At 37.9% G+C, this 144,179-nt stretch overlaps 1 protein-coding gene across 1 annotated transcript; it reads right to left on the reverse strand.

The window, feature by feature from the left end:
• Window positions 1-3,215: 3,215 nt before the first annotated feature.
• On the reverse strand, window positions 3,216-116,930 carry LOC106871066 (pleckstrin-2). The gene is made up of 10 exons (XM_014917335.3): window positions 115,781-116,930; window positions 56,698-56,862; window positions 26,005-26,133; window positions 24,362-24,417; window positions 20,799-20,890; window positions 19,802-19,974; window positions 17,565-17,720; window positions 12,082-12,165; window positions 10,108-10,180; window positions 3,216-7,174 (listed from the first exon to the last, which is right to left on the reverse strand). Exons 1-10 carry the CDS (start codon window positions 115,826-115,828, stop codon window positions 6,984-6,986), a joined length of 1,167 nt encoding a protein of 388 aa, XP_014772821.1. The 5' UTR covers window positions 115,829-116,930; the 3' UTR covers window positions 3,216-6,983.
• Window positions 116,931-144,179: the final 27,249 nt, after the last annotated feature.

Genomic DNA, 144,179 nt, shown 5'->3' on the forward strand with positions numbered 1-144,179 from the left:
GGTGGTGGTGGTGGGGTGGATTTTTTGTTGTTTTTAGCTGGTGGATAGATCTAAGAGTGGTACCGAATACAAGTGAATTAATTAAGGTGAAATAGTTACAGCATACTGAGTGGAAAATTAATCTTATGCGCAAAGTCACAGCTGGAAATTAACCTGTTTCAAGACAATCGCATAAAAACAAGACCACCACTTAAATATGGCTGTTCCTTAGCAACTGACGCTACTGCTACTTTTAATTCTAGGAAGACGCTTCCTCCAGCTGGTTATACAGTATATTGCAAGCAGGGGTGTGAACCCCTACTATCCTGATATACAGTATATTGCAAGCAGGGGAGTGAACCCCTACTATCCTGATATACAGTATATTGCAAGCAGGGGAGTGAACCCCTACTATCTTCTGATCACGAGACCACCATATCATCCAGTTTTGATCTCTTTGCGGTCCTCCTTGGTGGTGGATACCTGCCCGCTAAACATAGCAGTAGTCCACTCCAGCTTGTAATATATAGAAAACCAAGTGACACACAGTAAGTGATCTTGCAACAAGCAATATAGCTAGCTAGAAAATCTCTATAAGAAATGAGAGCAGTAACTATACTGAAAAGCAATGTTTATCGCCACAATGGCTGTTCTGTAGGAACTGACATTACATATAAAAAAAAAATAGCAGAAATGATGGTTCGTACGGAACAGCCATATTTGAGTGGCGATAAACATTACTTCTCAGTATAGCTACTGCTCTCATCTCTTATTCTATTCTTTTACTTGTTTCAGTCATTTGGCTGCGACCATGCTGGAGCACTGCCTTTAGTCAAACAAATCAACCCCAGAACTTATTCTTTGTAAGCTTAGTACTTATTCTATCGGTCTCTTTTGCTGAACCGCTAAGTTATGGAGATGTAAATACACCAGCATCGGTTGTCAAGCAATGGCAGGGCGGACAAACACAGACACACAAATACATACATATATATATATACACATGATGGACTTCTTTCAGTTTCCGTCTACCAAATCCATTCACAAGGCTTTGGTCTGCCCAGGGCTATAGTAGAAGACACTTGCCTAAGGTGCCACACAGTGGGACTGAACCGGGAACCATGTGGTAGGGAAGCAAGTTTTTTTTACCACAGAGCCACTCCTGTGCCTATTATAGAGATTTTCTAACTAGCTAATTTTGCTAGTTACCTCCTTTTCTGGCACATATAATCATCCAAAACTTTGATAGAAACAAAGAATCATCTTGTTTCTTCGTTGTCATCATTTTAACGTCTGTTTCCACATGCTTGTATGAGTTAGATGAGAGCTGGGGCAGAATTTTCTGTCTGCATGTCCTGCCTGTTGCTAACCTCCACTTATTTTCAAGTGAGGTAATATTCTCCTGGCCTGACTTATTTTCATGTGGATGACTGAAAATACAACACCATATGAATGAGCCTCTTATTTATAAAGGTTTTGCAACATATCAAGGCATGTGAAAAGCCTTAGACATGCTTTCATCATGGACTACAAGCAAACAACACCAGCAAATGTGAGGGAAATACACACACACACACACACTCCATTGATTGCTGCTTGGTCTGGGGATCATAATGATGAAGCCAATTTTCTTCCATGGTAACTAAAGGAGCCATAAAGTCAGCCTCTCCCACTGCAAAATTGGTCCAAAATGTCCTTTGATGTCGTCACTCTGATGAGCTTCTTACCTACATTCAGACATTTTGGCACCTGTTTTGTGGAAAGCTTTCTCATGTCCAGAATGTTGTGGCCAAATCTTTCCCAGGAAATCCCCCAAGTCTCAGCTATGACTTTAGCTGAAATCTGATGGTCCTTGGGAATCATAACATGCTTTGTCCTCTGTGGTCACAGAAGTTGGCCATCCTGACTGGGGTTCATCTGTGACCCCAAAATGACTAGGCGCAGGAGTGGCTGTGTGGTAAGTAGCTTGCTTACCAACCACATGGTTCTGGGTTCAGTCCCACTGCGTGGCATCTTGGGAAAATGTCTTCTACTATAGCCTCGGGACGACCAAAGCCTTGTGAGTGGATTTGGTAGACGAAAACTGAAAGAAGTTTATATATATATATATGTTTGTGTGTCTGTGTTTGTCCCCCTAGCATTGCTTGACAACCAATGCTGGTGTGTTTATGTCCCCGTCACTTAGCGGTTCGGCAAAAGAGACCGATAGAATAAGTACTAGGCTTACAAAGAATAAGTGCTGGGGTCGATTTACTCGACTAAAGGCGGTGCTCCAGCATGGCCGCAGTCAAATGACTGAAACAAGTAAAAGAGTCCAAAACTTTAACACCTAGATTTTCACTATCGAGTAAGATAGCCAGCCATCCTTCAAGACTTCCTTCATCTCACCATAGATTTCCGCCATTCCTTTGCCTTGCAAAAAAAAAAGGAGCTTCATAACTGCTTGTGCTTCAATTTTATCAAAATCTACTGTAGGAGCTGCCATCATGCATTAAATCTTCAAAAAAGATATATTGTACACCATCATAATTTTTTGCATATCTTCTAGATAGTTGCCCTACTTTCTCTAATGGTAACAGCTCTACCTTTTCGCAACACCCTTAAAATCATGAACTTTTCAGTACCCTCTCCTATATACAGACATGCATATGTATAAGCAAACTGTTTCTTTCAGTTTCCATCTAACAAATCCACCTGCAAGGCTTTGGTTTACTCAGGGCTATCGTAGGAGAGACACACCCAAGGTGCCATGCAGTGGTACCTTGGTGCAAGTGTCTTGAACTAAACCACATGCATAGTAAGTAAACTTCTTAACCACACAGTCATGTTTGCACCTATATTTTTTGTTTGTTGGCACTCTGTCGCTTACAACGTCGAGGGTTCCACTTGATCCGATCAACGGAACAGCCTGTTCGTGAAATTTACATGCAAGTGGCCGAGAATTCCACTGACACGTGTACCTGTAACATAGTTCTCGGGGAGATTCAGGCACAACAGAAACAGGAAGTAAGAGTGAGAAAAAGTTGTGGTGAAAGAGTACAGCAGGGTTTGCTACCACCCCCTGCCGGAGCCTCGTGGGGCTTTAGGTGTTTTCGCTCAATAAACACTAACAACGCCTGGTCTGGGAATCGAAACTGCGATCCTATGACCGCGAGTCCGCTGCCCTAACCACTGGGCCATTGCGCCTCCATGCACCTATATATAACAAAATAAAAAGAAAAGATAAAACAAAAAGATAAAACTAATATGAAACATTTTATTTTTTGTTCATCAAAATATTTCATTCAAAATCTGGACTGGAAGATTTTGCTGATAATTTTAGACTAAATGTAGAGATATATGATCATATATCATTAACAAACAGATCCAATATTGAATCTAAACAGCCAACATCTGACAACAAATTCAAATAAGAATGTTGTCTCTGATAATAAATCCATCTTAGAATATTTGACGACACAAAATAGAGGGCAAAATATTAAGAGGACAGGACTGAGAGGAACAGTTCAGAATGGGGTAACAAAAGTTAAGAAGGAACGAGCGGAAGACCTAAGTTTGCCTTTCTGGAGGGAAGAATTTAAATGCTAAAAGTGATAGCTTAGTTTGATATAACTGTAAATTTGTACCTACCTAGCAGCATTGATTCATACATCACAAGCAATACTACAGGCACTGCTGGTATTTCCATCAACAACCACAGCTATACTACAACTAGCAGTGTATATATGTTGTGTGAAATTTCACATATTTATATACTATCATTTAAACTTGTGAAATTTAGGAAAAATATATATACCACAATTATACACCCTGCTTCACCGTGTATACTACATCGTTATTATATCTTATACATTGTTTCACTAACCTACTACATTATATCACTAAGTACACCCTACCCTTTTTTCACTACCCACATTACATTACTGTATTACAGTATTCAGTACACACTATTTCTCTACCCACACTACTGTTATAACATTCAGGGTACACAATTTCACAACCTACATTACTGTATTATAAAGTTCAGGCATGGCTGAATTTATTTAAGGGTCAATATGGGCCATAGCCCAAGGGTCCCCAAGTTTAGGAAGCCTCATGTATTGGAGGCCTCTTAGAGAAACCTAAAGCTTGGAGTTAAAAATTATTAAATATATTTAAAGCAATCAAATAAATAATTTATAAGTTTTTTTTTTACTTGTTTAAATTTTTTTTAATCCAGTAGAGTTCATTTAAAATTATCGAGCCTTCATTTGATTTATTGGGCCCTTTTAGGTTTAAAAAGCCATTAGATTTAATCGAATCTCTCTGAACCTAACAGGGCCCTTTTAAGTTTTGCAGCCTCTTCAAACAGTTTGGGACCCCTACATTCAATGAAACCTTTTTTTAAAAATATTTTTGGAATTAGCAAAACTGTAGGGCCCCACCAAAACCAAATGGCCCAGAGGCCTGGCAAGGTCTAAATCCAGCACTGAGTTCAGTCTACGTGATTTCACAACCTACACTACTACGTTTTAATATTCCACATACAGTATTTCATAACCCACATCACAGTATTATAAAGTTTGCAGTGTCCAGTTTCAACACCCACAATTTATAAAGGTTTAAATATTGACATAACTGTGCTACATAGCAGAAAATTAATATGAAATACACTATGAAGCTAGTTAAAACAGATCTTCATATCAGGGTGAATATGAGTCCAGTGGTGAGAATGGCTAGAGTCAGTAGCAAGGTTTCATCTAACCAGTCTGTGGGCTGCATACAAGCAATGTCACATTGTTGAAGACTTGGTCTTTGGATTTGCTTACATCACATAACTCGGAAATAATAATGCCTGTTAATTTCCTTCCAAGTACTTCTTTAACTGTAATTAGGCCTGCTAAAATATTTTTTTCTGAGAGGGGAGGGGCTATGTATTCAAATATCAAAATACGAAGACACTGCAAATGATAGAATTTGTTTCCACCACATCCATATAATGTCTTATATTTGCATTGCCCACCCCCACAAAATCTTCTTGCAACTCAAAGATAACAATAAAGTATTTAAAGGCAGCCAATCTAACTGTTTACAAGTTCTTTTGTTTTGTTTATTTTAAAATGTATCAAAAAGACCGAGGCCAAAAATTTGTGGGGTGGGAAACAATCAAATAAATCACCCCCCACCACGACTTGAGTGGTGTTTTATTTTATTGACCAAAGTTGAACTTGGTAGGATTTGAAATCAGGACAAATACTACATTTTGTCTGATGCTCTAACGATTCTGCCAAACCAGACACAAAAGCTCAAATTTGCAATGAAAGAGTATATTCAAATGAACTGGCCACAGCATATGACTGGTACCTCCAAATGTACGAAAGGAAAATTCAACCCTGAATGATGGTAATGCCACAAGGCCACTATTTAGAGAAATTAAATTGAACCCTGTATTTAACCCATATATACCTCTGGTTGTGTTTTCCCAATGCAAAACCTGCTCCTACTTGTTTGGATATGAACTCGCTGAGAAGCATCTCACTGAGCATACGAAATGTTCAGTAGGTAGTTGACACCCATAGCTAACACTTGAATACTGTCCTCTTCTTCCAGATTGTGAAAGCTTACCATAACATTTAATCTAAATACAGTGAAATTTTTTTATGGGCATATATGGGTTAACTAGAGCTGTATTTTTTATCAATTCCAAAAGGATGAAAGGCAAAGACAACCTTGGCAGGATTTGAACTCAGAACATAAAATATAATTTACAAGGCATTTTGATCAACACTAACTTTTCTGCCAATCCATCACTTTAGGAAGGGTGATGATGTTGATAATAATAATAATAATAATAATAGTTTTAAAATTTGGCACAAGGCCAGTAATTTCAAGGGTGGGTGTAAGTCGATTACATCGCACCCAATGCTCAACTGGTACTTGTTTTAGAGAACCCGAAAAGGTGAAAGGCAAAGTCAACCTCAGTGGAATTTGAACTCAGAACATACAGACAAATGAAATGCCACTAAGCATTTTACCTGATGCAGTAACAATTCTGCCACTCATCACTTTGCTAATAACAATAATAATGGTTTCATATTTTAGCACAAAGCCAGCAATTTCTGGGTAGGTGGGGGGAGCCAATTACATCAACCCCAATGCTCAACTGGTACTTATTTTATCAAACCATAAAGATGAAAGGTAAAGTCAACCTACACAGGATTTGAACTCAAAATGTAAAGAGTTAGAACAAATAACACAAGGTATTTCATTCTGACTCTACATTCTAAGTAAAATAATTACTTTTGACTAAGCTGAAGGCCAAATTTTGTAGGGTAGGATACAATCAATTGAAAAGACTTTGTAGGCATCAGCTGTCCTCATTATAATAATAATAATTTCAAATTTTGGCACAAGGCCAGCAAGTTTGAGGGAAATCAATAACATCGACCTCAGTACTTGACTGGTACTTTATTTGGTGGGATATGAACTCAGACAAAGTGTTAGAAGAAATGCTAAATGCTGATAAACATAATAATGCTTTCTAAATTTTATACTAAGCCAGCAATTCTGTGGAGAGGGGCACGTCAATCACATTAACCCTAGGATGAAGGATGAAAGCCAAAGTTTACCTTGAAATTTGAACTCAGAAAATAAAGGGCCAGAAAAACTACCACTAAGCATTTTGTCTGGTGTGCTAACAAATCTGCCAGCTCAAAACCTTATGTAGTAGTAGTAGTAGTAGTAGTAGTAGTAGTAGTAGTAATCTATCTAAGCACAAGGTAAATTTGTGGAGGGGAAGGGCAATATATGACTAATAATAATAATAAAAATGATAATAATTATAATTATTATTATCATAATAATTACTGACAACACTGAAGGTTACCAGATGACAATATTTAAAAAGAAAGCCAGAAGCCTGGTTTGTTAAGTTTTAATCTCTCTGAGAGAATCCGTAAGTGTTTCCTAGACAGCAGTCAGGTTAAACCTGTCGATATTTCACAGTGTTTTCTGAACATCATTTTTCACTTCGGTGATGCAGTCCTTAATGCAGACTCTGCAGCCACATTGCTCACTGCTGAGGGTTTGCAAAACTGACTCAGCTGGATCAACCAGCAGTGACACTCCTCTCGACAGCAGGCCAGGAGAGTAAGACGTCGTCCCTTCTTATCCTTCATGTATAGTTGATGGCGTTTAGATTCACTGAGGTCATCATCTATAAAAGACAAAAAAAAACAAAACCCACATATTAAACATGTAGTCATAACACCTCATCATCATCATCATCTTAACACCCATTTTTCCATGCTTGTATAGGTAAAATGCAATTAATTCAAGCAGACTTTTTATTGCTAGATCCTCTTCCAATCACCAACCCTCATATATTTCCAAGCAGTTTTCTGAATAGATTGGAGAAAAACAACTCTGCTTGTGTTATGCCTAGCCAAGTGAGACCAAAATCCAAGGCCTCTGCCAGGGATGTAGCCAGCCCACTTATGTGTAACATTCCTTCTTTGGACACTAAACTCCGCTTGCAAAGACCTGTTGAGGCAAGTGAAATCGAAATCGAACTAAATTTGTAGACTGGCACCCATGCCAACGTCTTCATTGAACACTAAACTCCGCTTGCGAAGACCTGTTGGGGCAAGAGAACGCGAAATCATGATGGTACTAGTACCAGTAAATCACTAAGAGCACCGTCCGAGCGTGATCGTTGCCAGAGCACCAGCTGTCTGGCTTTCGTGCCGGTGGCACGTAAATAGCACCATTTGAGCGTGACCGTTACCAACGTCGCCTTCCTGGCACTTGTGCCAGTGGCATGTGAAAAGACATTCAAGCGAGTTCATTGCCAGTACCGCTGGACTGGCTCCTGTGCAGGTGGCACGTAAAATACACCATTTTGAGCCTGGCCATTGCCAGTACCGCCTGACTGACCTTTGTGCCGGTGGCACATAAAAGCACCCGCTACACTCTCAGAGTGGTTGGCGTTAGGAAGGGCATCCAGCTGTAGAAACTCTGCCAAATTAGATTGGAGCCTGGTGTAGCCATCTGGTTCGCCAGTCCCCAGTCAAATCGTCCAACCCATGCTAGCATGGAAAGCGGACGTTAAACGATGATGATGATGATTTACAGCTATCACATAACGTCAAAACAAGTGGACACAAGCACAGTCACACATTTGTGCACTCCCAACTACATGGTTCAGGTATTCAGCCCCACTGTGCAAAAGCTTAAGCAAGTATCTTCCACTATAACCTTGGGCCAGTTAAAGCTTTGTGAATGGACTGGTAGATGGAAACTGAAAGAAGCGTGGTGTGTGTGTGTGTGTGTGTGTCCTCATATTATGCGATAGTTGTAAATGATTGCCACTGTCATACAAACAGAGTCATTCATTTCCAAGATTCTGTGAAAACATGTCTGATAATGAAGAAATATTACCTTGCTTGGAGACAGATAAAGGTTGATGCCAGAAAGGGCATCTGGCCATAGAAAATTTGCTTCAATTAACTCTGTCCGGTCCATGCAAACGTGGAAAAGTGGATGTTAAAACGATGATGATACCTATGCCCACAATGGGCTTCTTTCAGTTTCCATCTACCAAATCCATTCAAAAAGTTTTGGTTGGTCCAAAGCTACAACTGTAGACACTTGCCCAAGGTACCATTCTGTGGGACTGAACCCCAAAACATGTAATTGGAAAGCAAACTTCTTAACCACACATCCATGCTTGTGTGTGTATGTATGTGTGTGTGTGTGTGTGTGTTATACTACTGAATCTCAACAGGCCTGCAATGGCCAGATATACAATCCCTCCTCTATCTCCTAGAAATACACACAGTCAAACTGTACAACAAACTGACAGAAACATTTCGATTGCTTACAGTAGTGCACTGTACCTCTGCCTCGGAGTAGTTAGGTGAACAGAACAAGTGAGAGTTGTGTATCTTTACTCTGATTACAGCACAGCACTAGCAACAAGATACAAACCAACATCCTTTTTGGGGGTAAAGCATTACCTCATCAACTCAAGCAGCATTAACTCTATGCTGGAGACAGTATGGGTGCATGCACATACACAACTTGGTCTTCATCAAAATATTCAGATATTTGAATGTAATCACTCAATGTCTTTTATACAACAGCTAAATCTTCCTGCTGTTTTTTCAGATAGGGCATCAGATAGTTTAAGTCCAGTATGCTCACAATAAAGAGGAGACAGTACTTATGTTCTAGATGTTTAATACATTCATATTAAATCTATTATTCTTATTATTATTATCATTATTATTATGGTGACAAGCTGGCAAACTTGTCAGCACGCTGGACAAAATGCTTAGCGGTATTTCACCTGTACAAATTCTACCGAGGTCAACTTTGCCTTTCACCCTTTCAGGGTTGATAAGTTAAGTACTAATGAAACACTGGTCGATGTAATTGACTAGTTTCAGGCCTTGTGCATCTAGTATAAAGGATCATTATCATTATTATTAAACACCGCCTTACCGAAGTAGGGGGTGTTGTTTTCAGTCATGTTTGTTTGTCTGTCCGTGGATGGATTCGGATGAAACTTTCAGGGATGCTTGGCCTCGTGACTGGCATGAACTGATTAGATTTTGGGATCGATCCAGTACCGGACAAAGATTCTGGATTATTTTCCTCGTTTTTTTACTTAATTTTTGAGAGAGGTTGTATTCACTTTTAGTATTTTCGTTTGTGAGAGCAGTCAAGTTTATTTCAGATATTCTCATTTTAAAAATCATCTCCGGCTAATCATTGAAAGGATGTTGGTGTTGCCTTGGTGGAGGTTTGTGCTCTGAGTATTATTGTTATTATTATTATTATTGAGTGAGTGAGAGAGCGGTGCATGCCATCAAAGAGACACCAGAGTAAAATATATGAAACTCAGTATACCCATCATGATTACTGTCTGATAAGGATACATCAGGCAAGTGCATCATAACCATATGTATGCGACATGGTGATCTCATAACAAGATAAACAGCGCATGACCTTGCAGATAGGACCTAGTTAGAATTTTCTTGAGCCTGTCCTGCTCAAAAGGTCCCTGAATAAGGGTTGTTTAAGGATGTTGAACAAAACACTCATGTTCCCACTTGTCCCATGAAACAATAAAATTCTCAAACCTACCTTTCCTGACAATCTCTTTCACTGTACATCCTGTCAGGTCCATTATGGTAGATAGCTTCTCAGAGTCTAATGTCTACAAAAACAGTGTAGAATTTTAATTAACAACATGGCCAAGAAGGGTTTGAGACATTATCATCACTTAATATCCATGTTCTATGCAGAGATGGTTTACACAGTTAATAGATCCAAAAAGTGCATTGCACTCCAATGTCTGCTATGGTGTTTTTTTTTTTACAACTAGATGTCTTTTCTAATATCATCAACCCTACAGCATATAATTGGTGCTTTTTTACATGGCACCAGCATGAATGAGGTTGCTCTGCAGTCTGCAAGACTGAGATCCCTTTGATTGAGTGGGGCTACAGTAGAAAGGAAGGCAGCTTTATGCTAGGAGATGAGGGGATAAAGGTTGAGAGAAGGGGTCCAAAATAGAAGAGGTTTCCTGTTATAGAAAAGCTAAATGGTTATTCATATTATAAAAGAGAGGTTGAGAATGGTCAGGGTGGATCTTTAAGCTACACAATGAAAAGGAGTGAGTGGGGATTAGAGTATAAGGAGCATAGATGGGTAAAGGCTGCAAGAATGAACGGGAGAGAAGGATGGTTTGAGATGGGGAATGGGTATGGGTGAGAGGATGAATAAAATGATGAACAGGAGTTAAAGGGATAAATAAGGAAGAGTAAGTGACAACTGTAAAAATTATGTAGGGGTCACAGATGACCAATAAGACATTTGAGTTGCTGACAAAATCAGTAAATGTTGATTTCTGTGAATGATGGAACAATGACAATGAAGTAGCTAGCCATGGGTTGGATGAGAAAACCGTTTTAAAGACAAGAGATCAAATGAGACAAACTTTTATAATCTGTTCTGACTTACCATACAACAACAGGAATAAGCAATGAGAGCTGCTACATGGTTTCTCAACCATGCAGCAACTAAGTTTCCCTTAAACCATGCTATCTTAGAAAAAACACATCTTTGTGATTATTCAATGTGCAAGAAATAGCAGCCAAATCTACCTCAAACTACACCACACCATCTTTTAAAAAAAATGTCATGGCTGGGATGTCTTTAATCAGATCTGTTCAATCAATACCAATTTGTAAGAAATGGCAGCCAAATTTTCTTCAAATCACACCACAGTTTTTTTTTTTAAATGGTATGGTCACAGCTGTTATGTGAAATAGTATTGTCTGCATTGCTGTAGCAATTGAGATGTTGTGATTGAAATATTTGGTTGTGTGCAGAAATGAACATGACTAAGAGAATAGTTATGGTCATATGCTCAGATGTCTTGTTTGAGTTAGCAGTGAAGTATACTTACTGCTAGAAGTCATTGGTATAGGACTGGCAAAAGTTTGACCAGTGACCTACAAGTACCAGATTTTTCAGGAATCAATGTTGATATGAAGCCAGAAAATATCAGTCTGACTATCGTGACAAGTGTAGAGACAGTCATGGCTGGGTAAAAGCTGGATTTTGAGATGACAGGGAGGTCTAATGTGGCTGGAGTATTAGCATGTCTGTCAGATATTTTTACACAAGGAAACCAGCTGGTGCAGACAGTTGAAAATAATAGTCAATAGAGATTTCAATAGTTCTTACTTTTCAGGTGGGGTATGAGAACCAACAGGAGTAGTGTGGTGAATTTATTAATAAGAATGATGATTTCAAGGAAAAGTAAACTGAGATTACTGTCCTCAATACAGGATGAGCAGTACATGAATGACTTGAATGTGTTCAGTGAATGACAGAGACAGAAAATGTCTCCAGAGTGTGGCTAAAGTAACTTGAAGTCTTTAACTGATATATGGGGATACGAGAAAGGTGTGAGTAAAGGGAAAGCAGACACCATCTACCAGAAAGAAAATACAATACAGTGTGAGAGGAATGATGTGTAAAAGGGTACTAAGGAGCCATCAGGTGCAAAAGTAACCAAACTGATAAGAGGTCGACAAGATGAGAACTCACAGCTGTAGCTTTATGATATTCTAAAGTTGTGGGATTTTCTCGAAGAATCACTTTCACAGCTTGCCATCCTGGGCTCAGGTTTTTCTGAAAAGACAAAATTACAGGAGATACAATTGACATTTCTCCTCAATTTCAGCAAATATAGAGAAAAACAATTCAGAATTGAAGATGGAGGGTAGTACACAGAAGGTACTTTATTGAAAGGGACAGAGAACAAGGACTGACTGCAGCAGAAAAACTGCAATGAAATGAGGTAATGAGAGTGTAAATCAATTATATACATTTGTGCTCAACTGGTACTTCATTTAACTCAGAACATAAAGAACCAAAAGAAAACTCATCAAGCATTTTATCTGGTATAACAGTTCACTGCCTTAATAATAATAATAATAATAATAACTCTTTCTACAATAGGCGCAAGGCCTGAAATTTGTAGTGAGGGTTCTAGTTGGTTAACTTGACCCCAATGCTCAATTGACCAGGATGGGCTACTTGACCAGAAGAAAATTCTAACTGAGACCCATCTTTAAGATCATGCACTGTTTATCTTGATTTGAGATCACCATCATCATCATCGTTTAACGTCCGCTTTCCATGCTAGCATGGGTTGGACGATTTGACTGAGGACTGGTGAAACCGGATGGCAACACCAGGCTCCAGTCTGATTTGGCAGAGTTTCTACAGCTGGATGCCCTTCCTAACGCCAACCACTCAGAGAGTGTAGTGGGTGCTTTTACGTGTCACCCGCACGAAAACGGCCACGCTCGAAATGGTGTCTTTTATGTGCCACCCGCACAAGCCAGTCCAGGGGCACTGGCAACGATCTCGCTCGAAAATCCTACAGGAGCCAGTCAGGCGGTACTGGCAACGGCCACGCTCAAAATGGTGCATCTCATGTGCCACCCGCACAAGAACCAGTCCAGGGGCACTGGCAACGATCTTACTTGGCTTGCCGGGTCTTCTCACGCACAGCCCATTTCCAAAGGTCTCGGTCCGTAGTCATCGCCTCGGTGAGGCCCAATGTACGAAGGTCTTGCCTCACCACCTCAGCCCAGGTCTTCCTGGGCCTACCTCTTCCACGGGTTCCCTCAACTGTTAGGGTGTGGCACTTTTTCACGCAGCTATCCTCCTCCATTCTCACCACATGTCCATACCAGCGCAATCGTCTCTCTTGCACGCCACAACTGATGCTTCTAATGTTCAGCTTTTCTCTCAAGATACTTACACTCTGACGGGTATTCACATTGACATTACACATCCAACGGAGCATACTGGCTTCATTCCTTGCGAGCTTACGTATGTCCTCAGCAGTTACAGCCCATGTTTCACTGCCATGTAGCATGGTTGTTCGTACGCATGCGTCATACAGTCTGCCTTTTACTCTGAGTGAGAGTCCCTTTGTCGCCAGCAGGGGTAAGAGCTCTCTAAACTTTGCCCAGGCTATTCTTATTCTAGCAGCTACACTTTCAGCGCACCCACCCCCACTACTAACTTGGTCGCCCAGATAGCGGAAGCTATCGACTACCTCTAGTTTTTCACCCTGGAATGAGATAGAAGTTGTTTCCTGTTTGTTTGCAGTCTTTATTGCACCTGAACATCTGCCACAAACAAAAACTAACTTGCTAGTTAACCTGCCTTTGATGTTGCTGCACCTCTTATGTGTCCATAGCTTGCACCGGGTACATCTTATAGAGTTACTACCTACTCCTTTTCTACATACTGAGCAGGGCCATCTACCTGAAGGGGTTTGTGTTTTATCTACCTTCCTACTTATTAGGATTTTGGTTTTAGCTAGGTTGACTCTAAGGCCCTTCAATTCTAGACCTTGCTTCCACACCTGAAACTTCTCCTCTAGTTCTGATAGTGACTCCGCAATTAGGGCAAGGTCATCAGCATAGAGGAGCTCCCAGGGGCAACCTGTCTTGAACTCCTCTGTGATTGCCTGGAGGACTATGGTAAATAATAGGGGGCTGAGGACGGAACCTTGGTGGACCCCTACCTCTACCCGGAATTCATTGCTGTACTCATTTCCAACCCTCACCTTACTGGCAGCATCTCTGTACATGGCTCGCACAGCTCTCACTAACCATTCTTCTATCCCAAGTTTCCTCATTGACCACCAGATAAGGGATCGGGGGACCCTGTCAAAGGCTTTCTCCATGTCAACGAAAGCCAGGTACAGAGGTTTATCCTTAGCTAGGTATTTCTCTTGCAACTGTCTCACTAGAAATAAGGCATCAGTAGTGCTTTTACCTGGCACGAACCCAAACTGCATCTCATCTAAATTGATTCGCTCCCTAATTAGTTGGGCTATGACCCTCTCTGTAACTTTCATAACCTGATCTAACAGCTTGATGCCTCTGTAATTATTTGTATCTAAAGCGTCCCCTTTACCTTTGTAGCAGTTGACTATGATGCTGCTACACCAGTCATAGGGTATGACTCCTTCGTGTATCACCTGGAAATATAGTTGTGATGCATGTGCTGGTATACCCTTATCAGATGGGTAGTCATGATGGGTATATTGGGTTTCGTATATTTGTACCCCAGTTTAAGGTGGCAAGCTGGCAAAAACGTTAGCACACAGGGCAAAATGCTTAGCGGTATTTCATCTGTCTTTACATTCTGAGTTCAAATTCCAGTGAGGTCAAATTTGCCTTTCATCCTTCCGGAGTCAATAAATTAAATACCAGTTGCATACTGGGATCGATCTAATCGACTGGTTCCCTCCCCCCAAATTTTGGGCCTTGTGCCTAGAGTAGAAAAGTATATTTGTCACTTTGATGGCATGCACTCCTCTCTCATTCAATAATAATAATTTATTAGCTGGACCCATGAAAGCTTCATAGAAAACATAAAAAATATAAGCATCCGTAAACAGAGACTTCACTTAATAACTATCGAATAATTATGTATATGCAGGACCCTGGGAAATTATACAAAATACTAAAAATGTAAGCATCTTTAAATAGTGACCATATTTGAGTTTGGAATCATTTTTGTTATATTACTAATAATCATAAATATTTATACAATATAATTTGATATTTTTGAAATTCAACAGTTCATATACATGCACATTGCACAAAGCTGACTTCCGCATCCCCAGGAGGTGTGAGCACTGAGGTTTTTTTTTTAACTGGTACCACCTGTAGTCCAGGAGTTTTGAGCATTGATGCCTTTTGTTCTTAACTGGTACCACCTGTAGTCATTGAGTTCACTCACTCCATGAGTTTTCCTCTCCTGCTAACCAGCTTGAGTGTTGTTGTAACTGACTATATTGAATTGGGGGGCAGCGAAGTATCTTGTGCTGGGGGTCGAACACTATTAGACTGAGTTGCGGTCACTGCTGCAGACTATGGAGGTGGTGGTTTGCTGGTATGGTGTGGGAGGAGGCCGCTGTGAGAGAGATCCAGCAGCCCCAACCCCCCAAACTTGTTCTCCGGTCTTGAAGGTGTAATTTGGATGTGTAATGAAGGAGCTAGCTGGCTGGTGTGGTGGTGATGGTAGCTGGCACAGTGGTCTTCCTCACAGTACTTCATGGTAGACAATATCTTGTTTGTATGTCACATCACATTCTTGGCCTTGTCTGTGATCCTGATTGAGTATCCAGCACTTCTTTATACAGCTGTCCTCATCTATAAATATCACAGGTCCATACCAGTAGGATTTCTTGCACACTACATCTGATTAATTCTGATGCCCAGTTTTTCACTTGAAGCATTTGTACTTTGTCATATGCTGACACTTATGTTAAATGTCCAGTAGTATATACTAGCTTCATTTCTTCCCAGTTTTAAGTCCTCTGCATTCAAGGACCATGTCCCACTAGCATGCAGCATTGCAATTTTAATACAAATATCATGTAATCTGTCCTTCATTGTGAAGGAAAAGGCTTTCGTTACCAAAAGTGGTAGAAGCTCCCACTCTTTACTCTTTTACTTGTTTCAGTCATTTGACTGCGGCCATGCTGGAGCACCACCTTTTAGTCAAGCAAATCAACCCTAGGACTTATTCTTTGGAAGCCTAGTACTTATTCTATCGGTCTCTTTTGCCGAACCGCTAAGTTACAGGGATGTAAATACACCACCATCGGTTGTCAAGCGATGTTGGGGGGACAAACACAAAAACATATACACACACATACATATATATATATATATATACGACGGGCTTCTTTCAGTTTCCATCTACCAAATCCACTCACAAGGCTTTGGTCAGCCCAAGGCTATAGTAGAAGACACTTGCCCAAGTTTCCATGCAGTGGGACTGAACCCGGAACCATGTGGTTGGTAAGCGAGCTACTTACCACACAGCCACTCCTGCACTTTTACAACTTGGTTCCTATACTTTCAGAACAAACCTTCCTTCCTTATTAAATGTAGGTAACAAAAGTTATTGACTAGTAGTGAGTCAGCCAGACATTTAAGACAATCATCATCTGTTGCGTTCATTGTACTTACAGCTCCAGTGCATCTGCTACAAATGAAGCTTACTTTCTCTGTTAGCTTGTCTATTATTCCACTATACCTGCTCTGTGTCCACAGCTTACATTGAGTACAGCATATGCAGTTTGTACTCAAATTTATATTCACTCCTTTCATGCACATTTAGTGAGACCATTTTCCTGAAGATACTAGGGTTCTGTTTAATTCCCCTATAGATTCAGCTAAGAGAGTTAGATCATCAGCATATGAGAGTTCCCATGGACAGCCTGTCTTCATCTCTTCAGTGATGGTATGTAGGGTTGTGATGAATAAGAGACTAAGAACTGAATTTAACCTGGAACTCCTAACCTCACATCAAATTTATCACTGAAATTGTTGTTGACCCTCCTCACTTTACTTGCTGCATCTTTGTACATTAGCTTTTGCAGCCCTCACAAGCCATTCTACACTCAAAAGCAGTCTATTATGGACAACAACATAGTTACTAGAAATAATATATTTCTAAATCTCTCAGAGATTTATGCAGTAGTGATACAATGAAGTAGTTGTATGCTGTCAACTTAATGTGACAGCCCCCTGAAGGGAATAATACTACTGTTGGTTAGACCTAGTGCAGCTTCTTAGGTCTAACCAACAGTAGTATTATTCCCCTTTAGGGGACTGTCACATTAAGTTGACAGCATACAACTACTTCAACATAGTTACTTATTTCTTTATTGCCCACAAGGGGCTAAACATAGAGGGGACAAACAAGGACAGACAAAGCGATTAAGTCGATTACATCGACCCCAGTGCACAACTGGTACTTAATTTACCGACCCCGAAAGGATGAAAGGCAAAGTCTACCTCGGCGGAATTTGAACTCAGAACGTAACGGCAGACAAAATGCCGCTAAGCATTTCGCCCGGCGTGCTAACGTTTCTGCCAGCTCGCCGCCTTACTGTTCACTCAACAACCAGCTGGAGCCACACCAATGACCAGTAATCAACAATAACTACACCAAGACTGTAGCAAGAACCAACATAGGGTACATACCTTTCTTAATAAGAAACTTTCTTTTATCACTTTCCCCTTCTTTGGAGATCTTTTCTGGCTTTCTGCTTCGTCCTCATCTTCCTCTTCTGAGCTGCTGGAATCACTGTCTGTGTTGTCTGAGTAACTATCACGTTTGGCCCCCATATTCAGAGAAGTCTACAATAGAACAGAAATTTGAAGATGTCACTAGCATCGTTTTGGACAATCATCATCATCATCGTTTAACGTCCACTTTCCATGCTAGCATGGATTGGACGATTTGACTGAGGACTGGTGAACCAGATGGCTACACCAGGCTCCAATCTGATTTGGCAGAGTTTCTACAGCTGGATGCCCTTCCTAAAGCCAACCACTCTGAGAGTGTAGTGGGTGCTTTTACATGCCACCGGCACGAAGGCCAGTCAGGTGGTACTGGCAACGGCCACGCTCAAAATGGTGTATTTTACGTGCCACCTGCACAGGAGTCAGTTCGGCGGCACTGGAACGATCTCGCTCGAAGAGTGTTATAAACAGTAAAATTGGTGACATTTCCTTTCACTAGAAGGAAAAGGAACTGCCCATAAAACAATATCAACTGTAAAACTGTTTCAAGGATCAGGACATATATTTAGATAAGGAAAAAAAAATATAATAAAATAAAACATTAGTGTCAGTAAACAATAACAGAGCAGCACATAAATCCAGGAATATGCTATCCCCAACAGTGCACAGAATATTTTACTACAGTGAGTTTAGATTTATTCACATAACTCCAGCTCCACTGAAAGAAACATCAACTCATAAACTCATGTTGAAACGCTTTGTACCTCAAGAAGGTCATTATGCCAATAATAAACACACTGGTTCTATTTCACTTTTTATTGTTGTTAATCAATTGGCTAGGCTTGGCAGAGTCCTTCTCTTACTATTCACAGCCTCATCAATGCCATGCCATCTCTACTCTAGGTCTGCTTTACAAAAAGAAAGGAGTGATAACGAGGATATAATTGAACCAATCCAATCCCTACCTTCAATCGTCTTTGGATTAGTGCTACTAAGTACTCTATTACTGTAAAAAAATTTACCATAAGCACAAACTGGAAATTTAGTGATTATTCAATAGAGATGCATTGAAATGGGATAAATTTCTGAAGGGTTTTATAGTTATGGAGGAGTTTCTCACAGTTGGCCATTAATAGCAATTTAAAGGATATACTAACATTACTACAAGCATACCTAAACTGCAACACTTACTGAGTAGAACAGGTTCAGGCAACCTTTCTCAAGAAGAGGGCTGCATGAGATGTAACTCATCATTAGGCGTGCCACACTTCAAAAAAATTTCAAGGTAATTTTTGTTAGGTGTGCCATTCAGAAAGGTGCCACTCAGTGGGACTGAACCCAAAACCATGTGGTTGGGAAGCTAATTCTCAACCACTCAGCTAATCCTCTTTCTAATAACACATTCATATGTTTAGGGTAGACCCCAGTCAAGTAGACCTGTAAGCATGTAAGTGGTTGTCTAAGTAATTAGGTGCAATTCACAAATTTAGAACTCAGAATAAGCTTTAACTTTGTCTATCTAGTTGAGGATCATACTTCACATTCTAAACCAGTCAAGAGCAACCAGCCCAATCTTTCAAATTAATTTGTTGTTGTTGTTGGCACTCCGTCGCTTATGACGTCGAGGGTTCCAGTTGATCCGATCAATGGAACAGCGTGCTCGTGAAATTAACGTGTAAATGGCTGAGCACTCCACAGATACGTGTACTCTTAACGTAGTTCTCGGGGAGATTCAGCGTGACACAGTGTGACCCTTTGAATTACAGGCACAACAGAAACAGGAAGTAAGAGTGAGAGAAAGTTGTGGTGGAAGAGTACAGCAGGGTTCGCCACCATCCCCTGCCAGAGCCTCGTGGAGCTTTAGGTGTTTTCACTCAATAAACACTCACAACGCCGGGTCTGGGAATCGAAACCGCGATCCTATGACCGCGAGTCCGCTGCCCTAACCACTGGGCCATTGCGCCTCCACTTCAAATTAATTCAACCAAGCAGGATATTGTTAGATTCCTTTCAACCAGGAGATTATCACACATGGGCTAAAAAAGACATACCACAGAGTATATGTTGACTAACAGACAGACATGTTATTTCACCAGTGAATTATTCAACTAGTACTGACTTAGACTATTTTATCAAAATTCCAACGACAAGTCAGTTTTATGAAAGAATGGTAAAAATAATTATTGAACACTTACAAATCTGTACAGACTCTCACCATCTTTAAACCTTTCACCAGCAATAGCAGAACCATCATTGAGTTCAATCTCCTGCAGATGGCCCAGCTTCAACAGAGTCTGGGCCATGGCAGCACCATCCTCTCGGTTTCGAACAACTGACCACCTTAGCAGCCAGTTGACTAAATCACAACCTGCAGCGAAAATAAACAATAAGAGATGCTAAGGAAAAGGACACTGCGAGTTCAATTTAAACGTGGTAAATTGAACAAACACATAAGGAATATACAGATAGTTTCATACATTGGCTAGCTGTGAGAATGATCTCAGGAAGAAAACAATCCAATGTCAGCCTTGGAAGGGTCCAAACTCAAAATCAAAGCATGACAAAGTGGTGCAAGACATTTATCCAGCTGTGTGATAAGAAGTAGGCTTCCCAAACATATGGTTTCAGAGTTCACTCCCATCATATGGAACTGAGGGAAAGGCATCTTCCACTGTAGCCCAGGGCAATCAAAGCCTTGTGAATGGATTTGGCAGATGAAAGCTGAAAGAAACCCGTCATGTATGTGTGTGTGTGACTGTCTCCTTGCCTTGTCATCATGTGATAGTGATAAAAAAACATCACTCTCAAGCAAGTGGTGCCCATTTCCAATCTTCCATGAAAACATGCCTGGTCTGGGGAAATATTACCTTACTTAGAAACAAGGATTGGAGGTGTGAAGGGCATCTGGTTGTAGAAAATCCACCTCAACAATATTTTGTCCAACTCATGCATGCATAGAAAAGCAGATGCTAATGCAATGATGATATTTTTCTGAAACCAGCAAAGTTGACCCTCAGCTCAAAGATTCAGTATCACTATCCACTTGACCAGTCCAGTCTAGCCTTCTCAAAACAATAAAAACTAAAACTAAAAAAGCTATTTCTCCACACTCTCACATGATGGCACAAGCCATCTCTGCAAACACATACACACACAAAATGATTTAAGATGGTACAAGCTAATTCTTCTTACCTTGGAAACAGTTTCTATACACAACTCCACCTCGTAAGTGCATGCCAAGTTCAACCCCAGCACCAGGCTCTTGGATTGTACCAATTATTTCACTGGAGTCAAGAGAAAAAGAAAATGCAGAAGTTGGAAATAATGTCACACTAAATATTTTATTGTAATAAAAGGGAACACAATAAGCTAGAGAATAATGTAGTATAATAGTGAAGGGGAGAGGAATATTAAATTCCTTCTGTTTGAAGGGTATGCATTTATATATATATCAAAAGGATGTGTTATAATACTATTCCGCATATACAAAAACAGCCATACCAACAATCTAACATACCTCCATCATCAGCTGCCTCATGGATATCATTATGGTTTCAACACCTGGGCAGTACCATTCAATCCAGTAGTATCAACAGCCCTAAAATATGTGTTGTTTGGCAACAAACAAACCAAAGAAACCACAACTTTCAAACACATTACCCTATGTACAACAGTATCAGTAAATAAATTCAATAAGTATATACATACATACATACATATATATATATTGCAAATTTTAGAGGTATATGCCAGATAGTGGCCGAGGTGAAAGAATATATTAAAACATAAAATGAAAACAAAACACAAAGGATTCCGCGGCACACGTTTCAAGCTTTATACACAAACAGTCGTTGCATCATTATATGAGTATATAATTGATATACAGAAGGGTTTAAAGCTATCTTCAGCTGCAAATATATTCCGTCCCAAGATTACATCACAAAGGAGAAATCACAAAGAAGAAAAGGAGAGAGAAAAAGGGAAAGTCCACTTGGTATAATCCATAGTAATATGCTTATTCATTAAATTGTTATATTTACAAAAAAGTTCATCCGTATTCAGAAATCTGTCCATATTGTACCACAATTCAGGGTATATATATATATATATATATATATATATATATATATATATATATATATATATATATATATATATATATATATATAGGTTCGGTGATGCAAACACGAAAATAAAATTGAAAACATGTATTTTAATAATAAACAGCAGAAGTTACAGAGTGATTAAAGGACCGAGAGTTTGTGCATTGGTAAGTTCCAAGGCATGAAACTCTCAGTCCTTGAATCATTCTAACTTCTTCCAATTATTAAAAAAGTATGAGTGTATGTATACGCACATACAGATAAATATATGGTGTTAGCAAATCATAGTTTATGATTTTAAATCAAATGTGACATGTCATTATTTTTAAAGAAGATACTATTCCATGTGTTTTAATTCACTTAAATGACAGGAAATTGGTAGTAGAACTTCTGTGGAAAAGTTATTACTGAAAGTTGCAGAACACTATCCAGCATTTATAATCTTTCATCCACTGAACAATATAGAAACTAAAAATAAATACTAGTTCTGTGAAGTGTGTAGTCCTGAAATGCATGTCACAACTGGCTGCGCCAACAGTATAACTGTAAACTGGTTAAAAAGGTCAGTCACCTTGTTAACCCAATCTACAGAGCTGTTAATGGGAACCATATGCTGGTACAGTTCACCAAAGCAATCACATCACAGAACTGCTGCTACTGCTAGTAATTCTAAAATATTTCAAAACTCCAACCAGATGCTTACATTATTCTCACTTTAAGTTGCTTAAAGAGCTGACACTGTGGTTTCAAGTCTCAATTGGAACTATTTCACTCCACATATCATATTTACTCATGAATCATAAGTTGCATCCCTAATTTAGTGTTAAATCTTAATACAAAATTTCCTTCCTTCATATTCAAACTTGACATCAACTTTGCCCTGTATATAAGTCACTCCTCAGTTTTTTTCAGTTAAAATTAAGCATAACATAGTGCAACTTATACACATGTAAATATGGTATACATTCAAAGGATTTAAAAAAGATATCAATGGTACCACTTCACACATAACCCGTCCTCTTCAAAGTCTCAGCTTCTTGGTTCTTAACAACATGGTTTTATTGCATTGTAACTCCAAATCAATGGATAAGCTACAGCAAGCCACTTTACCCAACCTAACAACTATCTTACAAAAAAAAAAAAGAAAAAAAGCACCCAGTACACACAGTAAAGTGGTTGAAATTAAGGACATCCAGCTGTAGAAACCATGTCAAGTTACACAATGGAGTTCAGTGATCAGTGCAGACCTCTAGCTCACTGGTTCCTGTCAAATTGTACAGCTCTTGCCAGCATGGCAAAAGGGACATATAATAATGATAAAACAGTTTGCAAGTGTATGCAAATATCTGAACATGTATAATACAACTTACTACTAGCTTTAAAAAAAAAAAATCTGTAATGATTTTATACACCACAAGACTATTTCTCACAGAAGACCCCTTGGTTTATTGCACTTCTTTTTAGAGGATAACTGAGAGCTTCTACTTCAAAGGAATTGAACTCAAAACACTGGGAATCAATCTAAATAAAGTTTCCACACACTAATCTTTCTCCATTATCAACAACTCTGGAAATAGTGCTACAGCAATATAGCTCAGAGAAAGGTCACCATTAAACCTGGCCTCATGGAAAAACATCCATAATTTTTTTTCCTTGGACCTTATGGTGTTGCTATAATCTATACATGCAATAAAGGATGATCAGAAAATACAACACCTGAGAAGCATTTTGGACAGTAATCAGAAAAAAAAATAATAATGTGCTGAAGACTATTGCTTAGCATTCTTAGTAGGGCTAAATCTACAGAAAATCGAAAAGGTACATATGGTGCAGTAGCAGAAAAGAAACGAGGTGCAATCAAGCAGAGAGAGAGAGAGAGAGAGATTAACATATAGAAGAGTTATTCAAACTTCGATTTGCTCTACCGTTCATCTCCAGACATACTGCTATTAATACTTGTTTTAAACTGCAGCTATTATAACAGGAACTTCTACTTAACCTTCAAGTAAACTTCAAGTAAAATGTCAGTGAACAAGTTTCACCTGTTTGGGGAAGTGAGAGAGCTACAAATATCATGAGAATGCTCCTAACTTCTTATTCCTCTTCATGTTATAACTTTAAAAAACTGTAATAGATTGGCCAACAAAAAATTATTGAATGATTATTAAGAGTGAAAAGTGAAGTGAATTTTGACTGGATATGAACTCAGAATGGAACAATATGATACTTTACAATCTGTGCTACTTGAGGAATCAGGTATAATGATCTAGCATTTTTTTTTTTTTTGCACCAGTATACATCATTTTGATCTTCAGTAACTCTACTTCTACTAAGAATGTTAAGCAATAGTCTTCAGTACACAGTAAATGCTAAGAAACTTGGGGAATCTTTAACTGGCCTTTGAAGTTCTTTTTCTACTGATTGCAGCCCAAGAGCCTTTTCAGGGCAGTAGGTACTGTGGCATTTTCTTAATCATCCTTTACTGCAGATATCAATTATAGCATCATTGGGCCCAAGAAGAAAACTTTGAAGGTCTTTCCTTGGGGTTAGAAAGGGTCAAACAGTCTTGTAGGAAGAATGAAGGAAAAGTGGAGGGGATCAGAGATGCAATGCCAGAAACAAACAAAATAATATATAAAAGTTGCCACTCACCTAACATTTGCATAAACTCGAAAGTGTTGGAACGGCACTTTTCTGTGACATGACACCTGCAGAAAGAGAACAGTGTATCAACATAAACATCTCTCAGTTACAGCTACAAACACCAACGACACAACCATTACTTCAGAAGAAGTAGCAAATATAACTTTCAATCGGCACAATTTCATCTCAGTTTACCCAAGCTTCATCCGGACATTCTTCATTATCACCATCACCATTGAATGGTGATGTCAGGAACAGGATGTGGCAAGCCAGAGGACTGAAGCAAAGTCCACTGTCTGCTCTGGCATGATTTCTACAGGTGAATGTTTTCCTAACGCCAACCACTTAACAGAATGTACTGGTTGCTTTTTACATGGCAACAACACTGGCAAGATCACCAAGTAACTCACGAGACCCCTCAACTGAGAATGTGAGTAGTATCGAGGGAGGCAGCTTTGTGCCAGGAGATGAGAGGTTAAAGTATGCTAGAGGAATGAAACAGGTGTCGTGCTGTAGAGGAGATACATGGCTATCCAGTTGGAAAAAGTAAGAGGAGAGGAGACATAAAGAGGATAGTAGTGAAAATGTGTCAGGGCATACCCTCAAGTTACAGGGAGGTGAGTATAAGTGAATAAGTGGTACAGCAGACTGAACAGGGTGAGTAGCTAGTTAGGTTTACAAGAGTACAAAAAAGGTGAGAGATAGAAGGGAGGGATATAAAGTGAGAGATGAACACAGGTGGAAGGATGTATTAGGAAGATGAGTTATGGAAAAAGTGGTTACTGTCTCCTGTATCACACAGCACTAGGTTCTCACCAATACACAGCATAGTAAACATTGTAGTAACATTAGTGAGTGAGTTGGAGGGAGGGTGTATTTGTGAGTGGGGAAGGTGGCTTTATGCCAGGTGTTGAGAAGCGACAGTATGATAGTGCGACAAGCACAGGTGTCTTCCCATAGAGGAGATACATGGCTACCTTGTATGATGTAAGGATTGAAAGAGTAGCTGAAAAGACAGAGATGGTGGTGATGGCCAAATTTCTTTACTGTGTTAAAAGGACACATTTGATAATGTGCTTCTAGATATACTATTTAAACAACATATGATATTGTCATGGATAGTAAAAGAACTCTTGGTAAAAATTAGCAGTCAAGATATAGCACAGTCACATCATTTTGGTTGGCAGTAAACTGTTAAAGCATATGATGGTTACTTGGTGACCTCACGAGTGCCAGTGGCACAAAAATAGCACCCAGCACACACTGTAAAGTGGTTGGTGTCAGGAAGGGCATCCAGTAATAGAAACCATGCCAAACCAGACACTGAGGCTTGATGCAGTCCTGCAGCTCATTAGATCCTGTCAAACCCTCCAACCCATGCCAGCATGGAAAACAGACATTAAATGATGATGATGATGATGGTGTAGTGTTAATACTGCTGCTGTTAGTGGTTGTATTAGTATTGTTACTGCTATTTTGAAAGGATAATAAAAGTGGTGGTGGTGAGGGTGGAGGTAGTGTTGTTATTAAAAGCTATTTTACAGAGATTAAAACAGATTTTATTGCTTGCTACATGGCAGCACAACCATTCTGGAGTCCCAGTAACTAATAAAGAGCCATTAGTATGTAGAAAGTGAATGCAATAGACAAACCTGTTTTATCGTACTGAGAGAGCGAATCACTGCACCAATAGCATGTGCCCATTGATTCCTTTCTTCCTCTCCAGCAGCCTGAAGATAAATTTCCCGATCTCCAGAAGGCATACATATTTTGAAAGTCCCCTGAAATAAAAGAATAATAAAGATCAGCAAATGGCACCACATGATTAACAGAAAAATTAATTAGTTTACCTTGGACAGAATAAACCATTAAAGATTTTTCAACTACTTCCACAAGGTCAGTGAAATATTCATCCTTGCAGGACTGCCACAGAACCACATTCCAGCCTGCCCTCTTTAATCCACTTTTTTTTTTTTTTTGTCTCCAATCACCTTTTCTCATTCATTTTCTAATAAAGGGATAATGTCTGAAATGTTAAAACTACTTTCTTTTTTTTTTAAGCATCAAACTAATACATTTGTTAAAACTCGTTCCCACTTGTATATCAATATTCAGTTGTGTTCATTGTCTTCATAACACACAAGCCCACACATGCACACTCAAAGGGCTTCTTTCAGTATCCATCTACCAAATCTACTTATGTGGTTTAGGTTGGCCCAGGGCTACAGTAAAAGATATTTGCCCAAGGGCCACACAATGGGACCAAACCTGAAACAATGTGGTTGGAAGTGAACTTCTCAACCACACAACAATGCCTGTGTGAAAATACAATGTAACATGTGTCAGCGGTGGTTAAAGATATTAGTGATGGTAGAGACAGACCAATAAAGATTTTAAGCAATAGATTATTACATCAGTTACAAGATTGGATGTCAAAACACTCAACCTACATAATTACGGTGATATGTTTAGATGCAGTAAGTTCTAATTTTAAAGCATCAAGTCAGAGGTTTACTGTTTGGTTGGTATTCAGAATGACATGCGAGCTACGTTAATAGAAGCAAACAGGTGGATGCCAACAACTAAATACAGCTACTTCAGATAGAAATATTGGTATCTAAGAATATAATCTAAGCCAAAAGGTATTGTATAAAAGGGGAAAGTAAATTCAGATGTTATTTTGTAATTTTGCACTGGTATTTTTACTGCAGTGATTCATGCTGTGTTGCATCAATTTAGCATAACATAGATTCATATTTTAGTGTTCAAACAGTTGTCCCACATCATAGCTTCTTATCTGACATGATGGTGTGTTACTGCCTGTGCCAGTCTTCCCCCCATCAGCCTACTGCTTCCACCAACTTCGAAGCTGTGGAAATAAACATTAACCCTTTAGCATTTTAAACCAGCCATATATCCAGCCCACCCGTTCTACCCGTTTTATGTTCAAATTATCCAGATCCAGCTTCTCACACTTACCCAACATCATTTTAAAAGTAAACAATCATATTATCAAAATCTTGAAGCTGCAAGACAACACATGGTTGATTCAAAACAATGTGAATAAATAAGCATTATACTTGACAGAGTCATCTGAATGCTAAAGGGTTAAAGTTATTTCATCAATAAGTATAGCTGTGTGGTAAAGAAGTTTACTTCCCAATGACATGATTTCAGGTTCAGTTCCACTGTGTGAAACCTTGGGCAGGTGTCTTCTTCTGTAGACTTGTTAGTGGAACAACCCAGAATAAAAGTCAAAAAGTGAACAGTCAAAGAGCTATAAAGTGGAAAGGGTACATAAGCATGTCAGGGGTGGTGTTGGTGATTTTTTGTTGGAAAGAATGGAATTTTTGAAGGGTGCAGTGTCCTGTGTCTGAAAGTCTTAGGTATTGCACTATTTTTTGTTGTTATGATTACATCCATGGATGGTAGAAATATCAAATTGAAAAAGGTAGTCAAAGTTGTTATTGAAAAGATGGTGGATAATCTTGTAATCTTATGATGATGCTCAGAGAAGCAAGACATTCAAGATTCAGTAAGTGACTGACAGAAGATATTCGTGTGGATATATGTCTCAAGACAACTTCCTGTCGGTCGATATTCTGAACAAGATGGTGGTTCCAGGTTGGTGTTGCAAGCTTGTGTGTGGACATACATAGCTATATATAACCTTTGATGAGTACCACTTAACCCTCAAAGAATTATATTACAATCTTAATAAATTAATTTGAATATACAGAACTGACCAAGTAGATAAAAGAAACAAAAAATCAAGATAAGTTTGCATCTGAATGCCTTTCATTGATTTTAGTCAAAAATATTTTATAAAAATATTTTATAATGATAAAGACTGAATGGAAAGAAAGATGTTTGTTAATTTTATAATCACATTCTTGTACGCAATTATTTCTAATAAACTGCTTTTTGATTAAACAAGTTTGTTTACATTCAATACATTTGTAGGATGGTGTTCAAGACCTTTTGAATATAAATTAATGAAGAATATTTCCTAATACACAGGTGGTAGATATATGTGTATGTACATGCATGATTGCTACATTTTCAAATCTCTTTATTGATTTTAGTGAGATTTATGGTTCATGCCTTATAATACTGGTAATATATTAATAAACTCATTCCAGACTCAGTACTTGTCAAAATAATATACAACTTCAATTGGATTATTAAACAGGGAGATAATAATCAAGATATTAACTTGATGCCTCATCATTTAACATCCACTTTTCCATGCTCACGTGGTCAGATGGAATTTGTGGATGTAGATCTCCTATCACCATCTCTCAGTTTCCAAGCAAAGTAATATTTCTCATGGAAGACTAGAAAGAAACAACCTCACTTGTATGACGACGATGCTCATTTACAACTGTCTTGTGACGTCTAGACAAGGGTACACACAAAACGCACACAAATACACACACACACTTCTTGTCAACCAAATCCACTTAGCCAAATTTCCATGCAGTGGAACTGAACCTGAAACCAGAATTTCAGTTTACCAGACAACTATTTATGACACACAGATCAAACAGACCTCTAACAGAAATACTGAACTATTTTTGATACATAAATCCACTTAACTATTTTCCTCTTCCATACTGTGACTGGTTACGTAAAATACAATGTATGAGTCTACTACATCCACATAGCTATCTCAGTATGTACTCATATGGAATATCTGCCAATTTATTTTCGTATAATTTGCTTTCAGCGATCTTGATTTAATAGCTGCACTGTGTCTTTAGTTAAATTGTTCAATGTTTCGTTCCTGTTGGGGTTGAGATGAAACAGTTAAATGTATATGCAGTTAGAATACTCTCTCGTGACTTAGCAATTCAAATCCAGCATAAATATTTTATCCTTTCCAGGAAAACCAATTCTAAACCATCTTAGTTCATCTAGCTGCTATGCATAAAATATTTACCATGCTTCTCTGCAGATAGAGATCTCACATTTACAACCAAACACAGTTTGTGAGCCAATAATGAAAGACATAAACCATGCCATTACACTAACAATATCAGGTCCTTGAGAAAATATTGTCACACAATTTCATTACCTCTCTCCTATAAATATCAAGAAATTAATCATTATGAGTAAGTAAACCTGAAAAATTAGGCAGTTCTGAAATAAAAAGACCAGATTAGATCACCTCTGATTAGTGCATGCATAAACAACAGGTAGATTAAGTTATTTATTCACCCTCGGCTAGCACTGACCATGTGAAACTGTAATCAAGGGCTTCCTAGCCATAACCACTGTCTTCTTTCCATATACCATTTTTTTCTTTCAAGGTGGTAAGCAGATAAGATTTGGTTGCTATTTCTAGCAGAACTAGTAACCACCTACAGAACCCTCCATTAGATCAAGCTACCTAAGTGGGAGGAGAGGTTAGCCTGTGCTATGTTAGTCTTCAGAGAGAACAGGAAATAAGGGTCACAGCAGTTCAGTCTTTGGGTTCAGTTTCTGATTTCACCATTCTCAATTAATCAACTGGAAAATGTCAGTCCAAGAAAGAAGAGAAAACTTAGTGGTGGTGGGTCGTGGGGAGGGGGATCCAGTAACAGTTTCAACTGCTCACTGAGTGATTAACTGGACAGATCTCCTTCCATAAGTCTGATTACTAATACCAGCAGAGTAGGAGGGAGAGGGAAGTGAAGTCTTTCATTCATTTAAGCAGACACAAACAGTTAAAAAATATGGATGAGACCAACTGTTTATAAAGAGAGACGAAGAGAGACAAAGAGAAAGAAAGAGGCAAATAGAGTGAGTGAGAGAGATAGACAGAGAGTGACAAACAGTGAGAGAGAGAGAGAGAGAGACACACACAGAGAAAAAGAGGCAAATACAGAAAAAAACAGTGAGAGAGAGAGAGAGAGAGAGACAAATAGAGAGAGAAAAAGACAAATGGAGAGAGAGAGAGAAAGACAAACGGATAGAGAGACAGAGAAACGAAAAGAAACAGAGAAACGGAAAGGGAGAGACAAAGAAACGGAAAGAGAGAGACACATAGACAAATGGAGAGAGAGAGATACACATAAACAAATGGAAAGAGAGAGAGAGAGAGAGAGAGAGAGAGAGAAAGAGACAAAGGGAGACATAGGCATATATAGAGAGATGTACAGAGACCAAGAGAGAACAACGTACAAAGACAGAGAGAGAGACGTACAGAGAGAGACGCACAAACGGAGAGAGAGACACATAGACAAATGGAGAGAGAGAGGGAGAGAGAGACAAATGGAGAGAGAGAGAGGGAGAGAGACAAATGGAGAGAAAGAGAGACGCAGAAAGAGATGCACAAAGACAGAGAGACGCAGAGACGCACGGAGGCAGAGACGCAAAGAGAGAGAGAGAGAGAGAAACGGACAGAGAGAGAGACACAGAGAGAGAGAGAGAGAGACAGAGAGAGAGAGAGACAGAGAGAAACAGAGAGATAGACAGAGAGAAACAGAGACAGACAGAGAGAGAGAGAGCGAGAGAGACACACACACACAGATGCACAGTGACAGAGACAGAGACGCAGAGAGAGAGAGAGAGAGAGAGAGACGCACAGAGACAGAGAGAGAGAGAGAGACAGAGACACAGAGAGACGGAGTGAGATGCACACAGAGAGAAACAGAGAGATGCAAGATAAATAGAGAGAGAGAGAGACAAATAAAGAGAGAGAGAGAGAGACAGATAGAGAGACAAACAGAGAGACAGAAACATAAAAAGGGGGTGAGGGAATTAAGGGTGGGGTAAAGTTCTTTTAGGAATTCAGTTGACATTTTCCAGAGAGTGCTGAGAACTTTCAAGTGAAAAAAAGTGATTATGTACATGCAGGAGCAGAGATGTAGGGCCAGCCCTAAATACTGTTGTAATTAGAGAAGTGCTTTCCTCTGAATCACACACCCAACAAATTATTGAAAAGTCTAAAAAAAAAAAAGAAAAAAAAAAGGGAAAAAAAGAAAAAAGAAAATATTGTTTTTAAATGTTTCGTTTATTTTCCATCCCCTCCCATTTCTCCTTCCTTAAATATCATTTTTTTTGTCATACAAACAGCTTTAAATGACCAAATAATTTAGATACTTGAAGTGTGGTCAGGAGGTGGGGGGGGGGGTTAGATATACACACACACACGTGTGTATGTGTATCAATTTATATATATACACACACACACACACACACACACACAGGATCTTTTTTAAAACGGGGGCCACATTTTTCATTAATGTTTTACGTAGTGTTTTTGGTACCGAAAGACTTTCAAACTTCGTATACTTATCTATTTTGTGTTATAGAACAGAAAAATATTTTTGTATTCGAATTTATTTCATGTAAAAAATTGTCTTATTTCAATAATTTCAACCAATCACTGACAAGTATTCAGTTGTTTACATTTACTCCTTTGGCTGATTAAGCCATAGCTTCATTTTATTTGCTTTTTTCATTTTAAATTTGCTTTTTTCATTTTCTTTTTTTTTTCTTCGTTTTATTTGCTTTTTTCTTTTTAAATTTGCTCTTTTACCCTAACCCTAACCCTATCACCGATAGAATTGTTTCAGAATCGTTTCTTTATGTAGTCGGCACTTAATGTATATCGGCTGAATGGACGTCAGTGATTGGTTGAAATTACAGAAATACGACAACTTTAACATGGAATAACTTAGGGATTTCTTTTTTTTTTAAGAAGACTAAGAGAAAAAGATGTTTTATATGACACATTCTACCAGTGTTCCAAGTTTCAAAGTGTTTCGTTAATGAAAAATGTGGGCCCCCGTTTTAAAAAAGATCCCACATACATACATATATATATATATGTAGGCGCAGGAGTGGCTGTGTGGTAAGTAGCTTGCTTACCAACGGCATGGTTCTGGGTTCATTCCCACTGCGTGGCATCTTGGGCAAGTGCCTTCTACTATAGCCTCGGGCCGACCAAAGCCTTGTGAGTGGATTTGGTAGACGGAAACTGAAAGAAGCCTGTCGTATATATGTATATATATGTGTATGTGTGTGTGTATATGTTTGTGTGTCTGTGTTTGTCCCCCCAACATCGCTTGACAACCGATGGTGGTGTGTTTACGTCCCCGTAACATAGCGGTTCAGCAAAAAGAGACCAATGGAATAAGTACTAGGCTTACAAAGAACAAGTCCTGGGGTCGAGTTGCTCAACTAAAGGCGGTGCCCCAGCATGGCCGCAGTCAAATGACTAAAACAAGTAAAAGAGTATATGTATATACACATACACACGCACAATACATATACACACTTTTCACTAACAATACAAGTCTATGTGGTAACTGGACTTGCAAGAAATAACAGCCAACTACTCTACAAATCTCACCATACTGTCTTTAAAATAGGATACAATGGAGAATGTGATTCCTGTAGTCTCCACATACACAGGTGCACACAGTTGAGATAGTCATAGCTGGAATACCCTTTCATCAAAGGTTTGCATATCAAAGGTGACCGAGGGTTAAACAACCACCACACCATATACTCATTTCTGTTGACATGACATAACATTTTACATACAATGATCACCTACTGCATTCCTCACATTCTATACATTCACATTTCACTGACCACATTAAGCAGTCTATATATACACAAACTTTACATACCACATTAAACAGTCTACACATTTACACATATCATTTAACACATTAAATATTGTATGAGAGTTATACCTGAAAATAATACAAAAGTGAGCATAATATTTTTACTAGATGATATTTTGCATATGCAGGAGTGGCTGTGTGGTAAGTAGCTTGCTTACCAACCACATGGTTCCGGGTTCAGTCCCACTGCGTGGCACCTTGGGCAAGTGTCTTCTACTATAGCTTCGGGCCGACCAAAGCCTTGTGAGTGGATTTGGTAGATGGAAACTGAAAGAAGTGTGTGTGTGTGTGTGTGTGTGTGTGTGTGTGTGTGTGTGTGTGTGTGTGTGTGTGCGTGCATGCGTATGTGTGTCTGTGTTTGTCCCCCAGCATCGCTTGACAATCGATGCTGGTGTGTTTATGTCCCTGTAACTCAGTGGTTCGGCAAGATAGACTGGCAGAAACGTTAGCACGCCGGGCAAAATGCTTCGCGGTTTTTCGTCTGCCATTACGTTCTGAGTTCAAATTCCGCCGTGGTCAACTTTGCCTTTCATCCTTTCGGGGGCGATAAATTAAGTACCAATTATGCACTGGGGGGGTCGATGTAATCGACTTAATCCATTTGTCTGTCCTTGTTTGTCCCCTCTATGTTTAGCCCCTCGTGGGCAATAAGGAAATAAGATAGACCGATAGAATAAGTACTAGGCTTACAAAGAATAAGTCCTGGGGTCGATTTGCTTGGCTAAAGACGGAGCTCCAGCATGGCCACAGTCAAATGACTGAAACAAATAAAAGAATAAAAGAATATGCTGGTAGTGTAACTCTTCCTGCAGAGTAACTCTTGTAGTTCTTTTTCATTCCAGGAAAATAATGGATTTCAAAAAGAAGTAAAGTGTTGTCAATGAGTTCTTGATGAGTGTTGCAAGCTATCTGATACCAACAGAAGGCTACTAGTTGTTGATGGCGATGACACCACTAGCAAGAGCTATGCACCCAGGTGGATGAAGAAGTTTGACCGTTCAGCATTCAGATTACTCTGTCAAATGTAATGCTTATTTATTCACATTCTTTTGAATTGATCATGCATTATCTTGTAACTGAGATTTCAATGATGTGATCGTTTACTTTTTATATGACATTGTCAGGTAGGTGTAAGAGACCAGATTTAGCGAGTTTGAGCATTAAACAAGTAGAATATTTTGGCTGGATATGGCCAGCTTAAATGCTGAAGAGTTAAAGAAAAGGGCAACCAGCACTGAAGACAGACCACACAATGGGAGACCATCAACTGTGACCACTGACAACACACTAGCAAGTGCATGGATTGTTTCATATGGACAGACAAGTCAGATTCTGTTAGCTTACTACAAAATTGGACTGTCGCCACAATGCATTATAGAAGAAGTGGAAAGACTTTGGGTGTCAGAGAGTGTATGCAACCTAAGCAGTTGACCCCAGATTTGAAGGAGAAAAGAGTGAAAATCTGCTCTGATCTACTGGAAGCATTTCAAGCTAAGGAGGAAACACTTTTTTTTTTTTTCCAATCTGGTGAAAGAGGACGAAATGCGGACATATCTTTATGATCTGAAAATAAAAGTTCAGTCAATGAAATAAAATCACACCTCTTCAAGGACTAGGAAGTTCAAATGCTAATGATCAGCACAGAAAGACGTGATTTTTTTTTTTTTTTTTTAAGGAAGACAAGGTCATGATTTGTTTGGAATGTGACTAGCAAAATAAAAAGATTTAAAACAAAATGGAATGCCTAATCAACCATGCATGAACATGTACACCTAAGTGGTTACATGACAAGAAACAACAGCTGAATGTCCTTCAAACTAGACTGTTCTGTTTTTTAAAAAAATTAGAAAAACCATACAATAGCTCTGTTGGATCAGCCTATCCAGGGCTCATACAATAATGGACATAAACACCCAAACAAATTAGGCCATATGTCTTCATGACACCAACTATACTGATTGCATTTTTATAAGTTTTTTGAAGAAAGCTGGACAATAACATGGCACTTGCAGAGCATCCTAAATGGGTGAGGAGGTTGAAGTTTATACCAACTCTAGATAGAATGAGAACAGAGAAGGCCTGGTCCCTAAATATGATAATGAGTTGACTAAAAGTACCCAAGGAGCTGGTAGTGGTGTTAAACTAAGTAGAATATAAGAAGTTATGTTTATATAGTATAACTTTCAACCAATCACAAACCTTCTAAACAGTACACGGTATAACTTTCAACCAATCACAAGACATCTAAACAGTCCATGTTATAACCTCAACCTTCCAGTTGATATGGTCAACGGAACAGCCTGCTCATGATATTAACACGCAAGTGGCTGAGCTCTCCACAGACAAATGTACCCTTAACATAGATCCTTTAAACTACAGGTACAACTCATTTTTTGCCAGCTGAATGGACTGGAGCAACGTGAAATGAAGTGTCTTGCTCAAGGACACAACACACTGCCAGGAATTGAACTCATAACCAATCGTGAGTTAAATACCCTAGCCACTAAGTCACGTGCCTTCGCAAGCTATATAAACAGTACATAGTGTTACTAATCTTCCCCTGCCAGAATGTACATCAGTAGTTCTATGCTTCTCTACTCCTTTTGTATTGAGTACAAAATAAGGACTTCCAACGAGCTCTTTTCTTACATAGTGACTAACACTGTTAGTCACTGAAGTTTCCAGCACTTAGACATTGTCAAACAAACAAACAAACAAAAAAATTAAATAAAAGTATTAAAAAAATCAAAATAAACAAAAATATTCAAATGTTGAACTGTTACCAATTTGAAAGTATGCCACTAATATTTTATATAATTCGGCTTAACAATGATAGTTTCGGGTAAAACCAGTCCAGCTAAATGAAGTTACAAATTAAATCAATATGAGACATTCACATTTTCATTTGCTTTAGGTTTTAGACACAATTTTATTGTTTTTTGTTTTACCATATTTTTAAAAAATTATTTTTAACCCATTTTTTAAAATCATATTTTTATACCTGCAATCAAATACTGCCCCCCCCCCCCAAATACTACTGCCATATTATATGGCTGCCTCCTGCTCTACAATCCTCCACCACCACATTATACAATAACTTGCCTCTACAATAACTCTCATCACTGCCACCACATTATATGGTTGCCTCCTACTCTACAATGACCCCATCAACATCACCACCAGTACCACAATATATGGTTGCCTCTAACTCTACACTGCCCCACCGCAAAACATTAAATTTGAAGGAAATGATGGCTCCCATGGTCAAAACAGTACACATTATCTTGTCTCAGAGAGCGAACCACTATCACTTTCTCTACCATTTGTTGGAATCAGAGAATTGATATGGAAACTCACTTTAATTCAACAATTTTTGCTGGTTCAGTTGAGGTACTATGCCAGATAGAGTATTCACACTTTGGGAAGAAACAGTTCAATTCATTGAGAATAAAAACATGAACGCCTCAGAATTTGTGATCCCAAATGGTTTTCTAACCTGGTAGTGTTAATGGTTTTAACACATTTAAACAACTTGAATTTCCAGCTTCAGAGAAGAAAAAAATTAGCTGATATACAGTGTCTAGAGGTACATATTCATCTTTAACTATGAGAATGCCAGCTTGGAGAAATCAAACTAAGCCCATTTCTCTAAACTCAGAGATCAAATCTACAGATAGCAACATATTTAAGATTCTGATATGTGGTTTAACACTTTAGAAGTTCAACTGGCCATATCCAGCTCAAATATTCCACCTGTTTTATGTTAACACTGGCCAGATCTGGCCTCTCACACCTATACTACAATATTATTCTAAAAATAAAGGAAGCACATCACTGAAATCTCAATGCTACAACATACAGCATAACTAATTCAAAGCAATATGAATAAATAAGCATTATATTTAACAGAGTAATCTGAATGTTAAAAGGTTACAAGCTAACTCAATTTTGAACTATGGAGTATATTTCATGTGAAAATAGACACAGCACCAGGAAATTTTCAAATGAAACTTATGTATATGCAATGCTATGACAAATTAAACTTTAAAATATATGTAGTGAATATATAGATGCATGAGTTGCTGTGTGATAAGTAGCTTGCTTAAGGGGCTATCAGTCAGCGGGCGCCGGTACCCCTCCCATCTTTATTTCATCTTTTTGTTATCACTCTCATCTCATTAATGTTTGTGTCCAACCCACAGCTACTTTATGTTTGTCTGTCCTTGCTCGTCCCCTCTTTGTAAGGCCTTAATGGCCAATATTTAATGAAATAAAGTAGCTTGCTTACCAACCACATGGTTCCGGGTTCAGTCCCACTGTGTAGCACCTTGGGCAAGTGTCTTCTACTATAGCCTTAGCCCAACCAAAGCCTTCTGAGTGAATTTGGTAGATGGAAACTGAAAGAAGCCTGTCGTGTGTGTGTATGTCCTGTACCCAGATATGCATCTATATATACATGTAGATGTAGGTATGTACATACATGTATGTATATACACATATACTCATATATTATTTGTATTATATATATATATATATATATATATATATATATATATATATATGTATTTGTGTGTCTGTGTTTGTCACCCCACCACCAACATTGCTTGACAACTGATGCTTGTGCTTTTACATCCCCGTAACTTAGTGGTTCAGCAAAAGAGACAAATAGAATAAGTACTAGGTTTACAAAGAATCAGTCCTGGGGTTGATTTGCTTGACTAAAAGACGGTGCTCCAGCATGGCCGCAGTCAAATGACTGAAACAAGTAAAAGAATAAAAGAGAATCTAGCCCCAATATCTACTTCAGCAAGATTTCTATGATTGGATGCCCTTCCTAATGCCAACCACTTCATATTGTACTGAGTGTTTTTTTTTTGTGGCACCAGCACTAGTGAGGTCACCAAGTAACTTGCAAGAAAAGACATTGTAGTATTTATGCCCCTCCCTCAGAGAGATGCATATGTATACATATATACACACATAAAAAATATACACATAATCAAATTACAACCGCACAAAGGAGATGACAGACGACAGATATGTGGCACATTGGTGTACTCAATAAAACCTGTCCACCACAACAGAATTGATATACTAAAACCAAGGTGCCACATGAAAAGCATTGATGTGGGCGCTCGTGCCATGTAAAATGTACCCAGAACATTCTGTAGAGTGGTTGGCATTAGCAAGGGCATCGAGCTGTAGAAATTAAGCTGAAGCAGACTATGGAACCTGGTGTGAAATCTCGCCTTGCCAGTTCTTGTCAAGCCATCCAACCCATGCCAGCATGGAAAACAGATATTAAATATTGATGATGACACAATACATATTAATACACATATAATGCATATATATATATATATATATATATATATATATATATATATATATATGGGAGAATGTACGAAAAAACAACAACAGACGAGGACAGGTGGTGTAAATAACAAAAGGATGTATTAGTATGACGCTCGGGAATACGGAAAGTCTTTGACGTTTCGAGCTACGCTCTTCAACAGAAAGAATACGGAGACAAGGAGAAAAACACGGAGAAAAAAAATTGAATAGTGTTCAGTCAACGGTCAAACACACACACACACACAATACATATACAAACACACCATCATAAACATCATCATTTACCTCGTTTTCATGCTAGCATGGGTTAAATGAGTCATCACAATCCAAGTCAGTTTATATTTGGAATAACTGATCTATCATATTTGGACAGGAAACCATGTTTTCTTCATACATTTTATTTTGGCATGGTTTCTATGATTGGATGTCTTTCCTAATACCAACCATTTTACATATTTATACATACAAGTGTATGTATGTTTATACATGTGTATATCTGTCAGTGTGTGTGTGTGAGAGAGAGAGAGAGAGAGAGAGAGAAAGAGAGAGAGAGAGAAAGAGATAGAGAGTACACCCACATACAACTGACTTTTACTCAATGAATGCCAACATCAGTAGCTATTTGTTGAACAAGTATCTCAGTAAAGTGGCCTTCAGATTTTAAGCACTTTGTTCACATACACAAATCCTGACACATAGAGCTTATATGCAATGACTCAGACCACTAGAAATAACAGTCTAATCCACTCCCAATAACATCCTATTCATCATAATCATTTTAATGTCTATTTTTCCATGCTTGTGAGGGTCGAGCAGAATTCATAGAGGCAGATTTTCTATGACTAAATTCCTTCCTTTCAACACCCTACGCTGTTTCCAAACCATCGAGCTGTATTATTCGTTTTTCTAACTTGCATCGTTTTGGTTTTAAAAAAGATTAAATACACATCACACGTACAAAATGGGCTTCTTTCAGTTTCCATCTCTTCCTGCAAAGACAGAGGCTATAGTAGAAGACCAAGGTACCACGTAGAGAGATTAAATCGAAGACCATGAGCCTAGGAAGAGAAACTTAACTACATGACCCTGCCTGAAACTATCAAAAAAAAAAGGAAAGAAAAATAATGAAAGGAAAGAAAAATAATGAAAGGAAAGAAAAATAATGAAAGGAAAGAAAAATAATGAAAGGAAAGAAAAATAATGAAAGAAAAGAAAGGAAAGAAGGAAGAAACATTGATTATAAATGCATACAAAAAGATAATCACAGCTGGAATGTCACTGATCTTAAAGCTGCTTGATTTGAGCTGACCTAAATTTAAGTGACAATAAAAACAACTCTGCACAGTGTTCTTCAGATAAGTATTTCATCAAAATTAATTATCTTAATACATGCAGGAGTGGCCGTGGTGGCTTGCTTACCACAATGGTTCCAGGTTCAGTCCCACTGTGTGGCACCCTGGGCAAGTGGCTTCTACTATAGCCTCAGGCAGACCAAAGCCTTGTGAGTGGATTTGGAAGACGGAAACTGAAAGAAGCCCGTCATACATGTGTGTGTGTGTGTCTGTGAGTCTGTGTTTGTCCCCCCCCCCACTATCGCTTGACAATCGATTTTGGTGTGTTTACGACCCTGTAACTTAGTAGTTCGGCAAAAGAGGTCAATAGAATAAGCACTAGCTTTACAAAGAATAAGTCCTGGGGTCGATTTGTTCGACTTAAAGGTAGTGCTCCAGCATGGCCGCAGTCAAATAACTAAAACAAATAAAAGAATAAAAAATACACAAAGATGTTGCTAAGTTACCCAATACAATGTCTCACTGCAATAAGTTGCTTTTGCTATTCCTCCCACCCCCGGTACATTTAAATTATATTGAAGCCATTACTTACTTTTTTTTTTTTTTGTCTTTTATCTTGTGTTTTGATCATTGGTCTGCAGCCAATGCTAAATGCACCACTTTGCAGGAAGAGTTTCAGTCAAACAAACCCTTCAAGCGTCTTCTGCTGAACTTCTATGTAACTGGGACATAAGCAAACCAGCACCCATCGTCAAGCGTTGGAGTGGAACAAACACAAATGCAGGCAGGTATACACACACACAGGGCTTCCACTCAGTTTCCATCTGCCAATTTAACTCACAAGGCATTGGCTGGCCCAGAACTATAGTAGAAGATACCTGCCCAAGGTGCTGCGCAGTGGGACTACACCCCAAACTAAATGGTAGCAAAGTGATTACCTATTTGTATAAACTTAGAAGGAAAATATGGACAAGAAATTTTCATTCAAAGTCCATTAATCATTAGGGTGCAATGTCCTTTTCTTGTCTCACTTGGAAGTTTTGCTTTAGTTTCTATTACTTTCTGATATTTATTGCCAACTTACAAAGATTAGCTCTAGCGTCAGAGAAATTGAGAAAGGAAAGAAAACCTGAAAGGAATTTATAGGCTGCACCAAATGAGGCATGAATGAATTCAAAGACATAGTTTTCAGTAAAGCATCAGTGTTTACAATAATAATATAAATAAACATGCATAATAATAAATTCCTGTGTAAAAAAGGACAAAAATGAACATTCTGTTCATGAAGGCATACATAGCATGGTAAGATGAAAACAAAACCACAACCCAAGATGTATAGAAACCTGTTATACTTCCCATTTATGACACTCGAGATGCAACAAATAGCCTTAAAAAGCATATTTGATTCTGGCAAACACTCAATGAAAATGGGAATGAATGAACGAGTGAATGAACTGCCATTCTATTTTTACAGCTATACAGCTAACAAAGTATATAGCAATAACAAGGTGAAACTTTATACAAGATATGTGCTAAGATGCAGAAAGGACAAACAAATAATAGAGAGAGAGAGAGAGAAAATTAAAAGAAATTTAAATTGTTTGCTGATTGCTTTAAAAATAAAATGTGTTTTTTCACAGTTCAGTTCAAGTAATTTCTAGTTAGCTATTACAATTTCAGATGTGTACTTGTTTGGTGACTTGATTATAATTTCCCTATTTACAAAATTAAAAAACACAGAATCTACCGTACAGAGAATTTCAAAGAGGGGAGTGAAAAAACAAACAATAAAAAAGATACCATTTAATTTCACCATTACGGTAGACATAATAGATGAATGATTGTTGAGTAAAAGAGACATTTTCAATAACTATTGGCTGACCATCAATTACAGCCATTACATCACTTTTTAACTCACTTTCATAATTACTGGCAAAGTTCAACCAACAAATTTCTTGTTTATTTGTAATTTTCTCTTCATACATACATACATGTATGTGTGTGTGTGTGTGTGTGTGTGTGTGTGTGTGTGTGTGTATATACACACAGTGTGAACATATGTGCATATTTATACAGACATGAGAGTATGTATATGTGTAGGTGCAGGCATGGCGACATGGTTAAGAAGTTTGCTTCCCAATCACAGTTTCAGGTTCGGTCTTACTACATGGTACTTTGGGCAAGTGTCTTTTACTATAGTCCTAGGCCAATCAAAGCCTTGTAAGTGGATTTGGTCAAAAGAAACTGAAAGAAGTTAATCGTGTGTGTGTGTGTGTTAGCACATCCACCTGACTTGGTTATGTTGTCTATAAATGCCTTTGCTATAAACATCCCCAAAAAGCATTTTGTATAGACAATAAATACTAAAAAGCATCAAAATTCTATTATCAGTTGATGGAATTTTACTAGTACATCAGCAGATGGTGCTACCCAATCATGTGATTTCACCTGTATCACACATCATTACAGCTAACCAAGCTAAATGTCAGAACAGAAAATCAGACAAACTGATATGGAATAATACTGGCCAAACAGCCATTGGTGTTGCAAAAAGTTGACGGGCTGTGCATAAATTAGCTATTAGCAACAGAAGCAATTTTTGCAACAAACATTAATTAGCACATCCAACTTAATTTGGATGTGTTGTTTATAATGCCTCAGACTGCTAACGTGTATGTGAGTTTGTGTCTCTTCGTTTTGACATTACAATAGTTGTAAATGCATGTCACCATCATATATGCAGTAGTGTTGTTTGTTTACAATGGTTTTTCTCTTTTATCAATGCTCAGAAAGACAACAACCACAATAATAATAATAATAAATTAGAAGGCCTGATTTGGTAGTAGTAGATAGAAAGAATAGAAAGTGCCAGACAATTGACTTTACAGTCCCAAATGATGAAAAAATTAATATGAGAAGTATAGAAAAAAAAATAGCAAAGCACCAGGACCTTGCTATTGAATTACAGAGACTATGGAAAGTGTGGGTAAAATGTATCCCAGTAGTTATAGGTGCACTGGGAACTATCCCTAAAGATCTGAACTGATGGATAGAGGAAATAGGCAGAAAAGCCAGTTTAGTACAACTCTAGAAAACAGTGTTATTAGGGACAACTACGATGCTTAGGTGGGTTCTTGGCATCTAAGGTTACTTGTTGTAACCCGATGTTAGGATTTCTTTCTTTTCCAACGGTCTTAATCTGTTGTGTGTATATGATGATGATGATGATAAAAATAATAATAATTATCATTATTCATTCTTTTATTAATCACAAGGACTTACAATAATATTAAGGGACATGCAACAACATAAAAGACAAAAATAGGACGATATAATGGTTTTTCCGCATGTAAACAATATAAATAACAATTAAAATTGAACAAATTAAAACTCTCAATAGGGGAGGCATTTTAAGGTCCTCATGGAAAACCCAGAAAATCCACAGGTGCCTGATCAACAGGGCAAGAGCCCTTCTCCTTTAATTCCCTTTTTACAGGAGCACGCTCAGAATTGGTCCTTTCACACTGGCCATCCTTCCAACATTCACCCACCTTTCAACAAACTTGCTACAATAATAACTGGATTCCAAAAACTTTACTGAAGCAATAAATTCAAGAGCAGTCCTCTTAATCAAATATGGAGTTGGAATTATAGACTGGACTAAAAACGATATAAAGTAACTTCAGTTCTATATTTAAGAGATGAGGAATTATTGTTAACAACAAACAAGATGAGGACGAATATCCGTCAAATGTAAATAAAGTAACTTGACAGAAAAACTAGGAAGTTAATGATGTATGAAGCCCACCATCCAAAAGCTGACATCAACTTGCTGTACTTGAGGAGAGACCAATGTGAAAGAAGCTTAACAGTAGTAGAAGAATGTGTACCGATAGAAAGAAAAAGTCTAGTAGAGTATTTACAGAGCAGCACAGAAAACTATGAAAGACATTTAATAAAGAACAGGTGATGAAACACGTAATAGGAGAAAAGGACAAAAATGAAGTACAAAGAGAGCGCACCAGACAGATTGAAGAGAAACCTCTGCACGGTCAATTTTGGAGAGCCACTGAAGACATGTGGAACAAAATTCTGGGCTTGGTTAAAAAAGGGGTAATTAAAGAAGAAACAAAGAGCCTAACTGAAGCAGCTTAAGATCAAGCAATAAAAACAAACAAACTTGAGAAAAAATATAGAGAGAGAATGTGTAAGAAAAGTGTAGAGCCTATGCCCCAAGATAGCACATGAACAATATAAGAAATGGAGGCACAACCAGGTTGTAAAAGTTATACGCTGGAAACTGTGCCAGAAATGGGAATTTGAAGCTGAAAATACATGGTGCAATCATCAAGTCAAAAGAGTACTGGTGTCAGAGAAATGTAAGATTTTGTGGGACTTTCCTATTCAAACAGGCAAGAAATTAGAAAATAATAGACCAGACATAACGATTATAGATAAGGAAAATCAAAGTTGCTTACTTATTGACCCATCATGTCCGTTTGATTCCAGAATCATAGAGAGGAAAACAAAACAAAACAAAAATACAATCCCATAAAATTTGAATATGGAGCATGTGAACAGTAAAGGTCATGCCTATAATAATTGGTGCATTGGGAACATTTAACAAAGATATAGACAAATGGCTGAAGGAGAATACCCAGAAGAGCTCCTACAGAAAGTTTGTCGCTTAGGGACAAGGATTACCAGGAGGGTTCTAAGCACTTGAAAGACTGTTGAAAAACTTATGGATACCTAAGATTACAGGTAGTATCCCACTATCCACATACAACTGATGGGTCAGAAGGAATTCATCGAAGCAGATTTTCTACAGCTGGATACTCTTCCTGTCACCAACACCCACCTGTATGCAAGCAAATTAATATTTCCTCAATGCCAGATGTTTTTGTAGAATATTGGAAATGAATGACATTCATTTAAAACAATCAGGCAACATGTTAACAAGGACAAACACATAGACATACACACCATCATTAAGTAATCACCATGATGTGATGATTACTTCACCTCTGTAACCAATATCACTAACATGATACCATTGCAGTCCTAAGTTCAATCTCAGTACATGTCACTGAGAAAGGAATGGCCTTGACTCAATTGATGTACTCCACATCATCTATGTGAAGATGAATTCCATTGAAATGCTATCTTTACATCCCATTGGCTTTTGGCACTCAGCACTGGCTAATCCAATAGTTAATACGATCATGATAAACTTACAGATCGCAATGGTTAACCAAGACTGTTGTGTCATCTTGGCAATATTGTGTAGGGTGGTGGTTAAAGTGATGGCTGGTGTTATATTTCTATAATGTATACAAACTTTACATTGAATATCTTGGCTCCTCTCCAACTCTGTGTATGTATTTTATGAGAATAAGAGTGGGTGAAGATATTCCCCAGTTTCAAATATCAAAGATTGTAAGAAGAAATTGCCAAAATGAAATATTTTTCAGGTAAATTTTTAGAATGTTGTTAATATTATAGCAAAGGCAGAGGGCAGTGGAATGGCAAAATAGCTAGAACATCCATGGTAAAATGTATTGCAGTATTTAAGGCTGTTTCATTTTGACATCAAACCCCACAGAAGTCAACTTCACTTTTCATCTTTATTGTACTACAATATACACCAGTCGAAGACTGGTGGAGTCAATTTATAGACCATACTCTGCAACTCGAAATTTGTGGCTTCCTTATGACAAATTTACAAATCAGTAATAGAGTGAAAGGACTAAGTAAGAGTAAATGTAAAACTGTACTTAGTGATTTCAAATCCTACAAGTGTTTCATGTGCCAGAAAGAAATGGGCTTAGCTAAGTTGATTTGTTCTGCATAGACTACATGAAGCTGAGCTGAGGTCTTTGCAATCCCATTGCTTTTGGCAATCAGTTAACTTACACTTATTGTGCAGATGTAAGGAGTCAGTCATGAAATGTAACATAGGCAATGGTCAGCTCTGATGGAGCAGACTACCTTATCACTGTTATTTTAAGTTATTTCTGGTTGTAAGTGCTGGCATGGTTATGTGGTTAAAAAGATTGTTCTTCAACCACATGTTCAGTCCTACTGAGTGGCACCTTGGGCAAGTGTCTTCCACTATAGCCCCTGGCTAACAAAGTCCTTAAGAAGCCTGTCCTCCCTCATATATTTACCTACATACCAACACACAATGTGTTCCTGTTAAATCCCTTTCCCACAATATATCTTTCTAATTACCCCTTCCCTCTACCTGTACCCACTCATTACACACCTCCCACCTCTAACTACTGCCTCTTTTGAAATTTTGTGAACTCACCTACCCACCCTCCCAAATCCCAAGTCCACTTTGCTATATACACCACTCTGTAATTTGAGTGTATTACCCCTGCCCCCCACTCTGTCACATATTCATCTTTCTCTCCTCTCTCTCCCCATTTGGGGTAGCCATGTTTCTCTTCTTATGCAAAACACCTTTTTTGTATCTCAATACTACTCCCCACCAGTTAAGGGGTTTTGTCTTGTACTGCATAGTACTTGGTGACCTCATTGTTGCTGGTGTTACATAAAAAGCACTCAGCACCCTCTGTAAAGTGGATGGCATTAGGAAGGGCATTCAGCCCTAGAAACCATGCCAAAACAGACAGTGGCACTTGATGCAGTCCTCTGCTTTGCCAGCTCCTGTTGAACTGTCCAATCCATACAAGCATGGAAAACAAAGATTAAATGATGATGGAGTCAATAAGTTATTAATGACTCCTGCATTAAACCGAGTGGAGAAAAGTGGGGCATAAAGTAAATATTTCCACTGAGAATGGGATGGATGAAAAAGTCAAACCTCACAGCGACTTGAACTAAGGACATAACTAAATACTTTTTTATTATAAGCACAAAGCCTAAAATTTTTTGCTAAGTGGGGAGTCAATTATTTTGACTCCAGTGTTCAAGTGATACTTATTTCACTGACTTGGTTGAAAGGCAAAGTTAACTGCTAAATTTTTTGTCCAGAATGCCAACGATTCTACCAGCTTAGCATTTTGTCCCTCACTCAAGGCCAAAGATTTATAGAGAAGGGAGTATCAAATGTCTTCTGCTATAGTCTTGGGCCAACCAAAGCCTTGCGAGTGTATTTGGTAAATAACAACTGAAAGAAGCTTGTCGTGTGTGTGTGTGTGTGTGTGTGTGTGTGTGTGTGTGTGTGTGTGTGTGTGTGTGTGTGTGTGTGTGTGTGTGTGTGTGTGTGTGTGTGTGTGTGTGTGTGTGTGTGTGTGTGTGTGTGTGTGTGTGTGTGTGTGTGTGTGTGTGTGTGTGTGTGTGTGTGTGTGTGTGTGTGTGTGTGTGTGTGTGTGTGTGTGTGTGTGTGTGTGTGTGTGTGTGTGTGTGTGTGTGTGTGTGTGTGTGTGTGTGTGTGTGTGTGTGTGTGTGTGTGTGTGTGTGTGTGTGTGTGTGTGTGTGTGTGTGTGTGTGTGTGTGTGTGTGTGTGTGTGTGTGTGTGTGTGTGTGTGTGTGTGTGTGTGTGTGTGTGTGTGTGTGTGTGTGTGTGTGTGTGTGTGTGTGTGTGTGTGTGTGTGTGTGTGTGTGTGTGTGTGTGTGTGTGTGTGTGTGTGTGTGTGTGTGTGTGTGTGTGTGTGTGTGTGTGTGTGTGTGTGTGTGTGTGTGTGTGTGTGTGTGTGTGTGTGTGTGTGTGTGTGTGTGTGTGTGTGTGTGTGTGTGTGTGTGTGTGTGTGTGTGTGTGTGTGTGTGTGTGTGTGTGTGTGTGTGTGTGTGTGTGTGTGTGTGTGTGTGTGTGTGTGTGTGTGTGTGTGTGTGTGTGTGTGTGTGTGTGTGTGTGTGTGTGTGTGTGTGTGTGTGTGTGCAAGTGTCTTCTGCTATGGCCTCAGAGCACCCTTCAGCACCATCATCAACAAACAAATAAAACACCCACCATCAGGTCATTATTATTTAGATAATAAACAAAGCAAGTCATGGGTACAGTGTGGCTGAAGACAAGATAGTCATAGCTCGAATATCTTTTGTAATAGGCTTGCTCAGTCAGTGCTGACCTGGGGTTAAATTACAACACATTACTTCATTGGTACAAGACATTTTATTGTCACTTATTTGGTATGGAACAAGACATTTTGTTGTCACCTATTTGGTATTGTTGAGTTGATGCTAATTAGAATAACTTACCTAACACCAACCACTTTACAGTGTGGACTGAGTGCTTTTTTTTTTTTTTTTTTTTTTTTTGTGCCACCTGCAATATTGAGGTTGAAGTGAAATTCACAGGACTACAAGCCTTAGGATAGGTACACAGGTCAGCTTCATACCGGAGGATGCGGTGATTCTCATGAGAGGCAGGCAAAGCAGATTCCTGCAGCAAGACCTGCATGTATGCATAATGCATCTTTCTCTCCTTATCAATATATATTTCTGCATATGAATGTGTGAGCATGGGTGTGTGTGTGCATGTGTGTATGTATGTATGTGTATGCTTGCCTCTGGTGTATGTCTCAAAACAGATTGAGTGTCAAATTGACCATGCCAAATTGTCATCATCCAAACCGTCATGCCCAATCAATTCATTCCATTACTACAACCACCATTATCACCACTACTACTACAATTACCATCAACAACAACTACTACACACACACACACACACACACACACACACACACACACACACACACACACACACACACACACACACACACACACACACCGTCAGTAGCACCAGCAACAAAAGTATAAGTACAACCACCATCAGGTCAGTAACTATTGAAATAAAAAATAGATCAACAGAAACAAAACAACATTAGGTTACATACAAAAGCTGGATTGTAGCAATGTAAGGGGGGGAGAGAGGGAGAGGTAAATGCAGAGGGGGTAACAAAGAGAGAGAGACAGACAGGCAGAGGGAGAGAAATGCAGTAAACAATCCTGATAGTTGGCTGTTTCTTGTACAACAGAGATTGGCAGAACAAGATAAGTTGGATCACAGCCATGTTCTCTGTCTTTCCTTCTTCATCTGGTTGCTAAGACAACATTCTTCATGAAGAGAAGAAGAATGTGGAAGAAACACTTAAACATACAGTGTTGGGGGTGTATTTAGTGCGAGGTAAAGTCAGGGGGAGGGTGCAGGGTGTATGTTGTCACTGAAGGAGGAAGGACTAGGTTTCTGTTATTAGCCATCAAAATGTTACCATCTCCAAAGTGACCTAAAAGTTTTTGCTGTTTTCTCTTTGTCATTGTTGTTTGTTTTTAGTTCAATAAGAACAATGTGAAGAGTTTAGCAAGTTGCAGGAAACAACAATAGTCATTGCTAAAGACCAAGCAAAAGGAGATTGTATGGGTCAATGGGTCATTACATGGCCTCCTTTGACAAACTAAAATTAGCAACCAAATCTCACTGCTTTGAGAAAAGAAAATAAAGCTAAAAAGCTCATATTGGATAGTGTAATTTTGAAAATACTAAATAAAAGGTGGGATGATTATGGATGGAATGTCAGACCATAATTCAGCAAGGATGATCTGGAGAGGAGGGGTGGGAGAAAGGGATGGATAGGTGAGAGGATGGAAAGAATGTATGATAAAGATGGAGTGGTGGAAAGTGGTGGCCATTAGGAAGGGCATCCGACTGTAGAAACCAATGCCAAAACCAACATTGGAGCTCAACACAGCCCTCCAGTTTATCCAATCCTGTTGAACCATCCAACCCAAGCCAGCATGGAAGATGGTTATTAAATGATAATGATGCTTGTTGCAAAAGCAGATGGTCAACTGGTTAGAATGATGGGCTCATAATCACAAAGTCAGGGTTTCATGTCCAGGCCAGGATATAAAACTTTACATTACTCCAGTCTACTCAACTGGAAATGAGTGCCAACAACAGTTTATGATTAATCTTGCAACAAACTAGCATTCTATCCTGAGCAAATTTACACTCACAGTTGCTGAGAAGTGCAGAAACCAAGCTAAGCCCTGATCCTATACTCAAAAACAGACTAACTTTTTATCATTATGTGTGAATTTAAGGCAGCAAGTTGGCAGAATCATTAACATGTCAGACAAAGTGCTTAGCAGCATATTCTTCCGGCTCTTCACATTCTGGGTTCAAATGCCACTGAGATCAACTTTGCCTTTTTTGTCCTTTCAGGGTCAATAAAATGCAGCCTTCTGGCTTGCCAGTCCTCAGTCAAATCGTCCAACCCATGCTAGCATGGAAAGCTGACGTTAAACGGTGATGATGATGATGATGATGATGATGATGATGATGGGGTTGATGTAATCAATTTGCCCCTCCCCTCAAAATTGCTGGCCTTGTGCAAAAATTTGTGAACTGGTAGAATTGTTGCACCATTTGTTCCAGCAATTTGCATTCTGAGCTCAACTCATGCCAATTTCAAGAAAATAAAGTACCAGTCAAATACAGGGCTCAGTATAATCCATTAACTTCAACCCCCTCAAAATGGCCTTGTGCTTACATTAGAAAATTTCTATTCCAGAAATAATAGATGCAGATGTGGCTTTGTATTAAGAAGTTTGATTCCCAACCACATGGTTCCAGGTTCAGTCCTACAGTTCATACCACATGCCTTCCATCAAAGCCCCGGATCAACCAAAGCTATATGAGTAGATTTGGGAGACTCAAATTGAAAGAAGTCCATCATATACACATATACAGGGATATGTGTGTGTGTGTGCGAGTGTGTGTATCTTTGCATTTGCCCCCCCCCCCACACACACACCCCACTGCTTGACAAGCTGTGTTGGTTTACGACCCTATAACATAGCAGTTCAGCAAAGAGAGACCAATAGAAGTACCAGGTTTAGAAAAAAAAAGTACTGTGGTTGATTTGTTTGACTAAACCCTTCAAGGCAGAGCTGTATTATTAAGAAAAAAAAAGTGGGAGGGGGGCTTGTTTCACTGTCATGATTGGATGTTTTATCTAACTTTCATACTCTAGTTACATTCAGTATAATTCCCATTAGATGTGAGTGTGATATGTGTGCTCATTACTACTCTTTTTAATTAATTCACTAATTATATCACTGCCATAATTTAATTCTATTAGTTATTTAATAAAAGTTCACACACACACACACACAAAAATCATCATCATTTTAACATCCAAATTTTTCTGCTTACATGAGCCAGGCAGAGTTTACTGCGGCAGATTTTCTGCAATTGAATACCTTTCCAGTTACCAGCCTTTACATGTTTCCAAGCAATGTTAATATTTCTCTATGGACAGGCTTGTTTGCACAGAATATTGGAAATGAATCACCACTCATTTACAACAATTACAGGATGTCAAGATAAGGAAACACAGACATATATACATGCTTACGTAATATATGATAAATATGTGCGTATGTATATAAATTATGTATGTATAAATGATGGGCCCACTCACAAGGCTTTTAGTCAGCCAAGAGCTGGATTAGTGTTAGAAGACACCAAGGGTGTCATGCAGTGAGGTTGAATCTGAAACCTGTGCTTAGGAAGTAAACTTCTCAATCACACAGCCACACCTGTGCCTAGATATAATAAAAATGATTTTAATGACATTAAATTATTGCCATGATAGAATCTGTGAATTAAAAAGGGTAATAAAAGTTATCTTCCACAAAAAATTGAAAAATTTTCTAGTTAAAAATTTGAAAGTGTTATAATAGAAATTTGTACCTTCCAGAAACACAAACTAATTTTATTTAAAAATTTAAAATAAGTTCCTATAAATAAAAATTGCTTTACAGAAAAACAAAAATTATTTTCCAAATTAAAAGAAAACTATAGTTAAAATTTCTTGATTACAGAATTAAAAACAAATTCTAATTAAAAATTTAAATGTATTACAATGAAAATGTTAAGTTAAATTTTTTAATTAAAAAAATTAATAAAAAAATGATAATAAAAGTCTGTATTAATCCAGAAGGGACAATTTTCCAATTTAAAAAAAAAAAAGTTATATTGAAAATTTTATCTTCTATGGAGAAGAATCTTAATATTTGTGAATATAAAACATAATATATGTTCCTGAAAACATAATTTGACAATGATTCTATCTTCTAACAGGCTGGTTTCCTCCAGCCTGTCCATCTTGCTGTACAGGAATTATTAAACACAAAATTGCCAAAAAATGCATTATAATAAAGAGAGACAGAAATGGTTCAACATTAAAAAATTTCATAGAGGAAAACATCCTAATTACATATTAAATGCACTTTTTTTAAATACTTTTTTTCTTTTCATAATCTGTTAAGAATTTTATTTCTATGAATAATATTCCATAAAATAACCAATGTTTGATATAAAATATTTTTTAAACATGACTTTGTCAAATGGCAGTTGTGGCCTTATCAGACAATAGCTAACTTCAGCTTTCCATCAAATCACACCCTTACTATCTTTAAAAAAGAAAGAACCAATTGGTTAATCTAGTCCTGTCCAGGATATACTGCATCTAAATACAAGAAAAGATGATTATTTTGGGAACAGCTTTGATGAAGCTAAACCCAGCCCTTAACAACAAAAATATTCATTAAAAGTGTGGAGGTGCAATGGCCCAGTGGTTAGGGCAGTGGACTCACGGTCATAGGATCGCAGTTTCGATTCCCAGACCGGGTGTTGTGAGTGTTTATTGAGCGAAAACACCTAAAGCTCCACGAGGCTCCTGCAGGGGATGGTGGCGAACCCTGCTGTACTCTTTCACCACAACTTTCTCTCGCTCTTACTTCCTGTTTCTGTTGTGCCTGTAATTCAAAAGGGTCAGCCTTGTCACACTGTGTCATGCTGAATATCCCCGAGAACTACGTTAAGGGTACACGTGTCTGTGGAGTGCTCAGCCACTTGCACGTTAATTTCACGAGCAGGCTGTTCTGTTGATCGGATCAACTGGAACCTTCGGGCTATGTGATGATTAAGCTTGCTTTGCAACCATATGATTTCAGGCTCGGTTCCACTGTTGCAGCACCTTGGGTAAATTTCTTCTACTATAGCCCCGAGCTGATCAACACAATGTGAATGAATATGGTAAACAGAAATCGTGCAGAAGCCCATAGGTTATGTGAGTGTGTGTGTTCTTTGCATCTGCCCATCCACTGCTTGACAGCTGCTGTTGGCTTGTTTACATTGTCATAACTTAGCAATTCAGCATAAGGTATCGATAGAATACCAGACTTTAAAAAATAAGTAGAGGGGTCAATATGTTCAACTAATCCCATCAAGGCAGTGCTCCAGCATGGAATGAAACAAGTGAAAAGATACAAAATTTGTATAAATAACTGAAGAGTACTTGACTATATAATGCTTTGCACTTAATTTAAAGTCATTCCTCTAAATTCTGTGATTAAATCTCACAATCTACTTCATTCCATCTTGCAATGTGCACTTTAAAATTTAGTGTTTAATAATCAATAATAGTGTTAGTGTTTAATATCAGATAATAGTTTAGTGTTTAATATCAGATATCGGAGCCAGATATCTGATATTCTTGAGCCATTCCTTTGCTTATTATTCTTTCAAACTGCACCATAAACAAAACAAAAGAATCTTTTACTTATTTGGGTCTACTTATTCATTTATTTATTTCATGTTCATTTTTCCATACTAGCATAAGTAAGACAAATATGTTATCACGGCATCATCTTACAGTCAAATGCCCTTCATCTCACTAACCCACATAAGTATCAAGTAAGGGATCTCTTATTCCATATGACTTCAAAGGCACAAAGCAAGCTTCTGATCTGTTGACAGGAAAACAGCACCACTACTCATGTCACAACTTTTATAGGAAGGAGTGAAGTATAAACACAGATACACACATATGATGGGTTTCCACACAGTTTCCATCAATCAAATTCACTCACATGGTTTTAGTCAACCCAGAGCTCTAACAGCAGACACTTGACCAAAGTACCACACAACTGGACTGGACCTAAAACCATATGGTACAAAAGAAAGTGAACTTCTTAATTATACTTTATTCTGTCCAGTGCCAGAGGAGCACTAACATCATTTACACAATGTAGTGAATAGACCTCCAACATTGCTCAATGACCTCAATATCAAATTTAGAATTCATACAAGGCTGAGGCTATATGCTAAACAACCCCTACACAATTCAGGTTTACAACACAAATACACTGCAACACAATTTCTTTTCCACTATAGGCCCTGACCAAATTTCTTCAAGGGATACTAGATAAGCCACCTATACCTGGATACATCTCAGTCAACAACTTTCTACTTGAATGGGCCATGAAGCCACAAAACTTGACTTAAAAATAACTTAACAGATCCTAATAGGATCTGTTAAGTTTGACAATTTTTGTCCAAAATACATCTAAATTTTATACAGCCTTGCCTAACCCTATTCTCAAGAACTGATATTCAGCTGACATATAATTGAAAAGAGGCCATTTACAAGGCAAAAGGGTCAACTGCTTGTAACATGACTAACACTTCGCTTTTAAAAAAACTTGTCTCTTGACTGACTTAGTTCTATCTATGGATATACTGCCAATTAATCAAAATCAGTTGAAAACTGACAAATGCTTTGCTTTTTTGCAGTACTGAGTTCAGATCCTGCTATCTGCATACTACAGCTTGCCAAGGCCTTTAGGTATCAAATCCCAAAGAAAGCTGAGTGTCACTGGTTCCTCACAGTTGAGCCATTTCACTTCAATGTCATCATAATACAGATGAGACACTCATTTCTGTATTATCTAAAATAAGATATATTTATGTTTACTGCACATAGCAATTTGTAAACAGTAACATTGCTTGTTTGTGTCACTGAATAAGGAGTGGTATCAGGTGGGATTTTATCAAAAAGGTTAAGGATCTCTTCTGAAAGATTTCAATTTCTCTGTAAATGTATCTCGAACTAATCATCCTTTTCAAAGTGGCATTTACACCATTATAAAGAATTCCCATGTGCTCAACAACAACAACAACAAAAAATGCCATTCATTCACAAACTGTTTGAATCAAGACATTTGAGGGTAAAGTGTTTTGGTGGACATGAACTTTGGATATTTTTATCAAAAATCTGACACCCAGCCAACTACTGTTTGCCATTATTATCATTCTGACAGTAACCACATGCTTCAGAGAAACAATAAGGGGATATAAATTAAACAAAACAGCTTCAACCTGGGATTAAAACCGGGTCATAAACATACCTTACCCAGGAGAGTATGAACAACAATAATAATACATGGTAATTAGCCATTTATATTCAATAAATAACAGCAGCAGCGGCAACAATAATAGTAATAGTGGTAGAGATTTTTCTGGACAGTCATCAGCTCCATATTTAAGTGATATGAGTTAGCTGTATCATTAAGTAGCAGGGTAATGATTAATGAAGGCAAACAATATAACCATAATTATGAATTAAGATAATGACCCAACAAAAGACAAGAAATCATCAGTAGTATTTTCATGTCACTAAAAACAGGGTCTTTTGATTTTCTTGCACCACAGTACAAGAGTATTTGTTAATTACCTTTGTGGCTCTTAAGACGTAGCAAGGGGCCCCTCAATGAGAGAGGTGAGATACTAAAAAGGAAAAAGTATCGATTTATTTATACTAAAATATGAAGACACTGGAAGTAAGAAGTCTCATCTCTTAACTGATGACAGCCAAATACATTTTACATCAAACCATCTAAGATTGTTAGCATTTAAGAGAGACGAAGAGAAAGCAAGTATACATGGGCTGTGTGGTAAGAAGTTGGTTTCCCAGCCACATGGTTTCGGATTTAATCCCACTGTCTTCTACTATAGCCGCAGGGAGACCAAAGCCTTGTGAGTGGATATAGTAGTTAGAAACGACAAGAAGCCCATTGTGTGTGTGCGTGTGTTCCCCGCCACTGCTTGACAACCGGTGTTTGTTTACGTCCTCATAACTTAGCAGTTGGGCAAAAGAGACTGACAGAATATGTACCAGGCTTTAAAATAATAAGTCTGGGGCCAATTCAGTCAACTAAAAAAAAATTTAAAAAACCATGGGAATTCTTCAAAGCAGTACCCCAACATGGTTGCAGTTTAATGACTGAAACAAGATAAAAGATATAATGGGAATCTTACAACACTTATATTAAAGCTGTAGATTTTCATTTGTACACATCATATTTGCACTGAGACGTGTAACAAATAGACTTACATAAAAGCCTAGAAACGCCGGGATTCTCCAAGAAAGAATACAGCTGAATGATTCACATTCCCCAAATACAATCACTTGTAAAACATTCCAGGGAATATCCATTTAAAGTCATTAGGCTGAATAAATACACACACAGACACACACACATATATGATCATATGTACATATGGAATATACACATACATACAAACATAGAGGCATGGCTGTATAGTTAAAAAGCTCGCCTTTGCAAGCATCGTGGTTTTAGGTTCACTCCCACTGTGTCACTTTGCACAACTGTCTTCTACTATAGTCTTGGCCAACCAATGCCTTGTGAATTAATTTGGTAGATGGAAAACTACATTGAAACCCAACATATGTGTGTGTGTGTGTGTGTGTGTGTGTGTGTGTGTGTGTGTGTGTGTGTGTGTGTGTGTGTGTGTGTGTGTGTGTGTGTGTGTGCGTGTTCATCTCTACCATGACTTGGCAACTGGCATTCGTTTATTTTCATCTCCATAATTTAGCAGTTCAGCAAAAGAGACTGACAGATTAAGGTGGTAATCCAGGATAATAGCAGTGCAATGACTGAAAAAGGTAAAACACACACACACACACCAAAAATAATGAAGCATACACATACAACCACTTGTATACAAATGCGACACGAGTACCAATTACATAATTGCAAGTTTATCTACACATGCACGAAACAAATGAGATATCCACAAACACTGAGATAAGAGCAGTCTTGAGTTAAACAAAAGAGCTTTGTCACTGTTTATCGACTGACTTAAATTCTGTAGAAGAAAATTCTGTAAAAAAAAGATATATACATACAAGCATACACACATACATACATACATATATATATATATATATACAAAGTATTTTTTTTAGATAGATATGAACCAAATTCAAAACTAGTAAGAAAATGGAATACTTACAGATGGATTACTGGATGGTAAATCTGCATCTAAACATGGACACACTACAGAACAACCATCCAACGGTAGAGAACTGACTCCTATTCTTTTCTTCCATTTCCGATGATAAATAAGGTGATCTTCTGTCAACTGGAACCTTCGGGCTTTCCATTTACCATTAATGCCCTGAAAATAAAGTAGAAGAATAAGAGTGAAAAGTAGTACTCTTATATTCTACTTTGCCTCAGTTCAACTACCTGTTGGTAGGAACAGGTACCAAATATGTGTAACCCTTTTAATACCAACCCAACCAACCTTGGTTTCTTGGTGCAAACTTTCTGTTTTAAAGTGATTTAAATTTAACCCATAAACTGCTGGGATTTTGCTGTATGTAACACGAACTGCTGAGCCTATTTTGGGTAAAGGTCAACATCGATCTATCACTCGAAAAAAATAATCAGTGTTTCTTAACACCTTCGGTGGTTGACTACACTGTTTCTGGGGTGAAAGGGTATCGTGCGCATACATTATACGTCATCAAAATTAGGTCAGATCATGCCCTACTTCCGTGGCCACACACGTGGCCTGTCGCGTTAGCCACTGAGGTGGCCTATTGCACTGTCGCGTTGGCCACTGAGGTGGCCTATCGCACTGTCGCGTTGGCCACTGAGGTGGCCTATCACAGTTTATGGGTTAAAATTCTGTCAAAATTTCATGTTACATTTCACCGACTAAATTCTTCATAATTTTTGAAATTATTGAAACAACACCAGTGTATTCAGCAGAAACATGGTAAGAAAAGGATTAATATTATGAGCAATAAATTGACCTCCACCTGGCCAAAACAACAATATGCAAATACAGCAGAAATAGAGGTGATGTCACACTGTGTGGTTAAATGTCAAGTGAGGCAAGTGAGTTAACTGACCCCCCCCCCCCCCATAGCGTCAATAAAAACAGTAAAAACAAGAGAGATAGATTTCGATGTGATGACTCGTGAATAGAAACATATCAATCAAGAGAACTGAGAAAATGTCAAGGTATAAAGACCTGACAAGATAGACAGGCATAATAACACAAACCCTCCCCACCACCACCACAGGACATTCAATTCAGTGATGTCTAAAATATAGCACGGCCTGATAGCTCTATAGAGTATAGTTACATACAATTCTGTTCACTTCTAAATTTTCTATTACACATCACCATATGTCTATTCTTCATGCTAGCATGGGCCAGATGGAATATGTTGATATTTTCTACTTGCTGGATGCTCTTTCCATCACCAATCTTCACTTGTTGCTAAGCAAGTTAATACTTATCCACAGCCAGGCATACATGTTTTTCATGGAAGACTGGAAATGAACATCTTTGCTTTTATGACAATAATACACATTTACAACCATTATGTGATATCTAGACAATGATACACACACACACACACACACACACACACATGCATGCACACATTTAACCAGCTTCTTTCAGTTCCCATCTACCAAATCCACTCACAAGGTTTTGATTGGTCCAGGGCTATATTAAAAGACAGCTTCGTAAAGTGTTCTGCAGTGTTTGAAACCAAGACCACATGGTAGGGAAGTAAGCTTAACCACAGAGCCATGTCTAAACAAAAGTCTTGCACTGTAGCACCAGAACAGTCAAAACCTTGTGAGTGGAATTGGTAGACAGAAACTGAAAGAAACCTGTCATATGTGTATATATGTGCATGTGTGTCATCATCATCATTCAATGTCCATTGTCCATGCTAGCATGGGTTGGATGGTTTGACATGGAGCTAGCCAGTTGGGGAGCTGTCTTGACTTCCTTTGTCTGTTGTGGCATGGTTTCTACAGCAGTATTTTTTCAGTTTGACATCATCCCAACCACTAAACTCTATTGTAGAAGTGACATTTGTTACTCAAGTAGACTTATGCAAACAGTTAAATTTTGCCAGCAGAAAATGGGAAAATGTCAAAAGAAATACTAGGATCTGGAGACAAACATTGCAACTTGAGACCACATCTCAACCCTTTTGGTATCAAACCATCTGAGGCTACCTACGGTTCTATGAAACAAGCTTTCTGTTATAAAGTGATCTAAATAAAAACTTATCAAAGTTTTGTGTTAATTTTTGCTTCGAATACTAACTTAATAATTACAAAATCTTTTTACTAAATTCATTGCAGCATATTTCAATAGAAATATGGTAACAAAAGAGTTTAAAAAATACGTTAGTGTACAGAAAGACTTCATATTATTTCTGTTAACTTTTCTGTGCTGGCAATATAGCAGGCATCTATCGCTCACTCTCTACAGCAGATCTGTTTTTATATTTGAAGGTGTATACAGTCCAGTGACATACTATTCTGTTGAGGTTTTGGGTGACTGTTTTATGATTAATCATAACAACCATAGTTTTTCTTTTGTCCACATTAGTTTCAGTCTTGAATAAGCAAGACAAATCAAAACAGACAGACCCACATACGCATTGAGAGAGATTGTCTTCTTTCCCAGGTTCACAGTTTCCCATCCCAGCACAAAAGACTGAGGATTCTGTTAGGAAAATAAAGAAATAGGAAAAACACAAACAAATATATTTCAGTAAACACTTAATATTAAACTCTTCAGTGGTTTAAATCATGAGGCCAGACTTTACAATGGGACCCTGAGGTAGTTATTCTATGAATCTCCATTAATCTACTCAAGAGATAACCCCATGGACTTGATATGGGTAAAAAAAAAAAGGACACCCAACTACAATATAAGAATATTTTCAAGCCATCAAGTCCAATGTGTGAAGATAAAAAGAAAAGAAAATCTTGAATAAATAAAACCACCGATCTATTCTAGCATTGATTTTAAAATGGAATACAAGAGATGGTAGTTAAAAGAGTGATAAGTGTAAAACAGTGCTAAAAGACTTTTTTTGTTCACTGCTCATTTGTCGAAAATGTGCACCTCACCATGAATGGACAAAGTAAATAATCTTTTATTCTTTTACTTGTTTCAGTCACTGAACTGCAACCATGCTGAGGCACCAGTTTGAAGGGTTTCAGTCAATCAAATTGATTCCAGTTCTTTTTGGGTTTTTTTAAGTTCAATTCTCATTATGGAAGTTTCTTTTGCCAAACTGTTAATTTACAGGTACATAAATGAACCAATACCAGTTGTCAAGTATGGGTTGGAGGAACAAATACACACACAGCAATTTCCACAAAACACACACACAACAGTTTCCACAAAACACACACACAAGTTTCCACAAAACACACACACACACACATTTCCACAAAACACACACACACACGTTTCCACAAAACACACACACACGTTTCCACAAAACACACACACACACGTTTCCACAAAACACACACACACGTTTCCACAAAACACACACACATGTTTCCACAAAACACACACACAAGTTTCCACAAAACACACACACACACACACACAAGTTTCCACAAAACACACACACACACAAGTTTCCACGAAACACACACACACACAAGTTTCCACGAAACACACACACACACACACACACACACACACACACACAGTTTCCATCTACCAAATTCCCTCAAAGCATTGGTCAGCCCAGAAAACTCAGCCAACCCATGCCTGCAGAGAAGAGATGTAAAACGATGATCATGATCATGACAACAACGATGATGATGTTGATGATGACTTAATTATCCTATGTTTACAAAAGTATAAAAGTACTGTTTGATTTACTTCATAATGAATTTCTTTTTTTTTTTTTTTTTTTGCTAAGCAAAGAACAAAAAAAACATTTATCCTGCATGATTTAATGTCAGGAAAAGGGAAGAACAAAATATCAGATAAAAGAAAAATCAAAACAAATTGTCACCAGAAAAAAAAGCAAAATTAAATGTTCCAGTTCTTATGTAAAAACATAAATATTCATTAATGCTCTCTCACAAGAACAGATACACAACACAGAAAAGACTGCCTTACAATTTCCCTTGCTTTGTATTTTGGCAATCTGACAAACTGTTTCAAATAATATATATAAATAACTATATCATAATCATCATTACAACAACAAAACTAAATAGATGTAGCTAAACTAATAACATCTAACTTATGTTGGATGCAACCATCAGTCAACATTCTACTCAGCAGATTATTTTTCACTATAATAACACCTACACAATCTTGTTTTAACTCATGGTGGTTGTTTATCATTCAGGCTTGAAAATTATCACACTAGAAGTTGGCTGATGGGGCATTTCATTTGAAAACAGAAAAGTCTTAGTTCAAATTCTAGCTCCACCCACTCAGTAATTGTTGGCAAAAGAGAATAAAACTTCTGCAGTAAACAAATTACAGATTCATAGGATTTCTTGCCATTGTATTTATCTATCTATCTATTGCTTTCTTTTAATAATTCATTCTATTTTGGCAAAAGGTGGGGATATTGAGAGGAGGTGGATGTCAATTACATGACTCCAGTTTTCAGCTCGTACTTATTTCACTGACCTCTAAAGGATGAACAGCAAATTCAACCTCAACAGCATTTGAACTCCAAGCAAAGCTAGAAGTACTACTCAGCATTTTATCCAATATGCTAACAATTCCGCCAGCTCACAACTCTAATAACAATAATCCTTTCTACTAAAAGCACAAGAATTGGAATTTTCTAGGAGGGACTAGTCAATTGCATTGACCCCTGCGCTCAATTAATACTTATGTTGTCAACCTCAAAGGGATGAAAGGCAAAGTTTCTTGAACAATATAGTGTAGTGGATGTGAGATAAATGTACATGGATAGGACAACACTAATCTAAGGCAGCTAACTCACCAAGAAGATATCTGACACTTAAGCCCCAAAGCTAAGTAACCTAAAGTATGTGAAATTAAATTTACAACCCAGAAACATGACAATATCTACAAGGAGGGATTTTAACACAAAGACCTATGGAGCTTGGAGTGCAATAAATTATTTCACTCAGACATTTTGCTTCAGACCTATTCACAACACAAGAACCACTTCCAAGTGATAAATAGGAATCAAACAATACTGTAGAGTTACACTGGTGCTAACCCATCACGATATATTAGGCAACTATTACAAAAATTTAACGCTTTGATACAAACTTTTCTTACCTACTTCAACTATAACTTATAGGACCATCTCCCCAAACACAAAACTCTCAAAACTCCTTAACCCTTTAGCATTCAGATTACTCTGTCAAATGTAAAGCTCATTTATTCAAATTGTTCTCAATAATCATGTATTATCTTGTAGTTTCAAGATTTTGATGATATGACTGTATATTTTTAGAATGATATTGTAGAGCAGGTGTGAGAGATGGGATCTGGCTGATTTGAGCGTAAAACAGGTAGAATATTTGCATTGGAAATGGTCAGTTTAAATGCTAAAAGGTTAAACATTTTGGAACCTCACAAAAAAGACAAAACACAAAAAAAATGAATAAATACATTTGGACAAGTTGACTCATCCAACACTATCAAATGAAAAAAAAATACTTCTTATAACATTAATAGCAATAGTTTCGTGTACACTGCTCAACAGACGCAGGTGATCGATACAGGCTAGCTCACAGGAAAAAAGAAAACAGAATATATTATAAGGAATACATCCAGAAACAGCAAGGAAGGAAATAATGTGCCTGTCTGGGATAGAGTGCATGGAAGTATAAGGTGAGAAGCAAGGTGAGTTTGGTGCACAACAGACCTGCCCACAGATTGGTTGCTGTTAGGGTGATGGAATACTATGGCACAATCACAGACCTAGGTAGTTTTGTTGACTATTGACTTTATAAGCCAATATGGGCAGAGAAGCCTAATGAAATAACATGGCCAAAAAGTGGGGATCTGTATGATCATAACAAAGAAAGAACACAATGCTATCCCAGAAATGTGTATCATTGTGATTGTAATTGAACAGGTGTTCAGAGAAGAATGCCTAATTGGTGTGTGTGTGTGTGTGTGTGGCTAAAAGCCACCTGGAGGCTTTCTGTTCAGAGGAACTGGGAAATCAGGGGAAGAAAGAAGGTGGAGGTGAGGTCAGTAGAGGAGGCTGCATCAACAGCAGGTCCAGGAAACAGCAGCTTCCTGGGAACCACTAGCTGCAGTGCCAAGGATAAAAGGAAAAAAATTACCTTATCTGAGATGTTAGGAGCTGACAATCAGGTGACTGAAGGATCTCCTCCAAACAATATCACACCATCATTTAGCAATGATGGGGGAAAACAGAGGAGTGTGGATGGGGTGGAAAATAATAGAGACACTGAGGATAAAGAGAAAATAAACCGACATTGAAGGCATGTAAAACATAGTTCACTGAACAACCAATAAAGAATTAATGAATATTTTGAATGAACTAACAACAGAAATAGGAAACAATGCAATGATTGAGAAGCGAATAAGCTCCGACTTTGTAGAACATTTATACCAGGGATGGGTAACTTTTTCGAGAAGTGGGCCACGTGAAGCATGGCTCATTATCAGGTAGACCACAGGTAAAAAAAAATTCAATGCAATTTTTTTTTGTTTAGGTGTACACCATTCCCAAAGTCCCATAGGTCACACACTCATGACTGATTTAAATGATAAACAATTGGTGAAAATCACACAAATAGCCAATATATATTATTAAGTGGCAACTACCCAGAGGATGTGATAGGATTTGAAACTAGTCCAGTATCAACAATGTTCACAGGTGGTTTCAGGAGCCTCAAGTTTTAGTACCAGGAGAAAAACATGGGTGGAACTGTACAGTATCTGAACCAATCTAGGTAGAGGCTTCTCATAAGTGTAGATGGGTTGCTTTGTTTTTATCTATATGCATTTATTTAGATACACATATACTCTTTTACTCTTTTACTTGTTTCAGTCAATTTGACTGTGGTCATGCTGGAGCACCGCCTTTAGTCAAACAAATCGACCCCAGGACTTATTCTTTGTAAGCCTAGTACTTGCCAAACCGCTAAGTTACGGGGACGTAAACACACCAACATCGGTTGTCAAGCGATGTTGGGGGGGGGGGGGGGACACAGACACATAAACACACACACACACACATATATATATACGACAAGCTTCTTTCAGTTTCCGTCTACCAAATCCATTCACAAGGCTTTGGTCAGCCCGAGGCTATAGTAGAAGACACTTGCCCAAGGTGCCACGCAGTGGGACTGAACCCGGAACCAAGCTACGTACCACATAGCCACTTCTGCGCCTATGCACACAGCCACTCCTGCATCTATTTTTTTTTTTTTTTTAATTGCTGTGTATTAAATGTTTAAGATGGTTTCTTCTGGGGTAGCAGTAAGAGGTGCTAGTTACAAGTGTGAAACAAACAAATGATACAGTTAAAGAAGTTTAATAAAAATCTTTTAAATAACAGAGTTTGGAAAAACAAAACAATTATAAATACTAAATTTGAAGCACACATATAAAAAATAAAGTCACTTCCACAAAAACTTGTACAAACAGACTCACTCACACACCATGATGCACATAAGTGGTAAAAACAGAAAGAAAACTGTTTTGCTAATATTACAAGTGGCAGAGAGAAAATTGAACACAAGCCAACTCGCAAACATAAAAAGTATTAGATAGGTAAGTTACAGGGGATAAAGTGCTCTTGCCTGAGGAAATAATATCCAAGGGAAGAGAGCAGTATACCTCTGTGTAGCTGAAAACTGAGGTTTCTGTATGTCCACAAAAGAACAGTTGAAAGAGACCCAGACTTGTATGTTTTCTATCAACTGGAGTGATAGAACAACAAATAGGCCAGGTGCATGGTTCTCAAGACAAAGGAAGAAACAAGATGACAAGAAGAGTATTAAAGTATAGATGATGATGATGTAATTGTATTCATGCAAATATTATGTTTGTATATATTCATCTAGAAGGTGAGCTAGCAGAACTGTTAACATATGGGACAAAATGCTTAGCAGTATTTCTTCTGACACTTTCTGAGTTCAAATCCCACCAAGGTCCTTTAGGGTTGATAAAACATAATATCAGTCAAGTGCTAGGGTTGATATAATCGACTTGTCTGTCTCCCCACCTGTACCCCACCACTCAAATTGCTGGCCTTGACTGTGTCCCATTTCGGAGTGCTGATCCATTGCAGGGGTCCATTGATCACTTACATGCCATGGAAACTGCATAACCAATCTTCAAGTCATCAGGACAAAAATATATATATAACAAATTCAACTGGACCCATACAAGCATGGAATAGGGATCATTAAAACAATGACAATGATGATATCATCATCATCATCATTGTTTAACGTCCACTTTCCATGCTAGCATGGGTTGGACGATTTGACTGAGGACTGGTGAAACCAGATGGCAACACCAGGCTCCAATCTGATTTGGCAGAGTTTCTACAGCTGGATGCCCTTCCTAACGCTAACCACTCAGAGAGTGTAGTGGGTGCTTTTACGTGTCACCCGCACGAGGGCCAGTCAGGTGGTACTGGCAACGGCCACGCTCAAAATGGTGCATTTTATGTGCCACCCACACAAGAGCCAGTCTAGGGGCACTGGTAACGATCTCGCTCAAAAAACCTACGAAGGCCAGTCAGGCGGTACTGGCAACGGCCACCTCAAACTGGTGTATTTATTTGCATAAATTCATTTGTTTGTGTTTATTTCACAATTTCTAATATATTGTATCATATATTACACGATATGTCAATTTTGATATAATGTGCAATATTTTTGTTTCACCCCTCACTCTAAAAGAAAAAAATGTAACTATCCTCGCATGCCTTCCAACTCCATTGCAACATATTAAATGAACAGGCTCCGGTGGTAAATAAAACAAACAGATTATTATTATCATCATTATTATTATTATTATTATTATTATAATAACAACAAATAGTTGTAGTAATATCAGTTAGCAGTAGTAATATCAATGTCACAATCTACAAATTCTCCTGCACTACATTCCTGGCAATAACATTAATTCCTCTTCAGCAATTCCATTAAAATGTAACTATGGCTGGAATGTGAAAATATTGTAAGTGAGGTGTCAGATGCCTCAATATGTAAACTTGACCATCCAATCATTTTGGCAGAATCAATAGAACTTTAAACAAAACATTTTGTGGTATTTTGGTTACATTCCTTTATAAACTGATTTCAAATCTCACCCCCACACACGAGAGTCTGTAAACAATGAAATTTAACCCTTTTGATACCAACCTTGGTCTTATGATATAAACTTGTTTTGATGAAATTTAAATTAAAACCTTCCATCAAAATTTCATGTCATGTTCCAAATACCAGCTTAACAATGACAAACTTATTGTCAAAATTCTTTGTAACTTGGCAAAATTCATTGAAACAAAAGCAGTGTATTTCAACAGAAATTTGGTAACAAAGAGGTTAAGAACTAGTCAACATAATAAGTAGGGCAGGCTGATGTAAATTGATTGAGCATTTGATTACCAGTGCCCTAATAGGGCCACAGTCCCAGGGCTGAAACGAGTAAAAGAAAAATACACCTAGACCTATCCTATCAAATAAGTGTCAATCGCCAGCGTTAACTACTTGACCAAAAAGAGCACCCTATCGCAACCCACAGCAAGACAGCAAAGTAAGGTAAGACTACAACAAGCAGAAATAAGCCAGCAATGGCATGCTGAGGTGTTCCTCCAGCTGTGGATTGACAACAGCTGAATGGAATGGATTTTCCTTTTTTAAAATACGGTGGGGTACAACGAGGGAATTTTAACTTGGTGTGGCTGTGTAAGAAGCTTGCTTCCCAACCACATGGTTTGGGGTTCAGTCCCACTGCAGGGCACCTTGAGCAAGTGTCTTCTATAGCTTCAGCTTGACCCAAGCCTTGTGAATGGATTTGGTAGACGGAAATTGAAAGAAGCCCATTGTATGTATTTATGTATGTATACATATATCTATGTATGTATCTTTGTGCCTGTGTTTCTCCCACCACCACTGCTTCACAACCAGTGTTGGTGTGTTTATGTCCCTATAACTTAGCAGTTCAGCAAAAGAGACTGATAGAATAAGTACCAAGCTATTAAAAAGTAAGTACCAAGGTCGATACATTCAGCTAAAAGTTCTTCAAGGTAGTGCCCCTGCATGGCCGCAAAATAATGACTGAAATAAGTAAAAGATAAAAGATTATATATCCAGCAGGTCATGAGACAACAAACTATAACTTAGGCAGCTGATCAAGTGGTCAAGATTTGAGCACTTGGTCAACTCTATTACTACAATCCTTTAGCATTTAAGCTGGTCCAAATATTCTACTTATTTTATGGTCAAACTGGCCAGATCTGGCTTCTCACAACTACCCAACAATGGTATCCTAAAGATAATAAACAAACACATCATCGAAATCTCAAAGTTATGGGACAATGCATGATTATTAATTGAAAGCAATGTGAATAAAGAAGCATTACAATTGACGGAATAATCTGGATGAAAAGAATTTCAAAAAGTGTGAAATTGTGCTTGTCACAGCCTGAAAGGCAGACAACAGGTTGTATGTTAATTTAATGTATATTAATTCTCAACAATAAAAATAACTGTTCCATCATCAGCCATCCAAACCCTCTCCCCGCTTCCCCAAAGCACTAAAATAGATGGCGGGGGGGGGGGGGGGGGGCAGTAATCCAAACAATAACAACAAATGTTTTCTGAGATTTGGGCAATTTGCAACAATTTTCACAGAAGAGAAACAAAATCAATTGATTGAACACCAACATATTAGGTTCTTATTGAGATGCTTAACAGATAAAAAGATAAAATTGACACAAGTGAGACTCAAACAGAGAACTGAAGGAAGAAAAACCAATGCAAATGTAAACAAAATGGTAAACAGGTTTCTAACATCACATTGCTTTACTCATAGTACTAGAGATCGAAACTGCTATCTATGGAACTATGAGTGTGAATAGAATTAAGCTAATGCTTTCAATTGGAGCCCAGGGAAGTCAGTTTTCTTAAGAATCAATTAAGTGAAAGACAATCTCACTTTGGTTATTGATGGTAACTATAAGAGAATATAAGTTAGTACCTATTAGTGATTGAAGAACCAAGGGCAAGCAGGAATAAGTTTACTGAGATACAAAATAAAGAGAAGAAAGAAATTAAACAGCTTGGCCCCAGGATAGAAAGTACTTGACTACAATTGTCAAAATATTACATAAGAGAAATTCTCTCTTGGATTAAGAAGTCAGTTTATCAATGTTAACACAACCAAATGACCTGGTGTATATTCAAACCATCAGCAAAGTGAATTCAGGTTGGAATGAGATGATTGAAAATAGCTATCTGGATGCTGACAATAGGGCATAACTAACTGGACATTCAGCTTGTTTTGCCAACAAAACTTTTTAGCACTGGAGGCAAACAAGCATGCATGCACGCACAGAGGGAGAGAGAGAGAGAGAGAGACAATACAATTTATTAATTCAGCATGATTGACAAATACTTTTCCGGGTCTTCAAGCACAAAGGGAAATATGTTCTCACACATAAACAAAGAAAGAGGGAACAGGGGGAGGGAAAAGAGAAGGGAGGGAGATAACTAGAGAAATTAAAGTGTCTATCAAATAAGCATTGAGTCAGCTACACCAAATAGTTGGTGCTGAAACAAGCCATGCTAAAAGCATCATACCCAAAACATCTCAAACCTAGCTGAAGCAATGTAGAATTAAGAGTAAGGTCAAAAGCTGTGCACTCAGAAACCACAATTCGTAAAAAGGAAAAAGAGTAAAGAGAAAATAAAAATGAAAAACAAAAGACATGGCTATAGTTGTAGTTCAGGTGTTTAATGGCTGTTGCAAATAGCAGTGATCATGAAACTATTAAATATAACTTCCTCAATCAAGAAAGACCAAGCACCAATATAGATTTAAATGCTGCGCAATACAGTTTAGTAGAGGTTGAAGAATTCAGGCAATTGGTCTCATTTATTCAGCAACACACTATCATTACAGATTTACAATCAACTAACCTTTTTTACTTCTTTTACCATGTATCATCATCATCATCATCATCATCATCTATGTTGTGTGTGTGTGTGTGTGTGCTGTGAAACAACAAGTTGCATGACTTAGCAGCAGTAGCCTGTGCCATTCATTAAAAACACAACTAACCTCTCTCTAACCCCCCCCCCACCACCACCACCACCCAGCTGAGAAATATCATTAGGTTAGAAATGTAATTGCTCACTTCAACTAGAAACAGGAGACTAGAGTGAAAGAGATTAATCTCCATCTCCCTTCCACCCTTAGAGAGAGAGAGAAAGGAAGAGAGAGAGAAAGGAAGAGAGAGAGAAAGGAAGAGAGAGAGAAAGGAAGAGAGAGAGAAAGGAAGAGAGAGAGAGAGAGAAAGGAAGAGAGAGAGAGAGAGAGAGAGAGAGAGTCTATGTGTATGTGTGTGTTTTGGTCCACCCTTAGAGAGAGAGAGAAAGGAAGAGAGAGAGAAAGGAAGAGAGAGAGAAAGGAAGAGAGAGAGAAAGGAAGAGAGAGAGAAAGGAAGAGAGAGAGAAAGGAAGAGAGAGAGAAAGGAAGAGAGAGAGAAAGGAAGAGAGAGAGAGAGAGAAAGGAAGAGAGAGAGAGAGAGAAAGGAAGAGAGAGAGAGAGAGAGAGAGAGAGAGTCTATGTGTATGTGTGTGTTTTGGTGATGGCTCATCAGTAAAAAAAAAATAGCAATGGTGAGTAAATAATTACTATGAAGACCTGCCTAGCTGCCACTTGAGATTCTCTCTCAGTTTTGGTTCATATGGCGATTGTTATTGCTGTATACACCTACCTATAGAGTTTATCTAAAGAAATATTTCTTTGTTGTGTTCCTTTCTCTATCTCGCCAGCTGGTGGTAATGTGACAGAGAGGAAGGGGGTAGATGGAAAGACGAAGAGGTAAAGAAGGAGAACTAAAGATAGAGAGAAGCAACAGGTAAATAAGATTAGCCTAGCATACTGACCAACATTACTAACCACTTACATATTTATAACAATCAATCACTATTTCCACAAGTATTTGGAAGTACAAAGAGGAAAGAACAAGTACTCAATACATGTAGGGTTCGTTTATTTGAAGCTGGGGCCTCAATCCATTGCTAGCTGAAGATTCCTCTGTTTTTATAACATTATTCAAAGGAAATGGTAGAAAATTACATACATATAGGCACAGGGATGGCCGTGAGGTAAAGAAGCTTGTTTCGCAACGAAATGGTTTTAGGTTCAGTCATGCTGTACAGTACTGTAGGCAGATATCTGCTACTGTGGCCCCAGATTGACCAGAGCCTTATGGGTGGACATGGCAGATGACTGAAAGACACCCATCAGGTGTGTATGTGTGTGTGTTTGTGTCTCCTACTGACATCACATAGTTGTAGATGAACATCACTGTCATACAAGCAGTGTCATCAGTTTCCAATATGTTATGAGAACATATCTGTTCATGGGGAAATATTACTTTGCTTGGAAACAGATGAGCTTTGACATCCAGCCATAGAAAATCCAACTCAAAGTGAATCATGCAAGCATAGAAAAGTGGATGTTAAATGATGATTATATTGTTGAAACATCATTTTACAACCAGATGCTCCTCTTGTCACAACCCTCACCTGTCTTCCATGTAAAAGGTATCTTATTCCATACATCTTTGAAGGCACAAAGTGAGCATAGTTGTTGATGACAGAAGTGACCTCATCATCATTCATAGCCACAGTTACATAGCACAAATATAAACACACAGAGAATGAGCTTCTTTCATTTCTGTCCATCATATTTACTCACAAGGTTTTGGTCAGCCCAGGGCTAAATAAGACACTTGCCCAATATCCCATGTAGTGAGATTGAGACTGAACCTGAAATCATGTAGTTGGGAAATAGCTTTTTCACTACACAGCCATATCTGCACTTAACATACTACCATCTGTTCCTAAAGACAATATCAGTGAACAAGATTCTTATGTAAACCTGGATTATCTATCAGCTACATATTTTGGTAACTGATAGATAAAAGAAGAAAAAAAAAACCATCAACCTGTCACACCAGGACAAACCACAAACTCGTACTGGATCTACAGGTCCTAAAGGAGAAAAAGAAGTTCATTTAGTTACAATGTCTTACATGGTTGTAGTTGTTGGCACTCCGTCGCTAACAACGACGAGGGTTCCAGTTGATCCAATCAACGGAACAGCCTGCTCGTGAAATTAACGTGCAAGTGGCTGAGCACTCTACAGACATGTGTACCCTTAACGTAGTTTTCAAGGATATTCAGCGTGACACAGTGTGACAAGGCTGACCCTTTGAATTACAAGCACAACAGAAACAGGAAGTAAGAGTGAGAGAAAGTTGTAGTGGAAGAGTACAGCGGGGTTCGCCACCATCCCCTGCCGGAGCATCGTGGAGCTTTAGATGTTTTCGCTCAATAAACACTCACAACGCCCAGTCTGGGAATCAAAACCGCAATCCTACGACTGCGAGTCTGCTGCCCTAACCACTGGGCCATTGCGCCTCCACCTTACATGGTTAACCAGTTGGTAAATGGCTGTGACAATATGCCACACACAAAACATCTAAAGGTGATGTACCTATAGCAAACTTGTAATAGTTACAACTACAATTCCAGTCCTCCACACCATTCCAGGTCTATATTTTTGTTAAGGTAATTTATAATCTCCTAGAATAATATTAAACCAAATGCAGTTAAAGGCTGATCCCTTAACCCCATACAAATAAGAAGCTATGTAGATAGATTTAGATTTTAGTGTTCTATATTGTCATAGTCATTCACTCAAACTAGTGGTCAGTTAGCTTTGTATTTATAAACATCTTAACTATATGAACACATCCAATATTTTTAAAGTCTATTAAGGTATGTAACAAACTGATACCCATTGAGACCAGAGGGGAGACACAGACAGACTGGCAGGTAAGAAGACAAAGAATCCTATGTCAGCTATCAGTTGAATGTGACTCAAAATAGAGACATCTGTGTGAGGGAAACAGTGAGGAAATAGATTTTATAGAAGACAAACAGCAGAGGAGAAAAGAAAGAGTGGGGGGGGGGAAGAGGTGACTGATAAAGATGGGAGAAGATGAGTAAATGTAAAGCAGGGAAATAACATAGCACAAACTGTCTACATTTAAATATTTAATAATGAAGTATTTAATTTGGTAACAAGGATAGCTAAAAATACATTTTAAACGAGCTAAAACAATTTAGCAGTGACTTTGAAGACAGGCACATCATTTAGACATTAGCTGTAAATACAGCAGCGATATCAGTCATAAAAGACGATCAGATAAAATATTTCAGACACCAAAATAAGACAGAACCAAGGCCAAAACATCCAGTAATATACTAAACATTGATAAAAATACACACAGAAAAGTGCAGACATCATTATCATTATCAACATCATCATAAACAACAGCTTAAATATTGCCTAAAATACATGATAAACTACTACGTTTTAGTTTAAAACAGTTTAGAAACTCTAAACACTGAAGACAGGCTGCAGAGTGAAATATTTTGAAAATGTTTGGTTGTTAATGAAGAAATACACCAATAAGTTGGTAGCATGCAATTTTTGAATTATAGGAAACATTGTGATGAGGCAAAGTGACTGAGCTAAGTGGATTGGGGGGAACATGAAATGGAGTGACTTAAGGAGACAACATGCAGCCTGGTCCAGGAATTGAATCCATGGCATTATGATGTTACCCTTTTCACTATTACCCTCTCACAACTATCAACTTGTTCCTCTCTTTATACTATACACTCTCTTGTCACCCTACTGAGAATCATTACACCACCTCATCTATTCCCCCTTAGTTATAGGGACTCTTTTGGGCCTTAAGTCTTGTAAATTGCAAAGCAACTTTAGTAGTGTTGGTGCCACGAAAAAAATCTCCCAGTACATGTTGTAAAGTAGTTGGTGTGGGGAAGGGCATTTAGCCATAGAAACGATTCTAGGAAATAAGTGTGTCTATGTCTGCTCACAACCATTGACACCAAAAAAACATGATACAAGCTCATAATTGCAAATGATGACTAAATTTTGTGTCAATGTTAGAAAAAGATATCAGAATTCACTAATGAAGTCATAATACTGGATTAAAACTTATCCAACTGATCCTCTTAAAAAAAACCTAGATTAATAGATAGTTCTTTCCATTCCAAGTTTAAATCCTACCAAAATCAACTTTACTTTTCATCCTCCTAAATAAAGTACCAGTTAAATATGGGGGTCAAATTAAATAAGTCAAGTCCTGGTGTTGATTTGACTTACTTCCCCTAAAATTGTTGGCCTTGGGCCTAAATTAGAAACAAATATTAGCCTCATTAGCCTCATCAGCAGCAGTGCCAGCAGTAGTAATGAACATTGTAAATTTGCATGTGGCAAATAACGCATTTGATGGCATAAAAGATGAACAGGTGTATTAGACACACTATAATTTCAACAGCACAAATTTAGAAAGAAAACATTAGTAAATTAAAGATTATAGGATGCCCAGCTTCACATATAGGACCCAGGGTGATTTTTTTGAGACTTTTTTTTTTTTTTTTTTTTTTTTTTGGTGAATCAGTGCAGCTTATATGCCATCAAATATGGTACCTAACAATTCTTTCAACAATAGGTACAGGGCCTGGGCCTGAAATTTTGTGGAAGCAGGTAGTCAATTACATCAATCCCATTACAATACTGGAAGTTATTTTATCAACCCTGAAAGAATGAAAGGTAATCTTGAGCTTGGAGGAATTTGAACTCAGAACATTAAAGCTAGAAGAAATGTTGCTTTGCATTTCGTCCAATATGCTAACAGCCTTTATGGTATTTAACAAACATCTAATTTTGGTAAGCTTTATGAAATACTAACAATAGAATTTTCCTTTTCCAGTTCAGCTTGCTTTTACTAAAACGAGATGAACACCACAACTTCACAATTATAAACCTCAGCTCTGAGTCCAAAATTAAGCAGTGTATGGATGCGTGCTTGCATACAGACAGATGTAAAAGTTGGCCGCAAAGAGAAATGGCAGACAGCAGATTTCCTGCCAGCACTGCAAGTGAAGACCATCTATCAAATAAGACCACACAGCAGAATAAATTAACAAAAAAAAATAAAATACAATAAAATAAAATACACAACAAACATGAAATTTGGGCAATTAAAGATGAAAGAATTTAATGTAAAATCCAGATGCAAAATTTTTTTTATATATATTTTGACTGTATTAAACAACATTGGATAGACGTAATATGAGTCACTCTCTCAAGTATGAGACTTTATCAGACCCAGTTGTTGTTATATCGTGTGCAAAGGGAGATTAAATTATTCCAAGCAAGACACTCTTCACACATTAAACCCATTCCTCATGCACTTCTAATTTTATGTCCACAACACTATTTGGCACAAAGGCTCCATATATTAATGGGAAGTTGTGAAGTTCATTTTCTTATCGAAGGTATTAGTGATATAAAAGCATAACAAAATTACCTGGGATTACAAGGGATTCATCATCATCATTTAACATGCATTTTCTATACAAGCAGGGGTTGTTGAACAGTTTGGCAGAAGCCGGTAAGCCAGAGGGCTGCACCAAGCTCCATTGTCTGTTTTGGCATGATATTTAAATATTCATCATCATCATCGTTTAATGTCTGCTTTCCAGCCAGCATGGGTTGGATGATTTGACTGATGACTGGCAAGCCAGAAGGCTGCACCAGGCTCCAATCTGATCTGGCAGAGTTTCTACAGCTGGATGCCCTTCCTAACGCCAACCACTCCGAGAGTGTAGTGGGTGCTTTTACGTGCCACCGGCACGAGGGCCAGTCAGGTGGTACTGGCAACAGCCACGCTCAAAAAGGTGTTTTTTATGTGCCACCTGCACGGGAGCCAGTCCAGCAGCACTGGCAATGACCTCGCTCGAATGATTTTCTAACGTGCCACCAGCACAAATGCTAGAAGGCGAATACCAACCATGTCTTGAAGTGACCTTGATTCTATAATATCATCATCATTTAACGTCCGTTTTCCATATTGGCATGGGATGGACAGTTTGACAGGAGCTGGTAAGACCAGAGATCACACCAGGCTCCATTGTCTATTCTGACTTGGCTTCTCTGGCTGGATGCCCTTCCTAACACCAACCACTCCATAGAGTGTACTGGGTGCTTTTAATGTGGCACCAGCATAAATTTTGTTTTAAAGTGATCTTTAAAAGCCCTCCGTCAAAATATCATCATGTTAACTTGTTCCAAATGCAAGCAATTCTGAGGGGAGAAGATGAGTTAATATAACCAACACCAGCAGTGACTGGCACTCTATTCCATCAACCCCAGGGGGATGAAAGGCAAAGTTGACTCTAGCAGGAATTGAATTCAGAAAGTAAAAAGTTAGAAGCAATACCAAAAGGCATTATGTCCAACACTAATGATTCTACCAGCTTGCCGCCCAGCCAGCTTGCTGTCCAGCCAGCTTGCTGTCCAGCCAGCTTGCTGTCCAGCCAGCTTGCTGCCCAGCCAGCTTGCTGTCCAGCCAGCTTGCCACCTTAATAATGAGAGTAATTCTAAATTCTGCATTATCTATGAAATTCATTAAAACAACTGCAGTGTATTTCAAGAGAAATATAACAAGAGTGGTAACATACATAAACAAATATTCTTCAGATATATCTAACTATGCAGCAAAAATCAGACTATTTGCTAGCTATCAGCTCAATTTTTTTTTTTTTTTTTAGCATGTAAAGAACAAAAACACAATCCGGTATCCATGTTACTAAAGTTACAGTTTTCTCAGCAGGTGGCTTCTAAAAACGTCTAGCTTCTAAACTAAATATTATGATTTTAATGAAACACTAAGTTTCTCAGATATTTATATTGTAAACATTCAATATACATCCACACAGAGAAATAAGTAGAGTTATATGGCTTCAAGTGGTCATTGAAACAGCACTGCAGGCACTTGTAAGCAAATGGTAAAATTTAAGAAAATGGTGTTCTTTTCATTAGGTATAAATGGACAGATGTTACATAGATGGGTAAAATCATGCTACAGTCATGTTTCTGCAGATTAATTTCATGCTGGTGACAGCAAATTAATCTAAATTAGATGCTGCCACACCAAATTGACTCATACCAAGATCAAGTCACATATTATGGCCCTCACCCACTATGTACACACACACACACAGAGTAGTTTCCTGCAAAACAGGACCCCACATTTGAGAGAAGGAAGAAATAGGATCTTGTGACATTCATGCTCTTTCTCAGTGGCATGACCAGCAAAAAGAAAAGTGAAATGGCTTTAATAAGGAGATCTGACCAAGTGCTTAAAAGCCAACTTTCACTAGCCGCACCACCACCACCACCACCAATAACCACACTGATATTCAAGAAGTGCCCCAGGGAGGTGGGGAGAGAAAGAGAGGGAGGAAGGGAGAAAGGGAAAGAGAAATGTAGACTCATCATTTCAACAACTTGTCATGAGATACCATTAAACATAAATAACTAGGGAGAAGGCAGGGAGCAGGTTTGAGTAAACAGTTATTGAACAAATCAAAACAAAGCAAAATACATTGATGTAAGTGAAAGGATTCATTCCCTGTCCCCTCTCCAAGCCAGCAGACAACTCCACCATACAAATTTTCCTGTTGAGCAACATCTTAATCCTCATGTCCCATAACACACACACACACCAAACATAACCACACAGTATACCAATACTACAATACAGTCTCTACAGCTGTCACCATGATCCAAAGAGAATGTCTCTATATACCAAGAACACTAGAAATAGTAGCTAAATTTCCTTCAAATTTCACCCTGCTAGCTTCTAAAAATAAATAGATAAAATAGAAGACAGGATGGGCATAGCTATGGAACATAATGCACAAAAGCTTCAATTTATTATTTTATGGTGCCACCAACCCTAACTCCGATTTGTAATTAGACTAATCATATATTTCTTGTAGTAATTGAAAGTACACATCATACATAGCTAATGTGAATTAGCAACAGGCTACTTTTTAGCACCATTAATCTAACATTTGTGTTAAAAGGCTATAGCTTTGTCATCACTGCTTCACTAATTGGCGCAGCTGACCAGACATTCAGCCAATTTTGGTGACAATGCACTGGAGGCACACACACACATACACACACACACACACAGAAATATACACATACAGAGAGAACAAGAAAGAGAGACATTACAATTTATTAATTCAATGTGAACCCTCTCCTCAAACACATAAAGAGAAATACGCTTACATACATAAAAAGAGAGAAGGAGGGGTTGAAGGGGGCCTAGAGGAAGATCAAAACGAGTGAAACATTAAAATGAGAGGAACATAAAATGTTTGATGTCAAATAAGTTGCTGTTGAATCATCAACACCAAATAGGCAGCACCAAAACAAGTTGTGTCAAAATCTCTCAAAACCTATTACAATTTACATATAGAATAAGTAGATTTTTACTGATTCCAAACTCCCATAACTTCAAATTTCAACTTTTAAGTTCTGCTCATAGCTATAATGACCATAGTCTTCTCAATCAGGATGATCTGAGGCTAAACAACAACAACTACCATTCCATCACGGCACCAACCAACAACTCCATCATGTCAACAAGGTTGTTCACCCTGCTAGAACTAGTAACCAACTCTCCCTCAAATCACTAAGCACCTTAAAAAAAAAATCAACAAATAAGTAGGACACATTGGTTACAGTAGAAAGCAGTGAACTATACTTGAAAAATGAGCAGGATGATCATGACAGGAATGTCTTTGACTATAAGTCTAATTTAGCAGTAAACAGCAACACCTACCACTACTACTACAGCCCATAATTCACTTATGCACAACAGCCTCAGTTCCTCTGAAACAATAAGACATATTTCATCTCCATCCTCGCCTATTCAACACACCTACTTCTTTTCATCTCCACCATGTCTCACCTCTCAGAGGCTACTCTAAAGACTTTACCAAATCCATCCTCCTTAGAGTTGCAAAATCTTGGAATTCCCAGTCTGCCAATTTTTAGGCAGTAAACACAAGGGTGGTTGTATGGTTAAGAAGCTTGCTTCCCAACCATGTAGCCCTAGGTTCATTTTTGGGTAAGTGCTTTGTGCCATGGACACAGGCCTAGTGAACCTTTGTCAGTGGGTTTGATAGACAGAAACATTGAGGAGCCCATTTGTGTGTGTGTGTGTGTGTGTGTGTGTACACACGTTTTTTTTTGCATTGTACCCATATCTTGACATCACCTGATGACTATAAACAAGCATCACCATCATGCAAGCATTCATTTCCAGTCCATTTCCAGTCTCCTTTGAAAAAGGTCTGGTCATGGGAAATATTGACATTGGCTGGAAACAAGTGAGGATCAGCAACAGGAATTCTATCAGACTGATGCAAGTGTGGAAATGTAGACATTAAATTATGATAACAATACCCTACACAAATTCAAACTGAACTTCAGTAACATCAGTCTTACCAGTTAGCAGAGGCCTACAAAGGTCAAAGGACCACACTTCTCCTTCCTCTGGCTTTAAGAAAAATAAAAAACTGTCAATTTACCCGACAACCTGAGAAGAACTGATTGACATGTCAGCGACAGACAATGTACATTGTTATTGTTTTCTTGGTTCCAGGACTTAAAGAGATCAGTAAGAAACATTCTTGCACATGTTTCAAACTGTTTCAATCCTGTAAGATGTCTGAAGTGTGAAAATCTTATGAATATAAGCACAAGCATTGCTGTGTAGAAAGAAGTTTGCTTCCAAAGCAAGTGGTCAGACAGAATACCAGGCTTAAAAAATTAAGTACTGGGGTAAATTTGTTCATCTAAAGGTGATGCTCTAGCAGAGCCATAGTGCAATGTGAACCAATAAGGATGCTTACACAAAAGTTTTCTTTTCCTCCTTCAAGTTCAGTCGTTAACATAGACTCCTCTATGTCAAGATAGATAAATATACACCTAAACGATATTTAACTGCTATATGCAATATGAAGTATAAAAACAAATCTTGTTTCATCTGCATAACAGACGTATGACAAAGTTTCACTCTGAATAACATTTATACATTATTGTCCAAAATATGTATAGTCCTTTATCAATACACAATTTTCAAATTTAAAATATGATCTGGACAAATAATTTAAATGTATATTTTAGAAATGAAATGTTATCCTAATTTTCCTTGATTATGGTTCAGGCATCATAGACAACATTCAAAAGCTCACTCCCTAATCAAAAGCCTTCTTAAGAATCTTCACTTTCTTTCCCATCAAATTTATTAACTGTACCTAGCCTTTCTTTTTCTTTCTCTCTCTCTCTCTCTTTCTCTCCTCCCCAAAGTCAGCTATTATATCTACCTGAGAAAATATGTGCCATCACTCACTTGTAAAAAAAATTTCAAATCTTCCTCACATACTACCTTACCAGCTTGAAAAAAATTTAAACAAGGTCACAATTAAAATTCCAATCATTTGACAGAAATATTTCTCTCAGAAGCTATGAACTTCACCAGAGAACAGCATCTACAAGTCTGTACAAAGCAAACTATAGAAACAAAACAACTATAGAAATAAGAGTCTTACAAAGTCTATAAAGTATTTACACAACACAATTTACCTACACCAACAACAGCATTTTCTGTCATCCACTCTTATAAAAATACTCGACACTACCTTAAGAAGCAACACAAATTGCTGGCTAGCAAACTACTCACAAGGCCAACATAAGAACATTATTTCCAGAGCCTACAATTTCTTGATAAAAACAGCATTAGGATCTCTCTTCTGACCAACTCTTTTTGACCTATACTTCAATGATTTTTCCCATGCCACTGCAAAACATATAAGAGAGTCTATGTTGATATCCTCCATACCTGTCACTATATATAAAAACTTACACCCATACATATACACCTTCTCAACTTACAACCCCAGGTTCCATTGACTGACTAACAGGTCGTAAGTCGACCTGGTCATATGTCAGATTTATATTTTTCAACACTATTTTCATTCAAATGGGTTATAAAAATATAAAGCACAAAAATTTAATTCATAATTATTGTACATAATGTGAAAAATACGTAATATGTACTCTACTGTACTGTAAACAAAAATACCATCTAAATTAATGTAAAAATTAATACAAATGAAATTCTGCATACATACAATAAAAAAAAATTGTTCCTGTGAAAAAAGTGCAATTGAAAATAAATTTTTTATCTTCAGTCATCCTCATGGGTTGAAGTAGATGTTTTTTTTTTGAGGAACATGGTGAGCTTTGTTTGAATAGCGTTTTTTTTTTTCTTTTTTTGTCATATATCTTACGATAACAACACATAGCATCTTGAATGATACGTTCAACTTTTGCAAGGCATTTGACATTAGGGTCCATTGCTTCAAAACTGCTTTGTTTCAATTGTGAAAATGAATCAGATAAACCCTTTGCCATGAATTTCTTTCCTGGCTCATCATCTTCTCTCGCTTTTCCTTCTGTCAATCTGTGTGCTTCCAATTCACTCAACTCTTCATCTGAAAGTTCTTTTGTTTCACAATTTAGCAATTCCTCTACATCTATTTCACATTCTAATTCTAGATTGTTTGCAAGTTTAACCGAGGCTTCTCTAATCACTTCTAGCTCCTCTTCTTGTTCAAACCCTTCAAATGTATTCGTATAACATTTGAGACACTTTTTTCCAAATTCCTGACATACACTTCATTGGTACACATTCCCATGCAGTCAAAATATTCTTGATGCACTGAAGAATGTTGTACTGCTTCCAAAAGCCTCACAAAGATAAATCTGCATCAGAATCAAATGCTTCAATAGCTGGTGTGAATGTTGTTTTGAGAGAATAAGCCTTAATTGCTAAAACAGCACCCTGATCCATGAGTTGGATGACAGTGGTTGTGTTAGGTAGCATAAAAACCACTCTAACACTGGGATGAAGGTCATCTAGATGAGGCAGGTGGCCAGGGGCACTGTCCATAATCAATAAAATCTTGAAAGGGATACCTCTCTCCACACTTTATTTTTTGTGGTCGTAAGTGCAGATGGTCGTAAGTGCAGATGGTCGTAAGTGCAGATGGTCGTAAGTGCAGATGGTCGTAAGTGCAGATGGTCGTAAGTGCAGATGGTCGTAAGTGCAGATGGTCGTAAGTTAAGAAGGTGCATATAATACTCTTTACTTCTCCCACTTAGTAGGTATCCCTCTGATACCTAACTTTTCTCTCAACACGGTTGTGCTTTTATCAGTCATGCACACTGATGTTGCAAATCCAACAGAGCATACTACCTTCATTCCTCTCCAATTAAATGGAGACATGTTGTGACTGGGACAATGATATGATTGATGCACCTTATTATTCAGTGAACTACCAATGTGCCTATGACTGCTCATTCAGGGTCTGACTTGGGGCTACACAACAACATCCACCTCAACACAACATGGTTTTATGTTTTTCTAGTATTTTGTTTGCAAAAGCACAATTTTATCTGCATAGAAGCAGTTGTTTATAGTAAAACATTTTGTTTTTCAATGATATGGCAACGATAAACACTACAAATAGTAAAAGTCTTGTTTTTGTTTTTTCAACTAACAGCATCTATGAAAGTGGAGTGAGAGACAGACATAATCTAGGTTCAAACTGGAATCATGAGCAAAAACGGGATGAAAGAGTCACTGCTTTATATTAAGGTCCATGCCATTTCCTGTGAAACTACTTCCCCACCCAATTATTCTCTTTATTAGCTCACCATTTTCATTGCAAGAGGGGATCCCCAATCAGCTTGACTCAGATAGGAAAAGGAAAATAAACTTATACCTGGAGCTTGCACCTCACAGGAAATGAAGTTAAACTATAAAGCTTATTTATATTGTTTGCTTTTACCTCTTATCTCTTAAGTTCATGAGTATTCAGAAAATATTAATACATCTGTGTGTATGTGTACACGTGTATGTGTACACGTGTATGTGTACACGTGTAAGTGTGCGCGTGTACACACACAAGTATGAACTTACATACTCGCACCACACAATGTACTATCTAACCTAGGCTAAGGAATTCTTACTATTATCAGCTATTTGCTAAGTTTCCTGCCTTGTTAGATGTGCTTCACTGAACATTAACTACCCCCCACAGAAGCAAGCTAAGATCAGTGAATGTAAAACCATTACATTGCACTACAATTCTGTTGACTTTGATTATGTACAAATCCCTTACAGCACCATGTTCGTTAATTAGAAGCTATTTCAAAAAGTAGCATTACAGCTTTTTTTTTTTCTTTATTTCGGTTCCTTTAACCCTTTTGATACCAACCCGTCTGAGACCGCCTCTATTTCTTTTCTGTAATATAAACTTCCTGTTTTAGAGTGATCTAAATTAAAGCCTTCCACTAAAATGCTATTCTAATTTATATTCCAAACACCACCTTAATTACGACAAAGTTAATTTTACAAAATTCTTCATTATTTTCAAAATTAATTAAAATAAAGCCAGTGTATTTCAACAGAAACATATTAACAAAACTGTTAAAGTAGCTGCCAACCTACTTCGATACAGCACCAAGTATTATTATTGTTATTTATTCACAGAGTTAAAAATCATGCAGGGTTTCAACTTCCGGGAATGATAAAACAAACGCCAGTCAAGTGTAGGGGCTGATTTTATGGATGGATTCCTCTCCAACAGTTTCTAATCTTATTTCTTGTATGTCACTAATTCACTCACTTGATGTGAAACTCCCACTGTCCCTTATTCAAGTGCCTCTTTTATAATTAAAAAAAAAAATATTGTTGTTGTTATTATTATCAGTACTACTCAAATCAGCCTTCCATCTCTCTGATGTTGATAAAATAAATACCAGTTGTAACTGAAGTTGAACTCTTACAAACTGGTGGCCTTGTGCCAATGAAAGAAATTATGATTAGAAAGTTGATGAAGTGTAGGAAACAGAAGAGTGTTGCAGGACTAACTACCTTGTGGCAGGTGGTGGTGGGTCTAAATTACATACCTTAGTATGTGTAATATAGTTCAAATTCCATTCATGTCAACTCTGCTTTCCATCCCTCCAAGGACTCAATTAAGTACCAACTCAATAGATTATCTCTCTACAAACTGAAAAGTGTTGTACTAAAATTAGAATTATTATGATTAGATTATATCTGAAGACAGCTCCCACAGGGAGACTGAGCAATAAGTAAGCTTCACTGAATTTCTACACTTGAAATAAATACACACGCACACACATATATATATGGTAGTGGATCTCCACCATCTAACAATGAAGATTCAGTTGTTTAATCAACTGCTTTGAATTGATGTGTAAGTAACTGAGCATTCCACAAACACGTGCAATCAATGTAATTCTCAGATAGAATCAGCATGACACAGCATGTTGACAAGGCTATACCTTTTCAATAACAGGTAGGATCCATCCAACAAGCTTCTATACAGTTTTCATCTACCCAGTTTCACTCATATGGTATACATCAATTCAAGGCTGACAGAAAATGACATTAATCTAAGACACCATGCAGTGGAATTGAACCCAGAAAGCAAGTTTCTTAACCAAACACTCAATCATACTTTCCCTGAACACACAATATTGGGGTGGTTGCTTACTCAGAGAAGATGAAAATGCAATACATCACTTTGTTCCCAGTGTAGTGAATGCTGTGTGACAAATGTCTGACTTGCTAGACAGGGAATAATAAAAAAAAAAATAGCCTTTCCTACTTTGCTGTGTTCATAGCAACACTTCATCAGTGCCATTGAGATTGTTACATTTTGGCACAACCAAATATCCAGCACTATAACCAGATCAGCTTTGACAAGTTAGACTCAGCAACAAGTTCTCAAAGCCCTTAATAGGAAACAGTCTCCTTATACATACTCTCTCTCTCTCTCTCTCTCTCTCTCTCTCTCTCTCTCTCTCTCTCTCTCTCTTCATCTACATGACATTCATAATGGCCACAGAAGACCTTAATGAAGAAAGTGATCACTACATCAAATACTGCATCAATGACAGCTTGTTCAACTTCAGGTGACTAGTAGAAGAGTACCTCTTGGACAGATTATTCCAAAATGGGAGCTACACTTTGTTGACTATGTTGTGCTTGTTACCTATACAGGGTCAACCATGCAACATATAACATCAGCTTTGCAGAAGCTGCTGAACTCTTCAAACTGAAAGACAGCTTGAAGAAGACAGAAGTCCTCTGCTAGCCTACACCTTAGGAAGGTTATAACCATCTTTACATTACTATCAGCAAAACAGATCTGAAGATGGCCCAGCAGTTTAGCTCCCTGGGGTGCACTATCACATCCAGTGCTAAAATCAACAAAGAGGATAACCAAAGGCAGGTTAAATTAAATTGTGCATTCAGCAGACTACACAAAAGAGTCTGGAATAGCAAACATCTATGGAAAATTACAAAGATCACCATGTTCAGAGCTGTTATACTAATCATTATTCTGTATAAGTCATTGGTTAACTACTATCACCATGGTTCTTGAGCACTCCCGGCAATGCTGCATCTACAACATCCTCAACATTCACTGGAGTAACTTTATTATCAAACACTGAAATCCTTGAACAGGCAAAATGTAACCAACAGCCACCACTGTGCTGGTCAGGGCATGTTACAACCACCATTATGCTGGGCAGGGCATGTTTCCAAGCTGGAAGATTGTTGCTTGTCCAAGACTGTACTACACAACAAACTCTCTACTGGTGACCATGTCAGATGATCACCAAAGAAAATGTACAAAGGCTCTTAGGAGAAATCCTTTGATGGTCAGTGGTAAATATAACCTCCAATTACAAGGGTCAATGACACTAGTTCATGTCCTCCTTCAAAGCTACATGCAGGGCTTTCTTTGAGAACAAGATTATGGAACACTAAACTGGACTGAATTTCCCTAAAAACCATTGCATCTAGGCTTACTTCTTTTACACTGGTTTCATCAGCTAACAACGACCTAGCAGTCAACAAAACCCCTTCATGAATTTTCATTTGTGAAACAAGCAATGCTTTTTTTTTTTCTTTTCGTCAGAAATATTACAATCTATTCTACACTCTCTGAGTGGTTGGCGTTAGGAAGGGCATCCAGCCGTAGAAACTGCCATCCGGTTTCACCAGTCCTCAGTCAAGTCGTCCAACCCATGCTAGCATGGAAAGCAGACATTAAACAATGATGATGATTCTAGCATGAGCTTCAAGAGCTATATGATGTGTGCTATCCAAAACTACAAAACAGCCCATTTTTTGGATAGCAAAACATATTTAAGACCAATGAGATTGTAGACCAGTATCATACGTAGTTGATTATTTCTCTGCTATATTGGCACATACATAGCAACACAACTAAGAATCATCACGGGGTGGTGAGGTAAGAATTAGGTGATGGAAAACAAGGTGAGGCTCAGAATCCTCTGACAACTAAAATGATAGGAAGTGGGGTATAAAAGCAGATGCCTGCAGAGAGCCAAAGTAAATGCTACATTGGTTTAATGCAAATATTAAGCTCTCATGTGGAATATGGTATCAAGATGGCTGTTTGCTATTTTTCTTCTCTTGTTGCCCTGAGGGACAGCTAAATAGAGAAACAATTATAGTGGAGGAGGTAAATGATAACTGGACACTGACAGAAAAAAAATTAAGTAGAAGTGGCTGGTCTTTCTAATATGTCTGATATCTAATGTTATCTACTGAAAAGGTCAGAAAAGAAAAGAAAAAAATGTTTTGGCAGAGATATAAATGGACATATGTGATATGTGTGTATATTGAGAGAGATAGAGAGACAGAGAGCAAGGGAATGGTTGGTGAGAGACAAAGGCAGAGTTAAAGAGTAAGCAACTCACAGTGCTGCCAGTGGTATTTTAGCCAAAGCGGGTGAGGAGGAATAGAACTGGATACTCTAGAATTATTCCACCCAATCTCTTGGGAGTGTACAAAATCTGAGACAGATTTGAATGATTTTAAATGTGTATGTGTGTGTACATGCACACAGAATATATAAAATGATACACACACACAAACACATAAATACCAAAGGGAAAAAGTTAATGTAAAGAGTAGATAGGGCAAACATTTACCCTGTTTAGAGGTGGGGGATGGGACAGTGGATTGACAGAAACAGTAACATAATGAACATAATGGACAAAACACTTTGTTGTATTGTTTTTTTTTTTACATATTGAGTTTGAATTACAGTAAGGTTGACTTTACCATTCATCTTTTCAAAGGCAATAACGTAAGTACCAGATTGTAACTGGAGTTGATCTAATCAACTAATCTCACCTACAAAATTTCTAGCCTTATGCATATGTCAGAAACTATAGTTTAGTTACAAACCTATCAAATTCTAGGGGAAACTGGTATTTTATTTTCAATCCTGAATGGTGCAGGTTCTGTGGTAGGTAAAGAAAATATTATATGCAGTAGTGGAGGGTGCTATATGCACGTCAGAGTCAGTGATTTCTGTAATGATTTGGTGCTGTAGAGCAGTGGCAGTTTGGTAATACTTATAATAGTAATACACCAGGCTGTCCCTGTATGGTTGTAGCAACACAGAAGCTAATGTAGTTGAGTTACAAAACTAACAAATTGAAGAATATCAATAACTAAGTTTTTATGTCATTAACACAACATTGCCCAGTTTAATCTTTTTTTGTTACCATATTTCTGTTGAAATACACTGCCATTATTTCAATTAATTTTGAAAATAATGAGTTTAGTGAAATAACTCATCAATCATCTAGTGGTTGGAACTTCAATTAACATGAAATTTTGATGGAAGGTTGTAACTGATTAACTTTTTAAAACAGGAAGCTTTTATTATATAACCAGAGTTGGTCCTGGATGGGTCAGTATCAAAGGGGTTAATACCTGTTCTTTGGATGCTTTTAGTGGGGTTCACTCTGTTGCAAGCATCTGGTTCCGGTCTTCAATCTGAAGATAACTTTCTCTGTTTCCTTTCACTAGTCTCAGGGACTCTGGAAAAAGTCTCATGAGCACTGCCCTCCTCTCTATAGAGAAGATTAAGTGAAAGAAACCAATGTATGACAGGTAGTCTTTTGCCAACTCCAGCTTGAACCAAGAAGGAAGCCTCTATACAAATGTGAAATTTGTTACAAATAGCAATCAAATCTCCCTCAAATCCTATCCTACCATCTTCAAAAAAGAAGGACTGCGTTGAGTAACAGCTTCCAGTCATATTTCCAATACAGTGGTGTGGTTATTACTGTATTTAGCAGTGTTACTAGTTATGACATAATGAATGAATGAATATATGTATATATACGTGCGTGTGTGTGAGAGAGAGAGACAGAGACAGACAGACAGAGAGACAGAGAAATGGACTTGGAATTGAACCTAAAACCTTATGGTTGGGAAGCAAGTTTCTTAACCATACAACCACATCTGCACTTATACCATACAAGTAACATAAAACATACACAAAAACATTTCTAAGAGACGCCAAACATCTACATATATATATATATATATATATATATATATATATATATATATATATATATATTATAAAAGTACATTAATGAAATCTAAAATTATATGTAAATAGAAACAAATTAAATCATCATTCCAAAAATTCTGTATTTAGTAAGATACAACAGACAAAATGCTGTTCCACTTGTCTAACTAACCAAACAACATGAAGTTAGAAGAGCTGTCAGGATGGGGGGTGGGGGAGAAACATTTAATCAAACAAAGAGAAAAAAATTTATGTAACAGGTGACATAGTTTTTGGAGTAGATTGTTATGGTTGCCAAACCAAACAACTAAATTGGAAAAAAAAAAAGAGAGCAAACCAACGCTGGGGGAGGAGTGTAAGTTGAAATAAAAACCTAATCAGAATGGTTACTTGCTCTCTTTTTTTTTTTTCTTAACCCGCCCTCCCCACTACCATTTCTCTCTTTGATATCAGGTGGGAGAGTCTGCTGCCATTGATAGAACAATACTTAGATGAGAACAAAAGTTAGAAGGAAATTCTTCAATTGTCTGTATTGGGGAATCAGCATCAGCAAACAGCAACACTGATATGCTTTTGTGACAGCTATTGTTCAATGCAGGAGGTGGTGGTGGGGTGAGGAGGAGGAGGAGGAGCTGATATTAGCAAGTGATTTGTTTGATGCTGTTCACCAAGTTAACCACTTCCTCAAAATTTTATTGAATTCAGCAATCATTTCTCAATGGTGGGAGGGTTGGCTAGGTCTGCCATACAGCATACAACGCTCTCTCATTTTGCATTCTCTCATTTGGAAAACTTAGCATCTTGCTATTTGGCATCATCATCTCTGCTCCCATCTTCCCCAGCTTTCCTCTTTCCTTTACCTCTGCTGTCTTTCTCACACAATGCATTTTCACTCATTCACTTATCATAGCCATACTTATAATATCCTCTTTCCAGCACACTAATACCTTTAATACAGTTCGCTTACATCCTTACTTGATCCACTGAATATATAATGTTGACAGGTGTAGGTAATACTGGGTGGTTCAGAAGTTCACTATGCAATCAAGTGGTTTTAGTTTCAGTCCCACTGCACGGTACCTTGGGCAAATGTCTTCTATAGACTCAAGCCAACCAATGCCTTGGGAGTGAATTTGATAGGCAGAAATCATGTGAAAACATGGCAGAAACGTTAGCACGCCGGGCAAAATGCTCAGCGGTATTTCGTCTGTCTTTACATTCTGAGTTCAAATTCCACCGAGGTCGACTTTGCCTTTCATCCTTTCGGGGTCGATAAATTAAGTACCAGTTACGCACTGGGGTCGATGTAATCAACATAATCCCCTTGTTTGTCCCCTCTATGTTTAACCCCTTGTGGGCAATAAAGAAATAAGAAATCATGTGAAAACATGTCATGTATATATATGTATGAGTGTGTCTGGTTATCTTTCAGGAACTGATGCTTATTGCTCTTTATAGCTTACTATGCCAATCCTTCCACCTCAAAACAGTTCCACTATGGAATTCTCTCTTTATCCATGTATTTACAATTTTTACCATTGACTTTGATCAGTAGAATTACCCACCATATTCATAAGTATATCAAGCAAAAGGGAGCAGCTAACAGTTTCTAAATGTTAAAATCCATGCAATGCTTGGGTATGTTATTTCTGATGGGGGTAGCTCAGTTTACCAATAAATTTCATCATGAATATGCCACAAAAAATTCTTTTTGTAATGTTTGTATTTCTACATCTATTATTAATTGTGTGGAGGCGCAATGGCCCAGTGGTTAGGGCAGCAGAATTGCGGTCATAGGATCGCGATTTCGATTCCCAGACCGGGTGTTGTGAGTGTTTATTGAGCGAAAACACCTAAAGCTCCACGAGGCTCCGGCAGGGGATGGTGGCGAACCCTGCTGTACTCTTTCACCACAACTTTCTCTCACTCTTACTTCCTGTTTCTGTTGTGCCTGTAAATCAAAGGGTCAGCCTTGTCACACTGTGTCAGGCTGAATATCCTCGAGAACTTCGTTAAGGGTACACGTGTCTGTGGAGTGCTCAGCCACTTGCACGTTAATTTCACGAGCAGGCTGTTCCGTTGATCAACTGGAACCCTCAATGTCGTAAGCGACGGAGTGCCAACAACAAATTATTAATTGCATTTAATTATCCCTTGTAGTCAATAAAAGAATTAATTATTAATTGCATTTAATTTACTACCAACATCTTTCTTCCTTTTATCTCTTTTTGAAAATACCTGTTTTTAATCATGTAACTAACTAACAACACAAGCACAATAGTTTTTAGCAGAAATGGCTACTTACATTAAAAAAACAACATTTCTGCAATATTGCCAATTTCACAATAATCTGACGACAATAAAAGATACCAGTATCAAAGAAACAAACACATTTGTAGGTATTATCTGCGCTTAATCTTTCACAGGACTGCAGATTTTGATTTGCAAAAACTTTTTCTTCAACACATTCAAAATCAGATTTTGCACTAAACATGCAAGGCCAGCAATATTCAAAGGTAAATATCTTTCCTCCCTTAAATCACTGATGGGAGTGGTGGTTCATGTAAGATTGAGTAATGAAGTAGCTTCAGATTCCCTTATTCCAACTCTTCTGTAACAACCACTGTGCAATGTAAACCATTCTGCAACACCACAGTTTTATAAAAAGACTAAAAACCGATCAACAGCAAATCTCCATTTTTATCTATCCTCTGACTCATTAACTATAAATCACTCGTGGCCTTAAACTGGTAGCCAAATTAATGTGTGTGTGTGTGTGTGTGTGTGTATCAATATTATCAGTCTTAACACTCTTTTGTTTCAGTCATTTGACTGCAGCCATGCTGGAGCACCACCTTTTAGCCGAGCAAATCGATCCCAGGACTTATTCTTTGGAAGCCTAGTACTTATTCTATCGATCTCTTTTGCCAAACTGCTAAGTTACGGGGACATAAACACACCAGCATCGGTTGTCAAGCGATATTGAGGGACAAACACAGTCACAAACATATACACACACATACATATATTTATATATATACATATATACGACGGGCTTCTTTCAGTTTCCGTCTACCAAATCCACTCACAAGGCTTTAGTCGGCCCGAGGCTGTAGTAAAAGACACTTGCTCAAGGTGCCATGCAGTAGGAATGAACCTGGAACCATGTGGTTGGTAAGCAAGCTACTTACCACACAGCCACTCCTGCACCTATAATAGTTACTTTTCCTTGCTTGTTTAACTCAGAATTTGATGAAGCAGATTTTCCTATGACTAGATGCCCTTCTTGTCATCAGCCCCCACTCATTTCCAAGCAGGGTAATATTTCTCCATAGCCAAACATGTTTTTTCTCAAATAAGACTGGACACAAAGAACATTACTCATATCACGGTGACATTCATTAACAACCATCGCGTGATGTCAAGACAAGGGTACACACAAACACATGTACATACAGTCTCCATCTAAGCAAATCCACTCACAAGGCTGTGGACTACATAGAAGATGCATACCCAAGGTGCAGCGCAATGGGTGTGAACCCAAGATCACAAGGCTGAGAAGCAAGCTTCTTAACTGCACAGCTATACCTGTGCCTATATATAAATACACACACACACACACACACCTATCTTTGTTTTTCTTGTGACATCAGTTGGATTGAAACAGCCTATCGCCATACATCAACCCATTATCATCTTGTCAGAGACTTAAAATTCTCAGATCCGACTTCATTTATTCTAAGTCATTCTTGGCCTACCAGTACCACCAGAGCTACCTTCCACCAATAAAGTTTACAACATGTTTTTTTTTCGTAAACCCTGTGAATGTATACTTGTCAAGCTGTACCATTCAGTAGAGCAATAAATTCTAGCTAACTAGCCAAGCCACTCTTGTGACAATATAACTCAACATTCTTCAGCCTTAGTGTTTCCACACACACACACATACACTAATAGGCAGGAATGTGACTACATTGGCACAATAACACACACACACCAGTTTTTTTTTTCTAAATAGTTCTTTAAAACTATTTCTAAATATAAATTCATTGGTCCATTTGTTTCAGATGTCACACCTTGTAATAAAACATTTATATGAGAGACAGACAGACAGACAGACCAAGATATGTGTATACTGTGAAAGGGTTGTTGCTGTTGCACAGCCCCTTGGCTGACATAGTTGGATGTCAGCATGGGCAATCATTTGTTGTTGAAAAAATGCATAGGTTAGCAATGTAATGAATAAGCCATTATAAAAAACTAGCTCAAAAGCCACCCAATAGGGCGGCTTTTAAGCTAGCTCCTATGAAGGGCTCTTCATTAGGCCTTGGGCCCAACAATGACACTTCATGCATTGAGTACATATTACATGAACAATTTTCATCAAAATAATGATATAATTTGTCAACTTGGAACTTATTGCAAAGTTGCCACCACATCTACCATACACACACCATTCAGACGTCTGACACCACCACCATCAATACCCTTGACTTCAATGCCTTCCCCTCCACCACCATCACCACTGTCTTTCACATCGCTGACTCTCACCTTCATCCCTGACCACCTCAGCTACCACCGCCACCACCATCATCACCACTGCCTCCGCCTCTATCACAGGTACAGCTCATACTATTAGTATCACTCATTTACCATCAGTGTTCAGTATGTTGATTCAGTGTCAGTCCCTCTTTCTCTCTCTCTCTCTTATTATTACTCCAACTGCCACCATCAACACAACTACTTTTAATAAAACATCAACTCTCCCTAAATGTCTTTATCTTTCTTTCTGTCTCTCTCTTTGCCTGTCTTCACCATCGCCCTCACCTTATTATGCTTACTATTACTCTCACCCCATCACAAGGAATAGTAGAAGTGTCATTGAACAGTGAGAGAGGGGAGTCAAAGTGTGACACACTGACACACAAATTAGTTTTCACATTTATCATATTAGATTTACAGGGTACAGAGGAGGGTAATTTTTCTGCTAGCTATTGATAAGGTTTTCCAGTTACTGTACTATGTAGTTTGGTGTGGATGGCAATGTGCAGAGCATGTTGTGTGTGTCCATACAGTATGCATAACAGATGTAAACTGCTTGAATAAAAATGAGAAAAATACACAACCGTTTAATATGCACTTACGTTGTAAATACTTTATATAGACATATATATCATATGGTGTTTTAAAGAGGTCATCAATGTAAGTATAGTGTTGGAGAAAATCACAGAAGGAGTGGGGAGCTGGTGATACACACAAAAACAGAAACCAGATACTGAGTCAGATCCAACAAGAGGTTAACTAGCATGGTTGCTCAGTGGTGCATGCATTTGAATGTAGCACAGGAGAATAGAAACAACACTAACACATGCAGCTCAAAATGAAGGAACAACTAAATAGCATCCAGTAACTGATATGGTCCACTCAAGAGCAGGTGCATCACCAGCTTTTTGATGTTCAAGGTAAGTATCAACTACACCAGCCTCTTCAGCAAATACTACAAGCACTACTATTTCTATCATTCATATATATACAAATCATCATCATTCAAAGTCCATTGTCCCTGCTGGCATGGGTTGGACAGTTTGACTGGGGCTGGCAAGCTGGAAGGCTGCACCAGGCTCCAGTCTGATTTGGCATGGCTTCTACAGCCAGATGCCCTTCCTAATGCCAACCACTCCAAGTGTGTAATGGGTGCTCTTATATGTTACCAGCACGGGTGCCATTAGCATGATACCAGTATCTACCATGACTGTGATTTCACTCAGCTTGATGGGTCTTCTCAAGCACAACATAATGCCAAAGGTCTTGGTCATATATCATCATCATCATCGTTTAACATCCGCTTTCCACGCTAGCATGGGTTGGACGATTTGACTGAGGACTGGTGAACCGGATGGCTACACCAGGCTCCAATCTGATTTGGCAGAGTTTCTACAGCTGGATGCCCTTCCTAACGCCAACCACTCCGAGAGTGTGGTGGGTGCTTTTACGTGCCACCGGCACGAGGGCCAGTCACATGGTACTGGCAACGGCCACGCTCAAAATGGTGTTTTTTACATGCCACCTGCACAGGAACCAGTCCAGTGGCACTGGCAACGACCTCGCTCAAATGATTTTCTAACATGCCAGTAAGGCGACACTGATATAGATATATATATATATATATATATATATATATATATATATATATATATATATATATACTCTATACAGGTAGGGTTAGACAAATATATTTTTGAGGTATGGCTTTACTGCTGGAGGCTTTTCCTATTACTAACCTTTATTTTCAAATATGACATCTCTTATTTCATTATGGAGTAAATGGAAGACGCGCGCATGTGTGTGTGCATATACGTGTGTGTATCTGCGCACAAACATACATATACATACAACAGTTTTCTTTCAGTTCCTGTCAACCAGATTCACTCACAGGGGTTTTTTGACCAGGCCAATGACATATAGGAAAACATTTGCCCAAGTTGCTGCACAGTGAGACTGAATACAATGTGGTTGGGAAATCAACTTAATACAACCATGCTTGCATATATATAACATGCATACATGGCTGTGTGGTAAGTAGCTTGCTTACCAACCAAATGGTTCCAGGTTCATTCCCACTGCGTGGCACCTTGGGCAAGTGTCTTCCACTATAGCCTCGGGTCAACCAAAGCCTTGTGAGTGGATTTGGTAGACGGAAACTGAAAGAAGCCCATTGTATATATGTGTATATATATATATATATATATTTATGTGTGTGTGTATGTTTGTGTGTCTGTGTTTGTCCCCCCAACATCGCTTGACAACTGATGGTGGTGTGTTTACGTCCCCGTAACTTAGTGGTTCGGCAAAAGAGACTGATAGAATAAGTACTAGGCTTCCAAAGAATAAGTCCTGGGGTCAATTTGCTCGACTAAAGGCAGTGCTCCAGCATGGCCGCAGTCAAATGACTGAAGCAAGTAAAAGAGTAAATTATATATATATATATATATATATATATATATAACTGGAGCATGTAATACTTACAAAATTATACTTGTAAACAAAGTCACCGTCATTTGTTTAATAGATATATATTTATGTTATGAAAATAGATCAAAATAGATCTGCAGGTTGAACGACAGAGTTTTCAGCAGCTGAGGAGACAGAATTGACTAAGAGATTTGTTTTTGGCTCTGGATAAGTCATTGCCAGGATTCAGATACTTCCCCATAAGCTCTGAGAGAATATAAGAACACTACTTTATGAATAATGTAAACATGATAAGGCTGGGTATGATCTTATTTACATATTTAATCTCCTGTATGCTGTGTCAGTCTTGTGATTAATAAACACACACACACACAGCCAACTTTGCATTGCTCTGTTTGTCATGGACAGAGTACAGTACCAGAGTACAAACTGACAAAATCATTTAAGCTTGTAGGATGAAAAGTCACAGCTGGCTGCAGCGCTCTAAGTTAAAAATTGTTATGTCAGCTCACAGCACAGCTTTTCTTCCTATGGCTACTGTTGCGAATTAGATTCAGAAGGGATGAAACCAAAATGAATGCTACAATACCATGTTTCAATGGTAACTTTGAGGACATAAGTTGTTGGACAGAATTAGCCGATTCAATCATTGACAGATCAAGTATTCATGTAACTCCAAGAACAGTTGTCATGTCTTTTGTTTTAGTACACTTTTAGGTAGTACCACTTGGATAAATTTGTGTGGAATCAGTTGTTCATTTTCCAGTCTAACCAGAAATGGTAGTAACAGAATTAAAGTAGAGCTGCATTGTTAACAGTTCTGTTACAGACCAGTTCCATTGAATGACCTGAACCTAACACTGGGACATGGCGTGTTGGGACATACAGCTACATGGCATTATCACATCTCCTGTTTTCATGGGTAGATAAGTATTGATTGTGGAGGTAGATATATGTCAGGTTGCTGTGATATGTAACAACGGTAAATGGTAGCTAGGAATAGTCAGGATGGTGCAGTAGTATATGGCAACTATATAAGTAGATCAGAGTGATGTGGTATTTAACAGTGGTAGACGGTTATTATAGAGGTAAGACAGGCTGATGTAGTCAGTAACAGTGATAGATGGTAGAGGTAGGTCAGGGCAATGTGGTAGATAGTAGCTATGGGTTATAGACTAAGGAGGAGTAGCAGCTTTATGCTAACTATGAAAGAGTCAGATCAAGATGATAAAAATATATAATAGTGGTGCAGATTTGGGTATATGGTTAAGAAGCTTGCTTTCCAGCAATGTGGTTTTGGGTTCAATCGCACTGTGTGGCACCTTAGAGAAGTGTCTTCTACAACAGCCCCAAGTCAAACAAAAACTTGAGTGGATTCAGTAGACAGAAACTGGAATAGACCATTGTATGTATGTTATGTTTGACCCCTACTACCACTACTGGTTGACAACCTGTGTTGGTTTGTTTACGTCCCCATAACTTAGTAGTACAACAAAAAACAAAAACAAGGCCAATAAAACATCAAGTACTGCTGGTGATTTTTTCAACTAAGCCCTTCAAGGTGGTGCCCCAGCATGGATGCTGTCCATTGAGTGAAACAAGTGAAGAATAAATGATAAATAGTGGCAACACAGCCATTGAGCCAGAACATAACTAAGCCATCTCCAGGATAAAAATGCCAAGAGAAATCATCAGTGAGTACAATTCTGAGCAAAATAGAAAATAGGCCAACTACCAAACAAGTCGAGTAATTCATGTAAATAAATAAAGAGAGAAATGCAATAAAATATAAATCAAGAGGGATAGGTAAGGAGTTAGGTGGTTGTGGGTGGTGATACGGATAGAACTGGCTGTAGTAGTGAATTCAGTTATGAAGGAAGATTAACAAATCAAATCTTATGCGTAACCTATATTTATTTACAAGCGTGTCTGACCTGAAATTTACTGAAAAAAAAAGTCAAAATAATTCATAGACAAATGAATCATCATCATCATCGTCATCATTTAATGTTTTTTCCAGGCTTGCATGCATGCAAACAGAATTTGTTGATGCAAATTTTTTATGGTCAGATTCCCAAACCCTTCCTGCCATCATCTCTTACCCGTTTCCAAGAAAGGTAATGTTTTTCCATAGCTCGGCATGTTTTTTAGCAGAAGAATAGAAATGAGCAACCGTCCTTGTATGACAATGTGGCTCATTTTTGACCATCAGGTGATGTCTAGACAAGGTTACACACATACACACACATAAAACAGGCCTCTTTTAATTTCCGTCTACTATATCCATTCACAAAGTTTTGGCCAGCCTAAGAATATAGTAGAAAACACCTGCTCAAAGTGCTGAGCAGTAGGACTAAACCCAAGATCATATGGTTGGGAAGCAAGCTTCTTAACCACACAACCAAGTCATGGAATAAAAATATTTTAGAGAGCATTGCAGTGGTGCTAACTAACGTAATTTGAGGTAAATGACATCTAAACCACCATCACCACCAAGACACCAGTTACATATTTCTACCACTGGAACTTTTATTTGGCTGGTGGATCAAAACCAAATTGAGTTCAGATCTCTCTCAAAGCTGAGTCTTTCAACCTGTCAAGATCAATAAAATACATGGCATTCAAATAATTATGTTGATTTTAAATGAATTCTACTTATTAAAGTGATGTCTTAGCATAGCTACAGTCGAATGACTTACAATTTTCCTCTCCATCATGGTCTTCTACAGCTAACATAGCATTATTGAATATTCACACCACTCAAGTGTTATTCTGACAATCCAAGGGAGTCTCAATAGTCACCCAACCTACTAGAAATTGCAGCTAAATCTCCCTAAAACCACACTACCATCTTAAAACAAAATGTATTGGATGTGACTACAGTATGAAAAAAAAACATAAGAGACAAAAATTTGTAGGTCCTGATTTGAAATACCTCTGACTTTAGGTCACAAGGTTTTAAGGTTACCATCTACTATCAATTTTTAATGGCTAACTCAAATGAGGGAGGGTACTGTCCATGACCCTTTTTCAGTTTTCAAGACTTGTAGGAAGCAGAGAGAAAGTTGTCTTCAAACCAAAGACTTCCCAAAAATCATTACAACAAAGTGGATTTTGCACAAGGTACCCAAGGGCCAGGTAGTGTTGTTGCAATGGATTCAGTTTACCAAGCAAGAATTGGAATGGTCACTCCAATGGGCTTCCACATGGTTTCCATCAGCCAAATTTTACTCATGGTTTGTTCTTCTATAGTAGGGATCAGCTAAGTGGTCAATAAACACTTGTAATTTTATTGCTCTTTTTCAACTTCATTAAGTATCTTCATTAAATTTCTTTACATATTTCTTAGTAAAAAGCAGTACAACAATAAAGAAATGAAGAAATTATTGTTTATAAGTCAAGAGATTTTGTAGTAATTATACTTTTTAATTGTGTTTTAGAAACTTACATGATGGGAGTTGATAAGTTATCAACAATTCCATGACGGGTGGGGGTCTATGAGATAAGAACTTTGCTGATCCCTGTTCTAGAGTCATCAAAACAATCAACTAGTTACATACTAATTCTTATCAAATGCTTCATTGTGATAACTTCACGGCAGAACACATGTTTCTAAAAGCATCCATACCACCACCATAATATTTTTGTACCTTCTTCTTAACCAATGTCCAGCTTTATATAAAATACTCTGAGAATGAAGAGATTACAGTTTGAAATTAAAGCTGTCTGGGTAGAGATAAGAATACAGTGTTAGATGTTTGTTAGGGCTTTACATGAAAACAGTCAGGTAGCATAGTCAATAGCGAAAAAAACTCCACAACCAACAATGATTTCATCACCACAACCCACCCCATCTAATGTCACTATTGCTAAAATCAGCCCTCACTTATACCACCCCTTTTCTCTTCAACACTATTGCAACCAGACTACCCAACAGCACAAACATTGCACTATACAAATAACAATGAATATAAACATTCATACACATACACTGTTTGAAAAGCAGCATCATCATTTTAACATCCACTTTTTCCTGCTTATACCAAATGAAACAGAATTCATTAAGACACGTTTTCCTTAGTTAACTGCTCTCATTGTTGCCACTCCTAAATTGTTCCCAAGCAAGCTGATATTTCCCTATAGTTGGACATGTCTTCACAGAAGGTTGGAAACAAAGGACCACCACTTGTATGATAGCAATGTTCATTTTACTGCTATTGTATGACACCAGGAAGGAGACACGAATATAGCTACCTATGCACACACACACACACACACAATTGGGCTACAGTAAACTGTTTGTGTCCTCTCGTCTCAACATCATACAACAGTTGTAAAACAAGCATCACCATCATACAAGCAGTGTCAATTTCTAATCTCCCATGCAAACATGTCCAGCCAAAGAGAAACTCCATCACTGCAAAGAAACAGACGAGGACCGATGACAGGAAGGACATTCGGCCATAGAAAATCAACCTCTACAAATCATAAAACACAATCAATATCATGTCAATTAACTTCAAAATGCACCAATACCATTCAATATGTAGATATGATCAAACCAAGTAAAACAGGCATGACCACTTATTTCATACTAAATATACCCCATGTGTGTCTCAGCACAGAATGATAAATATCTGCCTTCTTTTTGTTTTGTTGATGGACAGTAACTAGATTTTAAGATTAGAAGTGATATATCTCAATGCAGGGCAACCTTATACTGGTGAGGTATGAGAAGGGGGTAGATATCAGGTTTCAGATTGAGATCCTTTCACCTGAGTTTTGTTTTGAAAGCCTGAGAAAATCTTTGAGGGAAAACTTTTATCACAGCCATCTTGCAATGCTACTCTGTTTTGCATATATCATTACCTTAACGAGACCCTGTTTTATAATGGATGCCCTTTAATTTTTTCCTGTTTTTCAAAATCTCTTTAATTCAAACATTTTTGAAAGGCACAAAGTGAACAGAATTTGTTTACAAGCAACAACATCACTTACAGCTTCCAGCTTTTATAGAGCACAAATACATGTACACACAAGCTTCTTTCAGTTTCTGCCAACCAAATTCACTCAGAAGACCTTGGTTGGCTTGTTGATTTAAGTAGAAAAAACTTGCCCAAAGCACAGAACAGTAGGACTGAACCCCAAACCATGTGGTTGGGCAACAAAACTCCTAACCACACAGCCACACCTGCACCTATTAATTGGTAAAATGATTATCTACATTTAGTCAGGTACAGTGAGTTAAGCTAAGACGATCCAATTGGCTTCAGTTAAATTTGAAACAATAGCCATGTAATCGCTAGCCTACCAGTTTAATCCCATGAAAATAACATTTTACTCTACATAAATCAAATTCCTACACAACTCTGTCACTACTGAAGTCCTTGCTAAAATTCTAGGTTGGTAAGAAACAAAATATGAAGTTAATGTAACACAAGCTGTCTGTCTGATAGACTACACCTTACATGACACAAATAACACAACTCTGGTACCACACACGATTGAAACAATCCATATTAATATGTCTGATCTCCCAAAAATGTGTTTAGAGGTAGGCCACTTAACAGAAACACGAGATTGACTACATCTGACATGACACATGTAACACAACTTTGGCCCCACACACAACTGAATTAATATAATCTAATATGTTGCATATCTTAAATAGCTAAGTTTAGTGGTGGGCTACTTAGCAAAAGCACAATTAACACTATTACAAATTAGAATTAACACCTGTAGCCATGATCACTTTCAGTTGTCTCATTAGTGGTGAAATAATATACAACAGCCATTACAAGCCATTTAAATTTTCATTTATAAATTGTCATACGTACAGGCATGGCTGTGTGGTAAGAAGTTTGCTTCCCAACCACAGTTCCATATTCAGTTCCACAGTAAGGCACTTCGGATAAGTGTTTTCTATAGCCCCAGGCCAACCAAAGTCTTGTGAGTGCATTAGATAGAAACTAAAAGAAGCCTGTCATGTGGGTGCGTGTGTGTGTGGCTCGGTGTTTGCACCCCCACTCCCACCACTTGACAACCTGTGTTGGTTTGTTTACATCCCTGCAACTTAATGATTTCACAAAAAGAGAATGACAGAATAAATGCCATGCTTAAAAAAAGATAAGCACCGAAATTGATTTGATTAACTAAAACTTTTCAAGGTGGTGCCTGAGCATGGTCACTACCGAATGACTGAAACAAGTAAAAGATATACATGATGCACAGTGATTCATTATCAGTTGGCAGATTTCATTACACCTACATGTCAGCAAATGACTTAGTTCACTAAATTATAAACAAGAGTTCTTGTTAGATACATTAGTCTGGAGTGCCACTGACTGATGAGACACAATGATGCCGAAACACTGGCTGTCTCAGAGTCCCTTGTGCTCATGAATCGAATGTGTTATGAACACATTCATCATAAAGGAAACTTTGTGGTCCTGTGACAAAACACAATAGCAATTAGGATATCTGCATTCAAATCTGTCCAAATGTATTAAGAATGAATATGCAAGTCATTGTTAATTTTTCTTATCACTTCAAGACATCAGTCTAACATGATCAAAGTAGAATAAAGACTAACACCACTCATTACTCACACTAATTCCTTTTTAGAGTTAAGAAACATAAGAAAATTCCTCAAACCCTACCAGAATGTTTGAGCATCTTAATACAACAACCCTACAGACACACACACACACATACGCTTGTATATTAACAACAGTTTTAAGGATGGGTAACATACAAAAAAGTATCTCTTCTTTACAGAGAAGTTTTAACCCAAGATGGATGTGAATGCACGTGTGTAGTAGTAGTAGTAGTAGTAACTGTTCCAGCTGCTGCTAGCATCATTTCTATCATAGACAAACCAACATTTACTGGACTTATTTTTCAAACAACAGATGTCCCAACATATTGGAAGCTCTTTCCTCTACATCACTGGTTATCTAGCACAATTAATATAAAACATAACTACCAAGGTAAACACCAGTCATGTCTAAAACATATTTAACTATTGTGCTTTGTCTGGTAGATATACCAATACTTTTCTTTATATATTTTGTAATAGGCCAGAATCACTTAACAGACGAAAAATGCCACTTGGCATTTTATATACCTTTGTATTTTACTTGCTGAATCTGGATGAAATAACTCTGCTCATGCTCTTGCATGCCCTTCAAGATCAATGAGGATGTTATTGTTAAATTTAAAATGTTGCAAATCAACATCTGCCAGAAAGTCATGAGCTAGGAAGTGATTTCAAAAAGTCCTGAGGAGAAAGGACTGGTCATAGTAATTAGTTCTGGGCTGTGTGGTTAGGGGATCTGCCATACTGGTGATGAAGTAGAGAGACGAGTGGGTCAGGATACCTATATGGTGAGGGTAAAAGGCCTGCAGGCTCCTGAGTGATGAGGCCATTATAGTAGCAACAGACAAGACTGAGAGAAGAAACAACACACTTGTGGGTCAGAAGGTGGGCATTAGTGATTTACTGCCACTCAGTCAAGGGACCCTTGTCTGAATGCAATCCAGAATGCCTGAAAGTAACCCAGAATGTGTAGTAACATCATCATTCCAGATGTAGGTATAAGGATCAGATGAGCCATGCAGAGCGTCAGTAGTTCTTGGGAGCTGAAATATCTTCTGGCTCCAAAGAGAAAAATTAAGTCTCTGGTATGCAGTCATACATTTTAGGTTCAAATTCTGCCAAAATTGATAAAGAAAATACCAGGAATGTACTGATGTTTATATAAGCATTTATATTTGAAAACTTGTGCCTATATCACAAATTACACATACACACAAGGATGGGGCTCTCTTATCAGCTTCAGTCATGTCAAATGTCCTGCTAAGACAGACGATAAATCGTGTCTCAAATAGCTGAGAGTTAATAGAACAGGATGCACAACACATGGGACAGCCAGACATGAAACAAATTACTTTGTTTCAACATATGTGGGACCCTTTGGATGGGAGGGGCAGTGCTAATGGAATATAACCTAGGAGGTCTTTGTTGCTTCATATGTTTTACTGGCACAAGTTTCACTGGTTACTTCAAACAGAGATGATCCTAGATATACAACAAAAACAATGGCTGAACACAAGTATTTGGTATTTAGACAGTTGGGTTTTCTCTTGAATGTTTAACCAGCCCCCCTCAATATCCCATTCACCTGCTGTAACGGAGCTGATAGGTGGGGTGGGGTACACAAGGAAAGCTGCAGGTTTTCAAGTAAAGTAGACAGATATGACACCATGATGTGATAAATTTAAAATTACAACAGGATTTTAAGTCTGGAAAACTTCCAAAAATAGCAACACGCAAACACCAGGTGATATATATTAAATACAGATCAGAAAAAGAGAGAGAAGAAATACGGACAGATTTGCCATTTTTATTTTACTCCTCACAGAACTAAGACCATGCTGAAGCTCTCCCTTCAAAGGTTTTAGTCAATCATAGTAACCTTAGTTCTTATTTCAGTCATTCATCACTATTTGTCAGTTATGGAAGATAAGAACATAAAGAAATAATACATACACAGACAAATATATGTCAAATTATTCAATATAAGCAAAACTTTACCAATATAATATACGTGTCATTAAAAAAACCAGATGTTGCATTTTCTATCTAAGATGTACTGTGTTAAAAAATAATATATTTCAGAGCTAGGTGAAACGAAATCACCACCTAATTCACTACAAGTGTGAGTTAGAAAGTAATACAGATAAAAACTGCATTTCTGACTCACCCTCATATTTCACCATAGTGTACTCATGACACTTGTGAAACAATATCAAATCAGCCTGTCTGATAGATACAGTGATAATGTATCAACTATACACTGATTTGTAAAGGCACAACATAAACAATAAAATTTCAGTTTAGATGAAAACTGCACATGCGTTGTGTGTGTATGTGTAAAGACAGGTTTCCACACAGTTTTCATCAGACAGTTCCCCACAAAAATACTATGTAGTGGAATTTAACTCGGTTGTGAAGCAAACTTCTTCATCACACACCTAGGTTTGAGTCTAGATTTGATTACATTTCTGTTCAATAAATAAGAAGAAATGATCAATGGCTATGGGTTGACTACAGTTAGCAAGATTTAATCTGGGAAACAAAAAGCATCTAGACTGCCTGGAAAAATTGAGCCAGAGAAAGTGAAGTAGTTCCAAATGATATAGATGAAATTATCTATGTGGTGTGTTGGGGTGTGTATAAAACATCATCATTTTAACATCTGCATTTCTATACCTGCATGGATCAGATGGATGTTATTGAAGCAGATTTCCTATGGCTGGACACCCCTGCTTATCACCGACACTCACCTGTTTCCAAGCAAAGTAACATCTTCCTATGGCCAGATATATTTTCATAATATTGAAAATGATTGGCACTATTTATACCACAATGACACTTGTTAACTACTACTATATTTTCTGGCATAAAAGTCCAAATTTTCAGACCAAAATAAGTCAATTTATACACAAAGACAACTTCAGAGGACTGAAGATTCCATGTGAAATGAAGCAAGGTTTGGAAAGATAGCAACAATATTTAGATGTTTACACTATATATGACAACTTGTAAGCTGGAAAATATGGTATCAAATGATGTGAAATCAAGGATAAGCACACACACACTCTTGATGGGTTTCTTTTAGTTTCCTTATTTCTTTATTGCCCATAGGGGGCTAAACATAGAGGGGACAAACAAAGACAGACAAAGGGATTAAGTTGATTACATCGACCCCAGTGCATAACTGGTACTTAATTTATCGACCCTAAAAGGATGAAAGGCAAAGTCGACCTCGGCAGAATTTGAACTCAGAACATAAAAACAAACGAAATACCGCTAAGCATTTTGCCCGGCGTGCTAACGTTTCTGCTAGCTTGCCGTTTCTTTTAGTTTCCATCTACCAAATCCACTCACAAGGCTTTGAACAACCTTGGTCTATAATGGAGCACACTTCCTCAAGGTACCACACAGTGGAACTTAATCTGAAATTACCAAGCTCGGAAGTGAACTTCTCAACCACACAGCCTCGCCTATACCTAAATATATGTTATCATCAGGTGAGAATCAACTCCTCTACAGGCTGATGGGAATGTGCAACTGACAGGTTACAGTCAAATAGTCAGAAAGATTTTAAAAAGGAAACTGAGCTCTTTGAGTATCAATAGCATTCATCTCCTGGAGAGGAGATGAATGCGACCAGGATAACCAAAGCCGATGAAACACTTAGAAAGTTATACAAATATTTGGTTCTGGGAAGGTTCTGTGGTATATAGAAAGCCGAAGATCACAAGGGGTAGAAAAGATTAGTAAAAAGAAATTCAACAGTAGGAAAGCCATGGGAGCAACTTGATATAGTATTTGCCACTTATGCTGATATTAATTTTTTAGTCTGCAAAAGATTATAGACCAAACTGCCTGATATATACATTGTATATCAGAGAAGAAAGTTTACAATGTAAGACAAAGTTCTAGTTGACTACTGATATCATGCACAAATACATAATGTGCAAGTCTGTATGTATGTGTGTGTGTGTGTGTGTGTGTGTGTGTGTGTGTGTGTGTGTAAAATAGGGACTTAAGTAAATGAGTAAAGCCGATGGAGTTGAAAACAAAAACAAAGTCAGTGCATCAATTATGGGCCAAACTCACACTGTATAGAGGTTTGAACTTTGTACTGTCAGTTACAGAAATGCTTTCACAATCAATTTCAGTATTGTCACTTCTTGAAGTACAGAACAAGTCCATTCTGAAATTCTTTCTGTCTATGGCCCACAGACACAACTGTAGACACTATGGCCCATGGGACTTAGAAACAGCAGCCTGTTTTCCAAAATCATAGATTCCTGTCTTAAAGAAAGGAAGGACACACTAGATAAAGTTGTCTTAGATACAAAGGATGATCATGAATGAAATACCTTTGATTATCATTCATATACTATTAACATGTGACCTCCAAAGTCTCAATGTTTATCTATGTCTCCTACATGTAGAGTTATAAACCCATTTCACAAACACTTGGATATCACTAATACACTTCAATGTATTCTCAGTCTAGCCTCTACTTCAGAAATACACCCCAGCTACCCTTTACGTTTGACCCCCATCGGTGACCTTTAAATAGAAAAGCTTTGATTCCTGTTTACAAAACAACTCATCTTTCTTCTTATGTCAACACTCCCAACCCCACCCACTGAGATGGAGAGGAGAGGGAGTACTTGCAAAAGCAAACAGTAAAACCACAGTCATGGAAGATACAGAAACAGTAAACAATAGCAATTACACACCAGATATACACCATTACAGACAATAGAAAGAGAGAATACACATACAGAGCCTAAAAGCTTTGAATTCATATTCACATATAGATAAACACAGCTGACTCACAGAACCGTGCATAGATTTTAAAATATGAAACAACCTAAAAGAAATTTAGTAGAGATGAAAATATATAAATGGAAAAACAAAAAGTACCATGTATATACAATTTATGTTATGTATGTGTAAATGTGCGTATAAGGCCCAAAGAGTCAGCCTGGAGGTGGGGATGTAGTCAGAGCAGATTCACAACTATAACACCTTTAACAATGTTGTCATACACACCTCAAAAGAGGTTAGCCTCATATTAAAGAATATCACCAGCATAGGCAAGTGGAGGTGCAATGGCCCAGTGGTTAGGACAACGGACTCACGGTCATAGGATCGCGGTTTCGATTCCCCGACCGGGTGTTGTGAGTGTTTATTGAGCGAAAACACCTAAAGCTCCACGAGGCTCCGGCAGGGGATGGTGGCGAACCCTGCTGTACTCTTTCACCACAACTTTCTCTCACTCTCACTTCCTGTTTCTGTTGTGCCTGTAATTCAAAGGGCCAGCCTTGTCACACTCTGTGTCACGCTGAATCTCCCCGAGAACTACGTTAAGGGTACACGTGTCTGTGGAGTGCTCAGCCACATGCATGTTAATTTCACGAGCAGGCTGTTCCGTTGATTGGATCAACTGGAACCCTCGACGTCGTAAGCGATGGAGTGCCAACAACAACAACAACAACAACAGGCAAGCTGTTAAAGACCAGATTTTTTGTAGGTTTATACGTCTCCCATCGCTGGACAAACATCCAGTTTCCAGGCCAACTTAGAACCTACCCATCACACTACATTTTACATGGACCTTAGCCATCACTCACAAGCTAGTATGATCTGATAGCTTGAACCGTGTTTTTACAAATTGCTTTAGCTTTCTATGTAGTCACAAGCAGTCAGACATCCTCTCAATTCTCCCGCCAACAACTCAGTAGATCACCAAGGATGTGATAGTTGGGGTGGAAACAGACACAGAAAGAAAGAGGATATTGGGGAGAGGGGCTAATTTGAGGAGAGGGGCTAATTCGATTACATCAACACTAGTGCTCAACTGGTACTTATTTTATTGACCCCAAAAGGATGAAAGGCAAAGACCCAAACAGTATTTGAACCCAGAATGCAAAGATGGATGAAATGTTACTAGGCATTTTGCCTGGCATGCTCATGATTCTGCCAGTTCACTGCCTTTATAATAATAATAAAAACAAGAGCACTCAGAGAGAGCAAACCTCCACCATCAATGTGTCCTCTCAACGATTAGCCAGAGATGATTTTTTTTTTAAATGAGAATATCTGAAATAAACTAGACTGCTCTCAAAGACGAGAATGCTAAAAACAAACCTGACTGCTCTCAAAAATTAAGTAAAAAACCCAGAAAAACAATTCAGAATCCTTGTCCGGTACTGGATCAATCCCCAAATCTAATCAGTTCATGCCAGTCACGAGGCCAAACATGCCTGAAGGTTTCATCCAAATCCATCCAGCGGTTCTTGAGATATCTTGTCCATGGACAAACAAACATGACTGAAAACAATACCCTTGCCTTTGCTATGAGCTAATACTTATTTTCAACCTAGTAGACTGGAGCAACATAAAATGATGTGCCTTGCTCAAAGATACAATGTACTAACTTGTCAAAGATTCGAAATCATAAATTTATAAGCTTGCCTAACAGGCAGGACACAACACTCATTCTGTCTTTGACGAACCTGTATCTATCCAGGCTATACTATATTCCATCTTAATTCAGAAATATGTATCTATACATATGAACTCGGCTTGCGAAGACCTGTTGGGGCAAGCAAAAGTGAAATCGTGATGGCACCTGTGCCCAGCGTCGCCTTCCTGGCACTTGTAAAGACATTTGAGTGAGATTGTTGCCAGTGCCGATGGACTGGCTCCTGTGCAGGTGGCACGTAAAATACACCATTTTGAGCGTGGCCGTTGCCAGTGCCGCCTGACTGGCCTTCGTGCCGGTGGCATGTAAAAGCACCCACTACACTCTCAGAGTGGTTGGCGTTAGGAAGGGCATCCAGCTGTAGAAATTCTGCTAAATCAGAGTGGAGCCTAGTGTAGACATCTAATTCACCAGCCCTCAGTCAAATCGTCCAACCCATGCTAGCATGGAAAGCGGACGTTAAACGATGATAATGATGATGCAGAATTTACTCTTCTCTTTCAATTTGATGTCAGTAACACAGAGCAGTCAGCTACTCTGACTAAAATTATCCATGCCCCCCCCCCCCCATTGTTCTAAATTCATCTGCTGTCTCCACCATCCCTGAACTCCTTAAGGTCATCTTTCTCAGCTCACTTTCTTCTGGATTACTACACACAACAATGCACAACTTATTTTGGCTATTACACAAATCCTGCACTCAAACACCTCATACCAGATTTGCACCACTGCCACAAATAGACTACAAAACCATTCTCCGATGGGAAATGTAACACAATTCTCTTTCATCTTCATCAACAAACAATAGCTAACAATTATCAAGGAAAACAGTATTGTACCCATCTAGTCATGAACAGACAACCAAACAAAATCATTATAAATGCAAGTCTCCACAAACAATATCTCGAGACCTCTCTCAGTAATTTTATCTATTTGAATGGCATTGTGAAAACGGCATCACAAAGTCTAAACATTTTACGTTCATTTTTACACTCTTGCACGAGTCAGATGGAATTTTCTGAGGTAGCTGGACACCATTCCAATCACCAAATTCTACTTGTTTTCAGATAAGTTAATGTTTTTTTTACAGAAGACCCAAAATAAATAACATCACATGACAGTGATGCTTGTCTACAACCATTACATGACATCAAAGCAAGGGTAAACACATACACACACACACACACGTGAAACAGGCTTCTTCAAGCTTCTCTCTACCAAATCCACTTACAGGGCTTTGGATGGCTTAGGGTTATAGAAGACGCTTGCCTAAGGTACCACATTACGAGATTATATTTTTTTCGAAATCGTGATGGCACCTGTGCCCTGGCACTTGTGCCGGTGGCACATGTAAAGACATTCGAGCAAGATCGTTGCCAGTGCCGCTGGACTGGCTTCTGTGCAGGTGGCAAGTAAAAGACACCATTTCGAGCGTGGCTGTTGCCAGTACCTCCTGACGGGCCTTCGTGCTGGTGGCACGTAAAAGCACCCACTACATTCTCTGAGTGGTTGGCATTTGGAAGGGCATCTAGCTGTGGAAACACTGCCAGATCAGATTGGAGCCTGGTGTAGCCATCTGGTTCACCAGTCCTCAGTCAAATCGTCCAACCCATGCTAGCATGGAATGCGGACGTTAAACGATGATGACGATGATGATGATTTTCATATCAGAATCAGGAAATACTTCAAATTTGATTGGTTGCTGACTGTATACAAAGCTAATGACGCATGGTAGAGTACTGTTCATATATCTGGGGAAATACTGCAGCTGCACAAACATCCTTAAACCACATCAAAAAGACCAGCAGACTGATTGACAAGGATTACTTTGCAACCAGTAGCAGTTCATACATGTTGTTTCTTCTCTCTGCTCTTCCACTGATATTAAAATGACCCCTGGACAAGCTATGACAACATTCACAACTAACATTAAACAATGTGCCCCAACACCACCATCATCAACAACAACCATGCATCCCTAGAATTCTGAATCTCTACAATTCATTTGCTTTTCCACCATTCCCAATAGGCATCAGAACTACATATGCTCAAACTCAGCATCAACCAAATCTGTCTCAATCATGGGAACTACCCATCATCCACATCAATTTTAACACCCACTTTTCCATGCTTGTGCAGCCGGATGTTCTTCCAGTCAGCAACCATCACCTGTTTTCACTTAAGACAATACTTTTCCATAGTAATACAGGTTTAAATAGAATAACAAAAAATGAAGGACCCTGCTTGTATGCTTGTATGTTATGGAGGTGCAATGGCCCAATGCTTAGGGCAGCGGACTTGCGGTCATAGGATCGCGGTTTCGATTCCCAGACTGGGCGTTGTGAGTGTTTATTGAGCGAAAACACCTAAAAGCTCTACGAGGCTCCGGCAGGGGATGGTGGCGAACACTGCTGTACTCTTTCACCACTACTTTCTCTCACTCTTTCTTCCTGTTTCTGTTGTGCCTGTATTTCAAAGAGCCAGCCTTGTCACACTGTGTCACGCTGAATATCCCCGAGAACTACGTTAAGGGTACACGTGTCTGTGGAGTGCTCAGCCACTTGCACGTTAATTTCACGAGCAGGCTGTTCCGTTGATCAAATGGAACCCTCGACGTCGTTAGCGATAGAGTGCCAACAAAAAGATGGTGATGTTCAACATAAAGACAAGGAAACACTCACTCACACACACACACACAATATACACATATAGATTTATGCACTTTCAGTTTCCAACTTTCAAGTCTACTGACAAAGATATGATCAACATCAAAACCACACAAGAAGACACTTGCCCAGGCTTCCACACAGTGGGACTGAACCCAAAACCATATAGTTAGGAAAGCGAACTGCTTAACATCACAACCATATCTGACTAATTAATAGAATGAAAACTTAATTACCTATGGGATTTCTTTCAGTTGCCAATTTCATTTCTTATTAATACTCATATTCCAATTTATGAAATTTTTAAGATTTCAAAAAAAAAAAAAAAAAACTCCATCTCAGATATTATTCTTGCCATATGTCAAATATTGTTTAATATGTTAGACAGTAGATCTTTACATACAGAGCTACTGGGACTATTCACCAACATAGTATGTGTGTCTATGTATATAAGTGTGTGGTGTGAGCAAGTGTTTCAACAATTTTTTAATAAACTTACTAAATCGGGTTGGATTAGGTTTCTACTAAACTGTAAAATGAATCGTCTGGTAAGAGCTAGAGCAAATAGAGAGAGAGTGAACAGAGGTAGAATTGTGGCGGGGAGAGGTGGGGAAAGTTGTTGTTTGGCAATGACAATCTTGACTTTTTCTTAGGCACAGTGCCCCCACAACCACATTATTCAAAGTGACCTTTTCTATGAAAATAAGATGGGCTTTGGAGAAGATTTGGCTTCTGTTCTACTGGATAGTTAGAAAAAAGATTGAAATGAAGGACAGTAAAGGAAGTTAAAACATGGGGAAAAGATGGACAGGGCTTCGTTAAAAATTTTGGACTATTAACCAGTAGTAGTGCTTCTTACAAAAACAAAAAAAAAAGTAAAAAAATTAGTGTCAGATCTAAAGTCTGACCTGGTTTTTAAGGTCAAGTTTTTCGACAGAGTTTGTGACATCAATTGAAAGATAAAGCCAGAAGAAAAAAATTGTCTTTTTAAAGAAAGATTTGTCAAATTGGATGCTTCATCATGATTGTAACAAAAACGTACTACTACTGGAGATGGCAGGATCTTAGGACGTACTTGACTCACTTATATATCTAGTACAGTCAAAATATGATCATAAACACACCATTGCAAGCTATCAAAAGGATCCTCTATATCAATGGCTTTCCTTGATCTCAGCACCCTATCTTCATCGTATGACAAAGTTGTATAACATCCCTGTTTTAGTCCAACAGAGAAAAATATAAGCGCCAGAGGAAACGTCACGATGCTACTAACTACTATTTAAGACAGCCAAGAGTGTCTCGAACACCTTAGTGAGAAACTACTTGGTCTTTGCAGTCGGATCTCCCAGATAGATATACTAGAGAGCATAATCCAAAATACAAGGCTGATCTGGAGCACTCTGTGAGTGGATGTCGGAATATCAATTTCAGGTTCCGAAAGTTCCTGTATATCTACCCAAGACAAAAAAAAAAAAAAAAACCGTCGATATATAAGCTAAGGCTGAAGTATTTCAGCGCTGACCGCTAAAAAAAAAAAAAAGTCACACATTCCACTTCAATAGATGAGAACTTAATAGACAACCGTGTAGTTAAGGCAATTTATATTTATCGCATGACCTCGGGAGCAGGTTAGCATCAACAATAGCGAGTCTTTGAGTCCTTGAAGACAAAACAGAAAATTGCGTGTGGTACTTATGTAACAGTTAAATACTAAATACTTACTAAATTGTACAGAACGTCAGACTAAGGAAAAAGTCTATCTGAAGAGGCGGAGAAAAAAAGAGTAAAGAATGTTTCTATGTATCATCTCTCAAATACACACGGCAACATGTAAATATAGGCTTGTCGGTCTACATGTGTACAGAGAAAGACGTGTGTGTTTGTGTGTATAGACATACATCATATAGGGATAGGGTTAGGGACAGGGTTAGGGTTAGGATCGACCACTCAAGACTAGCTAGCGCGGACGCGCGACTGCGCGTTCGGGTCCGCGCTGCTTTAGTAGTACCCATCATATATTTGTTTCTACGTGTGATCTAAGATATAAACACAGCAACATGTATACCACAGACGTGAGTACGTACATGATAGAAAGCGTGTGTGAATATGTGCGAGCGTGCACAGGTACACATGTAGCATGTGTTTCTATGTGCGATCTGAGACACACAACAGACTTGCGAATACAGGGTTTGTCTACGTACCTGTGTAACGTCTCACATATACACACAGCAACATGTATGTGTGTATGTTTCTCAGCATGTGTATACGTATATACACACACAGTACAATAAATGCGAACATAGATTTGCTTACATGTGTAGACATACACGAAGACCATCATGCAATCAACATGTACGTGAATATAGGTTTGTCAACATGTATACGCCTGACAGATATCTTTGACACACTCAAGCACCTAGCAATACTATGTTAATATTGGTTTGTCCACAGGTGCACACATACAGTAGAATATATATATATATATATATATATATATATATATATATATATGTATGTATGTATGTATGTATGTATGTATATATATAGTTTTAACTCCCGGTGATAGGTATAAAACCATGTGTAAAAAACGAATATGAAAACCAACGCAGCAGAGAGAGGGCCGGGAGTTGAACCATCCATCCATCTATACATACATACAGACAGACAGACATTTGTGTGCCTATAAACATACATATAACGCTGATAAGTTTTAACTTTGGCACAAAGCCACACAAATTACATCAACAACAAACGAGGCAATAACCAACAGTAAAACTAACTATGTGCGTGGCTACGTGATATCTGAAATTTATAACCCAAGATAATGTTGGTTCGACTGGCTGAAAACTGTTAAGAATTTTACTGTATTAATATATTTTGAAAAACAAAAATACAAAGTGACGGTCACTGTATGTGGTGATGAAGCACTGTGCATGTTTATTTAAAAAGTGAAGATCTATGTTATTTATATATTTTACCTTTTAACACTAGTTTCTTTCTACGTGTTTTATTAAATAACCGATATGTCATGGGAGTATAAAGATCATCAGCAAGGAAACATGTAGTGTTTAAAATGCATGTTACCTGTTACATCTATACACACATATATTACAAATACACACGTGTGTAACATACAGATGGATAGATAGATAGATATGTAGGTAGATAGATAGAACAGATAGATAGATAGATGGTGGAAAGTGAAGGAGGAATATCTAGTGTAGTGCCCCTGCCTACCTGACTTTGTTTACACGTTACTTAATGAAAAAAATGTTTGTTTCTTTTTTCTTTAAATGAAATTTTGCAATGATACGTTTTGGAGGGTGTAGGTTACAATTACGTTGATAAAATTTGAAGAAAAAGTAATTTTATTAGTTTTTTTTTATTATTAATTTCAGATCATTCTTCGTTCCGCACGACTTGACTGCGCATTTTTCAGGAAGTTATGAGGAAACAAAATCGAAAGGAGGAAGCACTAAACTGTAGTTAGCTCCATTATATATATATATATATATATATATATATATATATTCTCACTCACACACACACACAAACACTGAGGGTTTCTGCGTTATTAAGAACTGTATACCATCGTGAATTATTTATCTTGAATCCAACTTTTGATTCTGGTGGTGACAGTATATGCATGTTGTAGGCATGTTATTCATTGTTAATCAATGCTATTCTCTCACGAAAACAATGATGAAGAAGAGTGAGGAGAAATAAACAAAAATAAAATCACAAACACACACACGAACCCATGTCAGCATGGAAAATAGACGTTAAATGATGACGGCAACACACACACGTACGTAGTGTGTGTGTGTGTGTATTTCTTTCTACTTTTACACACACAGGTAAAATTGTTGAATCTGTCCATGAACAACAACCCCGGAACAAAAAAGACCTCATAGGAACGACATTCTGAACAACCGAATTTACAAATAAATTACCTACATAAGTGTGCACACCATTACTGACTTTGTTTCATAACTTTTCAAAAAAAATTTCATTAAAATACGTCCATTTTTCCAAAAGTTATGAGGAAACAACTGGAGTAGGTATGCCTCTCTCTCTCTCTCAATATATATATATATATATATATATATATATATATACATACATGTGTGTGTGTGTAGATATATATACATATATATATATACATACATGTGAGTGTGTGTATATAGACATACGTGTATGTTTGTGTAAATATAGACATACATGTGTGTATGTGTATATATACATACGTGTGTATATATATATATATATATACATACGTGTGTGTATATATATATATACATACGTGTGTATATATATATATATACATACGTGTGTATATATATATATATACATACGTGTGTATATATATATATATATACATACGTGTGTGTATATATATATATATATACATACGTGTGTATATATATATATATATATATATATATATACATACGTGTGCGTGTGTCTTTATACATACATATATATGTACACACACACAAAATACATGTATGAATGTATATGAGTGTGTGAATGTGTACATAAATACATACATACATACACATACTCCGACCAATGTCAATATATTTCAAAATACAACGCTAAGCAAAAAACAGAATTCCAGTGTATATATATATATATATATATATATATATATAAAACAAGTGATTCAAATACGAACCACAAGGTCTGGAATTTTGAGGGGGGATCTAGTTACAAGTTTGTCTGGTACTTTATGTCGCAGACCCCCACCCCCGAAAGAATCTAGAACAAAATTGGCCACGGTGGGATTTGAAACTGAAAAGTAAACAGTTTTATAGTTTATTTTGCATTTATTTCAGACTTTAACGACTTTGTCAACCGCTATCCTTTTGTATATAATTATTCTTAATATCATTACTATAAAATAAAGTACCAAGCAAGTATTAGGGTCGATGGTATCAAATAATTGCAGGTATTGTGCCTCTATTAAAAACCATTAACATCATTATATCACTACGATCAGGATCGGTGGCTTTGTGTATGTCACATCAGTAACAATGTCTTATATCCCTGATGTCACAGACTATTATATTCTGTAAGAAGAATAGGAAGATAAATTGAGATGCCAGCGGTGTCTTCTATTATAGTCCCATTCAAATTTTGGATGCCGTCTGGGAATCTGGCAATGTTAGACTTTCGTGTGCGCTTTCTTTCCACTACCAAGTTCAACTTTTCTATTATATACAAATGTATAAATTAGTGGGAAATATACCCAGAAACCGCGGTACGGATATATATATATATACATACATACATATATATATACATACATATACATACATACATATCCATACATACATATATATATACATATATATACATATATATATACATATACATATATATATATATATATACATATATATATATATATACATATATATATATATATACATATATATATATATATACATATATATATATATATACATATATATATATAAATACATATATATATATAAATACATATATATATATATATACATACATACATATACATATATATATAAACTCCCAATAAAAGAGACAAGAATGCGTTTACAATTAATTGGGCGGGCGAAGTAAAATGCTTATGTAACGAAATTACCAATTGTTGAATACTGAAATTATTCTGTAATTCATTAGGCATCAATTACTATCATAATTATACTTTGAACAATTTTTGTATTTTAACCATGAGCTGGCAAGCAATGTTTATATGTTGTTTTTAATGGGCGAGAGAGAATATACATATGCATATATATATATATATATATATATCACACACTAATACATGGTGAATGTACTTATCTGTGCGTAAAATGAAAAAAAAAAAAATAAAGACAAGGCTTACCTGCTTCAAGAGATAGCCAGTCTTGAGACAATGGTTTTCCGTGTCCATAGCACTTTGCTTATGGAACTAGAATAGTATGGATTGTTTACTGGGGGTCTTGCCAAAAGTCTACAAGCTTCACTAGTAACTCGACTTGTCTGTTAGTCATTTCCTGCACCAAAAAGCAGGCGAAAGCAGTAAGTAAACCTGGTGAGAGCTGAACGTTTCTGTGTACAGGTTTTAGAGGACAGGCAGGCAGGCAGCCAGCCAGCCAGCCAAGCAATTAGTTAACGCTATCTCCTAGATTCACTTTAAACTATGGACTAATAATAATAACGTGTTGTGTACTGCGATTAAGTATAGTCTTTGTTGAAAGAGCTCGAAGTTATAATATGACTATGTGTATGTTACTGGTGTATATATATATATATATATATATATATACGAGCGGCTTTCTGTTTCACGTGAATGTTTGTTCATATATGTGTGTGCGCGCGCGCTTTCCTATGTGTTTTACGTGAATGTCTTATCTTGTTAGTGTGCGTGTGTACTATGTATGTATGTATGTACGGGAGCCTTTCTACGTGTATGACACGCGCGTGTCTATGACTATATTGTTTTTATGCGTGGCTTTCTATCACAGTTGTGATTTTCTGTTGGTATTTCTTTGCCTCTATCTGTAATACTGGTGTATGCTACTTAAACTAGTCTCCGTGTACCTTTATATGTGCTTCATTAGTATTTTTTACAGTATGTTTGTGTGCTTCTATCTATCTATATATATATTATATATACCGTATGAGTGATGCACGTTAGTTATTATGCATCAACATATTGTGTTGTTTATATGTATGAGTGAGTGTGTATACCTCATGGCGTGTTTGTGCGTATTAGTATATGTGTAACTACCTATATGTCAGTTACTTCGTACAACTGACACCGCTACCAACTTTATCACTCTCATACCTTCTCTTTCCTCAACGCTCATTAAACTCTATCTATCTATCTATCTATTTCCCTCTCTCTCTGTTTGTTTTCCCTTTTCTTCTGTTGCCACTCTCATACTTTCTCCTGCGACGCGGTCCCCCTCTCTCTCTCTATGTTTTCTTGCGCATCTTTACTTTACTCCCACTGCGTCTCTTTCTCTCACACTGTGTCTGTCAACGCGCGCTCTCTATCTCTTCTCTCTGTTTTTCTTATCCTATCACAATTCTCTCTTACTCCCAAACGTCTCTTTCTCATATCTTCTTCGGCGAGCGCTCCTCTCTCTCTCAGTTTTTCGTATTCTATCGCGATACTTTCACCTTGTTTCTCCGAACGTACTTCTTTCTCTCAATCATTCATTCTTTCATCTACTCTTTCTATTTAACTGTTTTTCTCTCTCACTCGCTCTGTCTTACCTAGTCTTTCTCATCCCCTCCCACTGATACAATCTCTACTTATTTACTTTTACTCTTAATGCTACTATTCTCTCTCTCTCTCTCTCTCCTTTTCTCTATATTACTCTTTTTCTCACTCACACCACTACCAATTCCACTATATCTTACTTGTTCTCGCCCTGTTTCCTCCCACCTCTTCTCATACTATTACCCTGCCTCCCACTGTGACTCTTTCTCTCTTTCCTTATATCTCCATCGAAACTTCGTTTTTCTCTGTGAACTTTTTTTTTACCCGACTATTTCTCTTCTCTTCTTTCTCATTCTCTTTCATATTATCAACTACTTACTCACTTGCTAGCTTTTACTTTTTTCATCTTGACTCCTCCTCCTCCTTGTTTTTTCAATCTACACAAAGAAACTTCTTGACACTTACGCATAACTTCTCAGATAATCTCAGTTCATTCATCCATTCTGTTTTCTCTCTTTTTTCATATTATACCGATTCTCTTTCTCACGCTCTCTTGCCTTTTTTCTCTGTCTTTCGCTCTCATTATTTATCCTTCTTCAAGTAGTATGAATCCCTCTTCCTCACTTTATCTTTCTTACCTTCTCAGTCTATTACTCTTTTACTTGTTTCAGTCATTTTACTGCGGCCATGCTGGAGCACCGCTTTTAGTCGAGAAAATCGACCCCCAAGACTTATTCTTTGTAAGCCTAGTACTTATTCTATCGGTCTCTTTTGCCGAACCGCTAAGTTACGGGGACGTAAACACACCAGCATCGGTTGTCAAGCGATGTTGAGGGGAACAAACACAGACACACAAACACACATACATATATATATACATATACATATATACGACAGGCTTCTTTCAGTTTCCGCCTACCAAATCCACTCACAAGGCTTTGGTCGGCTCGAGGCTATAGTAGAAGACACTTGCCCAAGGTGCCACGCAGTGGGACTGAACCCGGAACCATGTGGTTGGTAAGCAAGCTACTTACCACACAGCCACTCCTTCCTTTTTTTATTCTATTTACCTCGTTCTTCTTCATCTTCTTTTCTCATTACTATTCTTTGTCCAAATTATTTTCTTTCTCTACCCGTATCTTTCTTTTTCTTTCCTCCTCTCACAATTTCACCCGTTCTCTATCTGGCTCTTATTTCGCTTCTCTCTCACACTATCTCATTTTCATCGCCATTCCTTCTTCGTTTACCACCACTCTCTCTGTCTATCTATCTATCAGTCTATCTGTCTCTCTCTATCTATCTATCTATCTGTCTGTCTATCTATCTATCTGTCAATCTATCTATCTATCTGTCGGTCTATCTATCTGTCATTCTATCTATCTATCTATCTATCTACATCGTCTTGTTTTCTAGAATTCTGCCAAAAGACTAATAATGACCAAAATAGGTGTACGTATTATGGCCTTAGAAACTCAAATCGTCTTTGTTTTAGCTATTACAATCTCGTTTTATTATTTTTTTGTAATTCAGTTGTAATGTATCTCGGACTACATTAACCAATATCTCCTGTTTTTTTAGAGTGATTTTGATGAAAACTTTACTTTGTATTGTGACGAATTGAGATCAAATATTTATTTATAAATCGTGCTGGTCTAAAAGATGTATATTGGACGAAGATGAGAACAACAATTTGCGCCAACGAACCGATTATAAAGAAATTTGCAGGGAATTTTTTTCCGAAGGAGTGAGGAGAGGACTTTTGGAGAGAAAGAACTTCATAAATTATTTTTTTGTTTGTGTGTAATGGAAAAAAGTTTAAAAGTAAAATTTTTAGATTTATTTTATTTTTCGTTTGAGTAATAGAAAATGTTTTAAAAAAAGATCCCACGTATCATGGTGAGAGAAACAAATTTCATAAATACGGTGTTGAATATGGTTTGACTGAGGAAAAAAAGTTAAGAGCGATTTAGCAGTTTGTTGTTAGCACATCTCACGACCATTTGATACCTTCCTTGTTTGTTTAATATTTTCGGTTAATTACTACAAGTTTTCTCGGTCACCAATAAGCAAGTTAACAAGCCTAATGGGGAAAGGAAAAAAGTCTTTTCCCCCCACCCCGTCGGAAAAACTTTTTCTCCATAAATTTCTTTATAATCGGTTCGTTGACGCTAACTTTTGTTTTCATATTCGTTTAATACCTTTTAGTAGAAAGTGGGTTATACATCTTTAGATTGTATACCTGACTTTCTACTATAAAATTATAGAATATAAACGCAACGCTGAACTCCAGACTAAACAACTTAAACAACATTTATTCAGGTGGTAAACATATAAACACATCTTTAGTTCTTGTTGTTACAGCTTCTGTGTGTATGAGCATAGTTGTTGGGACGTTGTTCTGTAGTTGTGAGCGAGCTGTCTTGTGTAAGTCCGAAAGATGTAGAGACAGCTTTAATACACGTCCATGCTCAATCGCTGGCCAGCGAGAAAGAGAATGAATTGAGCGGGAAACGCTTGCTTGTTTAATTCTACGCATGCGTAAGACTACGCATGCGCAGGCGTTACTACAGAGCTCCCTTGCCAGTGCGGAAACGCACGATAAATGAAATCTGTTAGAACGCCTGAGGCAGGATGGCCACTGAAAAACCACCCACAAGATGTGGTACAAACACACACAAAGAAAATTCAAAGAAATGAAATGTACACTTGTGAAATACATGCATGCAACGTATAAATGAAATGACAATGACAAAACAACCGTGATGACAACTGTCCAGGAAACTGGAATCACGCGATGTAAAAGTCTGAGTGTTTGTTTTCCCTGAAAGGAAAGGAAATGTATGAGTGCACAAGTGTGTGTGTGAGAAAAAACACAGAACATGCAATGTATAAATGAAATGACAATGACAAAACAACCGTGATGACAACTGTCCAGGAAACTGGAATCACGCGATGTAAAAGTCTGAGTGTTTGTTTTCCCTGAAAGGAAAGAAAATGTATGAGTGCACAAGTGTGTGTGTGAGAAAAAACACAGAACAAGTGAAAGTGTCTGTAGTATAGACTGCGAAAAATCCCAAAACACCGAGATAGAGTACATTGATGAAGACGTCGGCGCAGGAACTGCTATAGCTGTGTTCTGTATGTGTGGTGGTAATGATGCTGACAGTGGTAATGATCTGTTGAAACTTGGCGACGTCGGGGGGAAAGATTGTAGTAGGTAGTAGTAATTATTGTCGTCACGGTGGTAATTTTGGTTGGCGCACGACGCTGGTGGCGAAAAGACTGTTTGGTGATGAGTGTTTGAAGAGGTACGCTTTTACAGAACGATCGACAGACAAATCTCTGTACGTCCATTAGCGAAAACCTCGAAGAAAAATTTTCTTAACCCAAGATGAAAAAAACGACCGTGCGAAATGAATAACAAGAGTTATTGTGTGACATAAAAGATGTATGTGTAATGTGAGTGTGAATGCGACATATAAGAACATAAAAAGCAGGCTGTAATTCTTGTCTGTTTTTCGTGAGTGGAAAAAAATCCACTCTAACAGAGGCGAGAATAAAAACCGCTCTTGTTGAGTCGTGTTGACTATGGTTGGAGATGTTGGTAATCCGTAGTTCAGTCTCCATGGCCGTATTTGTTCTTTAGTCGAGGTTCACCAGTTATAAGTTGGTAGTCCAGAGTCCATGCTGCGTTTTTTCTTCGTCGGGGTCACCACTTTAGTAGAAAGTGGATTATTGCAGCTCAGCGGGATGCGTGTTCGAATCACGTCCGGGGTCACCACTTCAGTAGAAAGTGGGTTATACATCTTTAGATTGTATACCTGACTTTCTACTATAAAATTATAGAATATAAACGGAACGCTGAACTCCAGACTAAACAACTTAAACAACATTTATTCAGGTGGTAAACATATAAACACATCTTTAGTTCTTGTTGTTACAGCTTCTGTGTGTATGAGCATAATTGTTGGGACGTTGTTCTGTAGTTGTGAGCGAGCTGTCTTGTGTAAGTCCGAAAGATGTAGAGACAGCTTTAATACACGTCCATGCTCAATCGCTGGCCAGCGAGAAAGAGAATGAATTGAGCGGGAAACGCTTGCTTGTTTAATTCTACGCATGCGTAAGACTACGCATGCGCAGGCGTTACTACAACCTATTACACTGTTTATTTGCTTACTCTTTTACTTGTTTCAGTCATTTGATTGTGGCCATGCTGGAGCACCGCCTTTAATCGAGCAAATCGACCCCAGGACTTATTCTTTAGAAGCCTAGTACTTATTCTATCGGTCTCTATTGCCGAACCGCTAGTTTACGGGGGACATAAACACACCAGCATAGGTTGTCAAGCGATGTTGGGGGGGGACAAACATAGACACACAAACACATACACACACACACACACACACACACACATATATATATATATATATATATATATATATATATATATATATATATATATATATATATATATATATATATATATATATATATATATATATACATATATACGACGGGCTTCTTTCAGTTTCCGTCTACCAAATCCACTCACAAGGCTTTGGTCGGCCCGAGGCTATAGTAGAAGACACTTGCCCAAGATGCCACGCAGTGGGACTGAACCCGGGACCATGTGGTTGGTAAGCAAGCTACTTACCACACAGCCGCTCCTACGCCTTCTTTTTTTTTTTGTGGCCGGATATTAAAGTAAACTTTAACCGTGCTTGATCCTCTGGACAATTCTCCTTCCTGAACAGCAGCTTGAGTAAAATTCAGATCAATTATAACCCAACTCATCATATTTAACAAGAACACAACCCACACATCCTATTACTCTATGAAACACAGATTTATTACCTTTATCTTTAGCCCATCTGTGTTTGTACATACACAGATTTCACGATTCCACTCTTCCTGCCGTTCACCTTTCTATCATCATGGTCGTATGTATTATAAATCTCTTCGCTCCTAGTTCAAATTTCGCCAACGTCAATTTTACTTACATCATTTCGGGGGTCGATAAAAATATGTATCTATCCAAATAGGTGTTTTAGCTAAACTGTAAAGACATCAGGTAGAATGACTTGCGGCATTTGTTCCAACTTTAAGTTTTGAGTTCAAATTCCACCCAGTTTAACACCCGTCGCCTGGTTTAGCACTCCCACCTGGTATCTTTGATACCTTTAATGAAAGTTAATCTGTTGCAAGCATTCGGGTCAGGTTTCCGTTTAGATGATATCTTCCTCCTTTCTTCTCCCAATCTCAGATGCCCTACGAAAGGTCATGTGTATTGCCTTCCTTCCTTCCTTCCAAACTAAATAAAACAAAAAAATAAAAATCAGTGACAAAGACTTTTACCTATTCTGTCACTACGCCTTCGTAAAAGTGTCGCCTGGCGCGGACCGCCCGCTTAGCTACACTACTGCATCTTGTAAACACTCCCAATTTCCCGAAATGATCCTTTGCTGAGAGGATTCCCTCTAACTTTGTGGAATCCTTCTACCCACTACTCTTCAACAATGACGGCGCAGTAAGCAATACTTCTGCAGAGAAATCTTCCGCTTTTGCTACGTTTTGCGTCAAACTCCAAAATACATTAATTCCTCAAACGTCATCAAAAACTTCCATATTCTACAGCTCTCTCTCTCTCTCTCTCTCTCTCTCACGCACACACACACACACACACACATACACACACACACACATTAAATGTTGTGCCTGCGTGTTGTCCAATTGTTTCATGTTAACATGAAACGAGGCCACCAATATTATTTCCATTAACCTCAAACTGTCATTGTCCTTGCTAAATTCTTCAGTTTCTCTCTAAAGGCTTCTGTCCCATTATTAAGAAACATGCTATCCTGTATCATATCCCAAGAAAGGCAACGTTTCTGATATTGCCGACTTCTGACTCATCTCTTTCACTTTCGACATCTCAAAAATTATGAAAACTGCAGTTAACAATCATCTCCAAAACTGAGTGTGTATTCCTCCTCCACGACTTCCAGTACTATTTACGTAAAGTTCGATCTACAAAGCACTTACGTCACACAGTATGGTCTCGTACTCTTAAATTCTTCAGTTAAAACAATGTCGTAGTATATGTTAACCGTGTCTCGTATGATAACTTCCAAAACTAAGCCACCCACTGCTGGGTTTCCTGTCTGTTAACACTATCATAGCGTGTGTTGGTAGGACACTCTCGGATGTACACCTTAGTTATATCAATAAACTAAAAAGGTTGATTATGTCTCCCACACTCTTCCTCTGATTTCTACCACTTCCTACAGAAATGATCTTTCTGCTACTTCCTACAGAAATGATCTGCTTTCAACCACTTCCTACAACGCATAATATTCTCTAGATAATGTTCCGCTTCATGATTCCTGAATCTCCCGCGCACTGACGTCACACACATGAAACTCAAACATCACACACGAAGTGTGCACTGCAACCAAAGAGATATTAAAAAATATCTTTGAATGGAAAGAAAATAATCAAGTCTCTTTCAGCAATGCGAATACATTCACTTCATTATACATAACAACTAAACTATATAGTCCCTCACCACCACATGGACAAATCGCAGTTAAAAGCCTCAAAATAGCTTTAACTTCTAGACTTCACAATTTCTGCGAAACTTTCCAGATGACCCAAAGTTCTTTCCTTGAGGACGGAAAAACTTTTCGGCTCTGACAATTGTGAACTCCCTACATAACTCAAGTGAGACTCACAATGAAGTGTTGCTTTCACATCTAAGATGCAGCTGATGCTGCTGATGCTACACTCAAAAATATTCAAGACAGTATCCAATATATATATATATATATATATATACACACACACACATGTATATATGGGTACAGGACATCACAAAAAACGTTAAACACAATGAGAAACAAAAAACATAAAGACGAAGACAGAAAACGAACATTTTTTTCCAACAACGAAAAAAACAAACAGAGAAACGAGACATGCAACATAAAGAATATTTCCCTTCTTCAGTTGTCCCTGTTCCATCCACTCCGCATTTCGAGTACACACACACACACACACACATATATATATATATATATATATATATATATATATATATATATATATATATATATATATATATATATATATATATATACATATATGTATGTATAAATATACAATCGTGTTGATTCATTGTTTTTCTCTTTGCCTACGTAAAAAAGTGTGTTACCGTCGTGGAGATTCTTATAGTAGTAGAAAAGGAATTTTTAACTCCTATTTCTAAATTCGGTATTTGGTGAAACAATTAGCTGATCCCTAATTATAATTATGTTTATAATTATAGAATATTTGTATAAACTTTACCTATAAAGGTTATTTTAACGTACCGAGCTACTTGGTAAAATTATTAATTAACTGATTGGTTAATTAATTAATTTGATTAATTAATTTTACCCTTTTATTATTAATTTGAAATTATATACATACATACATATATATATATATATATATATATATATATATATATATATATATATATATATATATATATATATCCAGCTGATTATCAAGAGCTTACCAACACAGTTTAATCTCAAGATCACGAATGTCTCCTCGCCCTGCCTGTTTTATACAACAGCTTATATCCCTTGGGACTAGCTAGTTCCATAACATCTATCCAACCCCAATTAGCACACCAGTCACTCCCCATCCACCACAACTACTGTATCTCATTACTCCAGCACACCACTAATCATTGCGCCGGATCTTTACTTTCCAGAATGTCGTCCCTGGAATTCCTTTTCCTGAGCCTGTTCCCCCCTCCACCTCCACCACCACACACACTTTTTTTTCTACACAAGTTAAACATAAACTCCATCTATTTCACCATCCTCGAAACGTTTGCAAAAGTCTCGCGTGTAGTCCTTTTTTCCTGACTAAAGTATAAAAATATGGAATCTCTTCAGTTTGGCTCACAGATTTTTTAATTTATTTTTTAAAACTAAACAGTTTAAAACTTCGTATACTGGTGTGATTTCTCCAGCTGAATAGGACTTACTTTAAACGTTTTTGACAAAATTTCGTATTTTAGAAGTTATTTCGTGTTAAAGATGTCGTATTTGGGTAATTTTAGCCAATCAACGACGTGTATTCAGCCAAAGAAACCTATTGCTGTTTGCGATAGTAATCGAAGAGCAACAACTTTCGGGTCATCTCTACTACTTCAGCTGAATACACGTCGTTGACTGGTTAAAATTACTCAAATACGACAACTTTAACACGAAATAACTTCTAAAATACGAAATTTTCTCCAAAATGTTGAGAGTAAACCGTGTTCAGCGTGAGAAATTACACCAGTATACGAAGTTTCAAACTGTTATAAAAACAAAAATAAAATAAAATTTTTAAATCTGAGCCAAACTAAAAAGATCCAAAATATGTCCTACATAATTTCAAGATCATTTGGGGGAAGGCAATGCGCTGGATCAGTTTCCCATTCTGTACGCTAAGCCCATTCGTGGAATCGAGTTCAGAACTACAAGCAAACTAAACATCATAAGATATATCGTGTTTCTCTCAGTGTTGACTATACTGTGACCCAGTTGTATTGGCACTTCGTCGCTTACGACGTCGAAGGTTCCAGTTGATCCGATCAACGGAACAGCCTGCTCATGAAATTAACGTGCAAGTGGCTGAGAACTCCACAGACACGTGTACCCTTAACGTAGTTCTCGGGGATATTCAGCATGACAGTGTGACAAGGCTGGCCCTTTGAATTACAAGCACAACAGAAACAGGAAGTAAGAGGGAGAGAAAGTTGTGGTGAAAGAGTACAGCAGGGTTCGCCACCATCCCCTGCCGGAGCCTCGTGGAGCTTTAGGTGTTTTCGCTCAATAAACACTCACAACGCCCGGTCTGGGAATCGAAACCGCGAGTCCGCTGCCCTAACCACTGGGCCATTGCGCCTCCACATGTGACCCAGTAGGGTATGGGAAAAGGAAGATATATGACACCATAAGAGTCATCTTTAAAATAGAGGAGAGGGCGAAAGGCAAGCTCAAACTGTATCTGACACACCTGCCATAAGCTCGTCTCGTAATGTTTGGGAAGACTGAACATAAGTGTTATCGTCAAGGGGACATTAGCAATGATGTCGCCCTCGGGTGAGGAGCCACCTTTGTGGCACTATACGAGTAAGTGGTCGAGTAAGACCATCATGAACTTATAAATCCTCGTGACCCCGCAAGACCCGAAAACAATACCAGAAGGTACCAAGAGGAAGAATTTAAAACTTAGCATCCAACATAGACAGCCAAACGACAAGACCAGCTTAAAAGTTTTCTTTAAAGAAAAATAAAAGGACCCGACAACAATATAAAGCTATCAAAATATACGAGAAGTTAGTACACCTCCTGTGACAAGGAGATTCTCTTTCTCTGTGAAGGAAGTACTAATTGTAGTGGAAAGAAGCCCATATCCTGTAAAGAAGAGCCAGCTTCCTCTACGAAAGAAATGAAATTCACAATTCTATCGTAAGATAAAAAAAAAAGCTTTTATAAGGTACTTACACAATAAACACAAAGAATATACAGATGTATTACGGGACGAAAAAGAAACTGTATCTCATTTTAAACAGCATAAAAAGGACAGAATATTAGTATAAATTTCGGATAGACATTGGTATCATAAGTCAAGGATTCAGAGGATGTGGACTGGCACACGAGAAAACCGGAAACCTGCAGCTTTGAACAATACTGGAAGGAAGTAGGTATGAACAAGACCGGAAACGTGGGATGCACTGATCAATGCAAGAGTGGAAGTTTATTTTAATAAAGAGATCTTTTTTTTTTTTAATTATAGTGTTTTATCGTACTCTTTCTTCATTTATTCCAAGTAAATATTTGTCTGAATAATTTTTAAAAATTATTATATATTGGATAACGTCTTCACCCTTACCCATCCCTGTATAACTTGTCTGTTCCAGTTCAAACATTTTTGTAAGCCCCTGTTCAAAGTTTCTCCGTATTTTTATGCATATATTCGAGCCATCGCAGCTTCGAGAAATTCTTGTTGTTGTTGTTGTTGTTCATGATTTGAGAAATACATCAAGAGTTTCCTGTTTTTTAAAACAAGAATCAGGTACATATCAGAAAATATGTATAAAATATGTCGAAATGTTTGTAAAAACCTTCAGAATATCTACAAGCCCTAGTTTTTCAATTCTCTGTAACATTCCTATATCTATCCTAATAAGTAATCTGTCAATATATCTTTACAGAGGTACTTGTGTTTGATAGACACGTGACTTAACTGCCATAATGCTTTTAATTCAACATACCATAGTTTTTTAGTAGAAAGTGGGTTATACATCTTTAGATTGTATACCTGACTTTCTACTATAAAATTAAAGAAATAGACGGAACGCTGAACTCCAGACTAAACAACTTAAACAACATTTATTTACTTGGTAAAACATACATATCTTTCGTTATACATCTTTAGAGGTGAGAATAACTAGCTGTCGAGTATAAGACCGAAAGATGTAGAGACAGCTTTTAAACATACGTCCATGCTCAATCGCTGGCCAGCGAGAAAGAAAATGAATTGAGCGGGAAACGCTTGCTTGTTTTATTCTACGCATGCGTAAGACTACGCATGCGCAGGCGTTACTACAGTTTTTAATTCAACATTTTCGCTGGCACAGGCATGACTGCGTGGTTAAGAAGCTCGCTTTGCAACTAATTACTTTCTAGCTTAGTCTCACTGCGCAGCAATAAGCACCTTCAAGTATAGAGTAACGTCTTCTATTATAGCCCGGAGCCGATTAATGCTGTATGAATGAATTTGGTAGACGGAAATTGTGCCGAAGTGTATCGTGTGTGTGTGTGTGTGTGTGTGTGTGTGTGTGTGTGTGTGTGTGTGCGTGTGTGTGATATGTTTTAGCGGTTTAGAGTCCATTGTCGGAAGAAAGGGTAATCAATACTATAGCTTTGTAGTGGCGCGGGATCTTTTTTAAAACGGGGGCCACATTTTTCATTAACGAAACACTTTGAAACTTGGAACACTGGTAGAATGTGTCATATAAAACATCTTTTTCTCTTAGTCTTCTTAAAAAAAAAAAAGAAATCCCTAAGTTATTCCATGTTAAAGTTGTCGTATTTCTGTAATTTCAACTAATCACTGACGTCCATTCAGCCGATATACATTAAGTGCCGACTACATAAACAAACGATTCTGAAACAATTAACCCTAACCCTAATCCTAACCGTAGGGTTAGGGTTAGGGTTAAAGCAAATTTAAAATGAAAAAAGCAAATAAAACGAAGGTATGGAGATTAAATACGCTTTACACCGCTTAATCAGCCAAAGGAGTAAATGTAAACAACTGAATACTTGTCAGTGATTGGTTGAAATTATCGAAATAAGACAATTTTTTACATGAAATAAATTCGAATACAAAAATATTTTTCTGTTCTATAACACAAAATAGATAAGTATACGAAGTTTGAAAGTCTTTCCGTACCAAAAACACTACGTAAAACATTAATGAAAAATGTGGCCCCCGTTTTAAAATAGATCCGTGGCGCGAAATTATAGCCGCCATTGAGGAAATACTATTCTGCACATGCGCATGGGACTTCACCACCTGAAGCCCCTCGAGTGCGCATGCGCAGTAAAACTGGTACTTAAAGAGTGAGTTTCACTTTGTTAGGCAGTTTGTTTCCCTGTGACTTAGTGCTTCGGTAAACGGGTTCCGATAGAATAAGTACCAGACTTAAAAATAAAAAAAAGATACTGAGGTCGATTTATTCGACTAAAAGCCTTCAAAGCGGTGTCCCAGCATGGTCGCAGCCCAATGACTGAAACGAGTAAAAGATAAAAGATGTTGCAATATAAAGACCCTGAAAATGAGAGATGTCAAGCGTTTAATCTAACCGCGAATAAATAGGAAATCAAAGGAATAGAGGCTTGTAGTCTATTTTTAGCCATATACTGTACCTTAGCAGCAGACTCGCGGTCATAGGATCGCGGTTTCGATTCCCAGGACGGTCATTGTGAGTGTTTATTGAGCGAAAACACCTAAAGCTCCACGAGGCTCCGGCAGGGGATGGTGGCGAACCCTGCTGTACTCTTTCACCACAACTTTCTCTCACTCGTTCTTCCTGTTTCTGTTGTACCTGTAATTCAAAGGGTCAGCCTTGTCACACTGTGTCACGCTGAATATCCCCAAGAACTACGTTAAGGGTTCACGTGTCTGTGGAGTGCTCAGCCACTTGCACGTTAATTTCACGAGCAGGCTGTTCTGTTGATCGGATCAAGTGGAACCCTCGACGTCTCAAGCGACGGAGTGCCAACTGTACCTTAACTTTCAGTGGTCCAGTGCAACTAACAAATCAAAAAGCAGTGTTATATGCAGTATAAGCAAAGTAAAACTCACGAGTGTCATGGTAATTTCCAGCACTGAAATAGTTCTATTCATACTCTTAATTTCAGTGCTACAATCAAAGATTGGATAGGAAAAGGGGATCTTTTTTAAAACGGGGGCCACATTTTTCATTAATGTTTTACGTAGTGTTTTTGGTACGGAAAGACTTTCAAACTTCGTATACTTATCTATTTTGTGTTATAGAACAGAAAAATATTTTTGTATTCGAATTTATTTCATGTAAAAAATTGTCTTATTTCGATAATGTCAACCAATCACTGACAAGTATTCAGTTGTTTATGTTTACTCCTTTGGCTGATTAAGCGGTGTAAAGCGTATTTAATTTCCATAGCTTCGTTTTTCTTTTTTCTTTTTAAATTTGCTGTTTTACCCTAACCCTAACCCTAACCCTATCACCGATAGAATTGTTTCAGAATCGTTTGTTTATGTAGTCGGCACTTAATGTATATCGGCTGAATGGACGTCAGTGATTGGTTGAAATTACAGAAATACAACAACTTTAACATGGAATAACTTAGGGATTTCTTTTTTTTTAAGAAGACTAAGAGAAAAAGATGTTTTATATGACACATTCTACCAGTGTTCCAAGTTTCAAAGTGTTTCGTTAATGAAAAATGTGGCCCCCGTTTTAAAATAGATCCGGAAAAGCAATTCATCAAAGTAATGAGTAAGCATTACTTTGTATTATTAATACAAAATATTATACACCACTAATCTAATGTCAGTCCTACGATCGGAGAAAAGGAATCGTGAGCAGAATTCAAATGACTTAAGTTGCATAACTGCGTGCCATAATAAAATGCGTCTTTAAATTGCTACTCTGGACATAATCATATAAAGCTGATCATGAGAGAAGCATACATTGATCTTTAGCCCGATGACAATCCTCAAAAGCATTTGACCTTCTGCTTTGTGTGTTATAAGACCAAAGAATAGTTTGAAAGAAAATTCATGCATTTTTCTTCATTCTCCCACACTATATTTTTCTCTCCCTCTTTCTTTCATAGATTCTCTCTACAATTCTCGGACTCTGTTCGGAGATGCAGCAAACCATTTTCTCCCTCTTTGTGAAACACTTTCATTTCCTTATTTCTCTTCATCTTTCACATCAATGAAAGAGAGAGAGAGAGAGAGAGAACTAAAAGACTTACGAGCACTTACATATCATGAGTAATATTGTGAGGTTGTCATTGTTTTTTAACCGATGCCAACCGTCTTTTATTAGTAATAAAGAGAAGGAAAGTGGTAAGTATGTAAATCGAACAAAACACTACGCATATGCATATGCGGAAACTAATGTGTAAAGTACTTATCATTCCGCGTATATACATGTCAGCACGGCCATATGTGCTTGTATGTGTGTTCGTGTGTGTGTGTGTGTGTGTGTGTGTGTCTGTGTCTGTATCTGTGTGTGCGCGCCACATACATATATACACACACATACACACATATATACTTATACTGTGTCAGGTATGTCTGTTTGTGTGCGTGTGTGTGTGCCTATATATATATATATATATATATTTTTTTATTTAAAGGCAGCAGAAATATAACAAAAGACTGTTACTCTGAGTTTCACGTTCCCGTTCATCGGACAGTTTGGTGCTTACTCCGGTATATATATATATATATATATATATATATATATATATATATATCTGTCACAATTTTTTACTTTGTCTCTCTTCGTCCTCCTCTCTTTCTTCCTTTCTACGCGTTATGCACCTTTTGGATTCGTTTCTGGGAACATATCCAGAGACTTAACGCATATTGATAGAGAGATTACACATCACTATGCCACACTACAACATGATATCTCTGTACTATATTATGTACCATTGCACTAAACAATATCACACTGAGGGAGTCTCTACATGGACACTCGATCTACAGAAAATAGCGGCTAAATCTTCAAATTGCATTCAGCCACCTTAGAAAAGCAAGGATACGTTGGACAATGTAGTCCTAAGAAAGCTGGAACTTCTTTGGACATCGATGTACTCAATTGATAGTAGCTAAATCTTTAAATTACATTTTTAACATTAAAAGAAATTGAAGGAACCTTAGAAATACAAACCATCCGCAAACTTACGTCAGTGATTGGGTTCCAATTCATGCGACTTAACACGAAAAAACGACGCAACATGAAAACACATTTTAAAACCTTTATTCGCGTGTTTCAATATATGGTTTGTACATATTTGCGCATGTATTTTATTTGATTTTTCCGCTTCAGTATTGATCTTTAGGTATTTTTTATTATTATGATGAATTTTTATGTTTTTAATTATATTCGCGGAGACAAACATAAAGTAGGATAAATCGACCTAAGTTGCGGTTTTTTCTTGATTTTTTTTTCTTGTTAATTTCTTTAAAAAACAGCAAAAACTCGTCTTCCTTTTCTCTCACAGTTTCTCTACTTTCCTCTCATACGCCACGCCACACACACATATACGCACCCTCTTCTCCGCTCCCCTCTCTCCTTCCTGTCTCTTTGTGTTTCCACTGGTATTCCATGACTTTCTCTTTCAATCTTTTTGGATTCCCCCTCCTCTCTGTCTCTTTCTCTCTGCTAGGTTTCCCCTTAATCTATCTCTGTTTCTTTTCCTCTTTCTGCATTTCCCCTCTATAAATTTTCCCCTACTTTCTTTCTAGCCTCCCTCACTTACACTTATTACTACTCGAATGAACAACTCAAAATGTCGGATATCTCCTCAACTAATATTACACCCAGACGATAACCTAGTACGCTTGAATGTTCTGACCCGAACACAGAATTAATATCTGAATGATTTAATTACATTAGATGGTTTTTTTTCTCTAGTCTTTTAATATTCACCAGCCATTTACTAATCCGTCAAAGACTAAATGAAACTAAATTTCTGTTGACTAAACTTCGACTTCTTTGATACGAAATCTGAAGAAATGCATTGAGTGTATTATAATGTTTACTCAGTTTTGTATAGTGAAGGAATGGATGTGGGCGGGGGTCAAACATTGTAGAAGATTTACAACCACAGTAACGAAAAAGATTAACTTGAACAACTGTAGTGGAATAAATTACTATAAAATAACGATAAGGAGCCATTATGTTGTACGTCATCTGTTAACTTCATATTTGACGGTCCGGCACAGCAACTCAATCTCTCAATCTAAAAATTTATTTACATATTTATTTATTTATTTATTTATTTGCCCAGTATCGCGTCTCCTGAAAGCCATCTTCTGAACTGCAAATGAAATACTAATGTCTTGTACAACCTGCTAGGACTACCGTCTCTTGTTTCAAAAGCTGACGCGCATATTTCTTGTTCGTATGTGGTCTCTAGCTATCCTTAGTTTCTTGAACCGCTGGCTCCCTGTCAGATTATACCACCGCGGCCTGTGCTGATGGGTCCGAAACGGTTGGCTTCCTGGATGCTCTTTTACTCTTTTACTTGTTTCAGTCATTTGACTGTAGCCATGCTGGAGCATCGTCTTTAGTCGAGCAAATCGACCCCAGGACTTATTCTTTGGAAACCTAGTTCTTATTGTATCGGTGTCTTTCTTTTGCCGAACCGCTAAGTTACGGGGACGTAAACACACCAGCATCGGTTGTCAAGCGATGTTGACGGGACAAATACACACACACACACACACACACACATACACACACACACACACACACACACATACACACACACACACACACACACACACACACACACACACACACATATATATATATACGACGGGCTTCTTTCAGTTTCCGTCTACCAAATCCACTCACAAGGCTTTGGTCGGCCCGAGGCTATAGTAGAAGACACTTGCCCAAGGTACCACGCAGTGGGACTGAACCAGGAACCATGTGGTTGCTGAACATTTTAGGTTAACTTGTTAGGGTTATCTCTACCGGTTTTGTATCGAAATTATAGCCAGCACTAGGCGGCGAGCTGGCAGAATCGCTAGCGGTATTTCGTCTGTCTTTACGTTCTGAGTTCAAATTCCGCTGAGGTCGACTTTGCCTTTGATCCTTTCGGAGTCGATAAATTAAGTACCAGTTGCATACTGGACTCGATCTAATCGACAGGCCCCTCCCCACCAAATGTGTGTAATTATATATGCATACATACATGCATGCATACATACATACTTACATACATGTATGCATACATACATACGTACATACATACATACATACATACATATATGCATACATACATACCAAAATAGTCCATTGACGTAAGCATGTTTTCTAGAAATACAGTACATCGCCACAAGTGGCTCACATTACGGTAGGACTTATATACTTACCACGTCACAATAGCACCCAGTAGTTAAAAAATAAGCTTTTAAATGTGTGTGTGTGTGTGTGTGTGTGTGTGTGTGTGTGTGTGTGTGTGTGTGTGTGTGTGTGTGTGTGTGTGTGTGTGTGTGTGTGTTACGCTTTTAGTGCTTTAGAGTCCAATGTTGGCAGAAAGAGTAATCAATACTATAATAGAGATTAATAATATTTCAATTTTGGTCAAATCAGAGGATATCGCTGCTCTAGAACTCTGGAGTTTTGCTTGTCATAACTTTCCTGATATCCCTGTGAATATACAAGCGAAACTTCAGGAGTCCAGATTTGCAAGAGATCGACTCAACCAAAATAAAAATATCATGTATACAGATATAGAAAGTTGTTTGCTATGGCCAGGAAGAGAGTGACCATTAGTTTCGCAGCTATAAAGCGCTTAGCTGTATAGGCGGCATGTCTGACTCAAATGTCCCGAGGCACATAACCTACCTACAACTAGGAGAAAAACGTCATGGTGAGTTAATTTTTTAAGCAAAACATCCAGAACAAAACTCTACTGGCAAAACCTGAGTGAGGAGGAGTTATCTCCCTTAGATCGGTTCCAGTTATGTCTACGACATCCTGCCAAAGATGTCTGACGCTGGCAGCATTTCCCTAGTCAGCAAATGGGGAATTCCATGTTTCTAACATGAATTTCCACTGATGAGGGCACTTACTAAACATCTCTGTTTTAGAGTTTAAGAAAATCCCCAGATCAAGTGAGTTTTCGCTTTGCCCGAGGTTTGTTTGTTATGGCCGGTCAGAAAGTGACCGGTCATAATAAACAGCCTTCTAAACATTATTACTTTAATGCTCCTTTTCGGATACATAAGCTACTGACCGATATATGTGTGTGTGTGTGTGTGTGTGTGTGTGTGTGTATGCGAACGAGCGGGTATGTGTGTGTGTGTAAAAACCATATATCTTCTATCTTCGTATTCTGTAAAATATTAACTCATATCTTTATCTATATGCAAGCTACATACAGCCTGAGTCAGCCAATGATGCGGTAATGTTCTGACTCTGTCTTAAATATCTCTTAAGTCGCTTGGTTATTTAAATCCCCAAAATCCAAAACAGAGTTTATAGGGTTGAGAGGAACTGATGGTGCGCGCACGGACGGAATAACTTTTTTCATTAGTTAACACGATGATTATCTGCTGTGTGTGTGTGTGTGTGTGATGGATTACAGTGATGTATACTTTCTATTTTCAGTTAATATCACAATGTGCAATCCTGTACTGGAGCTCCGTACAGCTTCATATAAATCAGATGTGATGAAGAGCCACTCGGAATTAAGTAAACAGTACTTTCCCAATCCTTTCGTCTTTTGTGCATATATAGGTTTTCAACTGCTGTCAACCTAGAACAGTTTGATCGTCGCCCCGTTTGATGCTTACGATGATGACGGGGGAGTTTTATTGTTCGTGGAAATGACACTACCTTATTACAAGAAAATTTTCCTTCTCTCTTTACTTCAATCCTCAACATCTTGCAGCGGATAACCTTCCTCGAATTCAAATCAGAAATGTTTAAGTTTGAAAGCTAAACTATTTTGAGTAATTTTGGTTTCAAATTTTGGCACAAGACCAGCAAGTTCGAGGGTAGGCGCTAGTCGATTACATCAACCCCAGTGTTCACTTGGTACTTATTTTTATCGACCTCGAAAGAATGAAACGCAAAGTCGACCTCGGCGGAATATGAGCTCAGAACAAGAAGACGGACGAAATGCCGCTGAGCCTTTTTCCCAGCATGTTAACGATTCTGCCAGCTCGTCGCCTTTATATCGGATAACATTGACCAGAGACAATTACCGCTGATGTATAATAATGCTATAGTTGTTTTTTGGGGGGTTTTAAAAAAGTTTGGTACTTATTCTACAGTCACCTTTTGACGAACCGCTAAATTACAGAAATGAAAACAAACTAACATCGGTTGTCGAGCTGAACGAGGACAAACACAAACATACATACATACATACATGCATACATGCATGCATACATACATACATACATGCAAACATACATACATACATACATACATACATACATATATGCAAACATACATACATGCAAAAATACATACATACATACATACATGCATACATACATACGCACATGCATACAACCGACGTCCACAGAGTTACCGTCTATCAAATTCACTAAAAAAGCATTAATCGGTCCGAGGCTTTAGTAGAAGACACTTGCCCCCAAAGCACCGCGCAGCGGAACTGAACCCGAAATCCCATAGTCGCAAAGCGAGTTTCTTAACCAAATCACTCAGCCATACCTGTGTCTTTGAACATTGTAGAGCATCTTGGTACGCTTTCAGAAATACTGGAATTCAACTGTCTTGAAAGATTGTCCTGATTGCGGCCAATGGCTATGTATCTATCTGTGTATCTACATTTAATCAGATAATTCTCATCCTTCAACTTTTCCTCTAAGAGATTATTCCTGTTGTAAACGTCAACTACGTTCAAATTTATATAATATATTCAGTTCTTATCTTTTGACATTTCATCGTTTCATGATTCATACACTTAACCAGCATTTAACAAATTGTACATTATGTATATTATGCTGTGTTATTAATAAACACTGTTGAAGATAACTCTTTCTCTTATTAATTATTCAACATGTTACATAACACGACAATAACCTGACTGAACAGAAGAGGCGCCGTCGTGATTCACGGCATGTCATAACATAAGCGTTTAAATCTAGCTGCGCCCAATCCCATCCAGATTAGACGATAATTGATCTCTCTCTGAGAGAGAGAGAGAGAGAGAGAGAGAGAGAGAGAGAGAGAGAGAGAGAGAGAGAGAGAGAGAGAGAGGTTCGCCTCCAATACAAAGTTTGGTTCTTAATCGACTCCGGAAGGATGAAAGGTAACGGTGACCTCGTCAGGATTTGAACCCAGATGGCGGAGAACCAGCAGAAATACCGAATATCCGACGCTCTAACGACTTTGCCAATTTCTTGTTTTGTATTAAGGATTGGTTGAGTGTGGAACTAGCAGTTCTCCATACCCTCTCTTTGCTCATGAACGACAACTGTGAACAATATACCTTTGATGAATTGATGAATGCAATTTTGTACAGAGTTGCTCCTATATTTATTATAAATTCCTTCACCCCCACCTCTCCCTCTCTTATCTTCGTAAACTATTTCACTTAATATTGCTTTAATTATATTTTGAATATATATATATATATATATATATATATATATATATATATATATATATTTATATTTATATTTATACGTATATATACAGGATGCGATGGGTAAATTGTCGTCATTTTGTATTTTTTATTTTGCGCATGCGTAATGTTTGCTTTGGATTTTGTCGACTACACAGTATTGTCGGGTCAGTTGGACACCGTCTGTGAGAAAAACAGCACCATGATGCAATTCATTCTGTCAGAAATTTGGAATCGACATGCTGTAGTACTTGCTATTCGCGCCGGAAGCTCCAATACGAACATTTAAGCGTGTTTGGGTGTCAATCTGAGGACATATACCAAGAGTAATAAAAATCAAACATCCAGTCAACATAATGGTGTTTGGAGTGATCACTAGTGATGGCGACGTTATCTTCCATTCATCTTCCCACACAGCCTCAGACTTAACATGGAGAATTACATCAAGTGCCTGCTGGAGGTAGTGCTGCTCTGGGTCAAGAGGGTGGCTGCTGGAAGATCCTATGTCTGGCAACAGGACTCTGCACTGTATCACACAAGCAGGAGAACCCAGTCATGGTTGTCAGACTATTTCTGCGACTACATTACCCCTAACTCCCCAGACTGCAACTCCCTTGATTATTACGTGTGAGGCGCAGTTGAACGAGAGACCAACTCCTTGTAACACCAAAGGTGAACTGAAGGTAAGGATTATGACAGCATTCATCAACTTAAACTAGGAGACCGTCCAGATGAGTTGCAGGAGATTCCGAAGTCGTGTTTGAAGCCAATGGCGATTTTATTGAATAAATTTACTCTTTAGTATTTCAAGATATTTTTGTATAATTTTGGTAAATATATATATTAAAATGAGATGTCAGTGTTGTTTTCATTTTTACATAATTTAGACGACAATTTATTCACTGCACCCTGTATAGATTTAATTTATTTGTCTTATATGCATATGTGTGTATGTATGTGTATTGTGCGTACATACACATTGAAAAATCACAATCTCTGTGTACAGTTATTACAATAGGTATCCACATAAAGGTACATACATACATACATACATACATACATACATACATACATACATCTTTGAAGGCTATGTGTTTGCAATCCAGGAACAGGAGATTGCCAGAAAGCACCTGATGAACAAGAGAAGCAGTGACGCCCTTGCACTCCCTAGGTGCAACTACATGCGTAGGCTATGTTATGTTTCTGTGGAAGACATGTGATTAGCAGCTGTCCTAAAATGTCATCTCGGTACTACTTCCTTATGCGGCACGATATTGTTGCTAAAACAATTTACAATGCCATCCGCTAAATTGACGGTCCTGAAATAAACTTAGAAAATCCCTCCGTTATGGAGTATATTCATAAACACCAACTCAAGGAATACTGGTGGAATATGCCCATCAAAATGTCTGTCAAATGTAAGCATAACAGGCCGGATATTGTTGTTTGGGACAGAGAGGCAAAGGTATGTACTATAATATAGGTTAGCTGCCCTACAGATAGAAATATCTCTTTGAAAATCAGAGAAAAAGAGGATATATCTATGGACAACTGTTTCGAAACCTCCAGCTTCTATATCCAGACTATGAATTCATATTCATACCAATAACAATTGGAGCACTAGGTTTTGTTAGTAAATGCTTAAAGGAGAAACTGGATAAACTAGGATTTTTAGAAAGAGAAATCGACCGGCTAATTTGTTCATTACAAGTGCAATTTGTGAGTGGATCAGTAAAAATATGCAAGACTTTCTCAAGTTCCAAATGTGAATTTGTCTGTGTTAACTACATCCCAAAGCTAAAGCCTTGTATCTTTGTTGGAAACCGGGTCCCTCCTCAGTGGAAGATTTATAATAATTAAAAAATAGGAGAAATACATGCATTAATGCGTATATACGTACGTACATATACATACATACATATATATATATATATATATATATATATATATATACATATGAACACTATTCAATTTTTTTTCTCCGTGTTTTTCTCCTTGTCTCCGTATTCTTTCTGTTGAAGAGCGTAGCTCGAAACGTCAAAGACTTTCCGTATTCCCGAGCGTCATACTAATATATACTTTTGTTATTTACACCACCTGTCCTCGTCTGTTGTTATTATTTGTATATTCTCCCATATATATATATACATATATATATATACATATATATATATATGTGTGTGTGTGTGTGTGTGTGTGTGTGTGTGTGTGTGTGTGTGTGTGTATACAGAAGCAGACACGCATATGTATATGTCTGTGTTTATGTATGTATATGTATATATGTTTATATTGAGAGAAAGAGAAAAATTAAATTGACTTTTAGTGAATAACTGTTGTTAATTGTTAAATTACAGTTTGTAGTAGAAATTTATCCTTTTCTATAAAACTCTTATCAACTAGGATTGTTCTTGTTCCGCTTGTACCACCCCTCATTGGAGAATTAAGGACTTAATCAGACGATGACGATCGGAAGATATTGTCGGTTCTCACCAAATTGTACGGAGGAATCATATTTCCGTTACGAGGCGAGGACAGACTGATAATGAAATACTTGGAGATGTAGAAAGCTGGTAAAGATGAGATAAGTTCTCATGTGAATAATTGTCTCTTGTTGATTATTAAATTGTTAATTATTATATTACACAGTCAGCAGAAAACATTTGGCACATTTCATAGAATTGATAAAATCGGAGAAGAGAATTAGCAAACACATCTAATGCAAACATCATCTGTAGACCTTTTCCTCCGCAAACTTTACGCTAGGCATTTATACTTAGCTATTCAATAGCCAAAGTTTTCCCTCTTACCCAGGACCTCAGTTTCAACAGCCCTTCTGTCTTGTACCATACAGCCAGCCTCATTACCACCAACAATATGCCTTCTCATCCCTAAGAATGTGAGGACTGCTTGACAAACGTTGGGTTCCTCCCCATGGAGGCTTGTGATATCATAGCTGTAGTAACAGTGATCTATCTTGGAATTTGGGCAGTTCGAAATTAAACATGTTACGAACTAAGAGTTGTCCTAATTGCACGGAGCAGACGTAAATTTCAGAAACATTGAATTAAAGCTGAAACAGGGTAGAGGGGACACTTCAGTTCTAGAAAACTGCCTTCTTCGTGTCGGCGACACGATAAAATACACCCAGTTCAGACAGTAAAGTATTTAGTAACAAGGAAAGCATCCAAACCATTCCAAAATCATGACAGCCACAAATACAACAAAAGACCCTAATTGCGAATACAAGACTTAAATGTAACATGTTGGTCATTTCTCGGTATTACAAGGGCCATTGGAACACTGCTTCAGTCTTTTTATAACCCGGTCTTCTACCTAAAAACAGCAAAAAGTACATTTGCTAATGTGTGTTAAGTCTTTCTCAAGCTGAAATCAATATATTATAAGCACTCTAAGCGGCGACGATTAAGATAAAGCTGTGTGTACTTATATTTAGAACGCTCGTGTTTATTCGAATGTAGAGAGATGTCTGCGCTAAACGTCACAGGAAAAAAATTTTTTTTACTCAGATATCTTGTGTGCAAAAGCACGTTGAGCTAGTCTCTGAATGACGTCACCGAACTGCTAAGCACGTGTTTCAGGGTGAGTGAGCTTCCTTAGTTACAGGTACCACCCAGCCGGAACTTCTGTTCCTTGAAGCAGTGTCTGTCACTAAGGAAGCACAATCTGCTGAAATACGTTAGCAGTTCTACATAGTCTCATTGGTACTTCTGCTCATTGAAGCTTGTGTTACATTGAAAGCTTGTGTTACATTGAAAGCTTGTGTTACACAGCTTTCTGGTGAAAACAGTTTATTTCACGTTGATCTAGATCATGCAAGTGGCAAAACCAGTTGTATCTGTAATTAAAAAACCTATCGTTGTCACATTGGGTCTCACTGAGCCCCTGTAGGGTGTTCATCCTATTGCTAGTTAAACTCACAAGTATACTGTTCTCGGTTCAATAGAAAACTCTTCGTCGTAACCGAAGGCGGGCCAGTTATGAGTGTGTGTGTGTGTGTGTGTGTGTGTGTGTGTGTGTGTGTGTGTGTGTGTGTGTGTGTGTGAATACTGTGTGTATACATACATACATACATGTATGTATGAATGTATGTATATATGCGTATACAAATAACACATATGTTTTAAAAGCTGAAAACGAAACCATTTCATGCTGGAATTAAGGTTAACATGAGGTTAGATATAAAGTAAATTTTATAGCCACATAAAGTTTCAAAATCACCCCTTCACTTTCTTTTTGTATCTAAAACCCTAGTAAAAATAAAGAAATAAGGTAGCTACGCATAAATTAATTCAGATCGCTTCGGCCCACAAGACCTTGAACGAAGGTGCATAGCAGAATATTGCAAGTTGCATACACAACTGTACATTCTCTATACAGCAGAAACACGTGTTGGTAATTTTAACCAATTATGCTGTATGATTAACAGTTGAAATTAAAAGAAAGATTTGAAGATGTACCAGTCCCAGTTGACTATGCCACGGGCAGCCTTCAGTTTATTCGGTCTAAATGGGATTTTCAGCCCAATATTTACGTTACCATTTATAGCTTTTTGGGTGTGCTTCGAGATATATATTCCAAAAAAAGAATTATTTTACCTTCTCTTGTACACACACACACACACACACACACACACACACACACACACACGTATGTATGTATATGTAAATATACATAAATCCACACACACACACATATACAATATACACACACACACACACATCTCTCTCTCTCTCTCTCTCTCTCTGTGCGTTTATGTGTGTGGTGGGTGTGTGCGATTTACCACTGGTTTCTCAAGTCAAAACCACTACCTCTATTAATACTTCCACTCAACACTACAATCACCCCCATCCCCACCCTCTCACCACTACCACCACCATCCATAACCACTTGTAACTTATTAAATCCATCCATTTATCTCTACTAGCTGTGTAACTAGAGAATCTACAGTCTAGAGACTTTTCTTGTTCCAGACATTCTTAGGATGCTTCTATTCCAAAGTCCTATCTACAAATGGCAAGAATGTTAAGCTACGTGGGTGGGGAGATGGTCCTTTACAAAGAAATAAGGACTCATGTTGATGTTTTTAGGTAAGGGTTAGGGAACATGGAGATAGATTTAAGAGGGTAGAAATAATATAATTTTTAAGGGTGTTTTCTGTTTTATTCATATTTTTGTCCTTTTTGTTTTGTTTTAGTTGTTTCTACAGGAAATTAAGTTAGGAGTGTGATATATAATGAAACAGAAAAGCAATTATCTAAGTTTGAATTTTCCCAGATAAATTAAGTATCTTTGAAAATAATCAAGATGTAAAGAGTTGTTGTTGTTGCTTTTATTGTTGCAGCTGCAATAATTTTTGTAGTCGTTGTTGTTTTTTATTGTATTTGTTGTTGCTGTTTCTGTTGCTTGTATTATTGTTGCTAATGACTTTTTTTGTTGTTGCTGATGATGATGCTGTTTAATTCCAGGCCACTCCTGATCCGACATTCATATGATATGAAAAATGTTGCAGAAAATTGCAAGTTGCATACACAACTGCACATTCTCTATACAGCAGAAACACGTGTTGGTAATTTTAACCAATTATACTGTATGGTTAACAGTTGAAATTAAAAGAAAAATTTGAAGACGTACCAGTCCCAGTTGACTATGTCACGGGCAGCCTTCAGTTTATTCGGTCTAAATGGGATTTACCAGAAGCAGAAACAGTTCGATTAAAACAACTGCCTCCATATAGTATCATAATGTAAACGGTTGAATATACCACAACACAGTTGAGCATTGGGGACAATGTAATTAACTAGACCCCTCCCACAAAATTTCAGGCCTTGTGCCGATAGCATACAAAATACAAGGGGGCAAGCTGCATAAATCTTTTTTTTTGAAACATGGTTGTGCTCAGAATCGGTAGCATAAATGTGAGAGGCCTCGGGTCGCCTTGGAAACAAGGTCACCTCTTAAACGACCTGAGGTCTTACAGTGTGGATGTAGGAGCCATTAGCGAAACCAGGTTCTCCGACTCGCGGGAACTCGCAGCCCTTTTCGGCGGATACGAGATTTTTCTATCTCCGTGTTGGCCGGGAGCGGGCGGTGGTGGTCCTGCGGTGCTATTTCGGAGAGGCCTGGATTTGAAAATAAAGGCAGTCTTCCTGGATCCAGAGGGTAAGTTGGTTGTCCTGGACGTGGACGGTAGTGACGGTGGTGTCTTCAGACTACTGGCTGCCTTCCCATCCGACAGGAGCAGGGCAGTCTGATTATTTCAAGCGTCTGGTGTTTTTCCCTGGCACGTCTCGCACTTTAGTGCTAGCTGGGGATTGGAACGCTGTCTTAGACGAACATTTCGATCGGGTGGGCGTGGGCGCTTTTAATAGGAGAGGGGGTGCAAGAGCCTCACTAACCTGTTGTTGTTGTTGTTGCTGCTGCTGCTGCTGCTGCTGTTGTTGTTATTGATCTTGTTTTCGTAAATAAGAGTTATTAATTTCTTAATATTCCATAATCTTTGTACTTCCATCTGCTACAAGAACTGCGATTAAACCCGCATACAACCACACCATTGTACACCGCCTTTTGAGGCTGGCTCCTTACCATTCTTGAAATACAAGCTATATGCAAAGTTGTTGATATCAGATATTGTGAAAAAGAAAAAAAACAACTTTTCTCATGATTTAGTTTCAATTATTATTATTATTATTATTATTATTATGTTTGTTATGGTGGTTGTTGCGGGAATCCTTGGTAATAGTAGTAGTGGTGATGGTTGTCGTCGTCGTCGTCGTCGTCGTAGTTGTGGTATTTACTGTGACTTGTGACTTTTCACTGAGAGCCACTTAGAATATATTTTCTAGGACTGCTTAATAATAAAAAATAAACATATCAGAGTATTTAAACGCCCACTCCTTTCTCATGCTCCAAGAAAATATATTTCGTTTCTTTATTTCTCTAATAATTTTTATCATACGTGCACATATTTTGGTTTGTTTATTAGTAATTCAATATGGCCGCCTCTGGGATTGCAGGAGGAACGATAGCCTCGAAATTAGCCGTAGTGAATACGACCATTCGTCGCCAAAGCTTTGAAAACACAAAACGCATTAATAAAAACAAAAAGA

Source organism: Octopus bimaculoides, chromosome 5 (genome assembly GCF_046866305.1).
Source record: "Octopus bimaculoides isolate indiv1 chromosome 5, ASM4686630v1, whole genome shotgun sequence".
Classification (NCBI taxonomy): Eukaryota; Metazoa; Mollusca; class Cephalopoda; order Octopoda; family Octopodidae; genus Octopus; species Octopus bimaculoides.

Excerpts from the sequence above, each read along its gene's own strand:
- LOC106871066 (XM_014917335.3), bottom strand. The coding sequence starts at position 115,828 with ATGGACACGGAAAACCATTGTCTCAAGACTGGCTATCTCTTGAAGCAG. Across the intron at positions 26,134-56,697 it reads TACCATCCAGTAATCCATCT|GGGACTTTCAAAATATGTAT; the intron begins GTAAGTATTCCA and ends CTTTTATTTCAG. Across the intron at positions 7,175-10,107 it reads GAAAGAGATTGTCAGGAAAG|ATGATGACCTCAGTGAATCT; the intron begins GTAGGTTTGAGA and ends TGTCTTTTATAG.